Genomic DNA, 141,834 nt, shown 5'->3' with positions numbered 1-141,834 from the left:
CATCCTGTAGAACGAAGGATTACAATTTCAGAGGAAACTCATATCTCTACCTTAAAGGCCATCGAGCTAAAATAATTCTACTAGATACCTAGTCCAAACCAGTATCAATTCTAATAGAGACTAAGTTATAAAACAAAGTCTCATTCCCGGCAACAAAGTCATTCCTAAGAAACTGACCACACATACCCCTTAAGGTCAGGAATGCACCTTGCCTTGCATTTGGGGCTGTATACAGAAGTTGCCCAAGGGCCCATTTCCTTACCTGAGATTCCTCTTCCATAAAATCCTCACGTTCTATATCATCATACTCATCTCCTTCCCCACCACTTTCGCCATCCTCATCCAAAATCCATTCAGCTTGATAACTGGATGTTCCTTTGGGAACCTTCTTTACTACCTTGGAAGTTTCCTTCAATAAGTCTGTAAAAGCCCAAATGAGTTAAGTAAATTATATACCTCCTTCCCTCCCCTATTACTTTGGGCATTCTCACATAGGCAAGATATTACATATTGCTACCAATACCAGGAACTCTGGCAGGCACTATAAATAGAACAGACTACTTCCCAATTTAATTCAGCTGCCTCAGAACTAGCAATACTTAACACAGCTAAATAAGTCCTATAATAAATCAGAAGTTGTTTATCTGTTCATTAGGAAACAATAACGTAAGTAATTTTGAGAAACGAAGTAAAGCTGTGTCCAGTGTTTGCTTAGTGAAAACACATAGCCTTTGGAGGTAAGAGAAGACTTCCAAATACTTCCTCATCCTACTCTACCTTATAAGGTCCTCACTGAGCAGCTAGACAAAACCCACAACTCTAGGCCAGAATTTCAAGTTTGCCAATACCAACCATTTGCTTCACTCAGCTCCTCCTCCGTGGGCCAGGTCTGTTCCCCCTCCATTGGATCTGGGATAACCTCTGTTTGCAAAGATTCTTGTCTCTCAGGGTCTGCCTTCATTAGGACCTTCAGGTCTTCCTCCATATCAACTACAGCATCTGTAGCACAAATCTGAAAACCCAAACAGTTGATGGTCAATTAAATATTAGCCAAAAATCGACTAAATCTAACATAATAACCAGAAAGATCTAGAAATAACAGTCCTCAAATAGAATAGAAAGTGAAAACTTGCCAGAATTTTTCAAATGGTTCTATTTCCTACCATTCTAGGTCTTTACCTCTGCTTGGCTCTTGAGACCTTGCATAATCTGGTCTCATGCCTACCTTTTTATTACATACCTTACTCCCATCAAGCTGTTATCTTCAGAGTTCAAAGAAACCCTCTGATCCATCACTTTGCCTAGGTTCATATTGTCTTTATTTGCTAGGATATTCTTCCATCTCTTTTCAACTCATAAATCACGTTCATCCTTCTCAACACCTGGCTCAAGTCTGATCTCTTCTGTGAAGCTTGCCAGTCTTCTTTCTCAACTTCCACTGCAGGTGTGCACCTCAACCACGCTTTCTCAATCTTTATTTCACAGGTCTTTGCCATTTTTTTCTGACCTAATTAAGTTGTCTAAGGAAAGAGACTACAACCTGTGTGCCTTCTATAAATCCAGAGCCAATTGCTATGCAAGGCATCTACAAAGTACTGGATAAGTATATGATATAGCAACTTATTTGTAGTTGACTACTGCCTTTTTTCGAACTAGCCGTTACCTCCAGGGACTAGGATACTTGTCCAAGTGTGCAGACAGACTACCCTCTCTGTAGTTCCCATCCTCTGCCAGCTTACACGTGAATCTACAATACATAGTTTTTAAGAACACCAATCTTACCTCCATTGCCATGCCTGGGTCCTTTGGGGATTTGATCACTCTAGGATTTAAAGGGAAAGGGTCCATAGGGGCATCTATCTGTTTCATCTGGAAATCACCATGTCCAACGATATGCAGCAAGTTATTTACATTCAGAGCCTGCCCACGAACATAGCCTGAGATCTTCAAGGTGCCCAACAAGTTATTCTCTTCACTAGGCACAAAGTCAACAGCATGAGCAAATAGGTAGGCGTGCCGATCTCGAAAGGCAAGATGCCGTTGCTTTTGGTTAGCCAACTGCCTGAGCAGCATCCCTGCCTCCTGTTGAGTGTCTAACAGGAGGAGTTTGTCATCAGGAAAGCGCTTCTCCACTGCTTTACTTAGCTTCTTCCTGACATCTGTTTGTTTCTTCAGTGGGAGGCCCGAAACTCCCTGGACAGCTAATGCTGTGAACAAAAGAGAAAGGGTATCATGACTTGTTGCCTCACTATATGAAAATCCCCCCTGTGGCTCACAAACAAGCTAACAGTTCAGTTGTGAGTCCAGAGATCACTGGGAAACCCAACACTCCGCTACCCTAAAGAAATTTCACAATAAAACCAAACTTCACATTCTTCTTCTTTCTCTAGGCAATGGGCAGTCCAGAAATAAAAAGACATCTTGGTAGGTAACTTGTAAACAATGGACCAAGTTAAGGCCATACATGTACAACCCTCCAATAGTATCAAGCATCAGACATAGTGTCTGGCAAATTGTAAGTGCACTATACATGCTAATTCACTTCCTTCCTTGGCCTCCAATACTCCCAACTCACTTACTATAGGTGGGAAGGCCCTGAGCAAAGAGGCAGGAAAGGCAGTAATCCCCAGTGCTATCCCAGCCTTCTAGTGGATCAAGGAGGAACAGGATGTTATCAGCCACTTTAGCCATGTCTAACACAGTGTGCAGATCCCCTGGAAACAGAAGACAAAGTCAGTAGGAAGAGGTGGTTGACATCAGCACATTATACTAAAAAAAATATTACCACTAATACGCAAAACATAGTGATAGAAAATATTGTTGTATGCTCTAACCTGGCCTTGCAGATGTAAAAAACCACCGATGTTTCAAGCGGGGGCATAACAGCATAAAGCTATGGGTGCTTCCCCATTCATTCAAGTGCACTGTTCCAGTGTCCCTATCCTGAAGCAGTCGAAAGGCCTCTGGCAGGGAAATCCTGTTGTGCAGGGGAACCACCAGTACCTGATGAGGAGGGCCATCCTTGCTGCCGAGCTGTCTCTTTTCTGCCAAAACCTGAGGAAAGAAAGGATCAGAGAACATCTCAATGTTTCAGTACTTTGTTTCAGTACTGCATTTCCACCAGTACAGATGCCCACCCCGACCCTCCAACCAGCATCTCTCTTGTAAAAGGTGTCATGTATGCCAAGGAGGTGGGCAGGAGCTAGGAACAAAGCAAAGAATGCTCTAGCATGAGTCTGGGCCAGCACGCCTGACACGTGCTCTAGGGTTACTCTCCATCCCTGGCCCCTTCCCAGGGTCACATTTTCTAGTTCGAGGCATTACCCGCCTAGAACGGTTGTGAAGCCACACCATTCCCCAATCCCGCGTCCTCTCACCGCCTCCTTCTTCTGCTTTCGGAGCTGGCTGGCACGATGCCTCTGGTCCACTTTGCTGAGATCTTTTCTCACCTTCTTGCTTAGGGTTTTCAGTGCTAGACGGCCTGTAGGGAGACCAGAAAAGGCTCTTGCGCAGGGCACTAGCAGGTCAAGAAAGGAGAGCCCTCTCTGCTCTCCTCAGAGCCTTTGCGCGGGGTCCAAGCCGGAGTAGGTAGGAGCTCATTCTGGGCATGAAGAAAAGCAGTTAATATCGACTAAACATCCCTTATTCCTCCAACCCTACCTTCTTACCCTTGCCGTCCCGCTGCGCGGATCCCCGACCCCGATGCCGCCCGCCTTTATGAGGTTTATTCTGCTGCTTAAGCGGGCCAGAGCGATGAGCCGCCATGCTGCCGCTCACGTGTACCAATTCGGCACTACTTCCGGGCCGAACCGAGCGCTTCCGGTCCCCGCCTTGGGGGCGCGTCCTCGCCCGGGGGGCAAGGCTCCTCGTGTCCTCCCGCGAGGGTTATTTCCACCCGCTTCTGAGGGCACGGCGTCCGAGTCTCCACAAAACCTGCTCGTAAACTTTCACCAGGCGGTGGTCCGCTGTTGCGGGCTTTAAAACGCTGGATGTAGACTCGAGGTTTGGGCTTTCAGTCTCGGAGAGCTGTTTTGCTCCCTTGTATTTTTATTTTTTGCGCTATCAGGTTGCATCACTTAGGGAGAGTCTCCATTTGTGCGATAGAGGGCTAAGCCCCTCCTCTCACCTAGCTTCGTGCACGCCGCTCCTCAGTTTGCAGCAGCAGGTGTTCTTTGTCACTTTAAGCAACCTTTTCTCGCCCTCAGTGCCCAGGTGGGGCTGCTTAAGTCTACAAGGCAAATCGTGCAGAAGGCGCTTGTCTCACCTCCACAGATTCCGTACAAGTTCCTGCTGGTCCCAGTCACTCCAAGCTGCGCCCCCACCTCCCACGTGTGTGTGTGAAGGGCCAGACGGGACGTGGCGACCCCTCGGGGGAGGGGCGGCTGACCGTGACTCTCGCGCCCTTGGGGATAGCCAAGCCTCTGCAGACGGGGGCTGCTAAGCTCCCACTCCTCTTCCCAAAAGCTTTGCAGCTGAGGGCGCCCGGCTGGCAGAGGTGTTTGGAGAAACGATGGCGCTCCGCGGCCTTTCTCCCAGCCAGGGGACTAACACTGGCTTCCCCGTGGCCAGACTCGAGGCGCGGGGGCCCCGGCCCTTCCCGTCGGGAAGACGAGCGGGTAGGAATCAGGGGACGTCTAGCTGGATGGGGGCCAGCTTCGGCCCGAGCGACTCACCCCTCAGCCATGGGGTGCCGGGCGCGCCTCGCCTCCCCGCCCGGCACTGGGCGCGGCGGGCTGCTAGCTCTCACAATGCAGGTTCGCGCCCTCGGGGCTGGAGAGGGCGCGTTGCCATGACAACGGCCACCGTGGCGCGCGCCCGGGCACGGTGCCCCCCCTCCCGACCCCCCCCTCCAGTGGCTGAGCGCACCACCACCCCCCGCCCCCGGCTGTGGGAAGGGGCCGGGCCAGCCTCCTGACGTCGGTGCGGGGCTCGGAAGATGGCTGCAGAGCCCAGCACCGGGCAGTGGCTGCGGCGGCGGCGGGCGGGGAGCGCGGTGGGCGGGGGCTCCTCCTGGCGCTTGGGGCGCTGAGCCGAGAGGCGCGGAGGCAGCGAGGGCGCGTGGGGGGCTTAGGCGGCCGCTGGGCACCACCTTCCCGTCAGCCGCCGCACGATGGGCAGCGCGGAGGACGCAGTCAAAGAGAAACTGCTGTGGAACGTGAAAAAGGAGGTAAAGTCGGGGTACGGAACCCCGGGGGCTCGCGTCCCTGTCCGCAAGGCCCAAGGGACAGAAAGATCTGCGCCCATTCCGGGGCGCGGGCGCTCGCTGGCCTTGGGCGGGGGCGGGGTCCTGGACTGGTTTGCGGTTCCCGCCCCACTCCCGGATCAGGGGGCAGCTCTCCTCGGCCCCAGGGGCTAGGCCGGCGCTTCAGGATTAGTTTGCTCCGCGATCCCGCAGCTCCCCGCCCTGTGAAGGCAGCAGCTCTGGGAGACCGAGGTCGGGGGAGGGGTGGCGGCAATTTCTGGAGAACCCGAGCTGCCCATTCATTGCCCGCGCCGCCTGAGGAGGGGGCGGGGCCCCTCGCAGGCCTCCTAGAGCGCTAAACGGGTGACTTGGGGGTTTAGCTCCGGTTTGCCCTACACCCCATTCAGTTATCTTTCTGGGAACCGAGTCTCGGCTGCAGGAGGGTTCGCCGCACACCTCACTGCTTCTCACTCCACGCCCACCTCCCTACCCAGAGGCCAGGGGGTGTTTTGAGAATGGTTTTTAAGACTCAAGATTATTTTCCTCTTTTGAGGAGTACCCCCGCCCACGTCAGAAAGAGAAAAAGTCCTTCTCTGTACTAATGTCCTTTACTTTGACCCTGCCCTAAAAGCCATTTCAATTTCATGGTGGTGATGGTGGGGGGTGTCCATATGACTCACCCGCAAATGAGAGCTGGAGAGTTCAAACCCACAGAGTGTATTAGAATGGATTAGGCCTCTGGATGGAGCCACGAACTCCTCCCACCTACCTCTTTGTCTGCCAGATGTGTAAACTCGATGAGGGCAGGACACCCATCCGTTTTGTCCAGAACTCTGTATCCGCATAGGCACTTAATGACTATTTGGTAAATAAATCTGCTGATCTTGGAGACTGCAAAGTCTGATGGGAATGCATAAACTTTGGGATAGTCTGGACCAGCTCTTTGTGACCTTGAATAAGTTACTTAACCTCTCTGAGTCTCAATTTCTTCATCTCTAAAATAAGGATAGTGATATTCACCTCATATATAAAAGTTTACCATATTGGTTCCTTTACCCTTTCCTAGAGTTTCAGGACTGGAGAAGACTCTGGGTTCTTATAAAATCCTGGAAGGCTCTAGATCGTTCTCCCGCATTAATTATGGCCTGGCTATTGTGTCCTAACTTTTGTTTCCTTCCCTTCTGTTGGCAAAGTAGTTGAAGCCATCACCTTTTCCAACTGTGTGTGAGAAGCTCTATTGTGCCTTTGCTGTGAAGTGGCCAAGTGAGAGGTTTTTTAGGCCAGGAGTACATCAAATTAGAATTTAAGCCCCAACTCTGGTCTCCCCAAGGAAAAAACAAATCTCAAACCTCAGTAATTATCCTCAGGAAACAAATAGTCTAGTGACAGAGACTTATATGAACAGTATAAACAAGAACAAAAATGTAGCCATACCCAAACTATGGGCACATGTGCTAGGATTGTTGATGTGTTCCAAATTTGGGGTTGTTCAGGGATGATGGGAAAGATTTGGGGGAAGGCAGTATTTAGAAGGCTGTCTGTGCTACTCCCAGAATGATTCTTAAACAAATGTAAGAAATGTCCAGAATATGCCACAGCTATGTGTATTACCTGACAGAGGTTGACCCGCTCTGAACTCTTAGTTCCCTTCCCCCTTCAGTGCTTGATTTCAAGAGAAATAAAATCCTTTCTTGTCCTACAAGTAGGGACAGTGCGGGTAATTGTAGGCAAGTCTGGCCTTTCATAAAGGACTTGTAGTATAATTCTTTTTTTTTTTTGGCTGTGCTGCACAGCTTGTGGGATCTTAGTTCCCCCGTCAGGGATTAAACCTGGGCCCCAGCAGTGAAAGCGCCGAGTCCTAACCACTGGACCGCCAGGGAATTCCCAGGGTATCTATAGGTCCTCCTAATCCAAAAATCTGCCCCAACAGCCTGCTTCAGATGCCTGCAGGTCTTTGAGCTGTGACATTATGCTCTGTTTAATGCAAAACCCCTTGGGAAGTAATCTAGGAAGGTTTTAATAGTTTAGAGTGCAGGCTCTGTTTACAATAGCCAGGACATGGAAGCAACCTAAGTGTCCACTGACAGATGAATGGATAAAGAAGATGTGGCACATACATACAATGGAGTATTACTCAGCCATAAAAAGAAACGAAATTGAGTTATTTGTAGTGAGGTGGATGGACCTAGAGTCTGTCATACAGAGTGAAGTAAGTCAGAGAGAGAAAAACAAATACCGTATGCTAACATATATATATGGAATCTAAAAAAAAAAAAAAAGGTTCTGAAGAACCTAGGGGCAGGACAGGAATAAAGACGCAGACGTAGAGAATGGACTTGAGGATATGGGGAGGGGGAAGGGCAAGCTGGGACGAAGTGAGAGAGTGGCATGGATATATATACACTACCAAATGTAAAGTAGATAGCTAGTGGGAAGCAGCTGCATAGCACAGGGAGATCAGCTCGGTGCTTTGTGACCACCTAGAGGGGTGGGAGGGAGACGCAAGAGGGAGGACATGTGGGGATATAAGTATATGTATAGCTGATTCACTTTGGTATAAAGCAGAAACTAACAGCACTGTAAAGCAATTATACTCCAATAAAGATGTTAAAAAAAAATAGAGTGCAGAATCGATCCGATCCACCTTTACCTAACCGCTAACCATGAGCACTTTGCAGCAGGGAGGAGACTCCGGGTCCTTCCTCCCTCCTCCCCAGACTTCAGAAGCTCTACCACCCTCCAAACCAAAGTGAGGGTCTAGGGAGCAAGGGCAGCATCAGGACACTGGACACAGGACATTGTCCAAAGAATGGCAAAGACTAGCTCTCCCAGAGCTTACTGTGTCTGTAAGGTTTAATGTTGGGATTGAGGTAATCCATCCCTCTAATCTTCAGTATTAGTATTTGTCTCCTGGCAGGTTCCCCCAAGGCATCAAAAGTGCATGGTTTAAGTGTTGGGAGCAACTAGAACCACATATACTCCTGCTGGGAGTGTAAATTGATACAACCACTTTGGAGAGCAACTTGGCAAAATCTAATAATATAGAATATACTCATCAGAAATTCCTTGCCTAAAAATATAAATCCAAAGAAATGAGCACCCGTGTTCACACAAAGACATGTCTAGAATGTTCACAGCAGCACTACCCATAATAGCCCCAAATTGGAAGCTACCCGAATGCCAGTCAATTGGGAGTTGTTCACACAATGGAGAATGAACAATGCACATCCATATACAACATGAACAGATCTCACAGTCACACCAAGGAGCAAAAGAAACCCAGTCACAAAAACTACACAGTGAGCCATTCCATCTATAAAAAGTACAAAACCCGGCAAAAGTGCTCTATGATGTTAGAAGTCAGGATAGTGGGTACCTTTGAGGGAAATAGTGACTAGAAGGAAACATGGCAGAGTCTGGGGGTACTTTAGGGTGCTGGTCACGTTTTGTTTCTTGATCTGATGCTGGTTTCATAGGTGTGTTCAATTTGTGAAAATTCTTCAAGCTGTGTAATTATGATATATACCCTTTTCTATTTGTACATCAATTTTTTAAAATTAATTATTTATTTTTGGCTGCGTTGGGTCTCTGCTGCTGGGTGTGGGGGTTCTCTAGTTGCGGCAAGCGGGGGCCACCCCCCCGCCGCCGTGTGCAGGCCTCTCACTGCAGTGCCCCCCCACCGCTGCGGAGCGCGGGCTCCAGGCGCGCGGGCCTCAGCAGCTGTGGCTCACAGGCCCTAGAGCGCAGGCTCAGCAGTTGTGGCGCCCGAGCCCAGTTGCGCCGTGGCATGTGGGATCCTCCCGGACCAGGGCCCGAACCCGTGTCCCCCACACTGGCAGGCGGATTCCCAACCACTGTGCCACCAGGGAAGTCCCTGTACATCAATTTTAAAGTTTTTTTTTTAAGTGCTTTCTAAAGAAGGCTGTGACCGCTTACCTTACAAGGCATTCAGAAGCTTTTACATCCAGGTAGGAACCCAAACATAGGGCTTTACCTAGACAGAAAGAAGACTGGGCTCGTGAGCATGTGGGGAGTGTCCCTGAGGCCTAGATGGACGTGTACCCCTACCCTCAGAGAAGGGAGAAAAGGAGGGTCAGGTTGTTTATCTGGAGCCTGTACTGAAACAGTTTGTCCCTAAAGGACAGTGTGTCTGCCCACAGGCCTTCTGCAGCTAAGTACAGATGTGCAAATAGCATCCCACCCCTGTTCTCTATAGCAGGGCACTTCCTCCTGGGTTGGAATATCTGTACTGATTGATTGGTGGGTTTATAGCATCTTTTTTCCCAGTTGCCTTTCCAAGATGTTGGTGCTATCTGTACAGAAGAAACTTTGCTTCCTCACCCCTCCCTTTCCTATCATCTACTCTGCAGGTGTCTGAACCCAGACCAGGGGGGCAGAGCCAAGCCATTTACTTGCTCACAGGCCTTTGGTCAATCAATTAATCAATCAATCAATAACGATGCTGCCCATTTATTCACAGGTGAAGCAAATCATGGAGGAGGCTGTCACCAGGAAGTTTGTGCATGAAGATAGCAGCCACATCCTTACTCTATGTGGTGAGTGAGCGACTGGGGGATAATGGGAGAGGGGTTTAAAAACTGAGGACACTATCTTGGGGCCAGGGAAAGATGAGTCCTCAGGTTTAGTAGTTCTCAAATCTGGCTGCAAGTCAGAATCAACTCAGAAGCTTATGAAAGGGATCTCTGGGTCCCATCCCACACCTACTGAATCAGGATCCCCAGGGCCCAAGAATCGACTATATGTGTCTAGTTCCCAAGGACAGTAGTGCTCAAATTTTAGCATGCATCAGAGTCACCTGTAGGACTTGTTAAAACAGATTCCTGGGTCCCAACCCTGGAGTTTCTGATTCTAGTCTGTCTGGGGCAGCCCCAGGCATTTGCATTTCTAACAAGTTCACAGATGATGCTGATACTGCTGGTCCAGAGACCACACTTTAAGGGCCATTGTCCTAGGTAGTTGGGTTTGGGAACCACTGCTCTGGTTTATCTTTACATTAACTTTGGGGAAGGGTCTGTGCTTTTGGATGCTTTCTGTGCCACATCTATTTTCTTTTCTTTTTTTTTTTTTTGCTGTACGTGGGCCTCTCACTGTTCTGGCCTCTCCCGTTGCGGAGCACAGGCTCCGGACGCGCAGGCCCAGTGGCCATGGCTCACGGGCCCAGCCACTCCGCAGCATGTGGGATCCTCCCGGACCGGGGCACGAACCCGCGTCCCCTGAATCGGCAGGCGGACTCTCAACCACTGCACCACCAGGGAAGCCCCACAGCTATTTTCTAATTAACCCCACCTGTGTTGCTCCAGCATCCCAGCTATCCAAGCACTCGATTGCGTGCAAAACAACATGAGTGTAAAGGAGGGATAGCCAAGCCTTCCCACCTTAGAAAGGAGAAAGTCTGTAATAAACCAACGCTTCTGCCTCAGTGTGAACACTTTTGCTTTTGTAGGAGCAAGCCTGTCCCTACACACAACTGAATCTTCTTGGGTTTCCAGGAATTTGACCTTCTGTTTGCCATCTTTTTTTTTAATTTATTTTTGGCTGTGCCAGGTCTTAGTTGCGGCATGCAGTATCTTTTGTTACAGCACGTGGGCTTCTCTCTAGTCGTGGCGTGTGGGTTTTCTCTTCTCTAGGTGTGGTGCGCAGGCTCCAGGGCGTGTGGGCTCTGTAGTTGGTGGCACGCAGGCTCTAGTTGAGGCGCGTGAGCTCAGTAGTTGTGGCGCGCAGGCTTAGTCGCTCCACGGCATTCGGGATCTTAGTTCCCTGACCAGGGATCGAACCCACGCCCCCTGCTTTGGAAGGCGGATTCTTTACCACTGGACCACCAGGGAAGTCCCCCATTTGCCACCTTTATGTTGTTTTCCTTGGCCTCTGAGACTGGTGTTCATTGAAGGGAGGTTGTGTATTTCTGAGGTGAAGGAATGAAAGGAGGAGATACGGGAAGGAACACTTTTGACAGTAGCATGGTGAGGCCGATAGAGCTGCCCCTCCCATCAGTCCAGCAGCAAACAGTGAAGGTCCCCCAGATTCCAGATACTGTTCTCCAGGTAGGGAAACATCAGTGGCAAGATGGACAGCGTCTCTGCCCCGGAGGATTACATTCTGTGGGCAGAGAGACAGAAAACAAATGTACACGTGAATATATCCTGCAATAACAGGTGTGGCAACAGCTACGGAAAAAAAAAGAGAAATGTGGGAGGGCGACTGGGGAGAGGCAGCCTGTGAGCAGAGCCCGAGTGACAGACTGAGGGTTCAGACAAACCCTGGTGCTCTGCTTACTTCTCAAGTTGTTTTGGACAAGTTTCTTAACTTCTGTCACCCACAGTTTGCTCCTCTAAAAACACGGTGGTGATTCCCAACTTAAGGAATTTTTGTGGGTATTGAGATGATACATGTGAAGGTTCCTAGCGTTGTAAGAGATGAGAAAAATGTCTGTGTTTTCTCCTCTTTTGGACGTTAAGCCTGAAACTAGGTTTGCAAGATTTGAGGTCCTACTATCTCCCTTTCGGGTAAGCTTCCCTGGTTCTTTGAGATGATATAACGATTCTCAGGTTTGCAGGAGCAGTCTGATCCCACTTTTCTCGGGCAGAAGCCCTGCTGGGGAAAAAGCATGGTAGTTTTGCAATAGGTGACTTTGACGAGTACTAGAACCCTACTCCCTTCCACCTGTGCTGTGTTCCCCTGACGTCAGCCAGTGTCTGTCATTGTCACCAGAAGGGCTCTACCGGTGGCCAATTAGTCATGGCATGGTGCTAGGCTTCGTCCAGAGCACACACAGCAAACACAGAAGACAGAATAAAATAGCACAGACAGCTTGTGCATGGGTGCCACATGTGGGCGGCCGTAGGTAAATGGGGGAAGAGAGGCAGGGGAAAAAGCTGTTGGCGTCCCACCATCAGGCCCATTAGGGTGAGGAGAAACTGTCAGCTCTCCTCTGATGAGCCCAGGGGCCCCCAGGAAGCAGTAGGCCTTTCATTTTTGCCTCTTGCCTTGAAGCCCATGGCTCTTTCCAGCAGGCAGGGATAGCACCTTCAAAAGGAATGATTCTTCTACTTTCAGCCAGTTTCAGTCACGGAACTAGAACAAGGGTCTATGAAATAGACCCAGGTCTCCAGGGTTCTAAGATCATCCCCAAAGCGAGAGGAGCCCTGTCCTGCTGGATTTCGGGAGGTGCCTTAGGTCAAAGTGCAAACTTAAATGCCCACAGGGTCGAACGAGAAAAGTCCGGGTGTGGGACAGCAGGCAATGGTGGGGACTGGGGTGAAATGGGTAGCACTTGCCATGTTTGAAGGGGGCAGCCACCACTTAGCTTCTGAAGGAATGCTGGCCCTGGCTTGCTATGGCCCTTGTTTTATTTTAAGAGAAGCCGGAAGTCTGGGTTTTTACATGAAATGAACCAATTTTTAAATGCTGATAACTAATTCCCATTAAAAAAAAAATGGTGTGGGCTAAACAAAAGGCATCTGCAAGCCTCTGCCAGTTTGCTGCCTCTGCTTTGGGCTTAGTGCACAGTCACGGAAGGGAATGCTAGCAGGAGGGGCTCCCGATAGTATAAAGCTAGGTCAAGCCGGGGCGTCTGAGACCCACGGGAAAAGGAATCTTTATACTTTGTTGAAAATGGTGTTCAGTGGTGAGGGGGATCTCGGTTCGGGCTCCAAATAAGGTTGGTTTAAAGCAGTGATTATCGAGACTTCCGTGGTGGTCCAGTGGTTAGGGCTCCGCACTTCCACTGCAGGGGGCGCAGGTTTGATCTCTGGCACGGTAACTAAGATCCCGCGTGCCACCCAGTGTGGCCAAAAAAAGCAGTGATCATCAACCGTTTTTCCTGCCTGCATCACACAGTGAAATCATAATCAGGGATTCCTAGGGGGAGGCAGAGAGAATAGACATGTACTGATGGAAAACTCCACTCTTCTGGCTTTTTGGAGATTCTGAAATGCCAGGCTCCTTCACCCCCTGGAAAAATGCTCAGAAGTGCATTTTTAGTCTGAAGTGGTCCCAGTCTTACCCTGGGTCTTGCAGTTGTCCCAGCCACATCCAGGATTCAGCTTTGTTCTTGGGGAAGTGGGAGAGCAGAGAGAGTGCTGAGAGAAAGGGAACAGAGTGAAGGCTGTGGAGACTGGATTAACTGTGCAGTGAGTGACCCCTTTTACTAGAGCTTTGTGGAGGGCTGAGGTCCTGGGCCCCTCTGCCCTGCCTTGGCCCCTCTGTTCATCGCAGAGGACGGCTAGGGGGTGACTGAAGAGGGCAGGGCCTGAGCAAGATGAGCTTCCCTGAGCTTCCTTAGAATACAGACATTTGAACCGGAAACAGAACCTTCCTGGAGAGCCTTAGAAATGGAACTGAAGAATCCCTGGGTCAAGACCTGGCCCTGGGCAAACCCAGGAAAGTTCCTGTTCCTCAAGGGGAGGAGTGACACTCCCAGGACTGACTAGAAACGTGCGTGTGTTGTGTTTGCTGTGCTTGTTCCTAAACCTGTCTGTCTAGAAGCCGGTCAGGCCCCAGCAGTAGGAACCTTGTGAGGAGGCCTTGCTGGCAAACCCAGCTGGCAGGGAGGGGCTCTATGTGTGCTGTTCTCCTACCACAGAGCAAGGCTGCATTGCTGCTCTGAGGCACCCCCTGCCAGCCCCCAGGACCTGTGTGACTGTACCCGTGCACTGGAGAATAGGCCCAAACGCCACTGTTGGGAAAAGGTTCTTGGATATCTCATCTTCATCTTAAAAAGTCATGTCAGGGCTTCCCTGGTGGCGCAGTGGTTGAGAGTCCGCCTGCCGATGCAGGGGACACGGGTTCGTGCCCCGGGAAGATCCCACATGCCGCGGAGCGGCTGGGCCCGTGAGCCATGGCTGCTGAGCCTGTGCATTCGGAGCCTGTGCTCCGCAACGGGAGAGGCCACAACAGTGAGAGGCCCGCGTACTGCAAAAAAAAAAAAAGTCATGTCAAGTTTGCGTTTTGCTCCATAATATGGCCTCTGAAACTTTGTGCTGCTGAATGAAATTAATGCTTCCTGTTTTTCTGTGGCTTCCTGAACCCCCCGGGCGTAGGCTGCTTATCTCCTGCCACCCCAACCCCCAGAGGGCAAGGTGCTCTTAAATTTTGCTTGTGGGCAACTCAAGGTCAGGGTTAAACAGCAGACTGTCCTAAGTTTCACCTTTGAACTCCGCATTTGCAATAGCAATATGACTGCGCATAGAGTGCCCAGTTACTCTTCCCATCAAGGGGTCTGGGGTAGTTTAGGCCTTAACCGAGGAGCACGGTGCCTCCCCTCCCCTTTGGCTCAGAGGGGAGCATCTGCCTCCACAGTGTCTCTGTTTGTTCCATTCTAATTGGGCGCTGAGGTTGGATTTTAATCACTGGTGGGTAGAAGGGCTTTAGGAGGCCCACAGAGAGGTTCCCGGCCCGGCAGAGCAGGTTCTTAGACTTGTAAACATCTCCTTTTTCTGGCCACAGGCACTGGGGGCGGGACCCAGACCAGCCCTGCCCCTCAGTCCTTAGGTTCCCTGCCCTCCCCGCGCTGATCCGTCCACCTGAGGGTTGCTTCAGACTGAGGATGAGCTGTAATGGGAGACGGGGGTGGAGTCTGTGGAGCTGGGAACAACACCAGGGCTTTATTAACCCGCTGCCTGTTGCTAAGCAGCTTTCATTAGCCGGGAAGTTCAGCCACAGCAAGCTCCTCTGGGGAATGGCAAGGAGATGCTAATGAGCTGGGAGAGAAGCAGGTGTGACGGGAGGGTGCATCCCACCTGGGGTACTGCAGCCAGAGGTATTTCAGCACTTCCTGAGATTCAGGCACCAGCCAGTTTTTACTCTGTCTCTCTTCAGTGAAAGGGATTCCTTCTCTCTTCTTCCCGCCCACACTGAATGAACAGCTCATTCTCAGCATAACTGGCTTCCACTTTCCTTGTGGTAATGATCCAGTAGGAAGAAAGGCCCTCTGGGAGACTGGCTCCCCTCGCCCTGTCTTGGGGCATGGCTGAGGGCACGTGGTGATGGTCTGTAGCGGAGACTTTGGAGTCCGGCAGACCTGACCTGCGTTCACAGACTGACCATGTCACCAAGTGTGTGACCATGGCCACTTATTCAGCAACTCTGAACCTACGGAATAAGGTTGATGTGAGGATTAAAAGAGTGATGCGGGTAAAGCAGACAGCATGGAGCCAGGTATGCAGTAGGTGCTCAGTAAATGTCATCACCACCAGTGACGTTCTACTTTGTTCTTGAAAGTGATCTTTTAACCTTCCCCATAAAGCCTCCTAGAACCTTCTCCAGGATTCCATTTAGGAATCCATGTTTCTGAGAGTTGTGAGCATCTGGACAATCAGAACAATTTGAACTCTGGGAACCCAATCAAGGAATTTGAAAATATTAAGAAATTATTATTGATTTTTTAGGTGCAGTGCAGGTATTAGGTACATGTTTTTAAAAGAGTCATCTTTCAGAGATACACACTAAAATATTTATGGACAAAAATATATGATATGTAAAATTTGCTTCCAAATGATCTAGGGATAAGGGGGAAAGTGGTTGGAGGTGGTATAACTAAAACAAGATTGGTCCTTCCTTGATCATGGCTTCTGTTGTGTGATGGGTACTCGGGGGTTCATTACATCATTCTCTTTACTTTTGTATATGATTGGAATTTTCCAAAATGAAATGGTTTTTTTAAAAAGAAGGAAGAGGAGGAGGAGAGGATGGGTGGAGGAAGAGATAGAGATAGCAAGTGTATGCAGCTTTTTTTTTATAGGGTATTTTTTATTTCAAAAAGTATGTATTGAATGCATCCTTAAACCTTAAACAGGATTCTGGACACGTAAGCCTGCCGAACAGACAAATAAGTATGGAAATCTGCCCCACCTTCTGGGTGTTGGAACTGGATGTTGGATACTGGAGGGTTGGGTCTGGAGTCACATAAATATAGAATATTTTATTATTATTATTTTTAAGGCCGTGCCACACGGCATGCGGGATCTTATTCCCCCACTAGGGGTCAAACCCATGCCCCCTGCAGTGGAAGCGTGGAGTCCTAACCACTGGACCGCCACGCCAGGGAAGTCCTAGAATACTTTATAGGAATAGATCGGCATTAAATGCTAGTCACTGAATTTTCATAATTTAATTTGTCTTGTAGACTGTTGCGTTTAATCCAACACATAGAGATAGTCCCACCCCCGAGCTGGCCCAGCCTCTGTCCCCAAGTCCATGTACAGACATCTGTTAGTGGTGGAGGCTTCACAGCCTAGAACCTGTGTCCAGGGGCGGTGGGGAGAACAGGGAAGGGGAGCAGATGTTGGATGTTGCTGAAGGGTCCTCCCTGATCCTGGACCCCCAGCTGGAGTCAGGAAGGACCTCCTGTTGCTGAGGCTGCTGTCTTCCCTTCCCATCCTTGGTCTTTTAAACCAACGACAGGGTCCAGGTGGGGGACCTGGGTAGTTCTAGAGAGCGAACCCAGAAGAGACGGACGCAAACCCAGCCCTTCACCGGCCCACACCAGGCCAGTCATCACCTGGCTGCCAGACAGTAGGATGGTCAGTCATGCGGTGGCCAGTCATGGTGAAATCCAAAATGAGGAGGAAGAGTAGAAACCCAGGACACTGGGCCCCTACCATGAGGGAGCTTCTACAGGGAAGGCCAAAGTCCTGAGTCCTCAGTGCTGACCATAACCGCTGAGGCGAGCTATGAAGGCTGGTTTTGTAAGAAAAACGAGCGTTTGCAGGTCTCCTGTCCCAACAGAAAAGCTCTACGTGATCCCTCTCCCTATAAGTCACTGCCCATGGGAAATCCTTGACCTTGATGGAGCCACAGCCATGCCTGTCTAGAGCGGGGTGGGGAGACCTCTGGTGACCACAGCACACGTCCTCCCTCCCCTCCCTGTCCTGCCTTCTCGGGCTGCCAAGGGGGCCCTCTATGGAGACAGGCCCGAGGAAGGGCACCTAGAGTCTTTCCCTTGAGATCAAGACCTAGCCCTTCTTCAGGGAGGCAGCTCCAGATGACCTGTCACAACAGTTATCACAATATCTAGCAGCGTGGCACGTACACAACTTTTTGAGAAATTTTTTTTATTGAGAAATTTTATGTGCAGGGAAGCAGCTAAATGGTTTAACACCTAAATGGGGATGTAGGGCCAAGGGAGGTGGTGGTGTGGTGTTTTTTAATTGGAGAAATTACAGAACAGTTATGTACAAATGGAAAGTATCTAATAGGAAAAAATTAAAGATACAGGAAAGAGAAGGGACGTTTGCTGGAGTGATGTCCTTGAGAGGTGAAAGGGGCTGAAATCCAATGCGCAGGTGGGAGGGGTGGCCTTAGAGGGGATCACAGCCAGAGCACCTGTAGGTACCAGAGGGAGGGCAGGGAACGGACACAGCACAGGAAGGAAAGGCACTAATGCTCATCCATCACCTTCCATGTTCCGGGTGCTACAAAGAGCCTTGTGCCCCTCTGCACAGGCTATTGCCTTTAGTCACTCAGCACCCCTTGAGGTGGCACCTGCTCCTTTCCCTCCCTGCAGGTGAAGCTCAGAGAGACTTAGTAGTCTGCACAAAGTCAAAAAGCTAGTAAGGAAAGGAACCAGGGTTTGAACCCACATCTGTCTGACTCTAAAGCCTGTGTTGCCCAGGGATGGGTCCCCCTGTGAGGCCTACCCAGGAGTGGAGCCTGGAGGTGTGGGGCATTGAGGAGAAGTTGGAGGCATAGCCTGGATCACCAAACAGTGGACTCATGATGTCCAGAGATACTCTGGGAGACGGCGGGTCTCTTGTCGAGCTGGGTGAGGCTGGCAGTGGCCTGGTTCCCTGGTAAGCCAGTGTGAGCACATGCAGACTCTGCCCTGCATCCCGAGCAGGGCAAGGAAGATGGGTATGTGTGGTATGAACTTCATTTCTCTCACTTGCTTGGTTCCAGAGTATCAGGGCAGTGCTTTCTCCTCCCAGTGAAAGTCTGGGTGGGAGAGTTGCGTTCTTGTTTCAGGGCTTTGAACAAGGCTGAGTGCCCCCCCCCCCCCCCCCGCTCAAAGCTGAAGCAAACCGCCAGCATCACCAGTGCAGGCGGAAGGAAAAATGTACCCTTGTTACCATAGAAATGCTCGTTCCGCGTGGAGGCAGCCGTCACAAATCCCTGGTGGAAATAGCTGGCCGGGGAAGTGGGGAGGGGAGAGACGTAGGATGCCTGGCCTCGCCTCTTTCCTCCCCTCACTTCATCCGCTACAAGTGAAATGTTGACTCCCTCCATGGGCAGTTGAGGAAGTTCCTACTTAAAATAAGGCCGCCCATCCTACCCATTCCTTTATCTCCAGGGAGGCTGCTCCTCTCCTGGAAATCTTGGTTTCACCATCCAAGGCTTTTAAAAATTCTGCTCTGAGTAATGTCCCCCAAAACTCCAGGACCAAAACAAGCCACTTGTGGCTAGCTGCTCCAGCCAGCGCTTTGCTCACCTGGAAGCTGAACTCGCCTGTTGCACAGATGGCAGCTGGCAGAGGTGGGGAGCAGGGGACGCAGGACACACGTGCTCCTCCCATTATCAACCCCTCCTGGCTCAGAGCCTTGGGCCCAGCCTTCATGTCAGGCTGTGCTAACTGGGTGCTGTGTCCCTCTACCTCAGCCAACTGACCTAGTTCTCTGAAGGCCATTCAGTGGGTCCCCCTATTACCAGGCTGGACTTGTCCAGGCCCCTTGGCCGCTGAACACAGTTTCAATGTGGATATGCGTGTGAGAGCCGGGGGTTGTTTCTGAGGCCCGCTGGGCTGACTGAGGACCCTTCTCAACCACTGCTGCGTTTCCTGGCAGCCATGGCTTTAGTCCATTCTCGTGGGCTCCTGAGACACCTAAGCTTGTCCCAGCCCACTGAATTGTTTCTCCGGTCCCTACGCAGCTCAGATCACCAGTGGCTACCCTAAGCAGAGCCCAGATCATCCTGTGGGAGGGGGAACCAAGCTAATCTGCAGACCCTGTTTGCTGTGGGAGCTGGTGATGGGGTGGGTGCCCATGGACAGACCCAGCCTTGCTGAGTTTCATGACTTTCAATTCACCTCCAGGTTGGAGAGAATCTCTAGCATCCTTTCATGATGGAATTATTGTTATTATTTTGAATTGGTAACCTGGCTCAAATGTCAAAACTATACAAAAGGTACACAGTGAAAAGTCTCACTCCTTTCCCTGCCCCCATTCACCCACTTCCCCTCCACCTACCAGTTTCCACACCAGTAATACTACCACTCTTCCTTCTTGTGCATCCTTCCAAGTTTTTTGTCCTGATTTTGTTTTTTTTAATTCTATTCTTTGTTTACCCCACCCTTTTTGTAATCAAAAGGTATCATGCAGTCAAACTGCTCTGCATCTTGCTTTTGGAGACCTTTCCGTTATTAGTTCCTGGAGATCATTCTCATTCTTTTTCAGAGTGGTATAATATTATACTGTATGAATGTGCCGTATTTACTTAATCTGTCCTCTATTGATGGACAAGGGGATAGTTTCCAGTCTTCTGCTGTTGTAACTAAGTAAGCTTGATTCTGTCTGTAAGCTAGATTCTCACAAGAGGGGTCACTAGGTCAGAGGTTATTTGCAATGTTAATAGACAGTGCCACATTGCCACCGTAGGGGGTCTTGCCAATCCAGCAAGGTCTGAGAACATTCAGTAACTTCCCAAGTCCCTTCAGTTAATAGACAGTGCCACATTGCCACCGTAGGGGGTCTTGCCAATCCAGCAAGGTCTGAGAACATTCAGTAACTTCCCAAGTCCCTTCCCTCTCTATCTACTGATGTCTCCTCTGTTCTAAATTGGACTCCTTGGAATGGTTAAATCAGTAAGTAAGGAGTTTGTGGGAGGGGCCCTATAAGATTCCATTAGCACTCGTGGTCTCCAATCCATGTAGCATTTGTTGAGCCCCGTATCTTAATAGACTTTAGGAGCATGTCAGAGACTGGTGAGGGACAGTCCCAGGGCTTGTCTGGGCTGTAGTTCACTGCTTTTCCTTGGGACGATGGTGCCAGACCTTGTCAGGGTGCGATGTCCACAGCAGGGTGCTAAAGTTAAAACTATTTCCACTCCTGCCCACTCCGAGTTGCAGTTCCCTGAGCCTTGCTGTCAGTTGGATAGGATGACAGAGTAGAAAGGGTACCCTGGGCTCATCCAGTACCATAGCTCCAAAGGCCACTGGAAGACCAAGGTGGGGAGTGAAAGGATCATGCTTGTTGAGTCATGCCTGTTTCTCTGTTTCAGTTCATTCACCCAAACCTTCCCATCCCAACTAGTGACCAAAAACAGTGTTGATTTTTATCAATTAGTACGTGTTTTTCTTATGTGAAGTGATCCGAATGATGTCAGGGCTGTCTCTCCCCTCTTTTGGGGCAACCAGAGTGGCTGCGGGTGGTGCTGGGAACCCTGAGACAGGGGCTCCTGAAACCTTCATGTCACGGCTGGGGACCAGGGCCCAGACAGCTCAGTTAGAAGGGGGATGATTTCGGCTGACTCGGTGCTTTGGCTGTGATGGGCGTCTCCTCCAGGGGCCTCTGTGTGACCTTCTCCCTGGAGAAGGGTGCTTGTTGGTCTGTGAGAGGGCCTCCTGGGGAGCACAGACAGCTGGAGAGTCGGGCATTATTGCTGATAGCTCTACAACTGCAGTTCTGAGTGTGGTGTTCTCTGTATGTGGGGAGAGGCCAGGGGGATCTCTGTACTTGCATATCTGTAAGTGTCGATCAGTGGAAGTGTCTGTGGTTCCTCTCAGCTCAAAAGTGTTAGAGCAGGGTTTTAAAACTTTCTGGGATCAGATACCCCTTTTAGAAACTAAAAGCCAAGGATCCTTTATCCAGAATAAAAACATTCACCTAAGCATGCAGAAACAGACCAGTGATTCTGTGTGCAGTTTTAGGGGGTCTCGAAGGTCTAGAAGCCTATCAACAAACCCTCTTAGGAGAGTAATTCTCAATTATATTATTATCAGTGTTATTATATTATTATTTTGCCTACACACTGCACACAGTGACGTGCTCCTTCCCTGTGGGGGACAGCCCTGTGGGAATGCGGAAGGACTAGTATAGTTTGAACAACTAACTGGCCAAGGAGCCCATGGAACCAGCTTAGGAATACCTGGCATAGAGGGTCGTTTACTTTGCTTGGAACATAGAGAGTTGAGAAAGATTTTTCCCTCTGCAGACGTCGCCTGGCCCCTTGCCCGGGTTTCACAGAAGGAACTTAGGGGCCATGGGGTGAGTGGGGGCACTGGGTGTGTTGTTTGGGCTTCTCTCAATATTCCCTACTTGCAGTAATTGCTGAGGAATGCCTCCACCCACCCCAGAGAACCCTGAGGCCTGTGCTCACAGTCTTCCTGGCAGGCTGGGTGAGGCCAAGCTGCTGCCTGCATCCCCAGCCTCCCCAGCCTGGCTACATGGGCAGTCGCCTGGGGAAGGTAGGAAAGCTAATGACTCCTTATCCCGGCAATTAGTCACGTCACCAAGGCACATGATTCTCTGCAGGACTGGTGCCGCCTGCTGCTGCTCTGGCCTTGTTCAGTGCTGCTTTTCTCCCACTCTGATCGGGGAGTGCCACCCCAGGAAATAGTCACCCCCTTCTTCCAGCTGTGGACTTGTAGCTGCAGCAGCCCCAGGACCAAGAGACTATGACAAAAAGGTCACTCACCTATGTACCTCAGGGCCACGCAGGACCTCCAGGGACCAAGGGGACAGCCATGGAGGGGAATATGTGGACACTTAAGCAAAGATTCCCCCACATGTCCCCTACGCACATGATACCTGTGGATACATCTGTCTGCGTATGCATGTGCTCATCGATATATGAACATGCCATGAAGGAAAGGCTGCAACTTGTGAAATAAAGTCCTCCGAGGCCTGAGCTCCCAGGAGAGGGAGGGGGTCCTGTCTTGTTTCCCCTTCCCTGGGATGCTCTCAGTGAACTGGCCAGCTTCCACATTGGCCCCAGGGACTCTCTCTAACTTCTTGACCTCAGTACAAGAGAAAGCCAAACAAAACTCTTTTATAGGTCATCAGTGACTGTCTGTCAGTAACAATGAAGGCAGAAAACAGGTGAGAGCCTCTGTTTTCAGTGATTATTTCCTAAGTCCAGGTTTCTTTTCTTTTTTTTTTTTGGCTACACTGTGTGGCCTGTGGGATCTTAGTTCCCCGACCAACGATCGAACCCATGCCCCCTGCAGTGGAAGCACAGAATCTTAACCACTGGGCCACCAGGGAAGTCCCCAGGTTTCATATTCTAACAACACTAGTCACAGTAAGCTCGATGGGGCCTCAGTTCCCCTGTTCCTAAGAGAATGACACCTCCACCCACCTCTGGGGCAGCCTGTGATTCTCTCTCTAGTGTGTCCTCGCCTCTCTCTGCCCATGAGAGGACTTGCAAAAACCCAGCCCTTACAGGTTAGCCATGGAACAGGATCTCGACAAAAAGAGGTTAGGAGTCAGGAACCGACTTGCATCAAGGGCCTCCGGTAGAGGGCTTTACATACGTCATCTCGTGTAACAATTCACACCAGTCCTAAGAAGTCTCCCCCATTTCACAGATGATAAAACTGAGGCTCAGAGCATTAAGTCACTTACCCATGTTTTCCAGAAGTAGCGAGTGGCACCACGCGTCAGACCGTGTTCTGACTCTCCACCTCCAGCACAATCCCTGTAAAAAGAGTACCTGTGAAGTGAGGGGAGGCCTCCTCCCACCTGTGGGCCCCCACCCCCCAACACACCTGGAGGAGGTGAAAGGGGCTGAGCCAGTGTTTGGGGCCCTGTGTCTACGCCCAGCTCTGCCACTCTGTGACTTCGAATCAGTTCTCTTCCCCTTTCTGGGCCTTTCCTTCCTCGGCTGGAAAACAATCAGCTTGTCCTCAATAATGGCCAAGCCCCTCCTTCCCCCACACCTACACACTAAGTTTTTTAGAATCTGTATGTGCCCAGGGCAGCTCCCCACCCTCCCCCACCAAGCCCTTCTTTCCTTCCTATGGGGCCTGTCTGCTGAAAGCAGAATCCAGACAGAGAGTGTAGGCCTAGCCCCTAAAAACATGAATGAATGAAGGGAAGCCCTCCCTGCATGGGAAGTAGAAATCCCTCACTGTCGGCTGCAGGGCTCGTCAATAATTCAGGGCTGCTGTCAGGTCCGATCTCTGCAGTGGCTTCATCAATATTTCAGCTCCTTCTCCAGAGCCTCGTTCCTTAGCAACCACATCATCTCTGCTCTACAGGAGGGCTGCCAGGCTGTGTGCTCCCTACATCCCCTGTCCTGTAGGAGCTGTCCGTGCTTGCCCTCATGGGCAGGGGGTGGAGCCACCCATGCCAACTGGCACTGGCAGCTTTGTCCTCAGAGCCTCGGGGCAATGCTGCATACAGGAGGCACATACATACCAGATGAGAGAGAGGGACAGGGACGGTGTGGCACAGCAAAGCCCCCGCAGGTCCACCCTGGGCAGGAGCGGGGTGGGGCCCGCGGGAGCATTTTGGAGGGAGGTCAGGGTATGTCTCCGTGGCCTGTCTTAAGCCCGAACCTCACCCCCTAGTCTTAGCAGAGCCAGGGCCTGCCCTCGCCTCTCTGCTCTCCATAGGTATGGGGGAGGGGAGTGTTTCTCTCTCTCCCGCTCTCGCCCAGGCTCAGCTGCTGCTCCCTTTGTGGCCCAGGTGCGGTGGAGGCTTGCCTCCTGCATCAGCTGAGGCGCCGTGCCGCCGGCTTCCTGCGCAGTGACAAGATGGCAGCCCTGTTCACCAAGGTGGGGAAGGCGTGCCCAGTGGCTGGGGAGGTTTGCCACAAGGTGCAGGAGCTGCAGCAGCAAGTAGAGGGCAGGTGAGCCCTGAACCAGCCCCTCCCATGCCTCCCTTCTGCTCTTTCCATTTGCTGTTTCTTGCAGGGCCTCACCTCTCGGATGACGGGCCAGCCTAAGGGTGGGGGTGGGGGGTGGCCCTTTCAGGCACAAGGTCCTGTCCACCACCTCCAACCCCCCATCCCAATCAGTCCTCTGGGTTCTTGTCTTGCAGCTCCAAACTCCGCTCCCAGTGCCACCAGTCTGCGATGAGGCTTACCCCCAAGCCCTCCCACTCCTGAAGCCCACCCCCTCTTTGCAGGAAACCCTTGGCGGGCAACCAGGAGACCCAGCAGAGACAGGGCTCTGCCAGTGGGAAGGCCCCAGCCCTCAGCCTGCAGGCCTTGAAACACATATGGGTACGCACAGCGCTCATCGAGAAAGTGCTGGACAGGGTCGTGCAGTACCTGGTGGAGAACTGCAGGTGACTGCCCCTCCCTGAGCCCGCCCCCCCCTGTGCTGGACTGCCCACCACAGCCCACAGGCATGTGCCGTCCCCCCGTAGTACCCCGAAAGCAGAGACCACACCAGGCACCCCACAAAGCTCTGTCCTTGTGGACTCATTTCTTCTTGGTAACTGACATGAATTTGATCCTTGTGGGGATGTATCTCCTTGGTGAGCTTGACGGCCATGGAATGAGTTCTGGAGCCCCAGTGGTCACCCTGTCTGTCTCTCCCCTGGCAGCAAGTACTACGAGAAGGAGGCGTTACTGGCAGACCCTGTGTTTGGCCCCATCTTGGCCTCTCTTCTAGGTAAGCCTAGTAGCAGACAGGCCTGCGCTGGGCCAGTGGGGGCTCCAGGGCAAGTGCTGAGGGGGCACCCCTGAGCTGGCTGTCCCTGTCTCCACAGTGGGACCCTGTGCCTTGGAGTACACCAAGCTCAAGACAGCCGATCACTACTGGACCGACCCCTCAGCTGATGAGCTGGTCCAGAGGCACCGTATCCGGGGTCCCCCGAATCGCCAGGACTCCCCTGCGAAGCGCCCAGCCCTAGGAGTAGGTGTCACTCTTCCCACCCTGTGCTCACCCAGGATATGCCCCTGGGCCTTTGGGGAGGAGCAGCTGGGCTGTGTGCTCCTGGCAGATATAGGCTGGGCCTCGGAGATGCCCAGGGTAGTGGCCACCGCAGGAGAGCCTTTTCCCCACACTGGCGCTCACATAAATGCCAGGAGCAGAGAGCTGGTCCGTGGCTGAGAGCAAACTGGGGACAGGAAGGACCCTTGGGGTCAGCTAGAGAGGGTCTGCAGGGAGGCCTAGGGCTGACCCCCACGGCTGACTTCCTGGGGCTGAGGGCAGAGCCGTGACTTTGTGCGCAGATCCGGAAGCGGCACTCAAGTGGCAGCGCATCGGAGGACAGGCTAGCTGCCTGCGCCCGTGAGTACGTGGAATCCCTGCACCAGAACTCGAGGACACGGCTGCTCTACGGCAAAAACAACGTGCTGGTACAGCCGGTAGGAGAGCCTAACGCCCGGCCCTCCTCTTCCTTTTCCAAAGGCACCAAGACCTCCAGCCACATTCATGCCTTTTCCCAGGGGCTTGACTAGAGAGAAGGGGGAGAAGGGCCCCACCCCCTACTTCACTGTTTCATAGCCTCACGCCCAGCCTTGAGCTGGCAGGAGCCAGGAATGGCATCTGCTCTGGCCAGCTGAGAACCAGGCCGTCCGGGAGTAGGAATGTCAGCCAGCAGGCAGGGTGAACGCCCAGCTTGGGTATGGCTGGCCCGGACACGCCTGGCATCCAGGAGGCTGACAGGACAGAGCCAGTGGCCCCAGGCCAGCCAGGGGAAGGAGGCACCCACATCTGCGTGTGGCACGTGATGCCCCCTACTTCCTCCTGGCCCCCAGTCCAGGATCCTGTGACTGGCCTGGCCTGGCCTCCCTGCACGCACCTGGAGCTCCTTTTCCATAGGCCATCCCCAGGAGCCTCTCAGGCCCTCATCTTCTCCGTCTTCTGGTGTGTCTGCTCCCTGCAGAAGGGGGACGTGGAGGCTGTCCCTGGCTACCTCTCCCTGCACCAGTCTGCAGGCAGCCTGACTCTGAAGTGGACCCCCAACCAGCTCATGAACGGGACTCTGGGGGATTCCGAGCTGGAAAAGAGGTGGGGGCTGTGGGACTTCCTCCAAGGAGCCTCGCTCCCGGGCGGGGGATGGCGAGACCCAGCCTGCTCCAGGGGGCAGGCCTCACTCCTTATCCGATGCCAAGAATTGCAGGGGGAGGCAGCCTGGACAGGTTCCCGAGCTCTCTAGGACTGAGCCAGGCCTGGGCACGGAGAGGTTTGCCTGAGCCAAGCTCTGGGCAGCTGAGACTGCCAGGCTCTGTGCCATGAGGACAGCGTGGGGCCCAGAGGGACAAGGTGGCTGGCCGAGGTCACATTCTCGGCTACGGTCAGGGTACTAATAGTAGTACCCTGAATACTACTATTCTGGGTAGTCTCACGGGTGTCGGGGCCGGGAGATGAGGAAGGTGGGATGGCAGGTCTTGGGACACAGCGACGCCAAACTGGTTCCTTTCCAGCGTTTACTGGGACTACGCCCTTGTTGTGCCCTTCAGTCAGATTGTCTGCATCCACTGCCACCAGCAAAGTGAGCCTCCCCTGTCCTGGGCACGGGGGTGAGGGGAGAGAGCCTGCGCCGTGCACGGACTTCCTGTCCCCCTCCTTCCGTCCCCACGCTCCCACCCCACTGTCCTCCTACCCAGCCTCACTGGCCCACATTCACCCCCCAGAGAACGGCGGCACCCTTGTGCTGGTGAGCCAGGATGGCATCCAGAGGCCACCACTGCACTTCCCGCAGGGGGGCCACCTGCTGTCCTTCCTGTCCTGCCTGGAGAACGGGCTTCTGCCTCGAGGACAGCTGGAGCCCCCACTCTGGACCCAGCAGGGGAAGGTACCTCGGGGCTTGGGAGGCTCTGGGTGAGGGGGTGTGTGGGGTGGGTTCCCCGCCCACCTGCTGGCCTCCCGTCCTTTCCCCACACGGAGCTCTTAGGAGCAGCCTAGCGGGGTGGGGTGGGGGCGGGGGGGCCGTGGATTGGACCCCGCCCTGGGCAGGCTGACCACCCACCCCTCTCCCCGCAGGGGAAGGTGTTCCCCAGGCTACGGAAGCGCAGCAGCACGCGGTCCGTGGACGTGGAGGACGTGGGCTCGGGGCGGGCCACCGACTACGTGTTCCGGATCATTTACCCTGGCCACAGGCACGAGCACAGTAAGTGTCCCAAACGTCATTCGTGGAGGAAGAGAGAGGTGGGGGTGTAGTGTCACCCGGGGGCCACAGGCAGGGTCCACTGCCCAGGCCCGGTTAACCCAGGCAGGTCTTTACTCAGCCTCTCACCAGACCTTCCCCCCCACAAATCATCCCTCGGAGAAGTGGCCTCTTGTCTACCTAGCTGTCTTCTCCCCACCTCGTGACCCCAGGCTCTTGGCTCAGCTGATCCAGGTGTCGCTGTACAATATTCTCTTGGTCATCCTTTAATGCCCTGCCCCAGGGAAAAAATGTGGTGAGACTACACATAGAAGGTGGAGAACTCTTGGTTTCTTTTCAGCCTGCCACCTGACCCCCACAAGGCGGCCTGGGTGCAGGGTCAGCGCGTCTTTATAGATGGTGCAAATTGTTCACTGACTCTGCTAGAGCCAGAACCCTCCCCCAACCAGCTACTGATGAGGGGAGCATTAGCAGGAGTAGGGGGGGCGTCTGGGGTGAGATTTGGAGCTGCAGTGGGAATCTGTGGGGCCAGGAGTTGAAAGGTGACTTGACCCTCATGGGTCCTGCCCCACGTGGACATAACCCCTCTGGGCCCCAGGGGGCTTGTCCATAGGCATCTACCAACACACGAGCTCCCTTTCTGGTCAGAGCACTGCTGTTGCCCATAGGTTTCTCCAGGCCAGAATGGCTGATCTCAGGGATAAGGTCAGGGAATTTGCCAGCCCAGAGCATTTATTGCCAGCCAGACCACCTGCTCCCAAAATGTGCTAACTCGTGCCAATAAGCTGTTGACAAGTTGTGTCCGTATTAGTGGACAGATTGCCCAGACTGCAAACACACAGCCACAGCGTGAGTTCTCTGTTAACAGGCTTGGAGGGCAGGAGACCTGGGGCCCCCTTCCCTCCCAGGAGTGCCTGATGAAGAGAAAGAGACTCAGCTTTGGCCAGAACGTGTTTGCAGACCTGGCATTTAATCTCAGGCTCTTGCTTGCCTCAGATTTTGTAGCTTCCACTTGCCCTCTTCAAGCCTTGGTACTTCCCAGTTCCAGTCACTTCAAGGAGCTGAAGCCCAGCGGGGTGACTCAGGCTCCTGGAGAGCAGCTCTGGGAAGCCCTTAGAAGGTCGGGTTTATAGTCTGAAGCGGGGGATTTGGGGTAACCCTCAGATGTGGTTCAGCTTGACCATGACACGAGCCAAAGAATGATTGGGATCCATCTGCCAGCAGTCATGCCCCGCCTCAGCCAGGGCTGGGGAGTCCCTGTCTTTCACTACCCTGGCGCCCCCATCAGTTCTCTCTCTTCTGTTCTTCCTAGAGAGGGCATCCTCCAAGAGTGGAGCTCTGGAGCTGCCGCCGGGTCCTCACCTTCTTCCATACTTTGCCCAGTAACTCATCTAAAGACTCTCAGGTCCCCCCTTCCCCTCTTCCATGCCCTGCAGGCTCAAGGTGACCCAGACTCCATTCTGCTCTCCCTGAGGAGGGAGTGCGGACCCTCCTGCCCCGGGACTAGGGTCCTCATGCCTCTGCATCTCTGCTATTCTTTTTGAGCAGTCACTATTAACTACCACCACCTAGCGGCCAGCCGCGCGGCCTCGGTGGACGATGATGAGGAAGAGGAGGATAGACTACACGCGATGCTCTCAATGATCTGCTCGCGGAACCTCACAGCTCCCAATCCGATGAAAGGTTTTTATCCCTCCCCCTCTCCCTGACCCACCCCGTCCTCCCGCCCCACCCCCCTGGGCCCACCTGCCACCCACCGCAGGGGCTCAAATGGCAGTGTTGGCATTATGGGACTTGCACCCAGGAGGCAGATCAGGGAGGGTGGAAGGAGGTGCTGGCACGAGGGGACAGTACAAACTGCAGTTGACTCTGGGCTCCCCATTGAACATGAGGAGAGGGCTTTGCACCCGAGAGGGAAGAGATTGACTGGTGGGAAGGTCTGATTATCTGGTTCCCTGTTGGAAAGGAATGGCTCTCTGAGAGCCCTGTTCCCACTCTGGAGGGGTCATGCTGGCAAACCCAGGACAGTGTCTCTTTCTCTCTCTCCTGCTGGCTGGGAAGACGGGCCCTGTGCCTCTGACTCCTGACTTAACGGAAACAGAACAAAAGTACCAGGCCCCTCTTTAGCAGGGGTAGGGGCTGGACAGCTCATGGGGACAGGAGTCACCTGTGGTCAGGTGAGGGGTCAGGGTCACCATGGAAAGAGACCCAGGGCTCAGTTTACCCAGCTGGCACTTCAGCATGAAATCTAGAAATATCTGTGCCAAGGATATAAGACAGGTGTGTTCCCGCCCTCATGGACCTGACTCCAGGGTTACCAAGGCCCCCTCATTGGAAATGACAGGACAGTGCCCACAGCTCCTCTGTCCACCACTCAGTGCAGAGCTAGACTTGTAGAGAGGGACTGGTCAGGGGACCAGTGAGGGCCAGGCCCAGGTGCTCAGGGAAGATTGCTTCTGAAGGGCCGAGGCCACCTGTCTTGGAGTTTAGGGGAGGCTCCCCACCCCCACCATTCCCATGCCACAGGTGAATTTCTTTTTCTTCATTAAAAGTACTAATTGTCCATATAGGAGCTAGTGGGAAAAGCTTCGTCTCTCTTTTCTATACTCTAAGAATGACCAATTAAATACATAATCCCCAACCTTTTAGGAGATGAGGGTAGGGTTTATACAACAAGTAGGAGAAGAAAGTTAAGACACCATTGTCCAGAATGAAGTGTCAACCCATCTCTATTTCATCAGACCTTAATGCAAACATGGAACCCTTTGATCCAATTGCCCTACCAAAGCACCTTGGTGCAGGGGGCATGACTGCTGTCCATAGCCACATCCAACTGCAGACATTATAGCCAACGCTCGGAAGTCAGTAGATTTCTATTAAATACACACACACACGCACACACACACCACACCCCTAATTTCAGCTTCTTTTAAATATTGGAACATTGAATTTGTGAGGTAGATTATTACAGTAATATCTTCCAATTTGTTTGCGCCTCCCTGAATCCATTTGAATAATTCCCTACCATTCTTCTCACTAATTAATTAATTTTTATTTTTAATTTTTTAAACCATTTTTTAAATTGAAGTATAGTTAATGTACTTTTTTTTTTTTTTTTTTTTTTTTTTTGCGGTACGCGGGCCTCTCACTGCTGTGGCCTCTCCCGTTGCGGAGCACAGGCTCCGGATGCGCAGGCTCAGCGGCCACGGCTCACAGGCCCAGCCGCTCCGCGGCACATGGGATCCTCCCGGACTGGGGCACGAACCCGTGTCCCCTGCATCGGCAGGCGGACTCTCAACCACTGCACCACCAGGGAAGTCCCTAATTTACAGTGTTGTGTTAGTTTCAGGTACACAGCAAAATGATTCAGTTATATATATATATTTTTTTCTTTTTTTCAAATTCTTTTCCATTATAGGTTTTTACAAGATATTGCATATAGTCCCCTGTGCTATACAGTAGGTCCTTGTTTATTTTATATATAGTAATATATATATATGTTAATCCCAAACTCCTAACTTATCTCTCCCCTCTGCCCCTGGCCACAGATTAATTCCTTCTCCCCTTTCCCTGCCCCTACAGGGGGCGTCTAGGAATATGTGACACTCTCCTTATGCTTCCACAAAATTCTACCAAAGAACCCAGTTCCGTAGCTCAGCCACCAAGCCTGTAATGGGCGACCAAGTCCACGGCCTAGAACACACCTAGCACACCCTCAGCACAACTGCCAACTGCCCCCTTACCCATCACATTCCTGTCCTTGTGCCGGCCCTCGCTCCCAGCCCTTCCAGTGGGACCTGCAGGCCGGCTGGTGGGAACTCAGGGGAGCCTCCTCACTTGTCATGTTTTTTGCCTGCCACCTGGTTCCTTGCAAACCTGGGCTTGAGGCTGATGTTTATTTCCAGGTTAGCTGACTTGGAGCCGTGTGGGGAAGCTAAGTCAGGAGAGCCAGGGAGCCCCTTCTCGCCCCACAAATTATAGTCAGGCTGGAGGCTGTGGTGGGGCGGGAGTCCCAGTAGAGCCCCTAATTAGTGGATCTGGAGACAGGAAGCCATCCCTGGCTGCTCTTAAGAGCTGAGGCCTCCAGGGTCAGAGAAACTTACAGGGTCCAGAGGCCTCGGGGCTTGTTTGGGCATCCTCTTGGGGAACTCAGGGATCAGACCGACCCAGTGTGTAGCCCCTGGGACCCCAACACTTGAGAAAGGGGAGGAGGTGTGGAAGCAGAATCAGCAGGTGGCTGGGGAGATGGTATGGGAGCCCCCATCTCCACTCCAGTCCGTAATGACAACACTGTTGAGTCCGTTCTGCTAGCCGTTGCTTTCCAGGCCTGCAACATGCTTGACTTGTGCATGTGAATCAAGTGGCGGGTGTCCAGACTCTCCTTTCCCCCCTCTCCCCCTTTTCCCGCTGCCTCCCCACAGAGCAGAGATGCTGTTCACTCTAATTCTGCTCCAGGCCAGGCACCTTTCACTCGGAGTCTTAGGGGCTGTGGGGTTCAATCACCCTAATTGTTTTGCTTCAAACTTTCCTCACGCTCAGAGGAGAGAGTCAGAGTCAAAGCTGGCCCAGCAGACCCCCATCCAGCCTGCTGCCCCTCGCCCAGTCACTCCAGAGCTCCAGCTGTCTGCACTGGGTTAATTCAGAGATGCCGTGTTCAATGCTGGCTGGTTCAGCTCCTTCCTGGAGAATTAAGGTGAAGAGCATTGACCCAGGAGTCTGCCTTGGTTGGGCCCTGCTTTCTGGGCATGAACTCGTTTCCCTGTGTGCCCACCCTCTGCACCTGGCAACCCCCTGCCTGCCCGCCTGCTACCTGCTGCCTACCTGGCTGGGCCTGCTCCTGCCACACACACCGCCCGCCCACCCCACCCCACCCCACCCCGGCTCTTCCCACCACTGGCCTCTCTCCTGCCTGCTGCAGGGACCTGAGCTGGGCTCCTGCCCCATCCCACCTGCATTTGCCCCCTCCTTCTTCTTCCCAGAGTCTCAGGCATGGCTTGCAACCCCTCACTCCCAGAGCCGCAGCCCCTCCACACCAAGTGTGTTCCCTTAATTTGCCTCCTGGTGGAGCTGAAGGGCCAGATATCTATAAAAATCCCAGCCGTGGGTCTGGGGAGAGAGCCCTGGGGCCAAGACAGGGCAGCCCCTGAGGGGACTGGAGGGGGTCAGCTCAGCCCTCCCCACCAAGGCACACCCAGAGCTGGAGTCTGGCTCCCACAAAAACCAGGCTTAGGTCTGCTCCAGACTCATAGCAGGCCAGGGCCCAGGCCATAATTCGCAGAAAAGAACTACTGCTTGAAAGAAGTCTATCACACACACAGCTCTCTCTCTCTCCTTGTCTTCTTCACTCTTCTCTTTCTCTCCCTCCTTCCTGGCGTCATCTCCTGGTCCTTTCACTTTCTGCCCTTACTTTGCTTCATCTTTGTGGCTCACTGGACCTGCCAGAGTCCCCCACGAGCAGTGCCTGCCCCACGTGGGCCTTCAAAGCTCTCAAGGGTCTTGAGTTCTGATTCAGCCTAGCTGGGCCGGCTGAGGAGGCTTGGTCTGCGGTGGTGTAAAATTGTCCAAGGAGCTGTCTTCTGAGGCTGCACAGGGCACATTCTTCTGGATGGTGGAACGTGCGTGCCCCGCTGCCACCCTCATCCCCACAGTGGCCTGGCAGCCCTGGAAACTTTGCCCTTCCTGCCAGTTCACCTGCGTGTTTGCAGGAGGCCAACATGCAGTGCAGTCAGGCTAGGCAAGGATGGAGAGCTCACCCACTGCTGCGAACTTGGGGGCACCTGGCCTGGGCAGGGAGCACTGCTCCTGCTTAGCCACTGGCCGCCAGGTCTAGAACCCTCGGGGATGAGGTCTGTGGACCAGGACTGGTGGCTCAGGGGTCCTTCAGGGGCTTTGATCAGTGGGCGCTCCTGGCATGGGAAGGTTCAAAGTTTGCAATGTTCCAGGCACCTTCCTGCACATCCCAGAGTTTGCCCAAGAGGACCAGGCTGGATCCTGGAAGGCCAAGGCGGCTGGCAGCATTACAGAGAGCTCAGGCTTTTCTTGTTCCTTCTTTTTTCTCCTCCCTCTAGAAAAACAAGTGTCTATTCCATTGCTTATAGCAAGATGGAGAGAATAGACACAATCATCCATGACTCAGTGAAAGTATCTTACCACGTTCAGAAGGACTAGGTGGACGCTGGGAAGTGTCAGGCGCCCTCTCTCTCCACCACTTCCAACTCTGGGCTCTGGACCCTGGGCCAGGCAGGCACCACCCCTGTGGTTTTCCACCAAAGGGTGACTTCATGCTGCAGCTCTGGGCACAGAGGTGGGCATGCTGCAGGGTACCTGGGGGAGGAGACCTGCCGGGCCCTGACCATGGCCCCCTTCCTGCCCTCAGATGCTGGCGACATGATCGAGATGCAGGGCTTTGGACCCAGCCTGCCAGCCTGGCACCTGGAGCCCCTGTGCAGCCAGGGCTCCTCCTGCCTCTCCTACTCCACGAGCAGCTCCCCATACGTACCCCCCAGCCACTGCAGCTGTGTCCCCGACCGGTGAGTGGGTGTGTCCATCCGTGTGTATGTGTCCGTCTGTCCTTTGGGGCTGTGTCACTTGCCTGAAGGGTGATCTCTAGTTGGACACACCTGGGTTCGAAGTTCACTTCTGCTCCCCATGTGACTTTGACAAGCTGCTGAGTCTCTCTGAGCTTCTCCATTTCTGAGCCTCAGTTTCCTTATCTGTAAGATGGGGATAATACCCCCTTCTCCCTAAGGTACTTGTGAGGACTGAATGAGGTATATGACCCACGTGAGTGCCCAGAGCTGTGCCTGGCACAGAGCAAGTGCTCAGTACCTGGAGCTCCCCAGGTGGACCTGGATCCTGCCGTCAGGCTGCCGTCTGAGGACACTCAGCAGGTATCTGGGCATCTGCCACGTGCCAGGAACAGTGTGTGAATGGCATTTGCTTGAGGGTCACGTGCCCACACTTGATGCTTGCCGACGGCTTTTTCACCAGTTGCACCTGTTGACTCTCGGATGGCTCTCCATTTTCACATGAGGAAACCAAGATTCACTAACAAGAAGTTAGTTGCCCAAGATCCCCTGGGTGGTTGGGGGCCAGGCCGGGCCCCCAGCAGCTCTACCCAGGGTAGCTGGCAGGGCCAGGGAGCCCTTGACATGCTTCTGGGTTGTAGATCCGGCTCCCTGCCCCACCCGCCCTCTGAGCCAGAAAGTCCTTCCTTCTCACGCTTCCCTCCAGAGGAGCAGCCCTGAGTCAGGTTGATTCCACAGGTTGCCCCTCAGGCTGCTGTGTGAGAGCATGAAGAGGCAGATCGTGTCCCGGGCCTTCTATGGCTGTGAGTGTGGGGTGAGGTGGGGCCGCAGGGGGTGGGAGCAGGGGCAGGGGGAGGCACCGGGACAGAGGGTCACGGCCTCCCGGCTCCCCCTCCCCGCGCCCCACAGGGCTGGCATACTGCCGCCACCTGTCCACGGTGCGGACCCACCTGTCAGCGCTGGTGCATCACAACATCATCCCACCCGCCCGGCCACCTGGGGCCTCGGGGGGCCTCACCAAGGACATGTGGAGCAAGTATCAAAAGAACGAAAAGGTGCACGCTCCGGGGTGCCAGGGACCGAGGCTGGCTCGAGGGGCTGGGGGCCAGCAGGGAGAGCAGACCAGCCTGCTCTGTGAGTGGCTTTCACAGACTACATGGGCATTCAGGTAAAAGGTGGTCCAGGTTCAGAGGTGACAGGCCAGGACTGATGGCCTTGGAGTGCCTGGGTCAAGGTAGAGTCTCACAACTAGACCTGTGGGTTTCCACAGGAAGGGGACTGGACAGGAAGTCCATTCTGCTTCTGCATTACTCCACGACCTTGAGGAAACCCCCTCGTCTCCCTGGGCTCCTTTTCTTCCCTGGAAGGAAGCAGGGTTGAAGTAGATCTGCATCCAGCTCTAGTCTGGGGGCAGGGAGGATGTGACGGTCCCAAAGCCGGGTTTGCCTGGGTTTCAGCAGAGTGACCAAACGAATCACCGTCCCCAGCCCCAGCTCTCAGGGCATGGGGTCGCCGAGCTGGGCTTCAGAGACTGCAGGGGCTGCATAGTCGTTCCCCCCTGGGTCCCTCAGAACTACAAGGAGCTGGAGCTGCTGCGGCAGGTTTACTCTGGCGGCGTGGAGCACGAGGTCCGCAAGGACGTCTGGCCGTTTCTGCTTGGCCACTACAAGTTTGGCATGAGCAAGAAGGAGATGGAACAGGTAGGTAGGGAGATGGGGAGCCAGGCCATGGGAAGCAGGGAGGGGGCCTCAGAAACCTCAGCCTCTTCCCAGCCAGAAAGGAACAGGGCAGAGGAAGATGTTAGCAGGGGGCCCCACTGTCTTCACCCCAAGGCCCGACCCTAGTCTCCAGCTGTCCCAGGAGGACAGCTGCAGAGGAGGACCTGGCGCACCCCTCCCGCCATGGTCACGCTGTGGTCTGAGTACAGGTGGACACAGTGGTGGCAGCGAGGTACCAGCGGGTGTTGGCGGAGTGGAAGGCCTGCGAGGTGGTGGTGAGGCAGCGGGAGCGGGAGGCTCACCCAGCTACGCTCACCAAGTTCTCCTCAGGCAGCAGCATCGACAGCCACGTGCAGCACCTCGTCCACCGAGACTCCACCATCAGCAATGACGTGAGCCCGAGGGGACCTGGGGGCCAGGGGCGGGGCCACCAGCGCTGTAGGCCTGCCCTCTAGTGTTCGCTGGCAGTGGAGCCCTGGAGAACAGCTTAGTGCGTCTGTGTCTCATTTTCTTCCACTGAAAAATGGGATGATGGTCCCCTCCTGCCCACTTCTCTGGGTGTTGCAGGAATAAAATGACATGGCGCGCTGTGTTCTGTTCTAATGGACTAGCAGAGGAGGATAAATTTATGGGGCATTAGGGAGGCTCTCCCTCTTTGTAGAGAGAGCTGAAGGCTAGGAATGGGCCTCCCTAGGTTCTAGTCCTAGGTCCACTAGTGACAAGATGAGTGACCTCTCTTCCCATCTCTGGGCCTCAGTGCCCCCTCTCAGCTCTACTCTCCTCTGATTGCAGAAGCTCCTGCAAGAGCTGTTGGCCAGAGACCAGGGGAGCACTTAACAGCAGTCCCACCTTATAGAGTTGACTATGCAAAGCCAGTTCACAGCCTGTGTGGTTCTTCTGGCCTCACCCCTGACTTTTAGGTGAACATCAAGTCCCAAACTATGTCTGCTGGGCCCAACCAGAACTGATAAGTTTCAGGACATTGTTTCATTAACTTACGTTTTTTCTTTAAAACTGCCTCTTTAGATAGTGTATATTCTTGTTACTTAACTCCTTACTAATACTAACAGATAACTCAAATTGGAGCAAGACTTAAAGAAATATAACCAAGGTACACTCTCCTTTCCATGGGCTTTGTTCTTAATCCCCTATTTGTGAACATAACACTCTTTCTGCTTTGGGTTTTGTAAAATCCTGAGTCTGTACCAATGCCCCAGCTGCTTAGCTTATGGACTCAAGTATCCTTTCTCACTGGCACTATTCTGAGGCTCTGAATTGCCTCAGAATCATGGCCGTACCTGACACTAACCCAACAGTGCTTCATGCTTCTTGCCCAAAGTGAAAAGTCTTTTTAAGCATTCGCTTCCCTCCATAGTCCAAATAGAAAAACAAAACGAAACAAAACTGTCTGTATATGTCTCTTCTTTTCCCTGTGACTTATCTGTGGGAGTGTGGACTGTTTCAATCAGTAGAATATGTTTCTTTTCACTTCTTACCTCTCCTCAGTTTGTCTGCAGCTAATATAACCAATTAGGTATTTGCTAGAGAGGTTTCCTGCCTTCTACAGAACATTCAGTACTGAAAATAAGGAAGAACTTATTTTTCCTAACACCTCCAGTCTGCTGCATCCATAGGCTGCCCCAGAGGCCACACCAGAGACACTATGGAAGCTGTCCTGACCCGAGGCAGCCTCATGACTTCTGTGTTTTTAGAGTGACACTTACGCTGGCCATCGAGCGTCCAGGCCTCCGGTTCCCCTTCTTCCCTGCAGCAGCCACAGGAAGCGCTTCACACTTTTTCTCACCAGTGTGAGACCAGATGGGGCTGGAGACGGTGTTTTCATGTTTTCCTGGAGCCTGGTCAGCTGGGTCAAAGGGGGCACTTGGCACCCGGGGGAGGCAGTGCTAGAGGCCATGGGGTGGGAGTGGGGGTGTGAGGAGACTTCTCCATCCCTCTCAGTTCTGACCCAGGAAGGAGATGCCGAGCTGAGGGACGGTGCTGGAGTGCAGGTGTGAGCCCCGCCACCTTTGCCCCTACCAGGTGTTTGTCTCTGTGGATGACCTGGAGCCTCCAAGGCCCCTGGGCCCCGAAGATCCCAGACCAGAGCCTGAGCAGGGGGCGGGGGCCGGGCCCACTGGCACCACCACGGTGGAGCAACAGTCGGTGGAGTTCGACTCTCCAGACTCAGGACTGCCTTCCTCCCGCAATTACTCCGTGGCCTCGGGCATCCAGTCGAGCATAGATGAGGGCCAGAGCATGGGCTTTGAGGAGGAGAACGTAGGTGGGGAGGAAGGCTCTGACGGGCTGGTCCCTGCAGCCCAGGTCTCCAAGCCTCAGGACCCCAGCCAGGAGGCCTCGCGGGCCGGCGAGCTGGAGGCCGGGGAGGAGCTCGCCGCCGTGTGTGCTGCTGCCTACACTGTATGTGGTTGTTCCCCAGGCACTGCTCTCGGCGGCCCCGGAGGCTGGGGTTAGGGGCTGGCGGGGCAGAGGGTGGGGTGGCCTGGACTGTTCTGGAGGGAGGCACTGAGCCCATCTCTCAGCAACCCCACAGGACTCTGTTCTCTGAGTCCCTTGGTTCCCTGCCTTTGCTGCCTTCCTTTATTCGGGCATCACCTCCAGCCCCCAACTCACCCCTGAGGGCCCTCCGCTCCTCCAGATAGAATTACTGGACACCGTGGCCTTAAATTTGCACCGCATAGACAAGGATGTGCAGCGATGTGACCGCAACTACTGGTACTTCACACCCCCCAACCTCGAGCGGCTCAGAGACATCATGTGCAGGTGCCACGGTGGGGCTGGGCTCCGTGGGAGGCAGGGACCCTGCTCTGTGAAAGGTTAGACCCGGCAGCGCCCTGCTCCCCTGCCCTGTCCCTGACTCACGCTTGGCTCCCTCTGTCTGCTGTGCCCCCCACCCCACCCCCTCGTCATTCTCGAGGTCTTTCAGATCTCAGCTTTGGCCATGCTTATCCAGGAAGCCTTAGAGGACCCCCACCCAGCATGTCAGGTGGTGATGGCCTGTCCAGTCTCTCTCCCTGAGCCCCTGAGGGCCTTGAGGACAGAGGCTATGGGTTGGTCGCCGTCGTGCTCCAGTGCTTTAGGGTCGCAGAAAGTCTGACCTCTGGGGAGCAGGCTGCTCTAGGGGCCGTCTCCCCAGGAGTTCCTGAGGGGAGGGGAGGATGGCACACACCCACAGTGACTCTCCCTGGCATTTCAGCTACGTGTGGGAGCACTTGGACGTGGGCTACGTGCAGGGCATGTGCGACCTGCTGGCGCCCCTCCTGGTTGTCCTCGACAATGGTGAGGAGGGGGTGTTGCATTGGGCCTGGGCTGACCCAAGCTGGAGAAAGGAAAAGGGGACGGCATGGTCTTCATGGGTGGGCATGTGAGCCGGCCCTGTCCCCCTGCGGACTGAGGCTTTGGGGTCTCCTGCCTTGCCGGCCTCACGCCCACCTCCCCACAGACCAGCTGGCCTACAGCTGTTTCAGCCACCTCATGAAGAGGATGAGCCAGAACTTCCCCAACGGGGGTGCCATGGATGCCCACTTTGCCAACATGCGCTCCCTCATCCAGGTGAGGCTGGCAGCAGCCCGGGGGCAAGTGACCCGGCAGCGCTGGGCTTGTTCATCAATCCGCGGGGAGACCGGGGAAAGCTCCCAAAATGTTTCTTACGTGCCCCCACACACACCATTTTCAACCTTACTAATTGAGGAGTGTCGGCGTGTGAACGCTTGTGCTCGTGGAAGTTCTGGCGAGTCGCGTGGTTGATGATGAAATCACCCAGAATGTGGCGTCATTCCAAAGAGTACATCCCAGAGAGACAGGTGGGGCTGCAGAGGGCAGCCTGGACGGGAGGGGCGGGAGCAGCTGCTAGGTAGGCAGCCAGGGAGGCCCCGCGGAGGGGCCTGGGCGGCAGGGTGCTGGGGAGAGGCAGCACGGGTTCAGTCTGGCTCCCGTTCTCCACTCAAACCAGATCCTGGACTCAGAGCTGTTTGAACTGATGCATCAGAATGGAGACTACACCCACTTCTACTTCTGTTACCGCTGGTTCCTGCTGGATTTTAAGAGAGGTAAGAGGCGGGCTGGAGAGTGCGCCTGGGGTCAGGGGCGGTGGGAGATCCCTCTTCCCCGAAGTCAGTGGTTCTCAACCCACACTGTATTTTAGAACCCCCTGAGGAGCCCTGGGCCCCACCCAACCCCAGACTTCCTAAGTGTGGTGATTTGAAAAGCCATTAGGTGAGTCCACAGTGCAGCTAGGGTTGAAAATCACCCAAAGGCAATGGTTTTCAGAACTGTTTTCGAACCAACTCTTCCCGAGCACCAAGGCCTATAAAAGGCTGCTCTGGTGCGACATGGCCTCTGCAGGTGTGCAGGAACTACAAGGGCGAAGGGTGGGGCCTTGGCCTGGGGCAGAGAACTGCTCTCCTGGAGCGGCTCCTGTGGTGGAGAGAGTCCCAGGACTCTGGCCCCTGGAGCTCTGTCTCGGCACGAGGCTCTGTCCAGAGGCCTGTGGACAGCCAGGCCCAGCCTCAGCCCCTCACCGTCCCCAGAGCTGCCGTATGAGGATGTGTTTGCTGTGTGGGAGGTGATCTGGGCAGCCCGGCACATCTCCTCGGAGCACTTTGTCCTGTTCATCGCCCTGGCCCTGGTGGAGGCCTACCGAGAGATCATCCGTGACAACAACATGGACTTCACTGACATCATCAAGTTCTTCAACGGTAGGAGCCACTCGGCCATCCCAGCTGCCTCAGCAGGGCCGTGGGGGCCTCCACTCCCGGCTGGCACAGGGTCTGGGGGGCCCTCGGGAATACTAGCCCCTGCCCCATAAGCAAATGTGGCAGCGGAGCAGGGTGGGCAGTCCCAGGGCTCCTCCCAGACTGCTGCCCCCGCTCAGTTATCCGTGTCTCCCCCAGAGCGGGCTGAGCATCACGACGCCCAGGAGATCCTGCGGGTCGCCCGGGACCTCGTCCACAAGGTGCAGATGCTCATAGAGAACAAGTGAGGGCTGTGGCCAGGGGGCAGCAGCCCACCAGAGCCTGGGCTCCGGGCCCCTTTGGTCCCACAGAGGGAGGTGCAGGCGCGGCAGAGCCAAGACTGCCCCAGCCCCCAGCTGAGCCACCTGCCCAACCGTATTCCTAACAAAGCGCTTGTGAGCCTGGGATCGGACTCCGGGCAGTGCCAGCCCTTCAGGGCGAGTCAGAGGCCAGGATGCCCTCAGGTCAGGACCGGGGAGGGAGGGGTCAGCCTCAGGGAATGGCTGCCTTGGGGGACACTTACCCTGCTCCCCTCTCAAACACCTGGGGATAGTCCCACTGCCACTGGCAGCCCCAGCCTGGACGGCTCCCCATGGCCCCTCCTGCGGCCCTGGGCAGTTAGGAGGGCTGTAGTTGCCTGGACCCTACCTGGGTGGGTCAAGGGGACTCTGTGCTGTATCTCTTCTGAGCGTCCCTCTGCAGGCCCAGTGCCTGTGCACGCACCAGCCCCAGTTAGAGCAGCCGGAATGGCCGCCAGTTTGGGTGTGTGCCCTGGGTGCAGGAGACCTGGGCTGCATTCCAGGCCCTCCCCTGAGACTGCGGGACAGCCCAACAACATGGGCCCTGGGTGGGAGCAACCCACCTCAGCAGCACTGCCACTGCCTTTGGCCACCCGAGGCGACCCCATGCCCCAACCCCCCCCCCCCGGCCTATACAGTGCACCCATGTGTATCTGTCGTCTCACCCTTACCACCCTGCTCTTGCTTTATGCATTAGATGCATCCCCGAAAACTGTGTATCAGTGATCCTTTTGCCAGCAGAATGACCTGGGATGTGGCAGAAGCACTCGCTCTCCAGGCTGATTCTTTAGGGAGGCAATCCTGTCATGGCCTCCTCTCAGGGACGGGCTCCAGAGGCTGGGGCAGCCCGTTGCCTATCCCAGGCATCTGCTGAGTCCCTGAGGCGGAGGGGAGGGTGCTTGGGTCTCCCCAGCTTGTCCTTGGTGAGAAGCAAGGCTAGCTCTTCCTTCCACATGCTTCTCAGGATGCCGAGGATGCTAGGGACCCACAAGCCCCCTTAGAGGAGCCTCACTCGTGGAGGTGCTAGGAAGGGCCCAGCTCCTGACCCCAGGCCTAGTCACACTGCTTGCTCTGTCATCCCCACTTCCCGTCTCATCAATACATGCAGGATAGGCCTTGTTCTGGGGCCAGGAGGCCACTCTGCCCCGGGGTTGGGCCTGCCCAGCTATCACTAAGGTCTGGAGACTTCCTGCATTTGAGAAACATGAGAAAGGGCCCAGCCACCCCTCTGCATCCAGCACAGTCTCCCCAGCCCAGCCCTGCCCCGGGCACTGCACCACCTGTTCGGAGGCCAGCCTGCCCCATTGCCCACCCACCAGGTGAGTCCTTGGCCTCCACCAAGCACAGTGGCCATTGTGTGCCTGCCTTAGTGACTCAGTGGTTTTTTGAGGAGCAGTGTGTGTATGTTTTTTGGCTCAGAAACTATACTCTTCAATGTAACAGACCAATAAACACAGCATTTGGCAATGCTTGAAGCTCCGGTGGCTATTTGTGGGCTGGCACTGGACCGTCAGTGTTTGTGTTGGGGAATTCTGTAAGCTCCGGATTGAGTGGTAAAGAGGGCCAGCCCCACAAGGCAAGGATGGTGAAAAGAGAGAACCAAAGCTTCCAGAAGAGAGGGGCCTTGGCTGTGGAATGGTCCAGGGTGATAGCCAGGCTCTAAGTACCTAGAGAGTTGAAGTAAGTCAGAAAGAGAAAGGCCTAGACTGACCGATGGCCTCTCCAGCCTCTGGATGGCATGTAAGTCCCTGCCCCGCCCCACCCCTTTCCAGCCTTTCTGCCCCCTGAGCTGGAGCTTGCTTGATGGGGAACCTACAAGACCTCCCGGCCTCTCTGGCCTTGGCTCCAGCCCATTGAGCACTGTCTTTGAGATGCCTGCCTCAGGCAGGAATGTGGAGGGTGTAGTGGCAGGAGAGGTCAAACTCACTGAGGCATGGAGAGTGCTGGACTCAAATAGCAGGTTCCCATCTGCCTTCCCCCGCCTCAGAGGGCCACTGCCCCATCAACCACAGTTCCAGCTAGAGGGCTGCAGTCACCAGCATGTTGTTTGGTGTAGAGGACACTAGCTTTCTGGGCACTAGGGCCTGCTGTCAACTCACTCAGAGCTGCCCAGGCAAGGAAACCAGTTCACACCAGGAACCCTGTGGCCAGGACCTTATAAGCCCCCTCAAGGAAACTCCTCTCCACCCCCTAGCCGACCTTGTAGCCTGGAGCAATCAGAATTCCCTCTGCTGTAACATCTATTCATGATTAAAAACTCTTACCAAAGTAGGTATAGAGGGAACGTATCTCAACATAGTGAAAGCTATTTATGACAAACCCATAGCCAACATAATACTCAATGGTGAAAAGCTGAAAGCCTTCCTGCTAAAATCTGGAAAAAGGATGCCCACTCTCACCTATTCTATTCAACACAGTATCGGAAGGCCTAGCCACAGCAATCAGGCAAGAAAAAGAAATAAAAAAGTATCCAAATTGGAAAGGAAGAGGTAAAATTGTCAGTATATGCAGATAACGTGATAACTATAGAGAGAGAACCCCAAGGACTCCACACAAAAGCTACTAGAACTGATGAACGGAAAGCCCAGAAATAAACCCACACACCTATGGCCAATTAGTCTTCAATAAAGGAGGCAAGAGAATGGAGAAAAGACAGTCTCTTCAGCAAGTGGTGTGGTGGGAAAGCAGGACAGCCGCATGTAAATCAATGAAGTTAGAACACTCCTTCACACCACACACAAAAATAAACTCCAAATGGCTTCAAGACTTAAATATAAGACATGACACCATAAAACTCCTAGAAGAGAACACAGGCAAAACATTCTCTGACATAAATCATACCAGTGTTTTCTTAGGTCAGTCTCCCAAGGCAATAGAAATAAAAGCAAAATAAACAAATGGGACTTAATCAAACTTATAAGCTTTTATACAGCAAAGGAAGCCACAAACGACAAGAAGGAACGGACTGAGAAAATGTTTGTAAGTGATGCGACCAACACAGACTTAATCTTCAAAATATACAAACAGCTCATACGACTCAACAACAAAAAAACAACCCAATCGGAAAATGGGCAGAAGACCTAAATAGGCATTTCTCAAAAGAGGACATACAGTTGGCCAACAGACACACGAAAAGATGCTTAACATCGCTAATTATAAGACAAATGCAAACCAAAACCACAATGAGGTATCACCTCACACAGGTCAGAATGGCCCTGGTTAAAAGGTCTACAGTCCAATGCTGGACAGGGTGTGGAGAAAAGGGAACCCTCCTACGCTGTTGGTGGGAATGTAGTTGGTGACGCCACTATGGAAAACAGTACGGAGGTTCCTCAGAAAACTAAAAGTAGCGTTGCCATATGATCCAGCAATCCCGCTCCTGGGCATATATCCAAAGAAAATTCTAATTTGAAAAGACACATGCACTCCAATGTTCATAGCAGCACTATTCACAATAGCCATGACATGGAAGCGACCTAAATGTCCACCAACAGATGAATGGATAAATAAAAGGTGGTACATGTATACAATGGAATACTACTCAGCCATTTAAAAAAATGAAATAATGCCATTTGCAGCAACACGGATGGACCTAGAGATTATCATACTAAGTGAAGTCAGACACAGAAAGACAAATACCATGTGATATCACTTATACATGGAATCTAAAATTTGATACCAAAACAGACTCACATAGACAACAAACTCATGGTTACCAAAGGGGAAGGGGGGTGAGGGAGGGATAAATTAGGAGTTTGGGATTAGCAGATACAAACTACTATATACAAAAATAAACAACAAGGGACTTCCCTGGTGGTGCAGTGGTTAAGAATCCGCCTGCCAATGCAGGGGACACGGGTTCAATCCTTGGCTGGGAAGCTCCCGAGTGCTGCGGAGCAACTAAGCCCGTGCGCTGCAACTACTGAGCCTGCGTTCTAGAGCCCATGCTCTGCAACAAGAGAAGCCAACGCAACGCAACGAGAAGCCTGCACACCACAACAAAGAGTAGCCCCCGCTCGCCACAACTAGAGAAAGCCCGCGCACAGCAATGAAGACCCAACGCAGCCAAAAAATAAATAAAATTTAAAAATAAACAGCAAGGCCCTACTGTATAGCACAGGGAACTATATTCAATACCCTATAATAAACCATAATGGAAAAGGATATGAAAAAGAATGTGAAAGAATATCTACATGTATGTGTGTGTATGTGTATATATATTTGAATTGCTTTACTGTACACCAGAAACTAACGTGACATTGTATGTAAATCAAGTATACTTAAAAAAAAGAAAAAAAAAATCCCTCTGCTGTGACACCACCTGAAAGTTCACCAAAGGCCCCTGATAACTTGCCTGGAACGTGGCTGGTTCCTTCACACAGTCCCACCTCTTCTCTGCTCCACCCAGAAGTGCTGGCACTCCCAGACCCCAGACTGAGCTTCTAGGGCCAGAGCGAATCCCACAGCCAAAACGATGGGTCTGCTGGGGGCTGTGTGTGGAAAGAAGTAGCAGGAAGCATGAGTAAGGTACTATAGCCCTCAGCTGAAACTGCGTCATCACGGCCAGGGGTAGAGTCTTCATCTTTGTCCCCAGTGCTGGGCACAGCATCTGACACTCAGTTTACGTTAACCCTTACCCCAGGCCTTCCCTAAAGCGGAAGGGACCGACCACTTCCTGGAGCTACCAGCAGAGGGAGCAAGCATCTCACAAATGAAAGGACCTGGCGGGTTGCAGGGTAGTGGGGAGGAGCACCGAGCCCGGCCTTTCTTGAGGTCGGGTCTTCAGAGAACGGGACCCTGCGGCATTGGTGGCCACCAGTCCCTTCCCCATGGTGACATCCCCACGTGCATCCTCAGACCCACCCCAGGAAGAGAAGTTGAGTCAGTTGTCCGGGCTGCAGCTGGGAGCGGGGCAAGTGTCAGGGAGTTAGAGCAGTGGCCTGCGGGTCTACAGCTTAGCCCAGCTGACTGCTCCCTGATCTCACTCTCCCTTACCTCCCCACCTACCAGCCTGCCAAATGGGTGGCTTCTCCTAAACTGGGGAGAAAAGATGTCGTTACAAGGACCAAGGTCTTCAAGGCTCAGCCTAGGACATGGCTCTTTGACCCCTGACCTCCAACTTCATCTTCTTGTTCCTTTCCCTGAAAGGACAGCCTTATAGGCTCCCCAGATGACCTGTCCTAACTACAAGTACACCCTGTCTCAGGAAGCCCTCCTGTGAAAGGATCCTCCAGCTTTCCCATCGGAACTTTCTGGAGTTGAGGATCCCCGACTCCATGACAGACCCAGGACAGGGTGGCACGTGCCTGGGGACAGCTCTGCACCAGCTGAGATCGGACTGCAGCTCCACAAGGTCCCCGGCTGGTCATGTGACCTTAGCAAGTCACTCAGCCACCCCGAACCTGTTTCCTCATCTGCTATTTCTTGGCCTATTTTCTTCACCGAGCTGTTAGGAGATGAAACAAGATAGTGTTGGTAAAAATGGTTTGAGGAAGTGTAAAGTATTGCAAAAGCATGAGGAAGACCAGAACTGCAGTTCTCAGAGCTTGAGGATTGAGCCTTGGGATCAGAACAGTAAGGTCCCTCATCTTTTTTCTAAACTCCATCAGCCTAGAATCTACTTGAAGACTCTGCCCCCAACCCATCAACAGGGAAAGGATGCTACTGCTTCTTGCTGGAGGTCCTTCCCTGAAGGTCTCTGCCTCCTTTTGCAACAAAATGACCCAGATGCTGCAGGTGGCAGCTCCGTCTCGGGTTTCAGTGCAGGTTTATTTCAATTTTATATTTTATTCCAGGCAAGTGCTTATTACATGGATAGTATTCATGTCTCAATACCTAATGTCTTGGAGCATGAACAGCCACTAGAATACAGTTCAATAGTAAAAATACAATATGTACAAAATTAGGGTTTTTGTAGTTTTTTTGTTTTTTCCCACACAGCAGATGTATCCAAACACATAAAAATCTCTACAGTCTGGGGTCGCTACGATTTATATTTTAGGAAACAGAGACACAGTGACCATGTCCTCACTGTAAACAAGGGCCACCTCTTTGGGGCATGGGGGTGGGACTCTGGGATGGGGGAAGAAGAAGCTGTTCCTGGAAAGGGCAGGGGTTATGGTGACCCCTAATTCCCTTCCAGGAATTCCCTGCCCTTCTTTGGCCCCCCAAGGAACCAACCTCCCCATCTCCCCGAGGTAAAGACTCCCAGCCAGTGAGCCACTCTGAACATCAAAAAGTAAAACACGCATGAGAGGTAAGATGTGTGTGTGTGTGTGTTTGTGTGCGTGCGCACGTGCGCACGCATCCCCCAGGCTGGAAGGGCTAGGGAGGGGAGGGGCAGGCGGTCCCACAGGGCGAGGACAGATGTGGTCCTGACAGCTCTCAGGGTAGATGCCCAAGGAAGGGCTGGGTGGAGGCTGCCCTCTTGGGCACACAGCGTCACAGCGTTCACGAAAACAACAAAAACAACAGCAACAACACCCATCGTCACCAATCTGGACATAGTCATTCGGCACTAGATTCCGAGGCCCGCACTGCTGCAGTGGGGGCGGGGAGGGGCAGGGGCGCGGGCGGATGAGGTATCTGTGCAGGCCCGAGGGGCAACTGGCTAACAGGACAGTTTCAAGGTGAGCAGAGCTGAGAGGAGGACGGCTCGCCAGTACTTCTCAGACTGTTCCTGGGGGCCAGGCCTGCCCTTCTCCCTCTGCTCTTTCTAACATAATCACACCAGGAAGAGTGAAACCAGCTCCGCCCAAAACAGGGTGGTAGTGGCAGTGGCTGCAGGTGCAGAAAGGCGGCAAGTGTGAGGTGGGAGCCGCAATTTGGGGGGGGTACAGGGTGCCCTCCTAGAAACCTCTGAGGTGTCCAGAAGGCCTTCCCTTTCCCCACCCCAGGAGACAAGGAAACAGTCCCCAGGTAGGTCTCCAGGACCAAAAGGAACTGAAAGTGAGTTCTTAGGTGGCTCAGTCTGTTCAAGACTTTTGCTGGCCTCCTCAGTGTCCCCCTCCCCAGGCTGTCATTTCAAACTTCACACCCAGGAACACTGGCTTCCCCCTCCACGGACACTCTGAAAGGCCATTGGTGAGTGTGTCCAGGTGGGGAGCCAAGTGTGCACATGTGTAACCGAGTGTGTCTGACACAAGGCCACTTGTAATAAATATGCACGTACAAAGAGAAGCCAAAGCAATCTGCTGAGGCGACGGCAGGGAAAACCGTCCCCCCCACAGGCCCCCTTGCTCCTCCCCACCGCAAGCTCAGCCCCGCCCTTGGCCCAGCTGAGGACCTTTCCTCACAGGAAGGTGGTGGCACACAGCAGCCCCCACTGGGGAGGGCAGGCTCAGAACAGCCTGCTGGAGAAAGGGGGGACTTTCAGAGCAAAGAAAGATGGTGCCAGAGATGGAGAAGCTGGGTCAGAAACAACAGTCCTCCCGGGTCTGGCCATGCTCCCTCCCACAGGTCCCCAGGGCCAAGCCCCTGGATTTTAACTTCCTGATTACCTCAACAGCGTGGCTTCAGGCTCCTGGAACCCAGACCACACGCTGGTCCATCTCCCAGGCAGCAAGGAGGCATCCAGGTGTACTCATCCCTCCAGGGAGTGCACAGTACCGAACAGAGGCCAGACCTCCTCTCTACTTTCTGGAAGCCAAGAGTCAAGTCCAGGGATGGGGACAGGGTCCAGAGCACCCTCCTCTCAGTCCAGACCTGGCTGGAGGTCAAGGGGGGGGCAGGAGGAGACAGCCAAGCTCCTCATTCCCCGCCCCCGCCCTCAGCCTGCCTTCCTTAAGACAGGAGCCCAGTGGCAAGGGCTGAGGGGCTTGGGAAGCTTGGCAAGGGCTTGGGTTTGGTTTACTATTAGTAGAGAATTGTCTTTACTAGTTTGTTGTGATGAGTCACAATGACTGCAACCAGTTGGAGAGCTCCAGGCTGGGGCACCACCTGTCTGGAGTCTGTGGGACTCCACACAAGCCACATCCTAGGATCTGTCACCTGTACTCAGAGCAGGGCCACACTCAGTCCCCAGCTTTCCGGGCCAAGGTGCTTCAGTTCTGCTTCCCCCCTTTCCCCTCCAGAACCCAGGGAAGAGAAAGCTGAAGCTTGGGAAGGGAGGGCCCAGGCGCTCAGCCATCTCACCAGACAGAGCAATAGCAGCAGCAGCAGCGGCAGAGGAAGGTGGGCAGGGCAGGGGGAAGCGGGAGAACACGATGTCCACATCGCACTGGTTTCCGGGGATGGGGGGCGGGAAGGGCTCTGGAGCTGGCACCAGGCCGGACAGGCGGCGCGTTTGCCAGAGCATCTCTCATCACTTTGTCAAGTCCTAGTGCAGTGGGGTGACCCCCTGCCCTGTGCCCAGCTCCCTGGGGAGGCCCCTCCCTCCCCTGGCTCAGAGTCTCTGCACCCCCTTCCCCTAGGAGGCCTGGGGGTGGGTATGGGTGGGGCGGGCCTGGGCCTGGCTGGAATGTGTGGAGCTGGTGGGTGGGAGAGTGGGGGACAGGTCTCCCTCCCTGCCCCCACAGGGGGCCTCTGAGTGGCCTCATCCTCAAGCCAGCTTGAGCGTGCTGACCGGGAAGGAGGGCATGGTGACCATGGTCACGGGGTTGAGCACTGTCTGGCCCACCAGCTGGGGGTGGTGCACCACCTGAGCCCCTACGGCTGGCTTCGCCATGACTGTGGCTGGGGGCCCCAGCCCGGCCGTGCCATTCACTTGCTGGTGTGAGAGGGTGTGGGCGATGTGGCTCACCGCCACGGGCTGGCTCACCGCCACAGGCTGCGGGTACAGGGGCAGCTGGGAGCCAAGGTGGGCCACGTGGTTGAGGGCGGCAGGGTGCACCGTGATGTGGCCAATGGGGGGTGTGGCGGGCGCCAGCTGCACAGCAGGGCTGGGGGCCGAGGGGGCGATGTGGGCGATGTGCTTGCCACCCGGCCCCTGCAGAACATGGTTCACAGTCTGGATGACTGAGGCGTGGGTGGTGGCGGTGTGGGCAATGACCGTGGAGCCTCCCCCAGCCGCAGCCACCAGATGGGCTGGAGCGGGCACCAGCGTTTGGGCCGGGGCAGCTGGGGGGGGGGGAGGGGCTGGCAGAGGTGTCTTCTGCTGTGGCGGCGGCTGTTGCCCAGGGAGGTGGGCAGGAGACAGGGCCACAGGCTGGGGGTGCGGAGGCAGAGGCGTGGGCGCAGTGCTGGGTGGTGGCTTCGGCAGCTCCGGGTGGGGGCGATGGCTCAGCTTAGGTGGGCCCAGGCCGGCCTGGTCCTCCTCCATATCCTCGTCTATGTTGTCCTCGCCCTCTGTGGGGGGGCACGCGGATAGGCACAGGTCAGAAGGGCTTGGCAGGGAGAGCCTGGAGGAGCAGATGACCCTGGGGGCCCGGAACGTTATGGGGCCGGGGCGGGGCCGACACGGAGCGGGTGGGGGGTGGAGCTCACCGGAAGCAGTGGAGGTGGAGGCCTGGTCATCGTCAGGCTGGCCCGTCTGCCGGAGCACGCGGTCGATCTCCAGCACGTCCATCCACTGGCTCAGCTCATGCTTGAGCTCCGCCAGCCGCTGCTGCGTGGCAATCTTTTCCCGCGCTAGACGCTCCATCTCATGTTCATATTCTTTCTCCTTCCTCTTCAGGGACTGGAGAACAGAGCCAGTAACAGCAAGGTATCCTGAGTGGCAGCCACGGGGCCCACAGTACCACAAACACCTCCCACCGCTGCCCTCACCTCCAGATCACCTGGCCCCCAGGGGCAGCTGCGCAGTGACCAGGGGCCCGGGCGGACGGGGGCTGTTGGAGACCACACCTGCCTCCTGGTCCACGGCTCTGCCTAGGGAGGCCCAGCATCTGGCAACCGTGGGCCCTCAGGCAGGTGTGGATCCAGGTCAGTCCCTCCCCTACCCCCACATCAACTCCGTCCTGAGGGGCTTCGCTGCCTCTTGCCCCATCCACCGTCCTGGCGGCACCTCCCTCCATTCTGCGGAGCAGAACGGAAAGGGTAACAGATTTCTCAGTGGTGCCCAAGGCCCCCACTGTCATTCACACCATCCTGTCACTCACGGATGCCACAAGCTACCCTCCATGGAGCCCATGCCTCAAAGATCCCCAGACGATCCTGCCCTTCTCTCCCCTTCATCATTCACTAGTCTCCTTAACTTCAATACCCTTGGAGGATGAGCCACCAGATTCTGAGACCCTCATCTCATCTCCTTGACCTTCTCTATGTCGTCCCTAACAGCTGCTGGCTGTGCATCTCCTCGGCTCCTCCCCACGGTGCCCACCTGTGCCACCTCTCCATACTGCACTATGTCCACGCTGCCCGCAGCCCTCCAGACGCCCCAGGTTGTTGAGCTACCCCAGGCCCTGCAATGTGCCCCTCCTTCCACACCTGCCCCTGAGCTGCCCCGGCCAATGAGAAACAGCTCTTGGGAGGACAGCACCGTTGCTTCCACCTGAGCACCCCTGGAGAGGCTCCGTCCTTTACGACAGGTCGCAGGTAGCTCCTCCCCCGTGACACTGAGGCTACCCACTTCACTAAGAACACTGGAGAGAGCTCCCTTGTCCACGGCACCATCCCCCCTTCAACTCCCCCAGGGCCAAAGGCAAGCTCTCAGGTCGACCCTCTCGCAGGTGCTGGATGCCCCGCTACCCAGACTGTGGCAATGCTCCCCTGTCAGAAGTGTCTCCAGCTTCCCTTCGAACGATGCTTATTAGCAGCTCTGAATTGCCGGCTCCTGTCCTGTTTCTCAACTCCCTTCCACACCGAGACTCTCTCCTTGTCCTCTGTGACCTCCCAACTGACACTTTATTCAACCATCTCATCTTAAGTCTTGCAGGCCTCCCTGTCGCCAGCTTTTCCTCAGCCCAGGCACGTCATGACTGCTGGGTCCGCCAGACAGCAAGGACAATCTTGCTTCCTGCTCCCTGAGTCTCTTACCTGACCTGCTCCTGAGCTTCTAGCTTCCAAGGCTTGCCATTCACAGCCAAGTGTGGAGCCCACTGGCTCACACACACATCCTCCCTTCTCACCCCTCCAGGTCTTACCTGCTTGTGCTCCAGGCCCACCTCTGGGCCCCCACCTCCTCACTTCCATCCCCATCCCACGTCCTCCCGGTACATCCTCCTGCCCTCAAGCCCTTCTTGGCACTGGCACCACACCTCTGAGCATTTAATGAGACTGTCAGCATTGAGACTGACACTGGCTCACACGAGCCCCTAAATATTCCACGTTTTGTTCTTCCATCTCAATACATGCTGTCCCTGTCCAACCCTGGGAGCGGGGCAAGGACTGTTCTGCGGTTACCTTGCATCCCCTAAGGCTACCAGTGGCCAGGACAGAGCCATGAGTGATGTCTTAGTCTCGGGGGAACGATCTGTGACGACCCGAGGGTGTTGGTACCCACCTCTACCCTGTCTCTCCGCCTCATTACAGGAGAATCACAGTCTCTCATTAGACTTGAGTTTCCCCTGATTCCAGTTTCTTCAGGCAATTTTGCAACAGCCTTTTCTGACTGTTCACCTGACCTCCCTGGCACAGCAACGTCTTCAACTCCACACACCAACTAGGCCCAACTTCCCCACGCTCCCTCCTGCAGCCCCAAACTGCTTACATTCCTGGCCTCACAAGCCAGAGATGCCTCAAACGGTAATGCCTGTGACACGCAACCCAGACACAGCGATGCTCTGTACTGACCTGAGATCTGGCAGCTTTACACCTTTTATACTTGTTGCCTGTCCCAGGCCACACACAGCTCTATCATCCTGGCTTTGAGATTAACCTGTCTCTCCCCATATTTCTGCCACAAAGATTCCCCGCTGCCCTGATTTACACACACACACACATCTGGCTTCTCACCTGGTTCTACCCTGAGAGGCCAGTGCTAGACATGCCAATTGGATGGAGCCACATTAATGATGAGGCCTGGGGTGAGTCAGCCCTCACTCAAACCTGGATGCAGGGGGCTGGAAGTGCCTGTCCGGAATGCTACCTGCTAGCTAGTGGGGAGCGTAGACTGCCGGCTCAGGAAGAGAGGATGTCAGGGGCCCAAACCTCCAGTTCTCACCTAGTCCAGCTCTCCACAGGCCTAGAGATCCCTGGAAAGCTTTCCCAGGGTCTAACTTTTGTCCCCATTGCTTCATTCTAAACCCATTTCCTTTCTAAGACTACCTGGATGCGTGGTTTGGTACCTGCCTACTCCTCTTCCTGTTTCTGTCCACTTCACTGATACTGTCTTCAAATCCTTTACTACCTCCAAGGTACTGTGGGTCTGGCTGGGGGCTACAGCCTTCCCATAGCTTCCCACCTCAGCACACAACCAAAGCCCTCAGTCTCCCCACCCTACGGGGTCTCTCCAGTACTCCCTTCCAACTCCCATCTGGTGCCCTGCTGCCTCCATCTCTGCACAGCAACCCTCCTGACCACCTTTAACTTCCAAAAATGCATCCCGCTTCCTCCTACTGGAGAAACTTTGGTCTGCACTGGGCTTTCTGCCCTCCACTTGTCTCGGTCACCCTGGCCTTCAGGTCCCAGCTCAAATGCCCCTTCCTCAGCAGCAACTTCCCTAACTCCCCAGAACCGATCCTGTGACCCCTATCCCTACTATGCCCTCGTAAAAGAGTTCTCTGTTTGGTTATGTGATACTCTGCTGCAAGACCAACCTAAGGACAGACATCCACATTTTTTCCTTTGCTCCCCACTTTCTAGCCTCCCAATCAGACACAGGGCTGTCCAAAAGTACCTGAATGCGTAAATGAATGAAGCTGAGGATTTACAGGGAGGCTTGTTAAGTTTTCCAGCACTTCTGCTTCCACTGCTAGCCCCAGGACAAGTATCTCTTATGGACAGCTTGGGTCCACCTTGCTTCCCACTCAGCCCAGCCCCAAATCCCAAGTCTGCTGGCTCTACTGAGTCTCTTATTTCTGACTTACTTTCAAATCCACCGTCTCGCAATCAAGGCTTCCGGACCTAAGTACGTGCCTACAGGGAGGAACGCACCATTCCATCCTTCTTACTTCTCAATAATTGCTATCAAGTTAATATTTATAGACGGCCCATCCTCCTCACATCTTTATGACGAAGATACTATTGCTTCTTCCCACTTAGTATCATCGCAGTGCAGAAGAAGAAACCGATGTTGACAGAAAATGTCAAATAATTTAGACATGGGTTTGCTCCCGGGCTACATGACTTCCTACGGCTGAAAGACTAGCAATTTAGACTCAAACCCAACTTCTGCAGAAACATCCCAGAAAAAAGCCTCCCGGAGATCCTCGCCTCTGAAACCCGAGGCTGGGTCCCCTCCCCCTTTCTTTCGCTCCCATTCCCTCTCGGCTGCCGAGGCCCCGCCCCTCCCGGAGCACGCGCGCACCCACGCGGACCCGGCTTTGCTGCGTCACTCCCCATAGGCCGCACCCTCCCTCCGCGCGCGCAGGAGTCCCGCCCCCTGCCCAGCTCTGCCAATCGGCGGGCCCGGCCCCTCCCCTCCCGTGCCGGGAAGCGGCCTGGAAGGGCGCCAGCCCCTCCACCTCGTCCGGAGGGCGGGCGGAAGGGCGCGCGTTCGCGGAAGGCGGGGAGGGAACTGCCGGCTGGGAGCAGGCCCGAAGCAGCGCCTCCGCCCCCCTCCTTCAACAAGTCTGGCTCCGGTTACCTCAGGGCTGTGACCCCTGAGGTAGTTGAGGCCGGGGAAAGGGTGGCCCACCCGAGGCGTGATGCCGCCCAGCCCCCAAGCTTCCCAAGAGCGCCGACTGGGAGACCCTGAGGCTGCCCCGCCTCCGCAGCCCGGGAGCCCTAAGTCCCTCCCACTCCCCAACGGCTACCTCCGGCTGTCTCCAGGGCAGCCGAGCATGGCCGTTCGCCCCACCCCCACAGCCTCCTTCCCGGCACGCGGAACCCTCGGCCGGTTTCCAGAGAAACCGAAACTCGGGCCGTCACGGCAACGGTCTTATCTGGCGGTGCCCCCCCGCCCCGTACTGCGGAGAGGAGCCAATGCCCAAAGGCAAGGGGCACACGGCCAGGAGGGTCCCTTAAAAAGGAGCTTCTTTTAAACCCTGAGGGAAGGAGAACGTAAGTCTTTAGGTTCGGTGACCCCGGGGCTTATCGTCGTCCAGACTGCCGCACTGCACCCTCCCCTAGGTTTACCCCCCAAAGTCAGGGGGTGGCACCTCCGTGCGCTTACTGCAAGGATCTTGGTCCGTCTGCGCTACAAGTCGCGGGCTGGGGGGAGAAGGTGTTTCAAGGGCGCCACCCTGCGGAACGAGCCACGCCCAGCCCCCCCCCACCCCGTGATAGTCTCAGGCTGAAACCAGTTCCCGCCCAGGCACTGCGGGCGGGCGCGGTGGAGGCGCCGGCCACCCCACGCCCTTCCCACCCGCCGGGGCACTAACGCGCGGCAGGCGGTAAGGCAGGGCCGCGGACCGAGCTGACACTGAGCCGCAGGGACCGTGCCGATCGCGGGGCTCCGCGGGGCAGCCCGGCGGGGGAGGGGAGCCAAACGCCACCACCGCGCTCCCCCGCGCACGCGCGCCGGTCCCCCGCCCCCTCCCGGGCGGGGAGCCCCGCTGACGTCAGCCGGGCCATGTGCTCGGCGCCCGCGTGGAGGCGGGCGGGGGAGCCGGTGAGGGAGCGAGGGCGGGGCCGCGGAGGGGAGGCGGGGCGCGCAGGAAGCCGGCGCAGCGTCCGTCGCCCGCCCTCCTCTGGGCCTTGCTTCCCTCCCCCATACCTGAATGTACCGCAGCGCCGTGCGCAACACGCTCAGATTCGATGTCTTCTTGTCATCCACGTTGGGGATGTTGCGCTTCAGGGTCTCAAAGCACTCCTTCAGATGGGCCCTCCTGGGGAGAGGAAGCAGCGCCGGTCAGCCGGACGCCAGGGGGCCAGGGGCGGGAGGGAAGGCCTAAGGAGAGCTTGGGGACCACGGACGGACCGTCCCGGTAGCTCGCGGGGCGGGCCCAGGGTCACAAGCTCACACACACACACCTGTTCTTCTCCAGCTTGTTGTGGACTTCTCTGGTTCCGATTCTGAAATCCAGACAGACAGGGGGCTCAGGGAGGAGGGCCCAATTAGGCGGCCTTCCCACCCCCTGCCCCCCCCAAATGCCACAGGCTTTTTGTCCCTGACATTGTCTCTCTAGAGAAGCAGCGATGAGAGCTGTTCAGTTGTTCGCCCTGTTTCGTGGGGCATACACCCCCTGGAGGGCACATGTAGGCTCGTAATTCACAACCCCTTTACCTTCCATCACATCCATGCACCTGTGAAGGGCTCCTGGGATAGCCAGTGGACCCCGGCTCTTACCCAAGAGCCCCATAATCCAATACCCTGTCCAAAGGCCTCGAAATGCCATTAGCCTCAACCTTGGAGGGCGTCAGAAAACACAGAAGCCTGAGAACAACAGAGGGCAATGACCATTCCCCACTCCGAGGGTGAGGACATATCCAAATATAGGAAGGCGCTTCTGGGCTGGGGAGGCAGGGCCGTGGCTCTGCCAGGCTAGCTTGGGAGGGTACTTTCTCTCTTGCACACCGCTCAGGCTGTGGGCCGTTGGTTCTCCTTTCCATCCCACCAGCCCCTGTGCCACACCTCACTCACCCCCCAGGCCTCTTCTTCTGTTCGCTGGATTTGACTTCTTCAGCGGGTGCCAGCTTCAGGGTCCCAAGAGTGGATGGGGGTGGCTGCTGGGGGGCCAGCTGGGGCTGGACTCCAGGGTGTGGGGCGATGGTCAGGATGGGTGTGGGGAGGGGCTGCAAAGGCTTGGGGCTGCCAGTGGGTGGAACGGTGGCCTTGGAGTCCGGCAGTAGAGGAGCAGGAGTGGGCCCCTGCGGCCTGGTGGGAAGCGGGGCCAACTCCTTAATGCTGAGTCCAGGGGCGCTAACCAGAGCCGGCTGACGAGGTGCCAGGGGCAGAGGTGGGGGCGGGGGCAGAGGCTGAGGGGAGCTGGTCACTACAGGAATAGGGATGACAGTCAGTGGGGTGGGGGTGGCCAGCGGGGGCGGGGGTGCCGGCGGGGGCGCGGGCGGCGACAGAGGCAGGGGCGGTGCCTCAATGCGGGGTTCCTCCACCGGCAGGGCGTGGGCCAGCCTGGCCAGGCTGCTGGCCTGCTGCTGCTCCCGCTCCCGCTCCAGGCGAAGCCGCTCCTGTTCCTCTACACAGAGAGAACGCCAGGGGTGTCTCAGCAGGGCCGGCGGTCCTGGGCCCCAGCTTCACCTGTCCTCCAGGTGCAACCCCTCCTCTGACCCCATCCCAGGCAGCACCCGGTGACACCACAAATACTCATCCACACTCGATAGTTCAGCACTGGGCTAAGCGCTGGGGACGCAGCAGTGATCAAATAAAACAGACTCCTGGTCCTTGCTGTTGGGGAGCTCATAGATGGGGGTGGGGTGAGGGGATACGACAAATAACAGGGATAACAATCCAGGCTGGGGGAAGAAAGACGCTGTGGAAAGGCCGAGCAGGAGCTGTCAGTGAGGGTGCTGGAGGCCGGGCACCCTGAATGTTGAAGGATTAAGCAGGTGATGAGCAGGGGCTGCAAGGCTAAGGGGAGGGAGTGATAGATGAGGTGAGTAAAGGCCCGCCCACAAATGACCTCACAGGCCACCAGGAGAATAGAGGAAGTGGTCAGATCCTAGATTCTGGGGAGGTACCTTCTAGAGGGCAGACGGTACCTTCATTTCATAGATGAGATAAATTAGCTCAAAGAGGCAAAATGATTTGTTGAGGGTCATACTGTGAGTCAAAGGTAAAACTGGTGCTAAACCCAGCCAGGTCTTCTGACACCTGGTGAATGCCTGGTACTTGCTGTGCCAACGTATGCTCACTAGGTGTCTATACGCGTGTACACACACACACACACACACACACACACACCCTGTATCTCACAAGAGCCCCACAGCGCAAGCACGGCAGGGATATCACCTTCAGCTCACACGTGAGGAAACTAGGCCCAGGACTCCGGACTCCGAGGCTAGGTCCCAAAGCCTGTTTCCTCAAGGTCTATACTCAAAATGCACCTGGTCCTTCTCTGCCCTTTGTTGTGCTGGAACTTATTCCCCACCACCACCAGCAGCAAAAACTACAAAAGTAAGAGGCAGGCAGAAAGGAAAGCAGGGCTTTTAAACGGGGGACAGGGCAGTGAGCCCCGACAACCTTGCACGCCTCAGTTCAGCATCTCTGCCGAGAGCTCCGCCAGAAAGAGAGGCCTGCTCAGCAGCGGGCTGAGAACAGGGCAAAGGGAGAGGCCCCTCCCGATCCAGAGGCCCCTCTCCATCCCCACCCTGCCCCCCACCATTCTAGTTCCCAGGCTACAGGTTTGGGCCAGGGCCCAGGGGAGCGGCTGAAGCCCCCAGGCCAGGGAGCAGGCTGGTCAACCAGCCCTCCCTCCTGTCCCGATTCACCACGCTGCTGACTAACAGAGCTGACAGCACAGGGCCGACACGCCCCAAACACACCACCCCCAAACACACCACCCACAAGGGGTGGGGCTAGGGGGCAAGGTTAGCTAAGTGCCCCCTGGGGAGAAGAGCACCCCACCACACAGGTCTTTGGGCTCAGCCCCCCCCCCAAAACGTGAGGCCTCAGGGCCCTTTGGCCAATCAACGACTTGAGTGTGAGCCAGGCCTGCTCAGAGCCCCTCCCTCCCACAGAGAAGAAGAGGCGAAGGAGGAAGTACGGGGGAAGTGTTCTGAGAGGGCAAGCACTCAGTGGTTTCCCAGCAGCCAGCATTCAAGGGCTGGAGTCAGCAGGCACGGCCTCTTCCGTGTCTCCCCTGCCCCTCAGGAAGGGAAGCTACCAGGCCTGCACCAGCTTGCTGCTATAAGCCAGCAGCACTGGCTTCTGTTACAGGCCCAGAGAAAACCAGCTCTCTGCACTCCTGTTTACCACAGGCCACACTGGGAAAGGAGCCCTTCTCAGGCCCAGCCTGGGACATCCCCAGTCCGCTCCCCACCTCCCCCCACCCCACCCCCAAGACAAGGTCCTGGAGCTCAGGGCCCAAAACAGCCCCATCTCCATTCCTTTGAGCCAGGACCTGAACTTTCATTGGCCTTGGAGCAAGTGTTCCACTCTCCCAATAGCAGGGGGACAGACAGGGCCCCGAACCCCAAGGCCAGGTGCTCTGGGAACCTAGAATGAAGGCAAACCTCGTATTCCCCATATTTTAAGTCAACTCCAAAGCGCACCCAGGAGATGGCAACCTCCTTCTCACCTACCCTCTCTCTTCCAGGGCCAGGCAGGCACGCTTCACAGATGCCAGGAAGGACCCAGGTGAATGGCCAAGCTCTATCACACCTGGATCAGCATGAAAAAGCTTAACTGATGGTGAAGAAGAGGGGGCGCCCCAGGCCAGATCCAGCCCACTACAGCCTCCTGCCTTCATTCCCCACCCAGCACTGACCCCCTTCCTGTGCACTGGGCAGGGGGAAACAAAGTGGGGAGAGCAAACTGAGTTTTAGTAAATATGGGTTTAGGCTCTTCAAAATAATGCTCTGCTGCACCCCTGGGCGCACCCCTCTTCTCACACACATACTCTGGCACCTTCCCTGGGCTCTGCCCAGAAGCTGCCCCCAGTGAATTTTGCATGACCCTTCTGGGTGATCCAGGGAGAACAGGGTCCAGGCCGACAGTGGAGAGTATGGGCTCTGAGCGTCCCCCAAGCCACTGTGGCCTAGGGGCTCAGCAGGCACAGACCTGGGGCCAGAGGAGTCCACACCAGGTGGTGGCCCCCAATATTCAGGGGTGTTTTCCCCTTCTACACGTAACAGGGAGCTTGGTGCATGAGGCAGGCACAGGGTGCGACTAGCTCAGGTAGAAGAGGGTCCCATTTGAGTCACTTCCATGACTGCTGGAAATGACCAGGCCTTCCTGCTGGCCACCAGGATGGCCTTGCCCTTTCCTCTCTCCCCTCGTGCACAAACACGCACGTGCACACACATCCTTGGTTCATCATTTGAGCAAACTGGCTGGTCTAGGTCAATAAACTGTCACTTGAGGCTTGAGGTTGAACGGGGCCCCAGATGAGAGGATCCCTGTTCAGGGCTGCCCGTGAGGTACACACCCCCAGAAAGCAGTTCTGGTCAGCCGGCTCACCAGCACCCCCTTCTCTCCCATTTTTTCCCACCCCAAGTTAGAGGACAGAACCTCTAGTAAGAGAAAATAATGAATTGCAGAGATTAAGCTGCTGCAGCCAGGTCTGGCTATCTACACGTGAGTGTTTGGAGTAAACCTGGCTTTCCAGCATCCATCCATCCATCCCCTAAGTCCCCCTGTCCCACCAACAAGAAGCCTCACCTCAGCTCCCTGTCCCCAGTTCTCACCACCTGGAGGAGGGGCAGGGCTCTGCAACTTCTTAGAGGAGAGCCATTCCCATGTTCCTTCCAAGTGTTGCTCAAGTCATCCCTGTGGTTCTTACTGTCAGCTCTGGACTGACTTATTTTGGAAAGCATGGTAGACATGACAGTGAGGGTCTTCTCCCCTCCCCCATATGGCCAACCAGCCTGCGGGTAAAGTGAAGCTGAAGTGAGTGTTCCCTTGGAGCAACAGCAGGGTCAATCCTGTTGCCTCCTAGCACAGTGGGCAGTACACAGTGGGGACACAATAGGAACTCCTGAATTGCATTGTGTTGATGGTGGCAGCAGGTGACTCAGTCTCTCCAAATCTTGTGCACGCTCCTCCCCGTGCCGCTGGTCCGGCATGCAGGACATTCTCGGTCATCACCTGCACTGCCCACCACCTGACCCTGCTCTGGACCTCGAAGACAAGGGGGAGGGGCGCGTGAGCTGACGTCCTGGCCCATCAGTTCCGAAAACCCAAGCACTGTCGGTCTCATATATCTCGAGTGACTCTTGACCTTGAGAGGCCGGTTGACCCGCCGCTCCCCCGCCCCTGGTCCACTGCTGCTTCCCCCGCCCGCCGGAGCGGCGGCAGCGGCGGCGGCGGCGGCGGTCCACGCTGCAGGCGCGCGCGCGCACACAACACACACTACTACCTCCTGCATGACTCATCATTGAAGCAACAATAGGCAGAGAGAAAGGAAAGGAGGGCGAAGCACTCTCTCCACCACAACCGACCCGGCCGAAGGCCTTGGGGGGGACGGTTGGAGAGAGCAGCAGTCCCCGGATATTGCACGCACGCCGAGCCAGGGCTGCGGCCCTCGCAGCAGTCCGGAAAACGGAGGTCTTCCCCCAGTCCCTATTTCTGCAGTACCCTGAAGCTGGGGTCTACCAACAACGGCGCGTGGGGATAGTGGGCATCGCAAATCTCCGTCTCCCCGCTGTCGAGAGAGCACCAAAGTTTGCCCCTTCTCGCCTAGTTCATTCCACACCGCGGCCAGGGGTGCTGCCAGGGAGCCCTGGTGAGAAAGTCTTGGGGGGGGGGTCAGTGGGAGTATGTGAGCTCTATATGTCCAGTGATTCTGAGGGCTTCCCTAGCCCCAGGATCAAAAACAGGACTTTGGGGGGAGAACCGACAGGTGAGCTCGGCTCCTCCCTCGTAGGGCAAAGGCTCTCCCAAGGAGATGCCCAGCGGCCAGAGCCAGGGCCCAACCCGGCGCCAGGCCCCTAGCCAGCCCCGCCCAGGCCCCGCCCCCGGCCGAGCGCGAGGCGGCTGGGAGGGGCTGGGCTGCGCCGTCCCCAGCGGGAGTGTCCCCCGTGCACGTGGTCGGGGGCGGGGCCGGTCCACGTCACCACCCGGTGTAACCAACGGGCTTGGAACGCAGGCACACGCAACATTCCAGCCGAGAGCGGGTTTGGAACGCGCAGACACGCCACATTCCACACCGGCTAAAGTGGGGGACAGCAAGGGGGGCCCGGGGGCTGCCCCCGGAGACCTGCGGGCCGTTTCGCAGATGTCCAATCAGTCCGGCTCTCACCCAAACCCTTGACGCGCGACCCAGCCCAGCTCTGAGAGGCGGGGTCAGGCGGGGCTGGCCAGGATCATAAGACACGCGATGTCATTTTATTCTGCAAAGGCCGCCTCCGCCCCAAGCGGCGCGTAGATATGCCGGGAGCGCCCCCCGCACAGGGCCAGGGAAGCCGGGGAGCTGCTCCGCGTAGAGTAATTCCACCCCCCACTCCATTACACACACGCCCACTCGTGTGCACTAGACACTCGCCCGTGTACACGTCCATCCATCCGCTCTCATCGAGCCTCGCATCACACATCCCCCGTGCATACACGCACACACGCGCGGGTCTGCCACCCCCACGCAACACCATTCCTCACCCCACCCCCCGGCTCGCACATCCTCAGCCCTACCGAGGGCGCCGCTGGCCCACGGGAAGGAAGCCCCCCACGAAAGGTGGCACAAGGGGTGGTAGGCAGCTGGGGTGGCGTCCACAGGAGCCGGGTCCTCCCTGCATGTTAATGAATTCATTAATCTCACTGCCCACAACACTCCTCCCCGGGCGGCGGCTCTTGCGTGGATTCTTGCACTGCCCGGCTTCGCGGGCCGCCCGGGAGGGGGGTACCGCTCGCGGTTTCGCGTGGGATCGGGGACCGGGGTCGCTCGCCTCCCCTTCCCTGGTGCCCCAGGGGCCCAGCCCGGCCGCTCACCACGTGCTCTCTGTTGTTGCTGCGCTTGCCATTCCAGGAAGCGGGCCGCCTCCAGTAACGTCTCTATGCTCATCGCGCCGAAAGCTGCCGGGGGCGCGCCGGGGCCGAGACTGCGGCCCGCAAACCGGGCACAGGTCAGGCTGGCGGGCAGGCAGGAGGGAGGGATCACCTCCGGGGGGCAACAGGACTGGGCGGCACAGCGCACTCCACAGGGAAGAACGGGGGAGCAGGGGGAGAAAAATCAAGGTCTCCCCAAATGTTTGCAAAATGTAATTTGCAAATTAAAAAAAATTGATGCAAGAAAAAAAAAAAAAAGGCGGCACTGCCTGCCTCCTTCCCCTCCCTCTCTTCCTCCCTTCTGATGCCTCCCGCCCCGCTGCCCCCAGGAGTCCCGCCGACAAGAAAAGGCTTTGCAACAAGATGGCGAGGAGGCACCGACACACACAACAAGGGAAGGAGCCGCGCTGCCCCCGGCCGCCGCCCCCGCTACTACACCGGGGCCGCAGCCAAAGCCCGGACCGGAGCCCCCGCCCGCAGGGCCGCGGCGTCTCCTGAAGGGAGGGGCGGGGTCCAGGGCGGGCTGGCCCCGCCCACTCGAGACGGCGCGCGCACACGTGGCCTGGGTGGGGGTGGGAGAAGTTCCAGCAGGGTTCGCGCCCTGCATTTCCGCTTTCCCGCCTCGCCCCGCCCCGATTGCCAGCCACAAGTTGAGCAACGGCGGCGTGTTTGGGTCATTCACAACGAAATTTGTCCTGCTGGAGGGAAAGAGGGGTGGAAAATTCAGGACTTAAGTTAGCTCAAATAAAGATATTCCAGGTCAGGGAAACCTTAGAATGGTAGAGATTTGCCTGACCCTTGGGTCTCCGCTCCCTACCCACACGTGACCTAATTCCTGCAACCACCAGGCTGTCGCAATTCCCCCGGGATCCGCCCCTGGGCGGAGCTGACGGCAGGAGGCTGCCAGAGAACAGGCGGAGGGAGCGGAGTGGAGATCCGGTTCCGCGTTTTGTCTCCGTTCCTCCCCCCGCAGTGCGTTCGCATCCTATTAGGCGATGTCACCGGGCCGCGGGCCAATGGGCGGGCAGGACAACACGGCATGGAGCAGCTCCACATGGACACCCCGCGCCGCCAGCCCTCTGTTTAAAGGGCCAGTGTCTAAAGGGTCACATTCGCCGGTGCGGATGGGGCCACTGTGTGGAGGGTGGGACGCTGAGAGGGAAATTCTGCAGTTGTGCCCTGACCTACCCTTTCCTTTTCGCCACCCTCCCTTGAAAACCAAGCCTCTCTCTCTCCTTCCTCTAAACTCTCGTCTTTGTCCACGCGTGTCTGATGCGGGTGGAGACTCCAACTGTGCCATCCAAGAGGCCGCCCTTTGCTCTGGGGCCAGGCTGAGGGCGGTTACGGCGAAGCGTCCACAGCCCAGACCAAGGGGGCGTGGCGCAAATCGGGAACAACAACGTGGAAGGCGGAAACTCGGCCCTCCCAGTGGCTGGGCGACTGAGGCCGCGGGCGGGGAGCGGGGGCGGGGCCACTCCGCCCGGCCACAACCGTACTCGCTGCGGGGGCCGGGACCCCGGCTGGCACTCGTTACGGCCTCTTCTTGTGCTAGAGTTTGGGGGCGCCTGGGGGTACAATTAGAAAGTTAGTCCTTTTTGAGGTCAGCTTGCCCAAATTCTCTCATTTTGCAGATAAGGAAACTGAGGCCCAGAGACGAGAAGGGACGTCTCTAAGGTCACTCAGTATTCCAGTTCCTCCTTGCCCCGCAGGAGCAGCATTTATTCCTTACCCCGCGGATGACTGTTCTGAAGGCAGTTCTGGGTCAAACAGAAAAAAGTGGAGGACTATCAAACTGCTCGCATGGGAAGGGGGGGGTCTGACCACTTAACATATTGTGATGGGGGAGGGGGACACTAAAAATCTTCACCTGAAACCCTGCTGTACTGCACAGGAGGCCACACAAACCCCACCTGTACAGTTGGTAGTGACAGGCATAGGCAAGCTGAAGGCATATTTGGGGCTCCCTGGAGCATGTCCAGCTCTGCTGTCCCAATGCCCGCAAGCCTAAGGCCCCTGGATCTTGGCCCCAGATTCCTTTCTTTGCTAATCAGTTCTAATTAGAGTGGGACAGTGCCAGTTTCGTTCAGGATCTTGTGGCCTGGGCTTCACCATCATACAAAGCCAGAAAGCAAACCTTTATGAGGTTGGCTGAGTGGCAGATCAATCCATCCCATTCCATCCCCACTTCGCCGTTAGAGGGGTACAGTCCTATCTGGGGAACTAGAGGAGAGCTAGACACATTTAAAAGGTGTACAAATGATGCTTGCTGGCTTTGTGCCTTTCCTTTGAGGTCATAATGCATGCCAGGGAAAGAAAATCCGCACAGATTCTGGAAATCAAGAACCTAGTGAACAGGAGGAAGGGGGTTGTTTGCCAGAACCAGTCTACAGGGGCCTCTGATCTTTGCACACTTAATGCCCCAGCATCTGTAGCTGAGCAGAGAGGGGCCATTACACACAAATGACAGGGTGACACTGGCTTTATGATGAAGCTGGAAAGCAACAGGGGATCAGAGCAGTAACTAACAGCCAAGTTCTTCTTTGCAGGATGAATGCTTTTCTCCTTGGAAGGCTAGATCTGTGCTGGTCCCAACATTGCTTCCTTTAAGGTGTCTGCTACCTGCTGTGTGTGTGTATATGTGTGTGTGTATACACACACACAAACAGTCTAATATATATGTAACAGTGACTTGAGATAATGTTGCTGACCAAGTTCTCATTTTGTTAGGGGTCAGCACTGTACCATTCTGCCCAGTGGCCCAGGATGCTCAGAGAGCGACCTCTAGCTGTACCCTTCTGCCTTCCTCAAGTGGTCATGGCACTCGTACAGCCCTGAAGTCTCTTCTAGAGGCTGAAGTCCAATTTTTCTGACTCGTCAGGGACCAGCTCTGTCACATCACAAAGGCACCCCTCTGAAAAGTAGTGCTCTGAAGACAGCTTTTCCTTCAGGGGTGGGGAAGCAGGAGATAAAAGTGGGGTGAACACAGAATTCAAATGCCAACCTCTCCCTTGTCCCCAGTAACCCATCTGCTCCAGAGCTTAGTGGAGATGCTCGTTATTTAAAACAAACAGCCCTCCTGGCTTCACATGATCATCTGTTTATTTGGGTCATGTGGGGACAGCAGCCAGGGTATGTTAGGCAAAAAGCAAGGGTTTAGAAAGGAGGCTTTTCCTGGGCCTGTTGCTGCCAACAGGAGCCTGAAAATGACCAGAGTTTCTCATGAACCAAGGTTATTCTTGTTGGGGAATGGACAGTGGGGATGGGAGACGGATACCTATTAGGTGGCAAGGGGGAGGATAAAGGAGAGGAGTGAATAGGAGGGCTGTTGCATTTTAGCCAGCTTCCTGTTGCAAGGGGGTGGAGCTCAGGTAGAAGCTGGTAATTTACTCAGTCAAGGGAAAGTCTTTTTGATGTTTCAGCAGAAAGGTTAGCATGTTTGGGGAATAATCCAAAGCCCAGCCATTTCCAAAAAGTTGTTCCTAAAGTTTCTTTATGGCTTCTAGTGCTTAGTGCCTTTGGGGCAGGAGGAAACCTGGCCCATCCATCATTGTGTAATTCTCATGGGAGGATTTTCTATTTCCACTCTTCCTCCTCAAGTCTTTTGTACCCCAAGGCCCAGTTCAACCCCCTGAATGTTTTGTTTTTGTTTTTGTTTTGGCATCATGGCTTGTGAGATCTTAGTTCCCCGAACAGGGATCAAACCTCGGCCCACAGCAGTGAAAGTGCTAAGTCCTAACCACTGGACCACCAGGGAGTTCCCAACCCCCTCAATTGTTTAATATGCTGAGCTAGTGACATTCCCTAATGAGGCTGTCTCCGATCCCCCCACCATTCACCCCAACAAAACTCTACATATATACACAACCCTAAGAGCTATGCAGATCAATTCCCTGACCCTCCAAAACATAAAAATAATAAGATGAAGGAAAGGGTGTGAAGCTATAGTACAAGTATACCAGATCCCAAATGTCCTAACCCTGTAGGCCTGACTTCTCAAATTATGCAAGTTGTCTTGGAGAGCTTTTCACCTATTATAGTTAAAACAAGACCAAAGGGAGAAAGCTGAGAGATGAAGAGGGAAAGACAGAAGACTCGTACACCCAGGGACACAGTATGACAGTACACGACGTTCTTTTCACAAATATTTACTGTGTGCCTAACATGTGCCAGACACTGGGCTATCTTCATAGCCAAGGCCAGGGGAACTTTGGTAAGCCAGAGTGGGGTGAAAGATCACAGAGCTGAACTCAATTCCACAGCGATACCTGGAAAAGGTAAAGCTTTGCTCTCTCCCACCATGCTGGATGTAGCACAAGAGATCAGAGGACTATATAAAGATCTGTAAGGAAGGGTACTGATATACTCTTTTCACTGAAGTCTTCACCCACCTTCCTCTACTCCTGGTGAGTTGTCAAAGGACCTCTCCTGAACCTATGAAACTGATACAGTCAAGTTCAGCCTTCCCGTTCACCTACTTCCTCTTCATTGGCTCACACAATGTCAGAACTGGAAGAGTTTCAATCACCTAGACCCATCTCCCAAGAGGTGTTTTATCCAAGGTCACAAAGCTGCTTAGTGTTAGCTGGGATGAGAAGTGGCCTGGTTCTCTTTGGAGTGTGTGGGACAGCTCAGCCTGGGGAGGAGGGTCCAGGGTCCTTGAAAACCTCACAGAAATGGCTGATGATGGGGAGCTGGCTGAAGACAGAAATACTCATTGACTTTGCTTAGTGGTGCCCAATAAACAAGCTTAGCAGGTGAGTGAGAAGGCAAGGAAAGAGAATCAAACTTAGGATCCAGGGACTCAGAGGACACTGTACTGCCTCAGGCCACTCTGAGGAATGAAGATCAGGTCCAGGTAGACAGCCATTCTTCACTGGCGTTTATGTCTGGCTTGAAAAGGTGACTGGGGGAAAGGGGCAGATTTTTATCCAGGCAACCGCCCTGGGTGTGGATACTGAGTAGTAAGGAAAGAAATGCAGTTCAGAAGCAAAAAGGGAGGAGACACACTCTCTGAGCTTTTCTGAGAAACCAAAGCGGCTAGCAAGCAAGCAGTGCAGCTAGAGAGATGGGGTCCATGGATGACTTGGGAAGGAGGAAGCTGATCAAAGGGGAAAGGCACAAGGGAAAGGATGAGGACTTCAGTTACTCCTCTGAAGACAAACAAGAGGTGGCTTTATGAGAGTAAGTTAATTCAGGTCATGGGAGTGAGGCTGGGCGAAGTTATTAGTAGAGGGAGGCGGAGTCTTGCAATGAGAGTCAAGAGCCAGCTGGATCAGTGGGGGTGGTGGATGTCAAAGACAGGGAAGGCCCCTCCCAGGGCAGAGGGGCTGGAATGCAATCAGTGCCCCACACAAAGGACTCTGGTCCTCGGTCCCAGCCAATCCAAGCTCACACGTAAAAGCAAGCCTGCAGATCAAGTCTTTAAAACTCAAGCTATCAGCTACCTGCGCCAGTGACTGATGCTCTCTCAGAAGAGTATGTAGGGCCTGGACCAGTGGCCTCTTACTGCCTCCATCCAGGGCTCAGCTCCATGCCCACAACCAGATTTCTTACCAAGGGACCAGGGCCCATTGGGAGAGTCTATACTGGGCAGTGCTGGGGACACTCTAGGACTCTCGAGGAGCCACATTCCAGCCAGTGCCTCTCCTCCCACTTCCAGGCTGGGGGCTGGGATAGTACATACCCCTGTTCCCAAGCCCCCAGCCCCCAGCCCCCAGCCCACTTGAGTCCCTGTTCCCATCACAGACACCTCACACAGCAGTGCTAGAGTTCACCAGTCATCTCTCTGAAGAGTTTACTCTGTAATAAGTCTGAACCATTCACTAAACACAATTAAGTGCTTATAACTTACACCATACACCAACATAAATGCAAGTGTTAAATGTAAAAAATAATGTCAAAAAGAGCCATAATAAAATACAGGCAAACATTTTTCTGCTCCGAGGGTGGTGAAAGAGGTTTCTACCCATAAAGGCAAACAAAGAAAATATAAAGGAACAGTTTTGGCAGATGTGATTATATAAGCCCTCTAAAAGCTCCTTGACTGTAAAAACAAAATAATTATCACCCACCATAAACAAGAAGAAAAGCTAAATGAAAAAAATGGAGGGAAATATTGGCAAGATGTGCCCTTGCAATTTCAATAACAAAAAGAATACTTGGATAGAAAAGTGAACATAGAACATAATTTAAAATTCATAAAACAATAAATATATGAAGTAATATATATATGAAAATGTTTGGCCTTGCAATACCATGATAAAATTAAAACAGTGAAAATATTCTTTATCAGTTGATAAAGGACTTTTTAAAACTGGCCTTCTAGTGCTATCAAATGTGTGGTAAAAACAGACACTTGTGGAAATGTAAAGTAGCACAACTTTTTCAGTGAACAAATTGGCAATATATATGGAAAGCCTTTAAAAGAGCATTATCCCTCTGCTTCAGTAATCCTTACATAAATTTATCCTAAAGCAATAAGAAAACACATAAACACTTCTGTACAAACATATTCACTAAGCATTATTTACAGAAGTGAAAACCAGGAAACCTGAATTTCCAACAAGGAACAACTGGTTTCGTGAAGTGATGCTCACAATACGGCACGTGAAGAAAACCGGGTTGTTAATAAACGAAAATGTTAACAGTGGTTGTCTTTGGGCAGTGCAATTACCGGTAATTTTTATTTTCACAAGTTTTCCCACACATGGATTAATTTTATAATCAGAAAAAGGTTATCACAATATATTGCTAAATGAAAACGTTTATAAAATAGTAACACAGAATGTGACTCCACATTTGCTGTTTAAAAATATATATGCCTATAAAAATACTAAGATAACAAAATGTAAAATAACTCCATTTGAGTAGTGGAATTATAAACTTTTATTATTTTCTAAAGTTCTTACAATGAAAACATTACTTTCGTAAAATGAAATTATGTTAAAGGGGAAAAGTTCTCCCGTGCTTCCTCAGGAAAGGCCTCATACCTAGTTTTTCTTTCTGTTTCTTCACCCCCTCCCCCTAACTCATCTAAACCTGCTTTGTGCTGCTTAGCCCTGAAACCCCCCAGAGACAGTTCAGGCTTCCCTCACAGTCCAGGTGAGAGGTGTGGAACAGCACTAAGGCACTGGCACCAGGGCTGGAGAGGCTGGGCTGGATTCGGGGGCTCTTTCGAAGGGGGTGAGGAGAGGGAGGCGCGGAGATTTCTAACGTGGACGGCTGGGTGCGTGGTGGCCGAGAACACAGGAGAGAAGCAGGTGCAGACAAGCTGAGTTTGCACAGCCACAGACCCGGGGAAGGTGTCCACTGGGTGGCTAGCTACGTGGGTGTTGGAAGTTGAGGAAAGGCCTAGACTTGGGCGTGATGAATGTAGGAGTGAGCAGGACTGAAGTCACGGAGTGGACACGGTCAGCCACAAGTGAGAGAAAAAAGTGAGGCCCATGGATAGAATCTTTGGGATTCTCCCTTTAAGAGGTGAGGAGAACTCTTAAAATGGGAGGGTAGGCAGCAACCAGACTTCAGTAGCTGAAATAAAGAGTGAGGAAAGTGGAGGCAGCAAACACGTAGACACTTCTACCACTTGGTGGTAGAAGAGGCCACAAACTGGTGGTCTACCAGGTCTCTATAAAATACTGAATTCGCTGTTAGGGTTTACATATTTCTCCTAAATCTGGATTTCTGGATTTCCTCAAGAAAGAAGAGGAAGATCCAACAACACTGGGCAGCTATTTCTGCATGGCAATAACAACCAGAATTGAAAAAAAGCTACTTCATAGCAGGAGTACTCCATTAGTGGGAGCTCCAGCCCTTCTTGCCTGGCCCCTGGTGTAGAAGATGAGGAAATACTTCCCTTTGTGAATGAAAGTCCTCATTAGTGCTCATCTAGACTTCACTGAAATAGAGGCCAGCGTATGACCCATAAGCCCCACGTTTGGCCCCCGAAGGCAAATCCTGGGACAAACATACCTGAATTAGGGATCCTGACCAGACTGCGAATGCCCATTTCCCAGCAAGAGACATCGTATCAAAAGCCTCTGGAGGGCTTCCCTGGTGGCACAGTGGTTAAGAATCCACCTGCCAATGCAGGGGACACGGGTTCGAGCCCTGGTCTGGGAAGATCCCACATGCTGCGGAGCAACTAAGCCCGTGCACCACAACTACTGAGCCTGCGCTCTAGAGCCTCTGAGCCACAACTACTGAAGCCCGCATACCTAGAGCCTGTGCTCCGCAACAAGAGAAGCCGCCACAAGGAGAAGCCTGCGCACCTCAACGAAGAGTAGCCCCCGCTCTCCACAACTAGAGAAAGACCGCGAGCAGCAACGAAGACCCAACTCAGCCAAAAATATATAAATAAAATAAATTTTTTAAAAAAACAAAAAAGCAAAAGAGAACAAAACCCAAGAGCGCCTGGAATTACAAACGTACGGGAGCAAGCCCGCTCTCACCCACTGCCCCAGGCTCAGCGGCGCTCCCTGGGCAGCCTTCTTTTGGGCAGAAGCAGCACAGGCTTCCCTGCATGGCTGCCAGGGCCCGCCCCCAGCTGGGGACTTCTCGGCTCTGCTCCCAGACGCTCAGCCACACTCCCTGAATGGGCCCACCCGATGGCAGGCAGCCTTTCCTTCTCTCCAGATTTACACAGTCCATTCCTCTACCTGGGGAAGACGACTTGCTATTTTTATAACGATTGTTACCTTCTCCAGCAAGGTCAGAAAATACGTCAGTTTTGCATTCTGTAAGTGAAATATCTGATGCTGCCTAAAAAAAAAAAAAACTTTCTTCTGTTATTATACAATTACATATTGTCAAAAGAGTCGTTACCTAATTATCGGTTATTTTACGTTGATTCTGATGCAACATGTGCTTGCATTAGACGTTTTATTTTGTGGTTTTGCTATCTACTTAATTATCTGTACTACTGCCAAATACAAAATTCTATAAAGATTTGGTAGCATAAGTTAAGAACTAATTATAAGCAATTTCACTTATTACATCTTGTTCACTGATCATAGGCTGGAAAATTACCTTCAAATGCTACATTGTGAAGGTGGGTAAGAGATGCTTTTCTATTCCCTGTGTCATATAACTGAAGTCTCCTTCCCTAGAGATGGGTCAAATAAGCCCAGAAGTCCATTTCCACCCTCAGTGTAGCACTTGTTATGAATCTTGAGATTTGGTATGAAATCTCAGTCTCTTATCTCTGGACCTGAGTTCAAGTCCCACCTCTGTGACTTAGCTCTGTGAACAACCTTAGGGCAAGTCACTTAAGCTCTCTGAGCTGCCACTTCTTTAACTGATCACACAGGGACTCCATACCTCTTTGAAGAGTTACTAAGTCAGACAATTTACATAGAGGACGGACAATAAGTACTGGTTCCCTGTTCATCCTCCCAGTACACAGGAGCTTGGATTTTGCTCTCAGTCAGAGAGTGGCAGTCTACACCCGCAGTTATACACTTGAGGTCTCAGCCTTTTCACCTGAGTCTCTTGGTAGAAGATTTTCTGACCAGAGATTGAAAACTCAAAGGAGACTAAAAAGAGGTGAGCAAGTTGAGAAGCCTACTCTTTGTTCATGGACTCTCCCAGGTGCTTTAGTATTTCTCTCACTTAACTGCTGCTACAACTCTGGGAAGCAAGAATTCTTCAAAGTTTGTATGAGGAATCCAAGCTTTAGCGAGAATGACTGACCCTGTAAGTAGAACTGGAACGCAGACCCAGGTCTGATGAACTGTAAAGGCTGTGCTCTTCTCTGTTTTCCGCTCCCCTGCACTTTCTGGTCCACTCCGTCTTATCTCCGTTCCCTGGCTCCTAATAAGCACCTGCGGTCCCTCACTCCCCTGAAGAGAGCCGGAGCCCCCCATGTCTCTGCTGGGGCTGAGAGAGGTGGAGAGGCTGCACCTCAAAGGGCATGCAGAGCTGCAAGGTCTTCAGTCACAACACAGTCCCCTGGGGTAAAAGCAAAGCCTCCGAAAGGCAGCATTAGCTGTTCCAACCAGCAATTGAAAAACATAAACCGCTGTTTTAGTCATTTGGGTGAGTCACAGCAGAGGATCTGAATGTCTTTACAGAGCAGAGCAGGAACTCTCTGGTATGTGTGTGAGGCCCTGCTGCTCGTGGGTGAGCCTCATGCAGGGCTTTCTAATACTGTACTGGCACGAGCACCAAGAGGTTTGTACTTGGGAGCATTAGAAAGTTCAAGACCATCAATGCCCTGCTCCAAGAGGCAGAGGCCAATCCGTTCTCACTAGTAAAGCCTCTTCTGGGTTTTCCTGGGGTTAGTGCCCATTCAGCAAACTGATTCTCCTGAGCATTAACTTCTCCAAAAAAGTTGTGGTCACATCCCTTTCCTAGGGGCACCTCCTGGCTGGCTGTAAAACTGCTGCACCTTTGAGACCTTCCTTCTCTCAGAGGGTTCCTTAGTTTTCCAAACTGGACCTTCTTCCTCCTCATGTACAGGTCTGTTGCATGGCCACCTAGGACATCTGTTCCTCCTGGGCCATAAAAATAAGGGCAGATGGAGTTTCCCCTTGAGCCCACACAGACCCAGGGTTAGTGACAGACATGTTCCACACAGAAACACCTCTTGTGGAAAAGAAGGCCCAGCTAACCTGTACAATATACCTAACACAGAACCAACTGTGACAATGTTTTATGTAAATAACACAGCACATGCATGCTCTCCAGCCAGCCAGATAAACCAAAACAAGAATTAAAAGACAAAAGAAGATTGAAAGCAGCTTCTTTCTTAAGGCTCTCTATATTACTCTTCCTGCAACATAAAGCTTTTGAAAAGTTACTATTTAAAATCACTAAACATCCCCCTCTGGTACCCCCATTAACTAGAGACCAATAAAAAGTTGATCCAAGGGACTGACCCAACCTGGATATATTTTAGAGTAGCAGGACAAGTCAACTGGTACCATAAAGAAACATAAAAAGGTTGAAAGCTTATGCCCAGACTGCAGGGTGGTGGGGTTTTCTTTCTTTCTACTTTTATCTCTCTAATTTTTTTATGTTAAAATATACTTGCTTCCATAAAAATGTTTATCTGAGTAGCAACTGGATATTTCAAGACAATACCAAGGACACTATTTTATCCACTCCACAGTGAAGTTGATAAAAGGGCCAAATACGCCCCCATGTGGCTACAGAGGAAAATGCCTCGGTTTAAGTAAGAAGGAGGGGCTTACAGGAGGCCTCGAATTTTCTACAGGCCTTTGCATCTTTTTCACACCCTGCAGTTTTATTACTTGTCAGAGCTTAGAAGTTGCTGTGCTCACATGGTAAGCTTTGATTTCTATCAAGAGAAGAGAGGTTTCATGTTTTTAAACATATATACTAAAGTTTTAAGTAATCCACATGCACCCTTAAGATCAGCTGAAACTCTAACACAGAGACAGTAACCCCACTAGGACAAGCAGCGATGCTCTGGCGTGTGAATACCTGGGCAACGATGTGGGGTGAAGGGACCAAACTGCTGGAAGCAAAGCAGATTCCAAAGAACAAAAGCAGCTTATTCCCCTCCTTGGAAAACAAGTTCAGCTTCTGTTCCCACTTTGGTTATCAAGAGATCAGAAGCCAATGCAAGGGACCAGAATAGAATTTAAGATAATACCACAAAGATCGTATTCCACACCAATCCATCAACATGAACTTGACCTCTAGACACTTCGGCAAGTATCACTCAACATTATGATACCTGGGTCAATAACCTATTTCTTCTAAAAAAATTCCTCTTCCCCATATCAGAGGTGTAGGCTACCACATATCACACGCATTGTAAGTATATGCATAAGTGAAAGAATTTTTAGATGTTTTTTCAAAAGTTTCAATGTTCTCTCATTAAATAGAAATAGCTATTCAGAGAAGGAAACGAAGACACACAAGTGCAAAAATGGCACTCACAGCTCTGGCACTGGAAGCTTCTGTTGTCACATACTTTTTAAATTCTAAGAGCATTACCTTAACACCTACAAAACGTCCTCCATGACACCAGGCCTTAAACCTGGGGCACCAAACACATATAGACACAAGACACATCTCCTGGGCCTGCAGGTCCACAGAGGATTCTTTGGAGACCTCTAAGTATCAGACTTAAACAAAGGCTAATACTGCACCTGAAGGACATTTTGAACAGGCGAGGAGCATAAATAATGCACTCCTGTGACAACATGGAAAAATACATCAGATGAGAAAAGAGCATAATATAAAACTATAGCATGAACACAACCAAAGTTGAACCCACACACTCACACACCCCATCTACAGAAAGAGATTAGAGACTAGAAGGAAACACTGAAATACCAATAGTGGCTGTGCTTCAGAAGGTTGAGATTAGGGGTGATTTTGAAGCTGTTTTCTCCTTTCATCTTTCCAAATCTTTAATAATGAGCATACACTACTCTTTTATAGTGAAACAAACAAGCAAATACTTAATGACCACTTACCGAGTGAATGGTTGTCACCTAACTCACTTATCCTAAAATTTTATGAAGATATAAACTAGGTTTGGGTCCAGCATATGATTCCAATGTGTCCTAAGAGGTAAGCAGAGCAGGATGGTGTGGGTGAGTACAGGAGATGAGCACAGGAATCTAGGGCCCTGCAATGAATCTTGGCTCTGTGGGACCCTGGGTGTTGGTTTCCTGATCCTGTCAAAGAAGAGGCTGGCCTAGCATAGTGGTTCCTAACCCTCAGTGAGTTGCTAACTGCTCTCTCTAAGTCAGGGACCCTTCTCTCCAGAAGAAAACCCCAAATATGTCCAGAGCTTTCGAAAATAATCCAGGAGGCTATGGGTTCTCCAGAGGTTCACGGGCCAGGTTAAGAACACTGGTTGGTTAATATGTTCTCTTCTGCTGCTCTGTCTCCACGGCCACAGGGAGGTATAATATGGTCCTATTTCCATTTCCTGTATCTTTGCTGAGGGACTGGACTAGCTGCTGCTAAAGTATGCCAAGGTCATCAGTTTTCTGCCCCAACCAATGTCACCTTTTAAAAGTGTGGCTTAACTACGCAGTCTTCTTTGCAGATAGCAAGGAGCTCTGGCACCATACTCAGAAATTTCAGGCTAAATAGAACCCTAGGCTGCTGGTGTAAAATCAAGCCATGAAAAGTCAAGCACAGCAGAGGATAACTGAGACACCAAGAGAATAAAAGAGAGACTCCTTTTCCAGAGACATTCCTGCCAAGCCCTGACACTACAATTAGAAACATGTTTTAAGAACATGGTTACCTCGGCCTTAGAATTCTCCAATGGTAACAGGTAAACAAAGAAGGGATTACAAGGGAACCCCAAAAAACCGTCTTTGATCAGCGACAACTTATCTGCCAATAGATGAGACTTTCTTAAGCAACTTACTACACATAACTATCTTGCTCCATTTTTATTTCTATCATCAATCACCTACCCATTCAAAGCCAAGAAAATATTTTCCCCAACCCCAGGATTCAAACAGGATTGACAGTTTTCAATTCTGAATACTCTTATATTAGCTCCACTTCAAATGTCGAAACAAATTAAAAAATATCACACACCAGTAAAACTGCTACAAAATAGTACTTTAAACAGGTTGGAGGTAGGGGTATGGCTTCATTCTGCCGTATCTCAGTCACATCTGGCAGTTTTGATTCCCTAATTCTGTTTCTGAAATAACCAACATCAAAACAGACAAGAGTCAGGAATATGCCAATGTTTCCGACGTTTCCAGGCGCTTCCTGATTGGCCCTTCTTCCTGGCATTACTGAGCTTTCTCTCTCTGACTCTCCCGCCACCTACCATTAGGCCAGTTCCCTTCTCAGGACTGACACAGGGGTCATCAATTATATGTACCCAAAGTCTTCCGTCTTGAAGGTGACTTTAGAAGAAGGTACAGGGCTATCTGGTATACGACCTCCACCAGGGGGTTGAGAAAGTCACCCCTTCTCAGGAAGCAACCAGGGGTGACAGAGTGTGATGCTCTGTAAGTTCTGACCAGGATCAGACTGCAAAAATAATCCTTTTGGCCTCAGAAAACCAGTCTAAAGCTAAGGTGATCAGCTTAAGTCAGGTTTAAATCCCTTGTGAGTTTACTTATGGCTTTTTGTTGATGCAAATAATCACAATTCTTCCTCTGAACTACCATACTACAGTGCCCTGTTAACTTAAAAAAAAAAAGGGAGGGGGATGTTTAAAATGGATTAATTTGTTTCAGATAATTCCAGTAGGCCAATGGTGGGATTCAGCTTGCCACCCCACAGGCCAAACTCCAAAGCAAGCTGCTTTACTGTGCAAGGAGTTTGGAGTTAACTAGCAACAAGCCTGAAAATCTGGTTACGTATATAAGTACAAAGCTGGTTCATCAAATCCCTGTTCTGGCCCTCAACCCAATGCATTTCAACTAAGGCATCATCTACCTCCTTCTTAACGTTTATCAAACACTTGAATAGGTAACATCCAGCCACTCTTTGGAGATGGTTCCCTTTTACAGACACTGGGTTGCTGAATTGCTCAGAAGCCTCTTGGTCCTGGGCTCCATTACTGGAGCCTTTACAACTTTCCCAAACCTCCATCTCTCCCTTTTCCTCACTCCTTTCATCCTCCATGGGTTCTGGGTTTTCCTCCTGGGAAAGCGAGTCCTGGTTTGGGCCATGGCCCTCCACAGTGGCAGACTCGCCTTCCTGTAGAGCAGGCCCACACAGAGCACTCTCCTGGGGACCCTGAGCCAAGTCTTGGTTCTTGCCAGACTCTTTAGCGGGGGACCTTTTCTCTTCCAAGGCTTGGATGACGTTCTTGGGAGCTCGGGGAACTTCTCTCAGTTGTCTCACTCGGTCCCTTTTCTTCCTCCTTAAGTGAATCCAGGAGTTTTCTATGGCTGTTAGGAAAAGGCTAATTTCCTCCTTTCCACAGGGAACTCGTTTATGCTGGACCTGTTTGGAGGAAAAACAGAATTTTATAGGAAATCACTTTTCCCCTCTGAAAACTCCTTAGAACTTTCTTTTTTAAAAAAGAAAAGAGGCCTTCCCTGGTGGCACAGTGGTTAAGAATCTGCCTGCCAATGCAGGGGACACGTGTTCGAGCCCTGGTCCAGGAAGGTCCCACATGCCGTGGAGCAACTAAGCCCGTGCGCCACAACTGCTGAGCCTGTGCTCTAGAGCCCAACAAGCCACAACTACTGAGCCTGCGTGCCACAACTACTGAAGTCCGCACACCTAGAGCCCACGCTCCGCAACAAGAGAAGCCACTGTAATGAGAAGTCCGCACACCACAGCAAAGAGTAGCCCCTGCTTCCCGCAACTAGAAAGAGCCCCGCGCACAGCAATGAAGACCTAACGCAGCCAAAGATAAATAAACTTTTTTAAAAATTAAAAATTAGAAGAAAAAATAAAAGAAAAAAGAGAGATTATTATAAGTACTTCTTCAATGTGCTTATTAACCAGGTACCTTCAGATCGGTGAGAATTTTTTCAATCCATGTTGTCACAACTACTATGCCTTCCACTGTCTCAGAGCCCAAAGACGATGCTTTGAGGGATAATTCTTTCATCACAGATTCCAATACTACAAACGTAATGGGTTTCCTTGGCTTCTCTAATTTTCTTCGCTTACTTGGTGGTGACTGAAAGAAAAAGAAGGCATGGGAGAAGAGGGAAGGTTATCCAAATAACTAAATCTCATGCCTTATAATGAATTCAGCTTGGGAAATAACCATGACCTCTGCTACCAATCACAGAGCACTAAAAACACAAAGGCCTTTGCATCTTTATGTTTAATACTCAAAACAACGCTGCAAAATGGGTTTATCATCTCCCCATTTTACAGAAGGGAAAAACTAAGATACAGAGAGCCTATGTCATCAGCTCCAGGTCGCACAGTTAGTATTTGTCAAGTTAGGATTTGAACCCCAAAGCCAGGTTCTTTTCTGCCATACCATGCTGCCTGTGTTCTGGCTATCAGTACGTAACTCCTCCAATTACTAAAGGTCCTTAATCTACCTGTTGTGCCCAAAACAGGCCTGTGCAAGTACTTCTTTCATGGCACCTCAAGGACCCCAAGGGCATTGTGTTATTTTCTATAAAGAAATGCATGGCTTAAAATCACCACCTTGTAGCCTGAGTTTATACTTGCCAAGGCTTGAAAGAAAGCAGCTGGTGAGCCACAGTTTGTGAGATCACATGCTAGGAATGACCAGGGCCATCAGAATTACATGGGCGGAAAAGGACGCTGAATCTTGGTTAACATTAGGGCCAAGCCAGTGGCCAGCTAAGCACTGCCTCTCAGCTGGGGAGAGGGGACACCAGTACCGAAGAGAACAGCGGATTTGAAAGCTGGTTCCACATAACTCAAGGTTGTCGTCTTTCTTTAAATTTCAAGCTTGGAAAGTGATTTACACTCTACCCACTAGAGGGACTCAAGTTCCATTTTAAAAACCAAGTGACACTGCTGTATTTAAAGTTTATTTCTTTAAAGTAAAAACTTGCTAAATTTTTAAAAATGACTCAGCTAATACCAGATATATTATGGATACTTTAAGAGACAGACTTGTAGACAACTTTTATCAAGACTTAAAAAAAATTAAGCTAATTCTAAGGTTAAATGGGTCAAAATGAGCAGGATTATAAGAAGAAAGGCTCAAAAAAAGAAAACACCTAGTCAGCTTTGAAGATCTTCTCCTAAAGAAAGGCCTCTGATAATTGTGCTGCTAACTCCAATTCTGCCTGGAAACAGTGACAGAGCATGTCCATATACACACATAGTCAGGTCCAGTTACTGGGTGAGGCCTTATAGGAACTAACCAGTAACTCCCTACCCCACACATACACAACAAAATATCCAGTTTATTCTATGCTAGAAAACTTTTAGATGGTATTTCTTAGAAACAATCTACATTTTCCCTTTATACCAGATACTAACTAATAAAAAATGGAAATTAAAGAACAATAGAAAACAAGCTTAGAAGAAAAGGACCAAAAACAAAGGGTGTGTGTATGAGTCAGAAACATGCTCTTGAGAAATGAATGGTGGACTCTAAGCCCTGAGTCTGAACTTGCTCAGTTAATGTTTCAGACAAGATGAGACAAATTCATGTTGACATTAAGATAGTAGTATTGTTATTACTCAATCACCCAGCATAAGAAACATAATTTCTACAATTATGGACAGCCTAACACTTTGCACTAAGGAGCTTAAGATATGATTATTAAGCTGGGGGTGAAAAAAGATGGTGGTGTTGTAGGAGGAGGATGGGGGAGAAGAATCAGATTCCCTTTCCACTTCCTGATATCCAAGGCTGTTAACATGGAAAGGTCACCGTCACAGGGCCATCCCTGACAGCACACCAAAGGTCATCTACAAATATGGCTAAAAGGATAACGCCCCATCTCTCTTCTGACAGAGGTGGTAATCATTTGTGCTCACAAATTCCAACCAGCGAAGTGAAGGTATTGCTGCGTCTCTCATTTCCTGCAATTCCAACCAGCGAAGTGAAGGTATTGCTGCGTCTCTCATTTCCTGCACTATTCTTCTCCAAAAGTAAGAATGGACTCATCATCATTTCTAGAACTAAAGGAGAAAAATGCATCCTCCCCAAACTTAACAAGAGCTCTATCAAGGATCCACTTCACAAGTTCCAAGCGAGTCAGAAACCACAAAACAGTTTACTGCCTTCTTACACCAGTACTAAAATGAAACCTTCTCTATCTCATATATTGCTCCTTTACCTTGCATCCTGGCTCCAGTGTTCCATATACAATGGTCAATCAACAAATCTGGTATTTCTGAAGATTTTTAGTGAATTGTTTTAATACACACACATATTCTCGGGATTGTTTTAGTTTTACTCTATTATAGAAACTAGGTAGGCACTCAAAGAGACAGATAATTTATACTTTAGAAATTCTCAAAGTTTTTAAATGATTAAAGATTAACTTAAGCCTGGCTTACAGCAATCATTCCTCTCCCTTTCTCGTTCGTACTGTAAATTCTTAGTAGGCAGGGCCAGAGTAAAATACAGAAGCAGGTCTTAAAGAAATTAACAGTTAAATTCAACTCCACAGGTTCAACAGTAGGTAACTGTATATATACCCTGTTACAACACCAGTAAATAGAAGCTATCTGTTTTTCCCTAATTGAGACGATCTTAATTTGCTAATATGCTTTTAAATCTCAAACCACAAATATTTTCAATGAAGAGTTCTACACTCAAACTGTCATAATATAGTTTACAAGACAAAGTAACATAAATAATTCAACATTTTAAAGCATAAATTTAAAAATCAATAATTTACAATGGTTAATTCAGTTTAGTGCAAAGAATCAGAAAGTGAATTTACAACTGGTTTTGGATTAGAAGATGAACTACTGTATTGCCCAGCTGAAATTACAATGTGAAAGAAGTTTGCTGGGGAGCTGTAAGTCCCGCAGCGGATACAGGTTTTGTATTGCTTGAACTGCAAGGATTCAATGAATAAAAATCAACAGGGGGAGGAGCGTCAAGTGTTACTATACTGAAACCATAAATTGGACAAAAACAGTTCTTAAATTTTTAAAATATGCTTTACCTAGCAGAGCCGTCTTTAAATTTCTTAAATCATCACTCTTATATTAATTTCTAGATCTCAGTGGTACAATTAGTCAGGAGACTTTCAAATTAGGTGTAACTGACGCAATCCCGTGTAGCATCTGCTATGCTGCTGAAGCTCTGCTGTTAACTACAGCTAAGGCAGAAACTCCCAATGAAGCCACAGGCTGCATGAAAGCTTTAAGAGCTCCCTCGTATCTGCAGGAAAAGGGAGTCATTCACTAAGATCTGCTGAGCATGAAGTCACAGCCTCCTCGGGAAAGGAGTGCTCTTGGCTACCGCACTGGGGTCCTCCCTGCTCTACCATACTCTGAATGCCTACTGCCCCAGGTCCTCCAGGAACAAGCAGAATGTCTGTAAGCTGTTATTCAGCACAGGCTGTCATTTATGGAGAAACAAAGCCAAGCAGCCAACACTGACACCTGGCTGGAATACACAAAGGAGGTGCGCTGGGAAGGACAGTCAGACCATCTTGCCTTATTCAAATGTGTATCAGCTCTGCTGCCATGAAGTGGACAAAATATTTTGTTGTCTAAAAGTGCGGCTTCCTTATTAACAGCCCAGTGGCATTTCTGTTGTTACCTAATCTGCCAGGTTACTGTTTCTAAAATGTCCCTGTAATCATTCCTAGATATATTCAAAAACAATAAAAAGTAAAAAATCAAGGGGAAGAAAAGTTTATGTAGAACGCTACCTATCTAAGAAGGGGTGGCTATAACTACATGTGTATTTCTTTATACTAAAACAACCAAACAAAAAACAATGGAAGGATGAATTATAAAATCGATTAAATAGTAACCCAAAGAGAAGAGGGATTGATTGGGGTGAAAGAGACAAGAGAAAGAAGCTAGACTTCTAACTATATCCTTTTCAATATCTGATTTTGAAACCATGGGTAAGTATCTTTTACAATTACAAAACAAAATTAAATAGTACAAAAAGAGGCAATCCCTAAAAATATAAAGTAGAATGAAACAAATGAACGTAACTGTGTACGGACTGGTGGCATAAACCCACAAAAAGGAAACATTCCAAATGACTTTAAAATCCATCATGAGACAGTCCCCAAGGACAAAAGAATGAAAAAAAGAAAAAAGCTATTTTCACAAATCATTTGGTGATGTTAACTTTGAGACTGCCGTGGTGTATCATGGGCCAAAACAAATGAGTAATTAATTATGGTCAAGGGCTGAGATTTTTGGCATGGAATTTTTGAACGGGAGATATAGATAGACAATTGGTGAAGTTAAGTAGAAACTAAATAGAAAGTCGGAACTAGGATGTATTTTATCTTTAAAAACAAAATCGAAAAATAGTTGCTGCCAGCTCTGGGGAAGAAAAAAAACGTATTTTTGGGGGGAGCAACCTGTCATACTAGACAGCAAGGGAGCTACTACCCAAGACTCTAGTATGATAAGACGACTCAGCATCCAACTTGAATAAACACTCCATGGGCAAAGATGGGTATCAATCTGTGTATCAATAAAGATAATAAGTGTAACAGACTGAGAAATACTGAAAGTGTAAATCCATGAGTTCATAATAGTCTAAAAACAAAACCTAAACCACCCTCTTTGGTCACTTCTGGGAGATGCTAGGGAACCACTAACTCATTATTCTTAAAACTGAAAAGTAAAGCAAAATAATCAAGCATTTATCCTGCCTTTACCAGATGAACTGTACCTCAACGTAACCAAATAGTTGATAAGGGGAAGTTTCTCTTTATAAGTACTTTAGCAATAAAGAAGGAATAATAGAATCGGAATATCAACATTCTGCAACTCTAAATGAATTAATGGATCCAGGCAATGATCATCAATGACTGCTCACATTGTAAGAAGACAAAAGCAAACATTATGTGCCTCCTGATGGAAGCTCTGAAGCATACCACACACCACCTAGAAAGCAGTCTCCCCCCCACCCCCCATCAAAACTGTACAATATCTGATGATGCCTCTGGCTCTAACTGCCAATTTATAGGAAAGACAGGGTCTGAGGAACATATTAACGCCACGGAGATGCACTCAGAAAAATCCAGATATAAAAAACTCTACAGGACAAATATCCCATTTTCTTTAACAAATAAATTACAAGGGAGTGGGTGACAGAAGGAGGAAAGAGGGGGTGGACAACTATACTAAAAGCAATTCAAAGGATATATCTATCAACTGCAACACATAAAACTTAGTAAGACTCTAGTTTGACAAACTTTAAGACATCTGAGACAGTAAGAAAAATTTGATCAACTATACAGCCAACATGAAGGAATTATAAATTATTGTGGTTATGTTTTCTTTTAAAGAATCTTTACCTTTTACAGATAAATATGAAAATGGTTATGGATAATATACTGTCTGAGATTTGCTTCAGAATCGTCAGGGCAGGGGGAAGGAGTATATGGAATACAGATGAAACAAGAATAGCCATGAGCTGTCAACAGTCAACGTAGGTGATTGATAGGTAAACACTAGGTGTCTTCCTAGACTGTCAATCGACTCAATATTAAAATTATTTAACTTCAAAAACTAAAAACAAAGATATATATTATGGAATACAATACAAAATTCAAATGCATATTAAAGAGAAAAGAAGAGACTTCAAGAGTACAGAGTGCTTCCTGGGAAATTCTTTATTGTCACCTTGATGCCCAGGGATTTGTCAGAAAACACTTCCTCCTATAGCTGATACTTCAGTGGAAGAGTCTGAGAATCACTGTACCACATCATTTATTCCTTCATTTTCATTTATTTAATAATTATTATTTGAGGACCAGACACTATACTAGGTTGATGCCATGTAGAAGACACAATATGGACAAAGAGTGAACACAGGAGCAGAATCCCAATATCAATTTAGGAAGAGTGAGGGCAAACTTCACAGGTGGCAGTATCTGAACTAACTTGATAGATGAGAGTCTGATGGTCAGAGAGGAATCTCCTGGAGAGGGATCAGAGAGCAGACGCTCAACATTACTGGGGCATCAAATATGGAGGTGGGTGAGAAGGAATGGTGGGGAATGACAATACATTTTACTGAGCATTTACTATATACCAGGCACTGTGTTAATTATATTTAATCCTCAAAACCCTATGTGGTAGGTACTATTATTACCCCCATCTTATAGATGAGGAAACTGAAACTTAGAAAAGTAACCTGCTCAACATAAAGCTAGACAGGGGCCAGCACACAAAAGGCTTTTTCTATACACTAAGCAATAGTTTTGGTGTTATCCACCATGCCACAGTTAAACAGAATACCAATACAAACTACTAGGTCACAAGGAAGTTCATGCAGAATACAAATGACTGAAAGAGATAAGTCCAGAGAGATGTCTATGGGCTGCATGGTTAAGAAGACTTTATGCAGAAGCTGGAATTGAGCTGGGCTGCAGTGGAGGGAAGTTCACAGGAAGGATCAGAGAAAGGGCTGTGAGCAAAGGCTGTACAAAGTCAGTTATGACTCTGGCATCGTGAAAAGACTGTGGAACTTCTAATATCGTAGAAGACAGTACAGTCAGGAAAACAGGGAGCAATTAGGACGGAAGGGAAAGTCAAAGACAGATTTGGGAGGCCCAAGGAGCCACTGAGGAGCTATACATTCTTTGAATGGTGAGTTTAGGATGAATCCAAGTGACTGCTACATGGAAGGCTGTTGGGATGGCCTATAAGCAAGGTGATGAAGGGTTGCCTAAGTAGGTTAATACATGGCTAGGCTGGAATAAAAGGCAGTCCTTTGGCAGTACAGTGAGTAGGAGCTTAGGCTGTGAAATCAGACTAATCTGGGCTCCAACCTGACTTTTTAGAGCCTCCAATTTCCTCATCTAGGAAGCGGGGATAATACCACGTATTCGACTTGTCAGGTTTAAATAAAATGACATAATGTGTGTGAAGCATTCACATCACAATTTGAAGCACTATATCCACTGCTTTAAATCTACTATACCTATTAACGTCCTGCTTGCAATGCTGCTCCTTAGTAGAAGTCCTACATCATTCCTTTTAACATTCAACAAATACTTACCAAGCACCAACTATGAGTCAGACACTGACAATTCCTCCTCCGTGAAGTCCTCTCACACTAGCCCAGCCTGAACCATTTCCTTTTCTGAACTCCCTAATTCCACACCATTCTGGTCCCTACCATTCATTTCGTTACTTACTCATATATAAAATTTTGTATCAATACTTCACATGTTTTTCTCTCCCATAAAACTGATCATCATAAGGTACAGAAAATGGTATCTTATTTCTTCGGTATTATCACAATGAACATCACACTTAATAAGAAAAGTAATTAAGAGGAGGAGCCTTAGCTTTGGTTTTGTTCAAGAGCTCAGCTCTCTAACCATCACATCTGTTTTACAGCATAATATACAGTCTGGTAGAGTACTGGTTTTCTAACCATGTCTTAAAAGCAGAATCCTTTCAATAAATAAAATTAATACATAATACTGACAAAAGCAGATCAGCTCTGGTTAAAATGAGAGACAGCCCTGAAGTACGAGCCTTACATCTGCCCCCAACTGTCATCCCCTGGGCACCAACACGGAATCCCTCCTCTACCTAGAATTAGTTTGAGAACCTGTGGAATAGTAAGTGGAGCACTATCAGAGGACCCCCACTCTGACACTAACAAGGTTACATAATTAATTTGACCCCTTCCCTCCATTTGTTCTCCAAAAAGCCCTCTAGTTATTACTCCCTAGACAGGAAAGACCCAGGCTCAAAGGAAATGTCTTGAGCCCAGGGAGGTCATTTTTTAAAACCAGAGTTCCTGGGCAATGCTCAGACCAAGAGTGCACAATTTACTATGGCTACATTATTTTCTCTTTTTCTTTTAACAAATGTCAAACGTCTGAAAGCAAAGCAAAGCAAACCTAAAATAATGCCTTGAGCAATTAGAGGAGAAGCTCGGACAAAGAGGCATTATAAGTGGCTTGTTAAAATTCTGTAAAGAACCGTCCTTACAATATGTTTCCTTATATTTGTCATCAGTCAAAAATGAATGTACAAAATTCTATCAACACTAGGACTCGTCTTTTTGCTGTTAAAATAAATCCAGACAAGAGCAATGGACTTAGTGTGGGCACCTGAATCAGAAGTGAATTGGAATTTTTCAGCATTCAGCACCAACAGAAACGAGTCAGTAGGCCTGAGATAAGTGAAAACAGAAGTTGCCATAGTAACTTGCACATTTACCCTAAAAAGGCGGGAGTGGGGGTGGGATGCGGAAGTAGGTCAATACTTCTGCTTAACTAGCTCTAGTCCTTGGCTTCCTCTCCTCACCTAAAGCAGCATATCCTCCTCCCTCCCCACCACCGGCAGGAGCAAGGGGAGGAAATGAGGTGACCATTTCAGAAAGCAAGGAGTGAGAGAGGTCCAGGTAGAGGGAAGGTGAACCAAGAGGACAGTCCACTAAAAACGTCCCGAGTGCCTTGGGACACCCCTGGGAAAGCGGATGCTGATCAAGGGCACCAGTGCTAAGAAACTGTTGCTGGGTTACCACAAATCAGAAATTGCCATTTCCCCTGTAGCAGTTTAAGTGGACCTAATGGAACACTTGGGAGTGCATTATTAACAACTTTGGGTTGGGGGTAGTGGTGGGGAGGGATGAGTACTCTGGCATGGGAGAAACCTGAAGCCCTCAGCAAGAGGCATCCTTTGACGGCTGAAACTATGAACAGGGCTCAAGGATGGCCTAAAAGACAGGGAGGGAGGGAGCAAATAAAGTAAGCTGATTTTGCTACACGGAAACATAGTACTCTTTGATACTCTGATCTGAAATAGCTACTAATCCAAGAGGGCAAGGGTGACGCTGGTCCCTGAGATGGCCTGAAGAGTGCCAGAGCTCATTATCAGCTCTTCTGCCTGTGGTACCAACAAGTGCAGAAAACAGGTTAAACAGGAAGCATTTGGAAACAGGTGCAGTTCCATTTTCCTGCAGCTGTTAGTGTCTGCACAGGGATAAGCTAGGACATTACTAATGATTTTAACCATTTGGTGGGAAAGCCCTAGTGTTCTAGAAGACAACAGAAAGGATAATCCCTCAGGGAGGTCAAAAAAGCAGAATCAAAAAAAAAAAAAAAAAGCAGAACCATCTTTTTTAACCAGTGAGAATTTCAAACACAAACCTCTAGATACCCTACTGCATGGCACAGAGGCAAGGCTAGGCTTCCATCAGGCAGGCCAATCAGACTTGACTGAGAAACTTATTTCAATCCAGCAGCACACCTAGCTGCAGAGCACAGGAAGGAAAGGCTGTTTCAAATCTGAGCTCATGTATTCAGAAACATCTGCAAATCATCCCCTTGTACTTCTGCACATGTCTCTACTCCTCTGCCCTATGGGAGAAGGAAAGAGCCTCATAGACACAGCAACATTTAAGAGAGGCTCTGGAGACCAAGCGTGGCCAGGACCTTGGGAGAGGAGCACCCAGAACAAGCCTGTGGTGTAGACAGGGGATTAGAGACAGCAAGGACCAGGTACTAGGCCTCCGTAAACACTGTGGGAAGAAGCAGCCCACGCTGAGCAACGTGTGCATGAACATTAAGGCGGACAGCTCCAGGCAACAGTAAGTCAATCATTCTTCCAAGGGAAATGTGAGAACAAACAGATGCTATTCTATTACCACCTCTTAGCACGGCCCAGAAAAATTGTTCGGTCTAACTAGTTCAGAACCGTTTTTCTTTTGCATATAGCAACACAGAGGACAAAGAGAATTTTGTGGAACAAATCATGTTTTAAAACGTTCTATTATGGAAGAATGTTCAAGCTCAAGCACATGCAAAGTAGACAAAATAGGGTAATGAACTATCACCCAGCTTCAAAACTCATTAGTATTCCAGTGCTAACCTTAAAGCCGAGACAGAACCCTTCATTGGAATGATCTCTAAGTTTTACACACCAAAAGCCTGCAAGCCCAAATGGTAATTTCTACATCCACCAGGAACCCCAGGAGATAGCTACTCTAGGAAAACAGCAGTGTTAATAGAAAATAAACAGACTTCAATTTCAGTGCTTGAGGAATATCTAACAAAATAATCATACCCACAAAGTTTTTGTACCTGAATTTTTTAATTCCTAAAAGATGCATTTCCAACTCATTTATGTCTGCTGAGTAAGAATCAATGAGGTGCACAAACTCACAGAGAAAGCTTCCACAGTCACCACAGTCAGGCTTCCAGGACTATGTCTGGTTTACAACTACTTTCCATTCTTTTTTTTTTTTTTCTCCAGCTTCATTGAGGTACAAATGGCATATATCATTGTGTAAGTTTAAGGTACAACTGTGATGATCTGTTGCACAAATATTGTGAAATGACTACCAAATAAGGTTAGTTAACACCTCAATCACCTCACATAATTACTTCTTTTTTTGTGGTGAGAATGCAAGATCTATTCTGTTAGCAACTTTAAGGTATATAATACAGTATTGTTAACTATAGGCACCATGCTGTACATTAGATCCTAAGAACTTATTCATCTTACAACTGGAAGTATAACCTTTGACCAACATCTCCTCATTTCCCCCTTGCAGCCCCTCCACTTTCCATTCTGACATAAGCATTTGGGGCAAACTTCAGGAAAACAGGACAGTACAGATTTAGTTCATTTATGACCTACTAAAACCCACCATGTGCTGGAATTCAGAGAAGCTAAAGGAAGGTCTCTACTTACTGGTACTGTTACATCATCATAAAAACTCCAAGCCAAAGCCCACCTCATTGTCCGACCTTGGCAGAATTCAGTGTAGGTGACTTTAGGAACCTGAAACCAGCAAACACAGCATCTCATCATTCTAGTAATTCTACTATGTTTCTGGCTCCTGCCTCATGTTAAATTATATGTTGGTCGTCCTTTTTATCAGTTAACAAACACTACCATCCCAAAACAGTTATGCACAGCTGCCTAATAATCAATGAATAAATTACCTCTCGACAAAGTTGTGGGCTTTCTTCCTGCCATAAAACAAGAGAGAGAATTTATAGTTCTGGCCTGAAGGTCCAATATATGAAACACTCAAAACACAGCCCTTCAGAGAACCACTGGTAAAATGATTCAAATGTTCTTTTGTTTTCTTTTGTTTAGGAAAGAGAGCCTCTAAGGCCTAGCTAGACACAGCTATGTAGTCTCCCTTTTGTCTACCAGATTTTAGGAAAGAAAACAGAACTACTTTCTAGCTGTTACAATTTTAACAAAGAAAAGGTGTTGTGGGGAAAATAGAATGAGTAGAATGTCAGAAAGAAAACTGAAATCAGAAACTTGGTTCTACCGCTGAACCCACATCTGACCCCCTTCTCTGAAAAGTCATCCTGCTCCTGCCTATTTACGCCCAAACACCATAAACTGGGAGGGGAGTTGGGGAAGTATGTATCTGTCACCTGCTTTTCAAAACAAAAGCAAGGGGCTGAACTTGTGTGGGTCACACCATAGTGGGGTGAAGATCGCACACCGGACTGAAAATTGTTCTGGTTTCAGCTGTTCGTTGATAACTAGGCGTGTGAACCAGACGTGTGACCTGGAACAAGCCCCTTAGCTTCAGTTTCTGCAGTTGTAATGGAGTCAGATGTGGGGTCAGTGGTAGGCAGACACCAGGTTTTTTGAGGTCTGGTTTCTCTCTGACATTCTACTCATCCTGTTTTCCCCATCTTTTCTTATTGGTCAAAGAAGGCCTTATTTTAATAATTTATAAAAAGTTCCCTTTCGCCCCAAAATTACAACATTAAAAAATAAACAAGCAAAAATAAAACAAACAAAAAACACATTTAGAGCTTCTAGGTATAAAGGAAAGTTCTATCTATACTCCAAGTACCATCAAAAGTGGATACACCAGAATAGTAAAGACAAAGCCTTACCCCTTGTATTCGAAGTTCTTCCTTCAGAGGAGCCAGGCTGCATTTCTTTCCCAGCATACAGCTATACCACCTGTAGGGGGCGGGAAATCAGGCAAGTCAAACACTGTTTATGTGGTTACACATTTTTACATTAGCATTACTCAAGTGAAAAAGATAAGAGTAGCAAACAAATATTGAGTTAAGTTACAAGTGACAATAACAAGAATTGTATCAATAGCCCAAAGCAACTTAAACAAAAAGCCACTTAGCCTCTCCAATGATGTTAGGGCTGTATGTATGTGGAAAGAGTAAGAGAGAGAGGTCTCACCTGCAATGCTCAGAATGAAGATCATTTAGCTTTGGGACAGAAATTAGTTAATAAACAACAGAAAAAACATGCATACACACCCCCCCACCATATTAAGAGAAATTGTAAAATCTAGCATGAACCTGTATTTTGAGATGCACTCACTTGCAAATAACTTAAGAATATATATTGCATTAAAGTTTCAACAGAACATGAAATCAATTTCTTCTATAGCAAATACAAATCCAGAAGAGGGAGTATGAAGATGGAGTGAACTGGTTAAAAGGTAAAAGGACAGACTTTATTTCTTCTGATTATTCTAAGAAGTTTGCAAAGTATAAAATTTATACAGGACTTCTGCTTCAGCATATGAAGGATTAACTAGTAAGGAAATTGCCCTTCCACCATAAATTAGGAAACTGGACAAAATATATGAAACAATTTTTCAGACACTGGACAACTGCAGTGAAGACCTATGATCTCAGAGAGCAAAACAAGGTGAGCCCTATAACTGCCAGAACTTACTGCCTAAAGGAAATCCCCAAGCTGCAAAGCAGGGAAAGGAAACTAAAACAGAACCCAATAATCTTGCTGAATTGATGAGACAGAGACTGGAGTTCAGAGAGGCTGAGGCAGTAAGAATTTGAAGAGCAAAATATAAGAGGAAGGAGCCGCATACGGAGAGAATTCTGGGCATCTGCAGAGGAGGTCACTGGAATATTCTGCAGAATGATCTACATGTGTGGGGTGGAGGCTAGGGAAAGAACTCTCAGAAAGCAGTAAGCTGAACAATTCCTGGATTTCAGACATCTGGGACTAGTTTGTGGATCTACTAGCCAGAGCAGAAAGACCCTGTTAATAAAAGGGTCATCTAGTAGAGTCCTGGAAAGGATACTGCTTTGTAATGGGGCTACAGCCTATTCTATATCTACCCTAATAAAGCTTAAAAGCAAGATTTGAAAGGATCCAACTGATCACAAGTAACTGAAGTAAGCATCAAAACAAAGTTTAACACCCTTTAAAAGAACAGAATGAAACGCAGCACCCCCAAACATAAGATATGCAATGTCCAGCATCCAGTCAAAAACTACCAGACATTGAAAGAAGAGGAGGGCTTCCCTGGTGGCACAGTGGTGAGGAATCCACCTGCCAATGCAGGGGACACGGATTCGAGCCCTGGTCTGGGAAGATCCCATGTGCCGCAGAGCAACTAAGCCCGTGTGCCACAACTACTGAAGCCCGTGAGCCTAGAGCCCATGGTCTGCAACAAGAGAAGCCACCACGATGAGAAGCCCACGCACCGCAATGAGAAGCCTATGCACCGCAGTGAAGAGAAGCTCCTGCTCGCCGCAACTAGAGAAAGCCCGCGCATAGCAACAAGGACCCAATGCAGCCAAAAATAATAAATAAATAAAATAAAAAATAAAAAAAGCAGGAAAAAGACTCACAACCAGGATTTAAAAATCAATCATTAGAAACAGACCAAGAAATAAGAGAGATGATGGAATTAGGAGATGAGGACATCAAAACAGCTATTAGAAATATGCTCCATAACAAAACATGGACATGATGAAGAGCAAGAGGGAAGATATAAAAACTAGCCAAATGTAACTTCTAGACATGAAAATTATAATATCTAAAATAAAAAATTCACAGATGGGATTAACAGCATATTAGACTCTGCAAAAGAAAAGATGTGTGAACTTGAAGACACAGCAAAACAACTACCTGAAATAAAGCACACAGGGGGAAAGAAAAAAAAGAAAAAGACCAAAAAACTAAAACGCAGCACCAGTGACCAATGGGACAATATCAAGCAGTACACACAACTGGGGTTTCAGAAAAGGGGCAAAAGGAGGACAAAAATATTTGAAAAAAAAAAAGGTCAAAAATTTTCCAAAACTGATAAAAACTATAAACACATATACAAGAAGTTCAATGAACTCCACACAGAAGAGACATAAAGAAAACCATACTATATATTTAAAACAGAGAGCCAACAAGGACCTACTGTATAGCACAAGGGAACTCTGCTCAATACTCTGCAATAACCTAAATGGGAAAAGAGTTTGAAAAAGAATAGATATATCTATATGTATAACTGAATCACATTGCTGTACACCTGAAACTAACAAAACATTGTTAATCAACTCTACTCCAATATAAAATAAAAATTAAAACAAAAAACATACTAAGGCACCTTATAATCAAATTACAGAAAATTAGAGATAAAAAGAAAATCTTAAAAGCAGGGAGAGGGTAGAGACACTTTTTGTTCAAAAGAGTAAAGATAAATAGTTAATATCAGACTTCTCATCAGAAATAATGCAAGCCAGCGCTACGCTGGTGGCACAGTGGTTAAGAGTCCACCTGCCAATGCAGGGGGCCCGGATTCAATCCCTGTTCAGGGAACTAGATCCCACACGCATGCTGCAACTAAGGAGCCCAAGTGCCGCAACTAAAGAGCCGGTGAGCCACAACTAAGGAGCCCGCCTGCCTCAACTAAGACCCAGCTCAACCAACTAAATAAATATATTTTTTAAAAATGTTGATTTAAAAAAAAAGGAAAACAACCAGAATACAATACCCAGGAACTGTGGGACAACTACAAAAGGTATAAAATATGTGTAATGGAAATCTAGAAGGAAAAGAAAGAGAAAAGAACAGAAGAATCTGAAACAATGACTGAGAATTTCCCCCAAATTAATGTCAGACACAAACCACAGATCCAGGAAGCTAAGAGAACACTGAGCAGAAAAAATGCCCAGAAAACTACACCTAGGCGTGTGATTTTTAAAACACAGAAAATCAAAAAGATAAAGAAAAAATCCTCAAAGAAGCTAGAAAAAGATACACCTTACCTATTGATAAGAATTACATCCAACTTGTCTTAAGAAACCAAGCAAGCAAGAAGAGAGTGGAGTGAAATACTTATCTCAGACAGGGCTGACTTCAAACCAAGGCAAGTTATCAGGAATAATTACACAATGCTAAAGATGACAATCTTTCAAGAAGACTTAACAATCCTTAATGTGTTTGTACCTAACAACAGAGCATCAAACTACATGAGGCAAAAACCGATAGAGCTGCAAGGAGAAATGGATGAATCCTCTACTAGAGATGGAAACTTCAACAACCCTCTATCAGAATGGACAGATCCAGCTGGCAGAAAATCAGTAAAGACATAGTTGAACTCACAGCACCATCAATCAACTGGCTCTAATTGACATCTATTAACTATTCATCCAACAACAGCAGAATACACATTCTTCTCAAGCTCACATGGAATATTCACCAAGACAGACCGTGTTCTGGGCCGTAAAATACATCTTAACAAATTTTAAAGAATAAAACTCATACAACATCTGCTCTTACACCATAGGGAATTAAATTTGAAATCAGTAACAGAAAGAGAGCTGGAAAATCCCCAAATACTTGGATATTAAACAATACATTTCTAAATAACACATGGGTCAAAGAAGAAATCTCAAGAGAAATTAAGCAATATTTTTAAAAAAATATTTATTTTTGGCTGCATTGGGTCTTCGTTGCTGCGTGCGGGCTTTTCGCTAGTTGGGGCGAGTGGGGGCTACTCTTTGCTGACGTGCGCGGGCTTCTCATTGCGGTGGCTTCTCTTGCTGCAGAGCACGGGCTCTAGGCGTGCGGGCTTCAGTAGCTGTGGCACACAAGCTCAGTAGTTGTGGCTCGTGGGCTCTAGAGCACAGGCTCAGTAGTTGTGGCACGTGGGTTTAGTTGCTCCATGGCATGTGGGATCTTCCCAGACCAGGGCTTGAACCCGTGTCCCCTGCATTGGCAGGCGGATTTTTTTTTTTTAACATCTTTATTGGAGTATAATTGCTTTACAATGGTGTGTTAGTTTCTGCTTTATAACAAAGTGAATCAGTTATACATATACATTATGTTCCCATATCTCTTCCCTCTTGCGTCTCCCTCCCTCCCACCCTCCCTATCCCACCCCTCTAGGTGGTCACAAAGCACCGAGCTGATCTCCCTGTGCTATGTGGCTGCTTCCCACTAGCTATCTATTTTACGTTTGGTAGTGTATGTATGTCCATGCCACTCTCTCACTTTGTCACAGCTTACCCTTCCCCCTCCCCATATCCTCAAGTCCATTCTCTAGTAGGTCTGTGTCTTTATTCCCATCTTGCCCCTAGGTTCTTCATGACCTTTTTTTTTTTCTTAGATTCCATATATATGTGTTAGCATACGGTATTTCTTTTTCTCTTTCTGACTTACTTCACTCTGTATGACAGATTCTAGGTCCATCCACCTCACTACAAACAACTCATTTCGTTTCTTTTTATGGCTGAGTAACATTCCATTGTATATATGTGCCACATCTTCTTTACCCATTCACCTGTTGATGGACACTTAGGTTGCTTCCATGTCCTGGATACTGTAAACAGAGCTGCAATGAACACTGGGGTACATGACTCTTTTTTTTTTTTTTTTTTTTTTTGCAGTACGCGGGCCTCTCACTGCTGTGGCCTCTCCCGTTGCAGAGCACAGGCTCCGGACGCGCAGGCTCAGTGGCCATGGCTCACGGGCCCAGCCGCTCTGCGGCATGTGGGATCCTCCCGGACCAGGGCACAAACCCGCGTCCCCTGCATCGGCAGGCAGACTCTCAACCACTGCGCCACCAGGGAAGCCCAAGGGAACTTTTTTTTTTTTTTTTGCGGTACACGAGCCTCCCACCGTCGCGGCCTCTCCCGTTGTGGGGCACAGGCTCCGGATGCGCAGGCCCAGCCGCTCCGCGGCATGCGGGATCCCCCCAGACCGGGGCACGAACCCGCGTCCGCTAGCATTGGCAGGCGGACCCTCAACCACTGCGCCACCAAGGGAACTTTTTTACAGTGATGGAAATATTCTATATCTTGATTGTGGTGGTGGTAATGTACACATTTGTCAAAATGCATCAAATCATACACTTAAATTGGAGAATGTAACCGTATGCAAGTTATATACCTCAATAGAACTGATTTAAATATATAAATTTCTAAATAATGATGTACCTTATATCTTCAAATATACATAAAGAATAGTTAACAATACAGTAATGTTTTGCATATTTCTTGCTTTATAACATAGCTTAGTTATACTAGCAATACATAATCTGTATCCTGCTTTTTTCACCAAGCATCATAATTACTCCTGTCATTTGAAATTCATCTAATTGCATATTAGTTTTAAAGAGAAATTTCAGATTAAGGGGCTATACATTCAATATGTATTTGTCTGTATGCAAAACAGCTACTATGAAGGTGAATTTTTTTTTTTTTTTTTTTGCAGTACGCGGGCCCCTCACTGCCACGGCCCCTCCCTTTGCGGAGCACAGGCTCCGGACATGCAGGCTCAGCGGCCATGGCTCACAGGCCCAGCCGCTCCGCGGCATGTGGGATCCTCCCGGACCGGGGCACGAACCCATGTCCCCTGCATCGGCAGGTGGACTCTCAACCACTGCGCCACCAGGGAAGCCCCTGAAGGTGAATTTTAAAGTGACAAAAACTGTAAGTGAATTTAAGAGCCTCTAAAATCACATCTAAGTTAAAACTACAAAAATTTTCCATTTTTATAAGTTAGACTGGCAATTTTATATGGTTCAACCTAATACATTAAATAATACAGATGAAAATCTTATTAATTATAAAAGTATGACAAATACTATTATACTGCTTTAGAAGTAGTGTGCATTAACCAATATTTTATTTGTTTTTATTGTTTGTGGGTTCAACAACGGATGACAATCCTTATTTTTGTTTAATCAATCCTTTTTCTGATTTGAAATAAATAATTGTCCTACCTAAATTACTTTAAACAAACCTGGGTAAATTTACTCAGAGCATAATCTATTTCATTTGGCGGCTTTACAAGGTTTGGAAGAAAAAGAATATGCTCCCTTTAAGAAGGCAGTGGAGAAATCATTAACCAGGAATTAAAAGCCTTTGGTATGTTAGGAACAAGATGAAGGATAAGAAATTAAGAGCAATTAGTGCTCACAAAGTAACAGTATAAAATAGGTTAATTAACACCTTTCTTTTAAAATTAGCATTCCTGAACAGATTTTTTTTTAAATTTTTTTCATTGAAATACAGTTGATTTACAATGTGTTAATTTCTGCTGTACAGCAAAGTGACTCAGTTATACACATACAGACATTCTTTTTCATATTCTTTTCCATTATGGTTTATCCCAGGATACTGAATATAGTTCCCTGTGCTATACAGTAGGACCTTGTTGTTTATCCATTCTATATGTAATAGTTTTCACCTACTAACTTCAAACTCCCACTTCATCCCTCCATCATCCCCTCTCCCCCTTGGCAACCAAAAGTCTGTTCTCTATGTCAGTGAGTCTGTTTCTGTTTCGTAGATAGGTTCATTTGTGCCATATTTTAGATTCCACATATAAGTGATATCATATGGTATTTGTCTCTCTCTCTGACTTCTTCACTTAGTATGATAATCTGCAGTTGCATCCATGTCCTGAACAGATTAGATCAGAGTCACCAGAAGCCAAGAAAAGGCCCAGAACAGAGACAAAAGAAAGATGCTACAAATTTCCTCAGGAAACGAAGGGAAGCAAATATTTAAATAACTCAGGCTTGTAATATGTCATTGGTACTTAACACGGGCTTGGCAGAGTTCATTTCTTTTAACTCTTACTGTAAGCTAAATAGTATATCATGAATCTTTTCTGTTTTTTTTTCTTTTTTTTTTTTTGGCCACACGGCTTGCAGGATCGTAGTTCCCCAACCAGGGATTGAACCCACGCCCTTGATGGTGAAAGCGCAGAGTCCTAACCACTGGACCACCAGGGAATTCCCTATCTTTTAAGATTGAATCTCATCAATATATCAACTGTTTTCTGCAAGTTATATTTCTTATAGAAAAAGCAGAAGTAATTGCATGTATTAAAAATTGTTTTAGCTTCACTTTAAAAAAAAAATGCCTACTGAGGGACTTCCCTCGTGGTCCAGTGGTAAAGAATTCGCCTTCCAATGCAGGGGACACAGGTTCAATCCCTGGTCAGGGAACTAAGATCCCACATGCCACAGGGCAACTAAGCCCATGTGCCACAACGACTGAGCTCGCACGCCTCAACTAGAGCCCACGTGCCGCAAACTACAGAGCCCACTCGCCCTGGAGCCCGCGCGCCACAACTAGATAAAAGCCCACACACCACAACGAAAGATCCCACAGGCCTCAACGAAGATCCTGTGTGCCGCAGGCAACTAAGACCTGACGCAGCCAGAAAAAAAAAAAAAAAACCTACCCATTAGATCCTAGCTACTCTCAACAGGCATCTTGTGACAACTAATCAAAACGCGTGTAGGAAAAAAAAATGAAAAGGAAGATCAGTTACCCAAGAGATTTTGAACCCATTATACTATTTTAATGATGAAAGTAGCACTCCACTCATTACAGCATTTAGTAATTCCTTAGAGACAGCAGGTTTCAAGAAAAATTATTTTGAAATTATTTCAAACGTATAGAAATTGCAAGGTTAGTACAAATGATTCCAGTACACTCTTCACCCAGATTCCCTGTACTTTGCCCCATTTGCTTGCTCTGTTTTTTTCTAAACCATTTGAGAGTTAGCTACAGACATCATCATGCCCCTAATGTTAAATATTTTGACATGTACATTTTAAAAACAAGGACAAAAAAATAAAAACAAGGACATTCTCTTTTATAACCACAGAACAATGATCAAATTGAGAAAATTGAACACTCATATGATACTATTATCTGGAATACAGTCCATACTCAAATTTCACCAATTATCCCAATAACGCCCTTCATGTAAATTTTCTCCCCTGATGCAAGATCCAATCTAGGGTCATGCATTTCATTTACATGTCAAGTCTCTTTAGTCTCTTTCAATCTGGAACAGTTCTGTGGTCTTTTTTTACTTTCACGACCTTAATATTTTTGAAAAATTGTCTTACAAAACCCCTCAAGTTGGTTTCTCTGAAATTTCCTCATAGATTCAGGTAAAACATTTTGGGCATGAAGAGCACAGAGGTGCTACGTGTCCTTCTAGGTGACCCCCGACCCCCATCAGGAGGTGATCACCTGGTCAAGGTGGTATCCCTCAGTCTCTCCACTATGAAGTTGCCATATATCCCTTTGTAACTGAAATACTTTGTAACTGGGGAAATACTTTGAAACTATGAAAATATCCTGTTCCTCTTCAAACTTTCCATTGTTGATTCCTCCATGAATCAATTATTACTATAATGACTGCAAAATAGTCACTTTTCTAATTTTATTATTCCTTCTACATTTATTAGCTGGCATTCTAGAGGAGCTTTTCCTCTATCCCCTTTGTATTTTATTTGCTTACTTTATTCAGTGGGTTATAACCCATTATTGTCATTATTCATTCTGAGCTTATATTGACCCATATTGTTCTTTTAACAATGTGGGAGCTGGCTCCTATGTTCTTTTAACATTTAATACCATAAAAGGTATTATCCCAACCTTACAGACAAGGAAAATGAAGTGGCTTACCCTTTTATAAAGGTAAGTCAAAGTTTGTTGTAGAACTGGACAGTCTTTCAGCTGGCAAGTTAACTAAAAGCTCAGTTATAAAATTTACAATTGTTCCTTTCTGTTTTTTTTAAATTTTATTTTTGGCTATGTTGGGTCTTTGTTGCTGCATGCGGGCTTTCTCTAGTTGCAGTGAGCGGGGGCTACTCTTCATTGCTGTGCCCAGGCTTGCAGAGCACAGGCTCTAGGCATACAGGCTTCAGTATTTGTGGCTCACAGGCTCTAGAGCGCAGGCTCAGTGGTTGTGGTGCACGGGCTTAGTTACTCCGCGGCATGTGGGATCTTCCTAGACCAGGGCTCGAACCAGTGTCCCCTGCATTGGCAGGCAGATTCTTAACCACTGTGCCACCAGGGAAGCCCTACAATTGTTCCTTGCAACCATCACTTACAGCACCCCATAACTATGCTAGCACCTAGTTTTAAGAAAAAAACAGAAAAGGAGGGGGACTTTGCATTAAAGTAAAATAACAGAGTACTCTTAACATTTCATTTCAACACAGTAGACCATAGCATTTAAATCTACTGGATTCCTAAAATGGTCAAGAGTTTAAAAGATCCTATTTACTATTCATTATTATTTTTAATTACATCAAATACATATTCATTCAATTCTATGACTACCCTATGAGGTATGAGGTAGCTATTATTATCTCACTTTACCAATGAGAAAAAATTTAAAAGATAAGTCAAAGAGGGACTTCCCTGGCAGTCCATTGGTTAAGACTTCACCTTCCAATGCAGCAGGTGTGGGTTCGATCCCCTGGTCGGGGAGCTAAGATCCCACATGCCCCCTGGCCAGAAAACCAAAACATAAAACAGAAGCGATATTGAAATAAATTCAATAAAGACTTTAAAAATGGTCCACATCAAAAAAAAAAAAAGTCAAAGAATCACATTTCAAAAGGCCTAGATTGTTTAATTTATTATCCATCACCAGATACGTGGATTTTACCCAGAACCAAGAAGTCTCCACCATCTGGCAGGGGGTAAGGAATGAAAAGGAAAAAGCAAAAACAGGGAGTAAAACCAGTATTAAGTTGGAACTTGGTAAATCTGGTTCCTGGAAAAATCACAGAATCACTGCCATAAAGGGCATCAGCTATAGATCTAATAACCAATGACAAGTGTAAAATCCAGGCCATAAGGGGTTTGATAAAGTCTGCTAATGTATTTAGAAGGTTAGGTGAGTGAGTCTCTAAAAAAAGAAAATGCTATTAGGACAAGCACTTGTAAATCTTCATCAACAGTAGAAAGGCCATCTAATAATGTCATATGTCAATTATACCTCAACAATAAAGAAAAGAAAAAAGAAAAGAAAAGGAGTAGAAAAGAAAAGGCTGTGTACTTAGAAGTCTAACTGCAGTCTGGGCTACAGAGGCTACACAGAGTGGTGGAAAGAGCACTGGACCAGAATTAGGAGATCTGTGTCCCAAATTTCTAATCTGTACAACTAAGAGGTTGGATAACTTTCTCTCTCAAGGGCCTTCCAGCTGCAAAATTCCTTAAGACACAAAACTGCACTTGCTGCTGAGCGTGACTTAGGCAAGGCATGAATCATAACGGGGAGGTGAGGCATCTGGAGTGCCATCACTAAGATCAGTCCAACAAATTTAACTTATTTCATTCCATAATGTTACAAATTTGGCTTAATTTCTGCATTTCTTCAGGAACAAGAAGGGGGATAAGAAGCAGATGGTGGGGTTTAAATATTTGTTTTCAATCCCTTATTTTTCATAGCTTCAAAATATGCAGTTTCCACAGCATTTTAAAATTTGAGAGTTGCATAGTGGTATAAACATTATGTCAACTACAAAAATATGCAGGACATGAACTGGTAACATATACGAATGAAAGTCACCAAAGTATGACATGAAATTGTAAACAATATTTGCGAGCAAAACTCTTTCAAAAAACATTGCTCTATTTTCTCTTCAATGAAAATCACTTCATTCTTCCTTTCTTCCTTTTATCTTCCCTCTCAACCTCCCTGAGTCCTAACAGAGCAGACAAGACTGCTGAACCCTTTCTTTGTATGAATCATAACTGGGTAACTTTTCCTATACGTGACACCAACCTTGAAACGGTTGACTCTTCAGAGACATGATGGGCTCTAGCAATTTACCCTTCCCAGCAAACGTTCACCTTTCATTCAATTTGTGGGCTGCCACAGAGCCAGGTACAGGCGTACTTGGAACGTACTGACCAATTTCTTCTCTCTTAGAATGGTGTTCATTTAAAACATATTTTTTGTAGTTCAAATGGAACTTCGGAAATAATAGAAACTTACTGATTAATAGGCTCCTGAAAACAACCTTCCCCATTTTGTTGAATGACTCCAGTTCCCTCAAAAGCTGACAGATACTGAAACGGCCACATGGCCCTGGTTACCTACTGTCATGAGTCTCAGTGTTCTGTTGCTTTAAGTTTACTTTACTTACTCAGACTCTTCTCAATGCTCAGTATAACTTAAGGCTCTTTCTTCCTCACACCCTAATGTGTTTTGTTTTTTAATTGGGGTATAGTTGCTTTACAATGTTGTGTTAGTTTCTGCTGTACAGTGGAGTGAATCAGCTATATGCATACATATGTCCCCTCTTTTTTGGATTTCCTTCCCATTTAGGTCACCTCAGAGCATTAAGTAAAGTTCCCTGTGCTATACAGCAGGTTCTCATTAGTTATCTATTTTATACATATTAGTGTATATGTGTCGATCCTAATCTCCTAATTCACTCCACCCCTCTCTTCCCCCCTTGGTGTCCATACATTTGTTCTCTATGTCTGTGTCTCTATTTCTGCCTTGCAAACAGGTTCATCTGCACCATTTTTCGTTGAAGAAATCAATTTAAGGCAAAAATTTATTAACCTTTGGCTTTAATATTGTGTAAATTTTCTGAGGCAGATCATCCAAGAATCCAGTTGCTTTCCATATTTAAATAAACTCACATTTAACAAATCAGGATATTTGCTGATTTTGGAACTGGCCTACTAAAATAAGCGGCCTTAAACACGTATAAATCCAAAAGGGGGAAAAAAACGGCTTCCCTACTTAGCAATTCCAGTTCTGGGTATTCACCCAGAATAATTCGAAGCAGGGTCTTAAGAAATATTTGTACATCCATGTTCCTAGCCACGTTATCCACAATAGCCAAAACGTGGAAGTAACCCAAGTGTCCACCAACAGATAAACGGATAAACAAAATGTAGTATATACATACAATGTAATATTAATATTATTCAGCCCTAGAAAGGAAGGAAATTCTGAAACATGCTATAACGTGGATGAATACTGAGGACTTGACGCTAAGGGAAAGAAGCCAGTCATAAAGGGACAAATATGATTCCACTTACATAAGGTACCTCAAATAGTCAAATTCACAGAGATGGAAAGAAGAATGGTGGTTGCCAGGGGTTATGGGAAGAGAGGGAATGGGGACTAGTTGTTTAACGGGTACAGAGTTTCAGTTTTACAAGAAGAAAGGGTTCTGGAGGTTAGCTGCACAACAATACGAATGTACTTAATGCTACTGAACTGCACACTTTAAAAATGGTTAAGATGGGAAATTTTATGTTATGCATATTTTACCACAATTTTTAAAAATTCTTCTCTATGTCACAAAGCTAAATCCTAGGGTTGAAAGCCCTTTTAGTCTGAACTACCACATTATCCATCATTTTACCGACACTCGGCAGGGTGAGAAGTCAAGCGAGACAAATAGCTCTTTCTGAGTACCTTATGCTGCTCAATGACAGGTGTGTTGTCCGAAATAATTAGCTTTTAAAAAGGAATAGCCTTAACTCTCCTCTGGAGCTGGTTAGTGACTTCAGTTTCCCTTCATTAAGTTCTTGACAGCTCAATGTCCTCACATCTGTCATCGTTTGAGAGACTGATTCCAAGAACATAAATTGCTTCAAGGACTAGGCAACAAATTTATTCTGGTTCATGGGGCAGATCTGAACCCATCTGTTTTCTAATCAAAAGCCATATTTGAATCAGTTTTGTTCCATCACAGGACCATACTAATGGGAGCAACACAATAATATGGTATTTTCCTCCTTTCTATCCATGCGCTGTAGATGACTACAGGAAACACAAATCAATTAAAGGCATGAGAGCATCCTCAGAAACAAGGTCTTTGCAGACCGTAGGACCTTCTACCTTTTCAGGTTTTATCTGTTTATTCTTCAGACCACAGTGATTTTGTTTCCTCTCATTGACATGGTTTCTTCCTGAATTACATAGTCGATAATATTCTTATTACCAACTTACCTTAATCTTTTTTGAAGCTGTAAACTGTCATGGATGATCCTTTTAACAAACTCTAATTCGCCTCCTTCTGCCATGATCTCTGTGATCCCTCCTGTATTTACTGAGCTAGGTGGGGGTCTTCGAGGGTTTCGAGAGTTTACTCCCTGAACAACACAACAACAACAAACCCTGGTGAAAAACCTTTATACCTTAAGGCCAGCTCTTTGACTGTAACCTGGTTTTACACAAGAATGCTTAGACATAATTTCCATTTCCAGGTATCATGCTAGATTTGGGATTTAAAAATCGTATAATCTTGGCATTTGAAACAATGGCATTCATGCAAATACTCTCTCCCAGGGTCTTTACCTTCCATCTTTGTGATTAAACATACTAACATTTTACCTTTTTTTTTTTTTTTTTTGCAGTACACGGGCCTCTCACTGCTGTGGCCTCTCCCGTTGCGGAGCGCAGGCTCAGCGGCCATGGCTCAAGAGCCCAGCCGCTCTGCGGCATGTGGGATCTTCCCGGACCGGGGCACGAACCCGTGTCCCCCACATCGGCAAGCGGACTCTCAACCACTGTGCCACCAGGGAAGCCCCATTTTACCTTTTTATCTAGCCAATTCTGTCACTTTTTCTTTATGTTTTCTCTCTTGGTATCATACACTGAAAATATTCCAACCAAAGATTATATAAATATTTTTTTGTTTTCTTCTAGTATTTTATGGTGTCACTTTTTTTTTTTTTTTTTTTGCAGTACGCGGGCCTCTCACTGTTGTGGCCTCTACCATTGCGGAGCACAGGCTCCGGACACGCAGGCTCAGAGGCCATGGCTCACAGGCCTAGCCACTCCACGGCATGTGGGATCTTCCCAGACCGGGGCACGAACCCGTGTCCCCTGCATCGGCAGGCGGACTCTCAACCACTGTGCCACCAGGGAAGCCCTATGGTGCCACTTTTAAAATTTAAATATTTAATCCACTCCTACCTCACACCATATAAAAAAATAACCCAAATAGATCAAAGATTTAAATGTAAAAAGCTAAAACAATAAAACTCTTAGAAGAAAATATAGGAGTAAATCTTCATGACCTTGCATTAGGCAACGGTTTCTTAGATATGACACCAAAAGCATAAGCAACAGAAGAGAAAATAGATAAACTGGACTTCCTCAAAAGTAAAAACTTCCAGGCTGCAAGGGACACCATCAAGAAAATGAAAAGACAACCCACAGAATGGGAGAAAATATTCGCAAATAATATATCTAATGAGGGACTTGCATATAGAATACATAAAGAATTCTTACAACAATAATAAAAAGAAAAATAATCCAATTTAAATGGGCAAAGGATCTGAATAGGCATTTCTCCAAAGAAGATACACAAATGGCCAATAAGCACACAAAAAGATATTCCACATCATTAGCCATTAGGGACGTGCACATTAAAACCATGATGAGATGCTACTTCATACTCTCTAGGATGGCTATAATCAAGAAGACAGATAAAAACAAGTGTTGACAAAGATGTGGAGAAATTGGAACTCTCATACACTACTCATAGTGGAATAAAAAATGGTGCAGCCATTTTGGATAACATTCTGGCAGTTCCTCAAACAATTAAACATAGAGTTACCATATGACCCAGTGATTCCACTCCTAGGTATACACCTCAGAGAAATGAAAACATGTTCACACAACACTTGTACATGAATGCTCACAGCAGCATTGTTCAAAATAGCCAAAAAGTGAATAAAACCCAAATGTCATCAACAGATGAATGTATCAGTAAAATGTGATATTTCCATACAATGGAATATTATTCAGCAATAAAAAGAAATGAAGTACTGATACATGCTACAATATGGATGAAGCTTGAAAACATATTATGCTTAGTGAAAGAAGTCAGTCACAAAAGGCCACATATTACATGATTCCATTTTTATGAAATATCCGAAACAGGCAACTCCACAGAAACAGAAAGTAGACTGATGGTTGCCTAGGACTAAGGGGGCTGCAAGGAAACCGAGAGTAATTGCTAATGGGTGTGGGTTTTTGTTTTTTTCGCGGGGTGGGTGATGAAAATGCTCTAAAATTGATTGTGGTGATGGCTGCACAGCTCTGTGGATATACTAAAAATAATTAAATTCTACCCTTTAAGTGGGTGAATTGATGGCACGTAAATTGTATTTCAGTAAAGTTGCTATAAAAAGATATTTATTTCTGGTGCTAGTTATAGTCTATTTCTTCATCTGGATGCTGGTTCTATAAGAATATTCACTCTGGAAAATCCAGTTTACACTCATGGCATGTGTACTTTTATGTATATATGTTGTATCTCAACATTTTTTTTTTTTTTTTTTTTTTTTTTTGCGGTACGCGGGCCTCTCACTGCTGTGGCCCCTCCCGCTGCGGAGCACAGGCTCCGGACGCGCAGGCTCAGCGGCCATGGCTCACGGGCCCAGCCGCTCCGCGGCATGTGGGATCCTCCCGGACCAGGGCATGAACCCGCGTCCCCTGCATCGGCAGGCGGACTTTCAACCACTGTGCCACCAGGGAAGCCCATGTATCTCAACATTTTTTAAAAGAAATGTACACCAGGATGTGGCTATTTTATCAACAGTTCTCAAATTTATCTGCACTGAAGGCTAAAATTTAGATTTCTTAAATCCTGCTTCACTTCATGTTCCAATCTAGAATGTTGGTATTGCTAATAAATTTCTGTCCACTTCCCCTCCCTGCCCGCAACCAAATTTAATCCATCTGGAATTTATTTTGTTATGAGGTATGTAAATGATACTTAAGAGTATCTGAGTGATTCTAAAAACAATTTATTCTCTCAAAGTTTTAAGCATACACACCCCCTCGTTTCCTTCTGATTAATATTATTCACTTTCTATTAATTCTTCTCTAGATGAAGGAAAACTTAGGTTAAATCAATAATATTTTATTGATTTTTAATAGGTTAGTTTTCTTAGCCAATGCATCTCTTTCCATATTCATAAGCAAATATATTTTATTTCATGAAATGAATATATTCATTTCAAGTTGGAAAGACTAAATAAGACATTTGTTTGCTATCAAATGACAGCTGGCAGTAAAAACAGTGACCCTCTCCTTAAGCCAATATGCCCAATGCAGTAGAGTAGACTGTAACCTAAGTTGGTCCAATCAGAAGAAATCCAAATGTTAAATGGTTTGGGGAAGAAAAGAGCTCTCTTCTCACCCTCTCCCACTCCCCAAATATTACTCTGCCACAAGTAAACCAGCCTGAGAACAAAAACAACCAAGGGCCCGATAAGAGCCAAGAGGAACCTGAAAAAACAGAGTCTCAGCCTTGATATTATTATGAACTCCTCGATCAAACTGTTCCTGAAGTCCATGCTATTGCTGGATTTCTCAGATATGTAAACCAATAAACTTTCTTGTTAAGTCAATCTGAATTGGGTTTTCAGGTGCTTGATACCAGAAGCATCCTAACTGATACAGCTTCCAAAATAAAAGTTGCTCTTATCTTGCAACAAGGAAAACTTAACTAAATATTCCACTACTTTAAAGCAGAAGATATCTTACCTTGGCTTCCAACTGATTGGCAAAAAAGGGAGGGTTGCACATGCAAAAGTCATAGATTATCTCAGATTCTTCTTTAAGAGCATCCATCAGGAGTGTCTTCTGTGGTACTTTTACCACTAGGAGAAAAAACAGAGACTGTTAACTACGATTACGACTGTGGTAGTTTTCAAATATGTCCACAAATTCTTTGCTACTAGTCCCTTCAAGAGGTAGAGTTCGCTTTCCCTCTCCTTGAGTGTAGCTTCACTCAATGACTCGCTTTCACTGAAGAGAATGTGATGAGCGTGATAGGGTATCACTTCTGACGCTAGGTCATAAAAAGCAATCCGGCTTCCTCCTTGCCTTATCTCTTAAACTACTTGCTCTAGGAGAGGCCAGCTGACACGCTGTAATGATGCTCAAGTAGCCCTGAGGAGAGATCCACATGGCAATGAACTAAAGCTTCCTGCCAAAAGCAATGTAAGTGAGCCATCTGGAAAGCACATCTCTACCCCCAGGCTTTCAGAGGGCAGCCTCATGAAAGACTCTGAACCAGAACCACCCAGCTAGGCCACACCCAAACTCCTGACCCACAGGAACCACGAGATTATTAATAAATGTTTATTGTTTAATGCCGCCAGATTTTGGAGTAATTTGTAACACAGGAATGGATAACTAAAAAACTCATTAATAATATATTAATATCTCCCCTTGTGATATGTTTAACACTAGTAAGAAAAGCCTATTTCTTCCAAAGAGAGATATAAAGTCTCTTTAATGACAAAAAACTAAAACAAAAACAAAAAACCCAGCCCTTTATATATATACAATAAGCACAGACGTAAAAGTTAACTAAGCATTAAGGAGATTTGACTGTTTGTAGCACAGTTCCATGTACTAAAATAAAGACAGCATAGTTTAATCAAAACTAAAAGGATTTTCTTCCTTTTAAAAATCTTGGTGACTAGGTTACTTTATACACAATTGATTCTCATCTTTAGTGGTAGCTGTGTTCTATAGTCACCACGAACACTGAATTAGTGAATACTGAACCACTAGCTCCTAAGAGAAATACATGATTAGGTAAGTTTGAGCCTCTGGTCCCAACATTTTCATCAACCGATCAATACATATCCTTACTGATTCATCAACATTGAACTCATGGCCGACAGTACTATAACATGTCTGAACGAAACTTATCTGGCACATGTATTTTCTCTGTAAGGCACATCATGGCCTTCTTGTACTTAGGAACGCTAGGCAGTACTTAAGCACTGTTTTAGGGGACATTATAAACAGCAACATCACCAATAAAAGCACAAAACTGCAAAAAAAAAAAAAAGAAAAAGTGGTACTAAACAGACCATGAAAAGGACACTTGTTTACAGTATGAGAGCTGAAACAAGACAGCAGGGCATTGCCTTGTCCAACTTCAGCTGGGAACACGCATGCTGGGTGACTCAAATTTTTTGCCACTTTGCACGTGTCTGTGAATGATCACAAAAGTACCATGAGTATTGATGTGGAGGCTAAAAATAGCCCCTAGTAGGCACACTTTAGCAAATAGGCAAATTCACAAACACAGAATTCACAAATTATGAGGATCGACTGTGTTTACTCTGTTTCTTTCTGAGTTAATTCTGGTAACAAAGGAGCAAACCAAATTACAATGTACCAGATTGTTTTAAATTACCAAAGTTTGTATATTAAAGCAGAAGACAATGAGATGTGTTAAATTAGAAAGATAGGTTAATAAACGAAGCTTGAAAGGAGTATTTATTCTACAGAGCTAACCTTTTTTTTTTTTTTTTTTTTTTTCAGAGCTAACCTTTTATAAGATCCGATAAGTTATTCTGTTCCACATTCTTCTTTGCATAGTTGAAGCACATGTCATCTACTTCTGTTGCAAGGAAATACCAGCCATTTAAGGTTGTTCCAAGTAAAGGATAGATGCAGGATGCCCCAGTACCTAGTACGGTAGGAATTCAAAACACATTGCACACACCTGAGGGGAAGGTGAGACCAACAAGCAAAAACACCATTCTTCACTTCTTAGAATTTCCTGTAGCCTCAACAGCTTAAACCGCAAGCTGGTACTGATTACACACATACTGTGGCTACTGGCTTCATGTATGTTAGTCTTAACTCATAATTAGATTCAAATTTCCTAGAGGGTAGAAACCTTACTGTCTTCTTTGTATGCTGTATGTAAAATGAAGTATGCATAATTGGCTGGTGATCAAGAAATACATGACTGACTAACTGAAAATTGTCAAAGCAATTTAATTTACTTTATAAAAAGTCTTCATTTTAAATCTCTCCCAAACTTGATTTTCTTGAAAGAAATCAGTGTTATTTGTTAAAACACCACAGTAATATCTTAAAATAGATCAATGTATACATCCCATTCTACAAAAGCAGAAAAAAATACATAGGGTATAAAATTTTTATAATATTAAACCACCCAATTCCCCTCATATCTATCTGTAAGTTGTTACCTGAAGGAAACCAGAAGTTAAACAAAACAAAAAAACCCTAAAAACTAAAGAGAGGATTCATTTCTTAGATGTGGAGACATGGAAAAACATTTGATCCAGATCCAAAACATCAGTCATTGGCTTGCCCCACCATAGTTTCAAGGGAGACGTTCAAAGGCAAATGGTCCAGGCAAAAATCTCTCTGACAACTAGGGTTTGGTCCTAAACTTGCATGTAGAACCTCTAACCATAGACTGGACAAGTATATGTTTGAGTATATACTAACCACAAATAATTGCTTTTACAACCTTTAACTGATCTTGGCCAATAAGATCCTAAAGAGCATACTCAAGAGAAGAAAAGCTGGTGTTCTTCTCGGAGGCCCACAGTAGTCAGCCCATACTAGCCATTCCACGCCCACTTTCCACTGACCACATCATGGTGCCAGTCTAGCCTTCTAAGGATTTGGCAGGAAGAGCTGGAGACCAGAGATACTCCTAACCCAGAGGAAAGCCAGTCTCATCTTACTGCTTCCTCATTAAGTACTCAGAACAGACTAGTAAAAGACATGACAACAAGTGATAGCCAGAACATTTAAGCTCTGACAATCACAGTGATTGCTACACTCCCTATCATGTTCACCTAACAGCATCCTGGCCCTGATGCTACTGGGCAAACATCTCCTTGGGGATGTGGGAGGTGGTGCAGGAAGGAATGGTAAAGGGTACTCAAGCTCCTCTCAGAGTTCACAATTATTTAGCCCCTGCTAGCCACTCAGAATAAGGAAATTAAAGAAATTTAAGTAGCACTTCCAGCTCTGTAGAAAAAAAATCCAAACCAGATCCCAGGCCCTTGATTCTCATACAACTACCCCTCTCTTCGTACTTCAATTTCATTTAAAAGGAAAAAGAAAAAAGGACACCTTCCCTCAGCTGCCCTAATATCAGGTGCCAAGAGGGTAATAAACGCAGGTAAAAGACCTGTCCTTCGCCAAAAAAAATCAAGTTTCTCAATTCTTAAGACCAGAAGACTTGCATTCTAACATCCTGATCCCCTCTGAAAGGTGAATGACATTTTTAAAAAATTTTTATTTATTTATTTTTGGCTGTGTTGGGTCTTTGTTACCGCATGCGGGCCATCTCTAGCTGCGGCGAGCAGGGGCTACTCTTCATTGCGGTGTGCAGGCTTCTCATTGTGGTGGCTTCTCTTGTTGCGGAGCACGGGATCTAGGCACGTGGGCTTCAGTAGTTGCAGCACGTGGGCTCAGTAGTTGTGGCTCGCGGGCTCTAGAGCGCAGGGTCAGTAGTTGTGGTGCACAGGCTTAGTTGCTCCACGGCATGTGGGATCTTCCCGGACCAGGGCTCGAACCCGTGTCCCCTGCATTGGCAGGCGGATTCTTAACCACTGCACCACCAGGGAAGCCCATGAATGACATTTTTAAATGGGTAATAATCCTTGTAATGATAAATAAAAATGAAAAGTGTATAACCATAGAATTAGAGCAAACTAATGGAGTCTGGGGGAAGAATTTATATAAAACCCTAATTAGAATGAATGTGATTTCAGCAAGAGTGCCCCTTGTGAAGAGCTAAAATCCATTAACCTCCTATATCCCCAAGTGTTATTTTAGAGGGTTTGGGGCATAATTAAAATAAATTAGTACTAAATAGGCTCTCAAGCTTTTAAAGCTTTTTATAACCCATCAGCCAATCTTCTGCCATGAACATAAAAGAAAAAAAACTTTTGTTAAACCCCATTATTTTTACATAGTGCTTAGTTCATATTGGATGTTCAGAATTTTGAATGTTGAAAGAATGATGTATTTATACATCGACATTCAACAAATCATTTACTGAACACCTACTGTGTGCCAGAAACTTTGCTAGGCTTTTGGATATTATAGTAAGCAAAAAAGTAATAGGCTCTGTACTTTGTAATCTAGTGGCAGAGAAAGACATTAATCAATCAGACAAGTGAATGTGTAGTTTAAAACTAAAAAGAATGCCATGAAGGAAAAAACATGGTTTTCTAAAGCTCATATTCAAGGAAACTATCTTATGCTGGAAGGTCAGAGAAGGTTTTCTTGAGAAAATAAGGCTTGAGTTGACAACTACAGTACAAATAAGAATTAATGAGGTGAAGGTGGGAAGTTCCAGGCAGAAGGAACAACATGTACAAAGGCCTGGAATCATGACATCTTATTAGAACAAGTGCCAAAAACAAAAAAGAGAAGAATATAAGATGAGGCTTAGAGGGACTTCCCTGGTGGCGTAGTGGTTAAGAATCCACCTGCGGGGACTTCCCTGGTGGCACAGTGGTTGAGAGTCTGCCTGCTAATGCAGGGGACACAGGTTCGCGCCTTGGTCTGGGAGGATCCCACATGCTGCGGAGCAACTAGGCCCGTGAGCCACAACTACTGAACCTGAGCTCTAGAGCCCGTGCGCCACAACTATTGAGACTGCGTGCCACAACTACTAAAGCCCACGCACCTAGAGCCCATGTTCTGCAACAAGAGAAGCCACCACAATGAGAAGCCCATGCACCACAACAAAGAGTAGCCCCTGCTCGCCGCAACTAGAGAAAGCCCGCGCGCAGCAATGAAGACCCAATGCAGCCAAAAATAAATAATTAAAATAAATAAATTTATTAAAAAAGAGAAATCTATGAGGCTTAGAGAGACCTAGAGAGAGACCTAGAGGGCAGGAATCAGACAATGAAAATTCTAATAGGCCTAATAAAGGTTTCAGGTGTTTATCACAGAAGCAATAGGAAGCCATTAAAGTGGTAAAGATGTGCTCAGATATGGTTTATACATACTTTCTGGAGAATGGAATGGAGGGGCAACAGAGTGGACAAGAACAGAATAGTTGAGAAGCTATTCTGTAGACAGGGAGAAATGATGGTGACTTGGACTGGGATGGTGGCAGCTGAGAAGGAGAAAAATAGATGATTTAAGAAATATTTAAGAGAGAAAAACAGGAAACGGTGATAGACATTGTCAGTGAGAATGGAGAGAAGTCAATATCAAGGACGACAAGATTAGGAAGAAAGAATATGAGTTTGGTCTTGGATGTCACGAAGTCTGAGAAGGTTTTGAGATATCCAAGTTTCTCATATATTTGGGACTAGAGTTCAAGAAAAGTAATCTGAGCTGGAGGAATAAACAATTTGTAGGTTATCTGCATGGAAGCAGAAAATAAAGTCATAGATATGGATGAAATTGCCTGGAGGTAGAGTGCTGAATAAGAAAAGGGTTAAAGACTGAGCTTTAGGGATTCTCAACATTTAATACAAGAAAGTAAGCCTGAAAAGGGGAGAAGAGTGACTAGAAACGAAAACAGAAAACCAGAGGAGTCTGGTGTCGTGGAAGAAAATGGAGGAGAGTGCATAAAGGAGAAAGGAGGGGGTCAATAAATGCTGCTGAAAAGCTCATGTATGATGAGCACTGAAAACACACACAAACGCTGAACATTTACTACTATCTAGAAACTGTGTTTCCTATTAACTATGTTTAGAAATAGGGTCCACAGTTTTTAACTTAATTCTTCACACTTTCTATAAAGGATTAGTAAAGGCCAAAAGATTAACAAATTTCAAACCCTATCAAATGAAAATACTGGCTATGACAAAACATATAATGCATTTATAATCGCAAAACATACCATGGCTTCATTTCCTTCTGCTTCTCTACTTACATTCCCAAATGAATCAAACAGGACAGTCCTCCCCATTGCAGAAGATTACAATTAAGAGAACATCTTCTTTTAACTCGATGTCTTTTTTCTTCCCTTTAATTTTGGATTAAATACCTTCTATAAATAATCACCTAAGAGATTCCTAAAAGTATTCAGTCCCACATGATCTTTTATTAAGTGACCATTACCACAAAATCCCAATATAGGGACTACTGTACTAACACCAAATAATTCAGAGTAAAAATAATGCCCAACTGACACAGACATCAACGTGGTAATCTGAAAAGCTAAGAAAACAAGGGCCTCACTTTCATTCTGCACTTCTCTTACCCCCTTGCTCCATCTGGTGCTGACAATCCCTTCTCTTCTCAAGAGAAAGTGACAGCAGAAAAGCCTAGGTATCCCAAATAAGAACAGTGATATCTGTAGCCAGCTTCCTTCACACAACAAATACCCAGAAGTTTTCAAAGAATTTGCAAAGACCTCGCAAAATTTATAAAACTTATATTTAGCCGAAACATAATTGAAAACCATGTACCTATGTCAATTCCTCTTCGGAGAGTACTTTTGTCAGAGTCCTGATGACCGATCAGATCTTCTACCCAATGAATATAGTTGAGTCTCAAGGGAACTGTGGGAATTAGTCTCTCCAGCGGAATATCAATAGAAAGTCCAAAATCTTCTCTTAGGAGAGTACAAGTCAGAGCTCTGACTGCTTCAGGGTCTTTAAAATTAAGACTGAGGGGTGGAGAAAAAGAAGTAAAACTGATCAGTAAGACTCACTGCGCTCTACAAGCTTTAATGCAACCAGGTAGGACCAAACACCCACCTGTTTCTTAGGAGATCACACATATAAATAGTTACGTAGCACATTCAGTGCAGTGGCATACACATATGGGCGTTTAACAGTCACAGTATGTGAAAGACAGCATAAATTTCCACCAAAAATACTGCATCTTCATACATGAAGCACAGAGGACAAGAGTACCTCTGTTCCAATTCCTGTCTAATTGTCTCCTTACTTAGTTATGTGACTTTGGACAAGTTATTTAGCCTCTATGAGACCGTTTCCTCAGCTGTAAAATGGGGATAATAATACCTATATGTAGAGTTGCTGTGAGATCATCTGTGAAAAGTACTAGCATAATGCCTACTACATAGTAACTGTTTTACAAGTGCTGGTTATTTTTACTATTATCAAATAACATGATTTGATGGTAGCATTCTTTGAAAATCATAATTAAAAGTGGAAAGGAAGCAGTATAAGATGTTTAATAATGAAAACAGGTTAACATACTTAAATATAACAAATACTACAAGCACCAAATTTTTAAATGTGACTATTTTTAGCAGGTTTCCTGAGGAATAATTTACATACTATAAATTCACCTGTAAGTACACAATAGTTTTTCGTATATTCCCAGAGTTGTGCAACCATCACCACAATCCAATTTTAGAACACTTCTATCACCCCCAAAAAGAAACCTCGTGCCCATCTGCAAGTCATTCCTCATTTCCACCCTCAGCTCTAGGCAACCACTAATGTACTTTCTGTCTCCATAGATTTGCCTTTTGTGAACATCTCATACAAATGAATCATATAATATGTGATCTCTGCATCTGGATTCTTTCACTTAGCATAATATTTGTGAGGTTCATCCATGGTGTAGCATGTGTCAGTACTTCATTTTTTTTTTTTGCGGTACGCGGGCCTGTTGTGGCCTCTCCCGTTGCGGAGCACAGGCTCCGGACATGCAGGCTCAGCAGCCATGGCTCACGGGCCCAGCCGCTTCGCGGCACGTGGGATCTTCCCAGACCGGGGCACAAACCCGTGTCCCCTGCATCGGCAGGCGGACTCTCAACCACTGCGCCACCAGGGAAGCCCAATAGTCAATTTTTACACATGGAAAGAAGTTCACATCTGAGTACCACACTAAAGCGTTCAAACAAGTTCACATTCTTTATTCTATAGCGGTAGCCCAATCTATTACTAAGCTTCATTGCTAGACGCACAAAAGGAATATAATCAATTCTGATGTCTATGTTCAAAGCCTTAAAACCTGAAATGTGAAATTTCAGAATTTTTCTATCAAAGAAACTTAATAACGTAGACACCTTATAAAATAAACGATGAGCAGTATCATCTAAGAGCAGTACCTATTTACAGCATTGTTAACCTAAAATTTCTGAATGTTATTTTGCGCTGACATTTTGAATAAAATTGTGAAATTCAGGAATTGCAAACTCAAATATTTACAACATACTACTCAAAATGCCAGTCCCTGACAAGATACAGAACTTGTGCCAGAACGTAAATCAACACACTGAGAGTCATAACCAAAGACATGTCTGCTGAACTAAACGTGCGGCACAAGGTCCTCACCTCTGTGGACAGTAATAAATGGTTTGTGGCCGAGCGGGCAGACCAATGGCCACACTTCCGGTAGCACTATGCCAGATGACACAAGTGACCATTTCAAAGGGGATGGTCACTATTCAGTTCTAGGTAGTCAATGTCAAGTGGGTTTGCTGGCCCAGTTCTGCTAGATCTCTAAAATTTCCAAATGAAACCAGCAACCCATATTTTTATATGAAATTTCTATGATTCTTAAAATATATGTGGACAATAAATAACTGCAAGCCTTATATAATTCACAGGCCGACAGGTGGCAACCTCTATTGTAAATAACGGAATTATAAAGAAAGTTGGGGTACTTGGCTACTCCACACTTCTAAAGAAGTATAAAAGTGTTTCACTCTCTTTGGGCACTACTTTGCTCAACTGAGTTATATGCAATAGGTTAGAATTTTTAAGAGGTTGTGATTGCTGGCGTTCACTCCTTTACTCATTCAACAGGTATTACATGTCAGCTACATGCCAGGCATTGTGCAAAATGCTGGAGATATTGTAGTAAAAGCAAATACAGACATAATCTCTCCCTTCATGAAGCTGACAGTCTGGTAGAGGGTAGGTATTAATTTAAGAATCATTCGAATATATGTAAAATTGTCACTGTGATGAATGCTATAAAAGATAGATACGAGGTGCTAGGAAACCTACATAATAAGTGGGACTGCCTTAGGAAGGTCAGAGAAGGCTTCCCTGAGGACTGAAATAAAAATTAACAAAGAACAGGGGGAAGGGAACATGGTATTCTAGGGTCCTAGGTAAAGAGAAGAGCAAGTACAAAGACCCTGAGGCAGGAGACTTCATGGGGCATACTGAGAAACAGCTGTTTCTAACAACTGTGTCTAAAATGCAGATAGCAAGGTAAGCATGCATGGTTTAAAATGAGACTGGAGAGGAAGATAGAGGCCAGATTATATAGGACCTTATAATTAGGGTAACCATATAATTTTATCAATTAATTCGGGACACTTCTGAAAGTGAAAGTATCACACCAGGATAATTATAATCTATGTTAAGGATTTATGTCTGGTATGGAATAAGGATGGACCAAGTGGAAGCAGAGACACCAATGAGAAAGCTACTGCTGTCATCTGAGTTAAGAAGCTGGACAAAGGTGGCAGTGGCAAAGACAGGGAAAAATGAAAGGAATTTAGAGACATTTAGGAGGGAAAATTGACAAGATCCGTTGATGGACTGATATGTGAGGTGAGGGAGGATGCGTTTACAGACATCTCCTAGGGTTCTGGCTTGTTCAACAAGATAGACAGTGCCGTTCACTGAAATTGGGAACTCAGGTAGAGAACCATTTTTGAGGAGAAATATCATAAATTTGAGCTGTATTTGAGATATCCAAGTAGAGATATTGAGTAAGTACGATCTCTAGGTATAGAGCCCAGAAAATCTGGAAAAAGAGATTTGGAAATCTGGAAAAAATGTATAAGTGATTTGCAAACAAACAAATGAGGGCCTGGCACAGATGAGAGTGTGCCTAAGGAGAAAACACAAAGTGAGAGGAAAAGACAACTTAACACTAAGCCTCAAAGAATCCTTTAATGGTTGTACTTACAATCATTACAGAGGAAGCTACACCAGGAGACAGGCTGGAAGAAGGTAAACCAGGAGTGTGTGATGTGGTGCCAAGGAGCCCAAGGGAAGAGGGTGTCCATGAAGGGTAAGAGTGTCAGTTACCCCAGTGCTTCTCAGGAGTCAACTGGAAATTGAAACTGGATTTAGTGATGTGAGACCATGGAGACCTTTTCAGGAGCTGCTTTCGTAGTGGTAGAATTCAGAATCCACCCTGGAATGTGCTAAAGATTAAGTATGGTATGAAAAAATGGAGACAGTAAAAATAGATAATTCTTAAAGAAGCTGAGTTATGCAAGGGAGAGATGGGGCAGAAGTGGTAGGGTTGACGGAGAGGTTTCTTTACTAATTTTTTAATGGATGATTTAAACACGTTTAAAAGTCAATGGAAAGTCACAAAGGCCACATGTTATGATTCAATTTACATGAAATATCCAAAACATGCAAAGCTGTAGAGACAGAAAGCAGATGAGTGGTTTCCAGGGGTTGATGAGACACAGCAGCAGGGAGTGACTGCTTAATGGGTATAGGGTTTCTTTTGGGGTTATGAAAATGTTCTGGAATTAGATAGTGGTGATACTTGCACAACCTTGTGAACATACTAAGAACTGAATTGTACACTTTAAAATGGTGATTTTATGATATATGAGTTGTATCTAAATTTTTTAATAAGTCAAAAAGAAGAAACTAGTTGACAGACATTAAATATTTAACTAAAGGAATACTGGACTATGTAAGGTTCTTGAGATGGGGAGGGTATGGAATCCAAAGTACAGATGGAGAATTTAATTGAATTCGAGTATCAAACTACTACTACTACTACTACTAATAATTGTCAAAGAGAACCAAAAGCTAAACCTATGGTGTTTTGTGTTTTCCACCAACTCATACCTACCCACAACTGAGTTTAAGAATTTTTTGTTTTTTAACTTTATCACACCTATGGTCAAATAAGCAATGAGATAGTAGTATCATATAAAAATAAATATCCTGGAACAGTTGTAAATGACCATTACTGTTAGCCCTATATTAGCCAAAGAACCCAAAATCCTACATGCAAAATAGTAAGAAACTACCTTGATCAATCAAGTTGGTCTCTTACATGTGGATTGCTATGCTAGCTAAAGAGCAAATGACAGGGAAGAAAAACTTAGCAATCCAAACACTTCTTTGCTCTTTCCAATTACAGTTAAGAGTACTCCAGTTTTTCTAGCTAAGCCCAGTGACTTGCCCTAAATTCAGTGAAACTCAAAAAAAAAAAAAAAAAAGTCCAAGAGTATGGGAAACAGTTAAATATATTTAAGTTTTGCATTACAGAAAATTTAGGAACAATCTAAAAGTAGTCATTAGGGAGTTGACTGAATAAGCTATACCACATCCACACAAGGGAATACGCTGCAGTCATGAAAAGGAGTAAGACTGGGCTGATTCACACAGTCTTGTATGAAGAGGGTTCCTTGATAAATTAACAGCAACAACAACAAAAAACTCCCACAAGTTTGGGTAAAAGCATATATGTACATTATGATCACATTCTTGTAAAAATAAAAACAAGACAAAAAAGACCCTATATGTGAACATGCAGAGAAAACAATCTGGAAGGGTCAGAACCACCTCTGGATGTGGAAATTCTCATATTTTTGTATTATCTGAACACATGTTACATAATACCTTCATAACAACAGTAAGTGTTTTATAACTATATGGAAAATGCTTATGTCAAGTGTGGGTAAAAAAAAGTCCTTTGATTGTACCTATAGCAAAATTACAACCACAAAAATTACTATATATGCACAAGGACAGGGCTTAGAAAGGAACACAAGTAATTTGATCTCTGGGGTGGAAGAACCGTGACCTTTTTTCTTTTATGTATGCAACATTCCCATTATAAATGTAGGTAGGAAGGATATATTTCTATAATTTTCCCATTAAGCGCTCTATAAATGTTTGTAGAATAATTAAAAAAAAAACACTTCCTTTTTCAAAAAAGGAAAACAGATCCTTGGTTCCAGAGTACTTGTTTTCCATGAAAGCGGGCCAATTCTGTTGGAGACCAAACCAGCATATTTCCCACAATGACAGCAATCCCCAAAAGATAGTAGTGCAGCTTGAGCATTGATTATATGGCTTCACGAAACATTTGGAGCAAGAGAAACAGCGATATAATTAATATATTTTCTTAGTGCCTTCAACCAGAGTTGTTTATATAAACAATTCTCACTATTTTAAAAAATGTGCTTACTTTGATGGAATAGAGCATACAACTTATTACTAAGGAACTACATCCTAATCACCAAAAAGTATAAGACATCAAGCAGAAGCTAGTCTAATTGAAGAAAATACACAAAAATCAATGAAGAGCTGATTCTTAGACTTTGTTATTAGCAAAATGAGTGTTTGTTTTCTTACTTTTAAGAAAATACAGACACTAATCTGAGGGTTGGAAATCTTTTTGTAGGACAAAAGTGAAGTCATCTGACTTCACTAGTTAAATATCTAGGTCACTTTAGCACCCTGGGACATTCAAAATTCCTGAACACAGGCAAGATCTCTTTTCATTTTCATTTCTGAGAGCACAGAGAGGCACAGGGACTAAAATTAGCTCTCACGTGGAAATTAGCAATTTATACCATCAGTCTTTGTTGTTTGTTTAACACATCCAGCTTCCTAAAACAAAACAGCCTATTGTCAACAGGCTCAGGTCTGATTTCCCCATGATGACTCTTGCTCTACTATTGATGAATACAGTATTACCATTATTAGATGGAGTTTGGAAAGATACATTCTGTAACCATGGTTAAAGAAACAATCATTCTAATACTGTAGAGGCTGAACCTTATGTAACAATAAAGGCTGAAGCCTCCCCACCCTACTCCAACATTGGTTTCTATTCATTAGATCTTCACTGAGGTGCTAAAAATGGTACAGTCAAAAACTATGACACAGCCCTTCAATGCTAGGTCTTTGATTTAAAAACAAATCAGTTAAGTGTCATACTCTATTCAAACTCAACTGACAGGGCTCAAGTAAATTGCAAGATGTTCCTATGGGGCTGGTTTCTGTGAAAAAGCACAAACTAAAATTTAATTGAAACAGTCAGATATGATTACAACAAAGCAGTGAGGGATGCAGGGAAGAGAGAGAGAAAAGAGAGAGGGAGAGAGAGAGATCACACCAGCAATCCTCAGTACCTTATCAAGTGTACCAGGCTTAATAACAATATCTATCCTTTACTAAGTGTCTACAATGTGTCAGTCACTTTGCACACATCATTGCTAACCTTTATGACAATCATCCAAAGTATGTCCTTTTATCCCTCCTTTTTAGATGAGGAAATTCAGTCTCAGTAAAGCTAAGAAAATTATCTAAAACCTCACAGCTGGTATGTGGCACTCTCAAGACTGGTCCTTAGGATGATTCACTCAGAAGTGCCCCTCTTTCCATATCACACCCTGCTTCCCTTAAGAGAGCACTTAAGGGCTGAGCAAATAAATGGCACTTCAATCCATCTCAGGTCTAATGTTCTGCCTGGTATTCCTTTTCCATCATTACCTGGGTTTACATTTTGACCATTCTTTTTCACATATCTTCTTGAGTTAAATAAAAAGCCACTACAAAAATAAAGAACATTCTACTGACGCATATAATCATCAACAACTCTTACCTAAGTAAGCAACAAGGAGGATGATGTCCAGGAGCAGGTAGGTTGTTTACATTAAAAAAAGAGTACATATCTTCTCTTCTTCCTCTATCATAGATCGCTTCTAAATATGCTGTACTACCAACCATAGGGAAGCTCATACTGCTCCCATTATTAAAGAAGAGGAGCTCTCCTCAAGCTTGCCTCATCCTCTTGCCATCCCTTCACAGAAAAATTTGCTTTTCCTTGCAAGAAATTTAAAAATTACTTTTGCCTATCACAAAACCACCACTTTGAACATCAAGTTCATAACTTTTAGTCCTTTTCTATGCACAGCATATCAGCACAGATACTTTGGTTTCAGTCTGAAACAAAATGATGATGTTTTATAATCTGCAACACCCATTCCATAGGCTACGTGGTATTCCACTGTATGGAACTGGACTGTAAGAACCTACAATTTTGGAAATTTAAATTATTTCCAATTTTCCTTGTTACAAACAGCCTTGGGATAAACATCCTCAAACATACATTATTTCATTTAAGTATGCTTTTAGAACTTTCAAAGCTGCAATTCTACCAGCATTTTATCACTATGCCTATTTGACTACATTTTTGCCATTGATGGATACTGCATATTTTTTCTTTGCTAATTTGGTCCATTTGTCTTTCTTCGTTTGTAAATTGCCTGTTTTTATCCTTAACCTATATATTAAGGTTTTTTTCCTTTTTCTTATTGTCTTCTAAGAGTTCTTTATATTAAGGGAGCTAAATATTTATACTGTGTTGTCACCTTTTACTATTTCCTGATATGTAAAAGTTTTTACTTCTTATGTAGTTGAATCCATAAAATTTCCTTTATGAATTCTACCCTTGGAGTTTACTCAGAAAGACCATCCCTACACCGAAAGTTAAACAGTTCACCTATATATTTTTTTCTAGTACTTCAATAGAATAAATATATTGAAATCATCAAACCATCAGGAATTTATTTTGCATAATATATAGGAAAGGGAATCTAATGCACTTTCCCCACAGCTGTTCCAATGCATCTATTAAAAATCCATTGGTGTCTGCCTCCACCCTTAACAACCTGAAATGTCCTTATTCTATGTTACAGTCTTTACATGGTGGGGTGGTATCTTACTTAGGAGTCAGCTTCCAAAGTAAGCATATAAAGTGAAAATCCAAGAGAACACTGAAAAAGCTCTTTAATCATTCATAGCACTGTAAGATATTCACATTATGAGAAACACACAGGAGTCAAGACTGATCAAGAAAGGAAGATTCACCCTGTCCACTCTACACTCCCACTCTATACTCCCTCTGGGAGGTATACTACTGAGTAGAAAGCAGGCTGGAATCACCCTATTTAATGTGCACATGCTGTTGAGACTTGAATGCCACTTTGTGCCAGACAACTGATGGCCCATTCTTGTGGCACTACTGGGCTAATGTTTTAATTACTCGAACTTCACAATATATTTAAATACCCATCTGGGAAAGTTTACACCCCTTCACCTTGCCATCACCCACTTATAACATTTGTTTTGAGTATCTTTTCTTTGAACAGAAGAAACATTATGTCGCTTTCTCTCCCAAAAACCTTAGAAGGATTTTGATTTGGGGAAGAATCGACATATTAACTATACTGAGCCTCCCCATCCAGAAACAAACCGTGTCTCTAGATTCACTGTCTCCCCTAGACCCCTGAGGGTAATTCTGTTGCTTTATCCACATAGATCTTAACATATTTCTTTGCCAAGTTTCTGCCTATTCCTCTTTGTTATTGTGGATGGGATCTTTTATTGCAACTATATTTTCCAACTAATATCTGGAAACCTATCAATTTTCTATTTATTTATATACATTTAAAAATATTTATATGTATGTTTTATTCAGCAATCATCTGAATATTTTTAGGTAATTCTCAAATGTTTTTTCAGGTAGACAATAATCAAGCCATCTGTAAAACTGTAATTCTTTTTCCTTCTAATCTTATTAACTCTAAATAAATAAGGGAAGCAACAGACTGAGCCAGAGAGAGTTCCAACTCAGTCACTTCTTAGTGTTATAAGCCTGTGCGAGCTATTTAAAAAGAATGTGTGGGACTTCCCTGGAGGTCCAGTGGTTAAGACTCTGCGCTTCAAATGCAGGGGGCGCAAATTTGATGCCTAGTTGCGAAACCAAGATCCCACATGCTGCGTAGCAGCCAAAAAATAAAGAAAATAATAAAATAATGCAGTATCAATTAAAAAAAAAAGAATGTGCACTTATAGATTAAAAGTTTAAAATATATCACTAAATCAAATTCATTGATTATATTATTTAGGCTCTCTATCAGCAGTACTTAACCTTTTTTGGGTCAATTACTCTTTTAAAACTGAAGTTCAAATTATAGGTTAAAGCTTTAAACCCTATCTCCCCAAGAAAAAGAACATACACAAAGAGTATTTTTACCTAATTGTCTTTGAAGCATTCATTGATCCTCTGAAAGTCCCTGAGGCCATTGTTCTGTTTATTTTTCTCTACTTGGTTGGAAAGACAAAGAAAAAATGTCTCTGAATTATATCAAACACTTTAAAAAAGATATTTCTTATGTTACATTTTTCAATATGCTAAAAGTCTTTAAGTCTTCATTGAACGTAATTTTTTTGTCAATACAAACTAGTCTTCTTTTTCTAATTTGAGGTTTTTTCTACCTTTTTTTTAATTTGGAGGGAACTCTCATTTGTTTAGTATATTTTTGCCCATCCCTTTATTTTTTATTTATCTGCAATTTTGTTTTAGGTATGCCATCTGTAAATGGCATAGTTAGATTTTATAGAATTATTCTCATGCATTTGACAAATATTTATTGAATGTCTATTACTTGTCAGACACCCTTAAGCCATTCAGATATGTTGTGATAACAGATCTGTTTGGTCTGCTCTGAGTGATTTTTCTTAAAATATATAAATCTTAAGCCATCTTAAAAATCCTAACCATCCTAAAAATCTTCCTCTGGTTCCTCAAAGTCTGAGCAAGCAAGTCCATTCTACTTTGCATGAGCTAAGAGCTATGAAAGGCTCTTTGTGACCTGTTCTTTGTTTTCCTTTCAGTCTCATCTCCTAGTATTCCCTAAGCTGTTATTCTATACCCACTTCATCCCCATCTACATGCAGTTCTGCAAACTTACCAGGCCTTTCAAAAAATTCTGTTCTCTATACTTGAAACTCTTTCCCCCCTTCTATTCATCTTTCAGTATTCAAAGACCCAAGGCCTTCACTAATACCACTTCCACACCACTGCTGTGTCCTTCTCTTCTGACTTCCATTTTCAACTGCACATAGACTTCTCAGATTCAACATGCCCCAAACTGAAAATATATCATCTCTCCCCCAACCAGCTCATTCCCCCTTGTTCCTTACTGCAGAAATGGCACTACCACCTAATCTCTTGCTAAGTTGGAATACCAAGCACCATACTTGGTTCATACTTAATTTCTACTGTGTCCTGCTAATTATATTCATGAATTTCTCTCAAATTCATCCAGTGATCTCTGTCCTTCCTCCCTCTACCTAGTTAGGCCACCAATATGTCTAATGTAGATTACTAAAACCATTTCCTACTTACTTGCCTATACTTTCAGTCTTAATTCCCCCTGCAATCCATCTTCTACTATGCTCCTAGAATACACCTGTCACCTGTCTAAACACAATTCTGAATGTTATTTCCCTGCTTTAAAACTTTATTGCATAAGACTGGGGATGAGTAATTCTTTTTTTTTGTGGTACGCGGGCTTCTCACTGTTGTGGCCTCTCCCGCTGCGGAACACAGGCTCCGGACGCGCAGGCTCAGTGGCCATGGCTCACAGCCTAGCTGCTCCAGGGCATGTGGGATCTTCCCGGACCGGGGCACGAACCCGTGTCCCCTGCATCGGCAGGCGGACTCTCAACCACTGCGCCACCAGGGAAGCCCGGGATGAGTAATTCTGAAGACACAAGAACTCTCTGTACATGTCCCTAAGATAAATTCCAAACTCCTCATTGGCTCTTATAAAGTACTGCAAGCATCATCCTCCCAGCCTCATCTTCTGTCATTTGTCCACCACACCCTAGGCATGCTCAACTTTTCCAGTCCCCCACTACTCCGTGCTCTTTGCACACGCTACTCCCTCTGCCTGTAACACTCTTTCTACCTGGCTAACTCAGACTCATTCTTTAGAACACAACTAAGACACTGTATCTGTTTCAAATCATTCTCTAAATCCCAAAGCTGGGGTCAGGTCTCCCTTCTGTGTGATTCCACTGTATACTCCACAGGTTCTGCCACACTGAAAGGCTAACTGCTTGTTTGTTTGTCCACTTCCTCCACTAGTGTGTTTACTCCAAATATGGCAGTGACTAAGTCTTGCTTGTTTATTATGGCTCTCCCAGAACTTAGAGCAAAATGGTTAATCAACAGATATTTGTTAAATAATTAAGTACAAAAATAAGTGTAGAGAGGAAACAAAGAATAACAAAACTGTATCTGCTCTAAAGCTACTAGGATAAATAACATCCACATACATAACTATGAAACAAAGATTTAAGAAAAATGGGTAGAGATGATCTAAACAAAGAGAAACACCAATTCTGTATCTCTGGGGTGATCTCCAAAGTAAGGTGCCAAAGATGAACCTTTAGAGTATGCAAAGAAAATATTAGAACTCTTATTTAAATATATTTTTAATTTCTAGTTTGAAGTATGTTTTCCAATGTGTTTAATATAGTAACATGGTAAGTAACACAAGCATTCATATATGGAGCTGTGCTCAACTTTTTACTGAGTGGAACAGACAATAAAGCTTGGAAATCACAGTTCTAGGGCATTTGACTTAACCTTTGTGTATTGGTGGCGGTCACAAATCTCTCTGAGAATCTGGTGAAAACCAAGGATTATCTCCCAGAAAAATGAATGTAAATAAATATGTATTATATATATATTTTTTAAGTTTTAGGATTTCTAGGGTACCTTGGCCCCCAGGTTAAGTCCTGGCCTAGGGCCTCCAGTTCTACAAGTCTGCCAGGAGGAAGGATGAGGTCAGCAAAATGCCTCAAGCCCTCTGATCCTATTACTCCCAACCTTCCTAGTGCTCCACAAATCCTGCTCTTCCTCCTCCCCACAGGTGAAGCACCACATTTTCCCAAGGCAGGCTTGAAATTTTCAATCCCCTCTGTAACTCACATAGAGTTTAGGATGGCCGTCAAAGATCTCCTTCTCAAGGGTATAACACAAACATCAGTTCCTACCACACCACAATCATAATCCTTGCCATTTCCTGAAGCGTCATACTATTATTTTCTTAATTTTTAATAAATAACTTTTAAACTTAAATTTAGTGACATTCTAAGTAATAATGAAGTGAAATCAGTTTTGATATCCTGGTTATTATTTTCCTACCTCACATCAAAATAAACACACACTTAAAATAAGGACTTTAGACCCTCACCAGTCACCAAGTTTTAGAGTACAATCCTAAGGTTTCTGCAGGCACTCTGGGATCTCTGTTGGGTAAGCAATAATTTGGACATCAAGAAATTTTTTTTGTTTTTTGTTTTTATTAGCCAGAGGGAAACTTAAAAGCATTTGGTCCAATCTTCTGATTTTATAGGTTAAAATGCTAAAACCGAGAGAGGTTAAGTGATTTGTCCAAGGTCAGATGAGAAGTTTAAGGAAATGTCTGGAATTAGTATTCAGGTCTACTATCAGTCCAGTACGCTTTCCACTATGCTGTGTCCATTCAAATTACACTAGAATAATACTGTATCAAGAATTCTTCATCTGTTACCTACCTCACTCTTCCATTCAGATTTATCTGAACATGCTGCTGAAAATCTGGATATTTGGAAGCCAGATATGCAAAGTCAGGAGGTTTGTCCTTGTATCTATTTCTTGCATGCATTGATTTACTCAGAGCCATCTTTAAAAAGAAAAAAAGGGAGGGGGGGGAATCGCATATTTAGTAAAAAAAGTCAACAGGAAAAGCTGTGGTTGCCAAGTCAACAGTTATAGCCAATACATCTTTGCCAACCAAGTGAGAAAAAAGAAGTTATATTTTGAAAATATGCAACAACAAATAAGCACATGAAAAGATGCTCAACATCATTTAGTCATTACGGAAATGCAAGTCAAAACCACAATAAGATATCACTTCATACCCATTAGGATGGCTATTATTAGAAAGAAAGAAAGAAAGAAAGGAAGAAAGGAAGAAAGGAAGAAAGGAAGAAAGGAAGAAAGGAAGAAAGAAAGAAAGAAAGAAAGAAAGAAAAAATAATAAGTATTGGCAAGTATGTAAAGAAACTGGAGCCCTCAGGCATTGCAGGTGGGAATGAAGATGGTATGACTGCTGTGGAAAAGTTTGGTGGTTTTTTAAAAAGTTAAACATTACCATATGACCCAGCAATTCCACTCCTAGGTATAGATCCAAAAGAACTGAAAGCAGAGATTCAAACAGATACTTACAATGTTCACAGCAGCATTATTCACAATAGTCAAAAGGTAGAAGCAACCCCAAGTGTCCACAAGCAGATAAATAAACAAAATGTGGGATATACATACAATGGAATATCATTCAGCCCTAAAAAGGGATGAAATTCTGACACATGCTACAACATGTATGAACCTTAAAAACATTATGCTAAGGGAAATAAGCCACACACTACAGCACAAATACTATATTATTCCACTTATTATGAAGTGCCAACAATAGGCAAATTCATACAGACAGAAGTTAGTAGAGGCTGGGAGGAGGGTAGAATGGTGAATTACTGTTTAACGGTACATGGCTTCTGTTTAGGATGATGAAAAACTCCTGGAAATGGACAGTAGTGATGGTTGCACAACACTGAATACACCTAAAGCCACTGAATGGTACACTTAAAAATGGTTAAAATTTTAAATGTTATATTATGTGTATTTTACCACAATTTTTAAAAATGTATGCAACATATGATGAATCTTTTTCTTTTAAACCAAGGGAAGAAAACTGGAAACTATTCCTTTAAATGCATCAAAGTGACAGAAGGCAACATAATCTACAGCCAAGAATATTGTAGTCAGAGGTTAGCTTTTACAGTGGTCTTGCATGGATTGACTCTTTGGTAGTGCACCATAAAGTCACTAAAGTTTCAAAAAACATCTTTTTTTTTTAACTTCCTGATTTCAAACTCTACCAAAAAAATCCTCTATTCCAACTTCTTTTATAAATTTCAGTCTTGTCATTTCCAGGTAGCTAAAACCAAATGAAAACAAACATAGCAATTTTGTTTTCCTCGAGAATACACAAAGGAAAAAAGTGAACACATTTATAGCAAGAAATAAAAACCGGAAAAAACCCATTGCAGTGGTTGAGTAAATCTCTAAGCAGTTGGTAATTTAAAAAATATTTTAGTGTGTATCTCTGGATGGTAGGTGATTTTATTTTCTTCTTTATATCATTCTGCATTTTCCATTTTTTTCATAATGCGCATTCATCTAAATGGTATTGTGTAAGTCAGAATCCTAAGAGTCACCTGGTAGTTCTCCATCCCTCTCATATTCCAAGAAATCAAGTATGTGGATTTTACCAGCTAAATACCTCTCAAATCCATCTATTTTTCCCTATGTCCACCAATAGCAGCCCAGTACAAGTTGCCTAGACTGCTACAACAGCCTCTTTTTTTTTTTAATTTATTTATTTAATTTATTTTTGGCTGCATTGGGTGTTCACTGCTGCACGTGGGCTTTCTCTAGGTGCGGCGAGCAGGGGCTACTCTTCATTGCGGTGCGCGGGCTTTTCATTGCGGTGGCTTCTCTCGTTGTGGAGCACGGGCCCTAGAGCGCGTGGGCTTCAGTAGTTGTGGCGCGCGGGCTCAGCAGTTGTGGCTCATGGGCTCTAGAGCACAGGCTCAGTAGTTGTGGCGCACGGGCTTAGTTGCTCCGCGGCATGTGGGATCTTCCTGGACCAGGGCTCAAACCCGTGTCCCTTGCATTGGCAGGTGGATTCTTAACCACTGCACCACCAGGGAAGCCCAGACAGCCTCTTATTTGGTCTCCATGACCCCACACTTTTTCTCTCCACTCCTTTTTCCACCTTGCAGTGATCATTTCTAAACGTAAATTTCACTGTGTCCTCCTCCCATGCCCACTTGCTCAAAACTTTACATTACTTCGGCATACATGTAAGACCCAGCATGGTGTGGCCTTACCTATTTTTTCACCATCAGCTTAAGTCTCACCCATTGCTCTTCTTTCTTTCCCTCCACTCTGGCAATAGGGTCTTTACCCAGGTTACTCCTTTTGTCTATAATGTTCTTTCCTCCCCCTCTTCACCTGATGAATTCCTACTCATCCTTACTACCACAGTTCAAGCATTTCTTCTTCAGGAAGGTCTTTCCTTCCGTAATCTCCCCAGTTCAGTCATATCCGCTATTGTAAAGTCTCTTAGCAGTAAGTACCGTTCCTTTGCAGGCTTTGTTAAAGATGTAACTTTACATGGTAATAAATATGTTAATACTCAGAAGGTTTTTGACAGCTTTCCACACTGGAAGTTTAACAACCATGTCCAAAAGAGAATTATCGAGATGTTCCAAATCATGCATATAACTGCCCACCAGACTACTCACTTGGAAGGCTCAAAAGTACTTCATGCACAACATGTCCAAAATTAAATCATTTCTACCCACCCCAAACTGGTCCTCTTCTAATCTTCACTATTTTGCTGAATGATACCACTATCTTCCTTGTGGCACAAAAGCGAGAAACCTTTAGCACCTTTTCCACCCTGCCTCCCTCATTCCAAACACACCATGTCCTGAATATTCTCTATCTCCTAATTATTTCTTGACCCTACCCATTTTTCGCCCTTCATAACTCCGTATCTTTAGGCCACAGACCATAATCATCTCTTTCTTGGATGACTACAATAGCCTCTAACTGATGTCTCTCTAACCACTCTTTTTTTTGGCTGTGTTGGGTCTTTGTTGCTGCACGTGGGCTTTATCTAGTTGCGGTGAGCGGGGGCCACTCTTCGTTGCGGTGCGCGGGCTTCTCATTGCAGTGGCTTCTCTTCTTGCGGAGCTCGGGCTCTAGGCACACGGACTTCAGTAGTTGTGGCTCACGGGCTCTAGAGCGCAGGCTCGATAGTTGTGGCGCACGGGGTTAGTTGCTCTCTGGCATGTGGGATCTTCCCGGACCGGGGCTCGAACCCGTGTTCCCTGCATTGGCAGGTGGATTCTTAACCACTGCGCCACCAGGGAAGCCCTCTCTAACCACTCTTGCCCCAGCAATCCACTTCACCCCAGGAACAACATCCCCCTCCTCCTGCCCCAATACAAAACTGAACATTCCTTGGTAAATCCCTTCAGTGCCTTCCTAAAGCTTTTAGGCTGATAAAGTCCAAAATAATTAACAAGGCACACATAATCTACCCCTCCAAACTCATTTGTTGCCACTTTCTCCTCCCTGTTCAGAGTGTCATGCGTGTACCCTGATGTCAGTGCACACTCATAACACTCTGAACACACATGGACAAATTAAATTACAAATATGATAGATTCATTTCCTTCATTATTCAACCCTTCTGGTCAGAACAGATGCACAATGAGTCAATAAAGCCACTTCTCTGCTAACCAAGCTCCCAATACAGGCGATGGGTTCTTAGCTAAATCTATCCCATTCCTCAGAGTTTAACTGAGTATCAGCGCTTACCTGGCATCAGCATTGTCACTCCCCACTTCTCTCTAACCTAATCTACCTTTCTCTTCCTGGCTCACTCTGCTCTAGCCACATTGGCCTCCTTGCTGTTTCTCTAGCAAGTCTGGCACACTCCTATCCCATGGCTTTTGTACTTGCTGTTTGGTCTGCATAAACTGTTATTCCCTCAGAAATACATACATACAAGGTACCCTCACACCTTATTCAGGTCTTTGATCAAACGTCTCTTCCTCATTGATGCCTTTCCTGAGTACCTCCATTTAAATAAGCAGTGAGTGAACACACTCCTTGTCTCTCTTAGTAGCTTCAGTCTTCTACATAAAACTTACCCATCTGACATTCCATATATTTTATTTATTTTTTTAAAATCTGCCCTGCCAGTAAGCTTCATGACGGAAAATATTTTTTCTATCTTATTATTCACTACGATATCCCAGAGCCTAAAGTAGGGCCTGGAAAGCACGCATGCAATAAGTGTTTTTTGATTGAAAGCACGATGGAACTCTTTACACTGTCCAGGACACTGAAACACAGCACCCTCATTCTTGATAAGCAGTCCCCATCTTAAAGTCTCTAAAAGGCTCAGGCCTAGGGCTGGACCTTTTTCTTCCGGTTACCCGAGTCAGTCCAGAAAGCCAAAGTAGTAGACCTTCACTTAAGCTTCCGCTTTGACTTTCTTTGATCTTTCCCATCTCCACGCTTCTGTTTCCTTGGTTTCTCCTGACCCTTAATAATCCTCTTCAACTACCATGTGTCCTAATACATAAGTCTGTAAAATAATCTAAATTCCGCTTTCAGAACTTTAAATTCCTTCTGCACAGATCCCTACCACTTCAATCCTAATCTCCGATCCTAATCTCCGTTTTCTCTCGTCTCCTTCCCTCGTAAATCCGACTTTTTCCACTAGTTCGACCACTGCCAGTTCTCCATCCCTTCCACTCCTTCCACGCCCTCATATTACCCCGCTCAGACTATCTTCCCGCCTCAGTTTTGGATCTCTGTAAACCTCCTCCGCCCCGCCGGTCTTTCCTACTTCAGCACTAGTCGCCACTCCATTTGCCAACTCCTCCTACCCACCTCAACACACATATACCCCCGCACGCGCACGCAGATGTACACACACACCATCTGGTCTCTCTCCCTAGACCCCGAAACCAACACCTCACAGGCCCAGAACAGGAGAATGTGGAACCTAGGTGATGCACAGGTTAAGTGAACTCGCAACCCGCTTAAGAGATATTAAGTGACTCACCTCTGAGGTCTAAGTTGCTTCCAGACGACTAGTCTAGCGTGGGCCTCTACAACCCCAGAGTCTTAAGCCACCAGCAGCCCGAAGATCCTAGAAACGCAAACGTTACGCTGTGAGTGCGCCGCCATCTTGGGCCTCCATTCAGCCTCGTGATTGGACGAGCCATTCTCGCGCGACCTGCGGCAGATTCTGGAGAAAGAAGAAACTGTCGCGAGACCTGGACTTCGCGGGTCCTTCTGTCAGAGGGAGGGGGCGTGGTAGCAAGCAGAGTCCTTTGGGTTAGGACGCCTGGTTTTAAATCTGCTAGGGATATTGTTTTTTAAAAATGTAGATTAAAAAAAAATATGTAGCCTTCTGTGCCCCACTCCAGATTTACTAAATCACATTCTCTGGGTTTGGGCGAAGAATATAAGGATGGCTGCGCGGGGAAGGGGGGAGGGGTGTTTTTGGATTACACGGCGGCAATTACCGTTTATTCTGCAATAGGTCTCTCCTCGTGCGATGTCTCACTTGATCATCACAGATAAACCTGTGAGGTGAGGAAGGGTAGTCTCATTTACAGAGAAAGAACTGGGGATCAGAAATATGAAGTCGTTTGTTCAATATCTTACATCCAGATGACATCAAATCCACGTATTTCCTCACCTGCCTCTTCAGCTGGAAGCAATGTTAAATGCTTTCCATTTTTCTTCTCAACTCGGTTATACTAATTTTTACCCTCCTCTGGTAAGTAGTGTGAATATTAGTCTCCCCGTTGTACAATTGAAACCAAAAGGTAAATGACTTTCAAAAGGCATACAATAAGTAACAAAACTAGGGCTAAAGGCTGAACCTCTGGACCCCTACCTAGTACCTCTTTCCTTTAAAAGAGGTTCCCGGGCTTCCCTGGTGGCGCAGTGGTTGAGAGTCCGCCTGCCGATGCAGGGGACATGGGTTCGTGCCCCGGTCCGGGAGGATCCCACATGCCGCGGAGCGGCTGGGCCCGTGAGCCATGGCCGCTGAGACTGCGCGTACGGAGCCTGTGCTCCGCAACGGGAGAGACCACAACAGTGAGAGGCCCGCGTACCGCAAAAAAAAAAAAAAAAGCTTCCCTGTGTCCTAGAAATTAATGTGAAAGCTTCTGGCAAACTGTTGTAATACAGTTAAGAGATAGGGATGTAGACTTCAGCTTTATGCAGAACTGAGTGTACCAGTTGTCACTCCAGAAGAGGTGAGGAGGTGTTTAATTATCTGTTGTTTAACCACCACCCCAAATGTATAGCTTAAAACAACAACCATATTATTTGCTCACTGTGAAATCTGGGCTGGGATTAGCCCGGCCATTCTGCTAGCCTTGCTGTAGGTTGTAGCATCAGCTGGGGGCTGGTTCCACAGGAATGACTGGGCCTCTCTCTTCGTGTTGTCTCAAATTCTCTCCCTCTCCATATGACCTTTCTATATAATTCTTCAGCAGAGAAGCCATATCTCTTACATGTTGGATTAGGACTCCCAAAAAGACAAAAGTGGAAGTTGGTAGGGCTTCTTAAGGCTTAGCCTCAGGACTGGTGCTTTCACCATATTCTGTCGGTTAAAGCAAGTCAAAGGGCCAGCCCAAATTCAAGAGTAGAGGCCTATGCCAGGGTACCTTCCAGTACTGGAAGGCATGGTTCGCTGGGTCCCCCAATGTAACAGAATACTACAGAAAGTTTTATGTCTTTAATTGGTAGTGTCTTTTTATTTTTACAGTATTTAGTGCTTACTTCTGGAAAGGTAAAAAGAGAAAATGGCCTTGAAGTTAAGGCTGGTAAAGTTGAAAGTGGATTGTATGTAAAATGCTGGTGAATTTCTCTGTTAGCTACAAACAGCTCCATTTTCTCTGTGGGTCAAACCAGAGAGACCATAGCTCTGCAGCCAGGGAATTTGGGCTTTAATCCTGCTCCCACCACTTTCTAACCCTTTGATTATGGGCAATTTACTTAAACTATTCAAGCCTTGCTTTGTTCGATGTGTAAATCTCTCTCGTAGGGTTGCTGTGAGAAGTAAATCAGATAATGCGTGTAAAACACTTGTAATTTCTGGCTCATAGTAAGCTATTATTATTATTATTCCTGATGACTTCTGTGGTCAGTTTCCATTTCTAGAAAATTATTTCATAAAGATAAAACATGTTCATTTTAGAAAATTTGTAAGAAATTTAAATAATATAGGAAAATATGAAAAAGAAAGCAAAAATTATCTAAACTCTCACCCCCTAGAGTCAATCACCATCAAAGTTTGATAACCTTACTTCTAGACCTGTATATATTCATAAGGATATATAACTAAATAATTTTTGTAGTAATAGCATTTTATATATATTTATATATATATATATATATATATATATATACACACACAAAATGCAAGTCTTGGGGGTTCTCCTACTTCAGTTAATATAGTTCTATACCATTCTTTGTAATAAGTGCATAGGATTCCATTGCATGGATGTGCCACAGATTTTTTAAACTCATTTCTCTCTGGGTGGACATAGGTTGGCCTGCTCTCAAAACTGTGGTATAGGGCTTCCCTGGTGGCGCAGTGGTTGAGAGTCCGCCTGCCGATGCAGGGGACACGGGTTTGTGCCCTGGTCCGGGAGGATCCCACATGCCACGGAGTGGCTGGGCCCGTGAGCCATGGCCGCTGAGCCTGCGCGTCCAGAGCCTGTGCTCTGTAACAGGAGAGGCCACAGCAGTGAGAGGCCCGCGTATAGAAAAAAAAAACTGTGGTATAATTATAAATACATCTCCTTAAAAACAATTTTTTTTTACATAAAATGAAATTGTCTAGAGACTCCACAAAATAGATTAATAAGATATTCAACATCTGCCTTTTAGGGCTTGTATCTCTGACATACTGTCAAATCCCTAAGGATTTAATCTGGTAGAAGTCTGTCCAAGTTCCACACTCAGCAAGGACAGTATAGGTGTCCAATTAGTCAGTTACAAACTTTGCTTCTTGCTGCCTCTTTATAGTAGGACATTGATACTGCACATTCAGCAGGTAATGCTGCTAATTCTGATACGTTGCATAGCTCCTACCAGAGCTGCTTTTAGCATCAGCCACCTATTGTGCTGAACTCAACTCTTGAGGGCCTGGATTCCCACTTTACTGAAGTTAATTATTTCAAAGACCATGTTGCTCTTCCCTGCTACTGTTCTGGCCAGGGCCAGGCAGTCAACATCCACAGGTCTCTCTAGCTTCATGTCTCAGGGAGCAATGATGGAGTACCAGTTCCTTCTAGCCCAGAAGATGCTGGCCTCCTTATGTAAATTCATCCAGCTCCTGCTTAAAGACCAAGTTAATATGTCAGAGTTCTAATGGCTCCCTTAATTAAGTCACAAAAGCTACACCTTAATCTCAGAAAAATGACTATTTCTCAGCCTACATTTATATAACTGACAGCTACTCAAGTGATGTTTACACTTAGGACACCATATTTTTCATTTTTATAAATAATGCTGAATTCTTTCAAGAATCTGAAAAGTAAATTTCAAAATTTAATAGCTGGTGGAAGAGCTGGATCTGAATGTACCTCTGACTACTTTCCCTCCTTTTCCAGATCCCACAAAACAGAAGACATTAATTAAAAAAATAAAAATATAAATTCCAAATAGGACTGAAAACCCAGAAATAGTGCCATTGACAGACCAGAAAATTTGAAGACATTCTGAGAAAATAGGAAACACATAGAAATAACAACTAAAATGCCAAGAGATTTTTATATGGAAATGCATATGATTTTGAAATTTATCTGGAAAACAAAGTGTGCAAGGATAGCTAGTAATTATGCTTTCCCCTTGGAAAAAAATTAAGATGACATCACATATAAAATAAATCTTATATGGATAATAAACAGAACAATTATTAAAAACCAATGAAATCAACTATAGAAGTGTTAGAAGAATATAGGAGAATGCTTTTATAAGCTTAGAATAGGGAGGGCCTTCTGAAGACACAAAACTCAAAAACCATAAAGGAAATATTTGCTAAATTTGGTTATATAAAAATTTCAAACTTCAATATAATAAAAGATGCTACAGGGCTTCCCTGGTGGCGCAGTGGTTGAGAGTCCACCTGCCGATGCAGGGGACATGGGTTTGTGCCCCAGTCCGGGAAGATCCCGCATGCCACGGAGCGGCTAGGCCCATGAGCCATGGCCGCTGAGCCTGCGCGTCCGGAGCCTGTGCTCCTCAACGGGAGAGGCCACAACAGTGAGAAGCCCCCGTACCTCAAAAAAAAAAAAAAAAGATGCTACAATAATAGACAACAAACAGGGAGAAAATATTTTCAATAAATATAGCAGACAAAGTGTTAAAATCCAAGATATATTCTCAGAAAATGACAAATCAACAAGAAAATAATTCAGTGTTAAAATGAGCACTGGATATGAAGGAAATTCGTAAAAGATCATATATAGTTGATCAATGAACATATATGAAAAAATGCTCAAATGCATTCATAACCATAGAAAGGCATAGTAACATAACTATAATATATCATTTTAAATATATCAGATTAATAAAAATATTAATAGTATCCAATAATGGCAAAGTGTGTTGGTTAGCTTTTGCTGTGTAACAAACCACCCTAAAACTTAATGGTTTTAAGAGTCTCATGCTCTACCAACTGAGCTAGCCAGGGGCTACTTAATGGTTTTAAACATCAGACATTATTACAGTTCTGTGCTGGACAGGTATTCTGGTCTGGGCTGGTTCAGCTGATGTCTGCAATTTGCTGGAGGTTGTGCTGGGGTTTGGATGGTCTAGGATGACCTTACTCACGTGCCTGGCAGTTGGCAGGCTGGTTGGTTTAGGGTAAGGATCAGCAAAGAACTGCAGGTGGGCCAAGTCTTTTCCCACCTTATTATTCATATATTGTTTTATGGCTGCTTTCACAATACGACAGCAGAGTTGAATAGTTGCAACAGAGACCATATAGCATGCAAATCTAAAAATACGTACTATATGGTCCTTTACAGAAAATGTTTGCCAACCCTGGTCTAGGGAACCTAATCTGGAGTATTTATCTCTACTTCACATTGTTTCTCACCCTCCAGTAAGATAGACTGGGTTTATTCACTTGGCAGCAACATTCCAAGAGAGTGAGAAAGTAAGCTATTGATACAATAGCTCTTAAGGCCTAGGGCAACCCAATGCAAGGAGTGGGGAAATAGACTTCACTTTTGGATGAGGGGAACAGAAAAAATAAATTGCCTTTTTTGAAGGATCATGTGGCAATATATATTAAAATCTAAAATGTACAATCGGGCTTCCCTGGTGGCACAGTGGTTAAGAATCTGCCTGCCAATGCAGGGGACACGGGTTTGAGCCCTGGTCTGGGAAGATCCCACATGCCGCGGAGCAACTAGGCCCGTGAGCCACAACTACTGAGCCTGCGTGTTTGGAGCTTGTGCTCCGCAACGAGAGGCCGCGACAGTGAGAGGCCCGCGCACCACGATGAAGAGTGGCCCCCGCTCGCCGCAACTAGAGAAAGCCCTCGCACAGAAACGAAGACCCAACACAGCCAAAAAAATGAATAAATACATAAATAATTAAAAATAAATAAATAAACTTGTTTTAAAAAAATAAAAATAAAATGTACAATCTTAGAATATCCGGGAAAGGAAGAAACTGATAGCAGTGATTGCTTCTGGAATGAAGAACTGATGATTGGGAGACAGGAGCTGGAAGGAGACTTACTTTTCAATATGATTGATTTTGTACCTTTTGAACCTTGTACTAAGGGTATACTGAAAAATAAATAAATGTGTACATATTCTTCTAACCAGCAATTCCATTTTTAAGTTATGTCCCAGAGAAATACATATTTACAGTGAGGTTGAGGTAGGTATAAAGATGTTCATTGTTAAAAAAAAAACAAACACGCTGTTCATTGTACATTATAAAATAGAAAAAAAGAGGAACAATGTAAATACTCCTCAGTACAGGAATGAGCAAATAAGTTATGGTACATCTGTATTATGAAATGCTATGTAGGTGTTAAAAATAAATAAATATTTGCTGACATGGAAAATCTCCAAGATACAGAATAAGGTAAAAGGAAATTGTGAGACAGTAGTTCCAGTTTGAAACCGTTTATATAAAGCAAAAACAAAACACATATTTCAATATGAAAATGTAAACATGTAAATGTAGCCATAGGACAAAATCTGAAGGGAAAAACTCTAAACTGAAAACAGTGGTTACTCTGGGGAAACTGAGTTGGAATGATAGAGGTAGGATGTGAGAGTTTAAATTTTTTTCTGCATTAAGTGTTTTACAATGATAATGAATCGATATACATTTGTATAATTTAAAAATAGATTCTAAATAATAAAAATAACCTGAAAAGAAGGACAAAATCAGGCTTGTCAAAACAACCACATCCTAAAAAAAACAAAAAACAAAAAAAAACCGCATCCTGAAAGCTCATGCAGGAAAAGACAGTTTGGAGGGGAAGCAAAGTTGGATAATATGGGGCTTCCCTGGTGGTGCTGTGGTTGGGAATCTGCCTGCCGGTGCAGAGGACACGGGTTCAAGCCCTGGCCTGGGAGGATCCCACATGCCGCGGAGCAGCTGGGCCCGTGCGCCACAGCTACTGAGCCTGAGCTCTGGAGCCCACGAGCCACAACTGCTGAGCCCGCGTGCCACAACTACTGAAGACTGCTCGCCTGGAGCCTGTGCTCTGCAGCAGGAGAGGCCATGACAGTGAGAGGCCTGCGCATCGCAAAAAAGAGTAGCCCCTGCTCGCCCCAGCTAGAGAGGGCCTGAGCACAGCAACAAAGACCCAACAGCCAAAATAAATAAATAAATAAGTTTATTTTTTTAAAAAAAAGTTGGATAATATGAGATAAAAGAGATTTAGAAGCTATATCCGGAAGCTCCAACTCTGTTTAGTAGGAGTTCCAGAAGGTGATAACAGAATAAAAGAATAATGGAAGAAAATGTCCTAAATCTGAGAAAGATACAAGCCTTCATATTGAAAGAGTTTACTGTGTACCAAACTGAATGAATTTTAAAAGGCCACACCAGGGAATTCCCTGGCAGTCCAGTGGTTAGGACTCAGTGCTTTCACTGCCGTGACCCTGGGTTCAATCCCTGGTCGGGGAACTAAGATCCCGCAAGCCACGCGGTGCAGCCAAAATAAAAATTAAAAAAAAAAAAGCCACACCAAGTCAAATTGTTAGGGTAGACCCTAATCCAATGTGACTGGTGTCCTTATAAGGAGAGGAGATTAGGTCACAGATAATGCAGACAGAGGGACCATGAAAGGACACAGCAAGAACGCCATCTGTGAGCAAAAGAAAGAGGCCTCAGAAGAAACCAAAACGGCTGACAGCTTAATCTTGGACTTCTAGCCTCCAGAAGTGTGAAAAAATAAACCTCTGTTGTTTAAGCCACCTAGTCAATGGTTTTTTGTGTTTTTTTTGCGGTACGTGGGCTTCTCACCGTTGTGGCCTCTCCCGCTGCAGAGCACAGGCTCCGGACGCGCAGGCTCAGCGGCCATGGCTCACGGGCCTAGCCGCTCCGCGGCATGTGGGATTCTCCCGGACCGGGACACGAACCCACATCCCCCACATCGGCAGGTAGACTTTCAACCACTGAGCCACCAGGGAAGCCCTCAATGACAGCCTTGGCAAACGAATAGAGCCTCCTTCATTATGTTTATTCATAAGTATTTTATTCTCTTTGATACTATTGTAAATGGAGGGGTTTTTAAAATTGTTTTTTAAAATTAGTTTATTTATTTGGCTACCTTAGGTCTTAGTTGCGGCACGCGGGATCTTTCGTTGTGGCGAGCGGACTCTTCATTGCCCCGAGCGGGCTTCTCTGTAGTTGTGGTGGGTGGGCTTCAGAGTGCGCGGGCTCAGAAGTTGCAGCGCGTGGGCTTAGTTGCCCCATGGCATGTGGGATCTTAGTTCCCCGACCAGGGATCGAATCCAAGTCCCCTGCATTGGAAGGCAGATTCTTAACCACTGGACCACCAGGGAAGTCCCTAGAGTTTTTTTCTAAATTTCCTTTTTGGATTGTTCACTGTTAGTCTCTAGAAATGCAACTGATTTTCGTGGATTGATTTTGCATCCTGTAACTGCTGAATTTTTTAGTTTTTAACAGGTTTTTTTGTGGGTTTGTGTGTGTGTATGTGTGTTTTGTGGATTCTTTAGGGTTTTCTATGTATAAGATCAAGTCATCTGTGAACAGAGATCATTTTACATTTTCTTTCCAATGTGGATGCTTTTTATTTATTTTTCTTGCCTAATGGTTCTAGCTAGAACTTCCAATATGATGTTGAATAGAAGTGGCAAAAGCCAGCATCCTTGTCTTGTTGCTAATCTTAAAGAAAAAGCTTTTGGTCTTTCACCACTGAAAATGACATTAGCTATGGGTTTTTCATATATAGCCCTTATTATGTTGAGGTAATTTGCTTCTGTTCCTAGTATGTTGAATGTTTTTATCAAGAAATTGTGCTAAACCTTGTCAAATGCTTTTTCCTCATCAATTGAGAAGATCATGCATTTTTTTCCCCTTCATTCTGTTAATGTGGAGTATTATTTGATTGACTTTTGTATGTTAAACCATCCTTGCATTCCAAGAATACACCCACTTGGTCATGGTGTATAATCTTTTTAATATACTATTGAATTCAGTTTGCTAGTATTTTGTTGAAGATTTTTACATCAGTGTTCATAAGGGATCTGTACTTTTCTTTTATTATGGTATCTTTGTCTTGTGGTATTAGGGTAATGCTGGCCTCATAGAATGAGTTTGGAAGTATTCCCTCCCCTTCAATTTTTTGGAAGAGTTGGAAGAGGATTGGTGTTAATTTTTCTTTAAATATTCACAATTGCTTTTTTCTTTTGGCCACGCTGTGCCGCATGTGGGATCTTAGTTCCCCGATCAGGTATCGGACCCGTGCCCACTGCAGTGGAAGCGCAGAGTCTTCACCACTGGGCCGCCGGGGAAGTCCACACAATTGCTGTCATTAATCTATCTAGAATCTAGTGTGGTATGGATTTTTTCCAAATGGCTAGCTGGATGTTATGTATCTAACCACACACATAAAAATTTGTGTGTGTGTGGTTAAATACACATAACATAAAATTTACCATCTTAACTATTTTAAGTGTACAGTTCAGTAGTGTTAACATTGAGCATTGTTGTGAAACAGATCTTTGGAACTTTTTCAACTTACAAAATGAAAACCCTATATCCATTAAACAGCATCTCCTTTTCCCCTCCCCTAGGCCCTGGTAACCACCATTCTACTTTCTGTTTCTATGAATTTGACTATTTCAGATAGCTTATATAAGTGGAATCACACAGCATATCTTTTTGTGACTTAAATTCATTCACAATATTTCATCTGAATACAATTTTTAACTCACTGATTTGAATTGTCCTCTTGGACAATTATGTAGTTCCCACATATGCTTGGGCTTACTTCTAGACTTCTCACGTTGATCTGTCTGCCTATTTCTACACATGTACACATTTGTTTTAATTATTGTAGCTTTCTGTTGCCTGACTCTTCTCACATGTTTATGCTTCCAACTAAACTCCAGAACCATTTTATTAAGTTTTCTACAAAAATCATTTTAGGATTTTTTTATTGGTATTGCATTAAATAGATCAATTTTGAGAGGATTGGCATCTCTACAATATTGACTCTTCCATTTATATTTAATAAGACTTCACCTCAGCATACAAGAAATTCACAACAGAGTCCCACTCTTCCTTTTCCTCCCATGTTTACCCACCCTCCAGCTGAATTCACTATGACCTGGACCCTGAACACACTTCATGTTCTTTTCTTCCTTTCTTTTGCTCAAGCTGAAATATCCTCCCTCTTCCTGAAATGTCCTCCTCTTCTCCTTCCCACAATTTCTGCTGGTCCATATCCTACACATACTTTATATCCCATCGCAGATTGCCCCTTTACCCTGCTTCCTCCATGCAGATGTGACTTCTCCCTCCTTTTAAACTCCATAGTACTTGGTTTGTCACTTTATGAAGTGCTCACCTCAATTTTCCCTGTTACAGCTATTTGTGTGCTTCTCTTACTGGTCCACACTTAACAACAATTTTGTTTATGTTTTTTTCTCTGGTTAAGAGAGGCTTTTTCTCTCTTTTTTATTGAAGTACAGTTGATTTACAATGTTGTGCTAGTTTCAAATGTACAGCAAAGTGATTCAGTTATACATACATCTATATATATATTCTTTTTCAGATTCTTCTCCCTTACAGGTTATTACAAAACATCGAGTACAGTTCTCTGTGCTATACAGTAGGTCCTTGTGGATTATAAATTTTACATATAGTAGTGTGTATATGTTAATCCCAAACTCCTAATTTATCGCTCCCTCTTCTTTCCCCCTTGGTAACCGTAAGTTTGTTTTCTATGTCTGTGGGTCTATTTGTTTTGTATATAAGTTCATTTGTATCTTTTATTATTAGTATTACTTTTGGCCGCCATGCAAGACTTGCAGGATTTTGGTTCTCCCACCAGGGATTGAACCCAGGCCCCCCGCAGTGGAAATACAGAGTCCTAACCACTGGACCGCCAGGGAATTCCCTGTATCTTTTTTTTTTTAACAACAATTTTGAATTAGAGCAACAGGTCTAAACGAGGAGTACACATCAGAATCCAGGGAAAGCTTTTTTAAAAATCTACATGCTTTGATCCCACTCCAGGAAATTCTAACCCAGTAGGTCTGAGGTGGGGTTCTGATATCAGTATTTTGCATAGGTATTCTTAAAAATCTCCACAGGTATACTGTGTACATCTGGTTGAGAATCGCTGTTTTTAGATAAACCTCATGAACTCCTGAATATCCTATATATATAAAGCTAATGTCCTACCAAGTTTTGGCTCCCCGAGTGCAAGTCCTGTGTCTCATTCATCGGCCTGCA

The 141,834-nt window shown here is 47.1% G+C and overlaps 4 protein-coding genes across 9 annotated transcripts in view; 1 reads left to right on the top strand and 3 right to left on the bottom strand.

The window, feature by feature from the left end:
* Positions 1–3,789, bottom strand: part of TSR1 (TSR1 ribosome maturation factor) — a 10,361-nt gene extending 6,572 nt beyond the window's left edge. For 2 of the 3 annotated variants that reach the window (XM_029211338.1, XM_029211339.1), the window contains exons 1-8: positions 3,669–3,777; positions 3,378–3,481; positions 2,835–3,054; positions 2,580–2,714; positions 1,783–2,207; positions 853–1,012; positions 263–420; positions 1–4 (exon numbers count right to left, since the gene is read on the bottom strand). The exon at positions 1–4 is cut by the window's left edge and continues 193 nt beyond it. In XM_029211338.1, the coding sequence (XP_029067171.1) occupies positions 1–4; positions 263–420; positions 853–1,012; positions 1,783–2,207; positions 2,580–2,714; positions 2,835–3,054; positions 3,378–3,481; positions 3,669–3,765 (1,303 nt within the window). In that variant the 5' untranslated portion in view covers positions 3,766–3,777. Of the gene's footprint in view, positions 5–262; positions 421–852; positions 1,013–1,782; positions 2,208–2,579; positions 2,715–2,834; positions 3,055–3,377; positions 3,482–3,668 lie in introns of all 3 variants that reach the window. The other variant, XM_029211337.1, reaches the window with a different exon arrangement.
* A 1,226-nt stretch (positions 3,790–5,015) lies between these two features.
* SGSM2 (small G protein signaling modulator 2) lies at positions 5,016–41,953 on the top strand. 2 transcript variants are annotated; one of them, XM_029212497.1, is made up of 25 exons: positions 5,016–5,167; positions 9,663–9,738; positions 23,821–23,983; positions 24,262–24,423; positions 24,685–24,752; positions 24,850–24,995; positions 25,316–25,450; positions 25,972–26,096; positions 26,513–26,580; positions 26,723–26,883; positions 27,072–27,198; positions 28,744–28,878; positions 33,572–33,725; positions 34,461–34,525; positions 34,632–34,777; positions 35,294–35,422; positions 35,650–35,832; positions 37,153–37,299; positions 37,481–37,858; positions 38,097–38,221; positions 38,655–38,737; positions 38,901–39,010; positions 39,411–39,507; positions 39,988–40,155; positions 40,351–41,953. In XM_029212497.1, the coding sequence occupies exons 1-25, from the start codon at positions 5,111–5,113 to the stop codon at positions 40,437–40,439; spliced, it is 3,297 nt and encodes a 1,098-aa protein (XP_029068330.1). In that variant the 5' UTR covers positions 5,016–5,110; the 3' UTR covers positions 40,440–41,953. The 2 variants fall into 2 exon arrangements, with proteins under 2 accessions (XP_029068330.1, XP_029068331.1); XM_029212498.1 differs by lacking the exons at positions 28,744–28,878; positions 37,153–37,299.
* Positions 41,954–46,240: 4,287 nt separating this feature from the next.
* On the bottom strand, positions 46,241–62,494 carry MNT (MAX network transcriptional repressor). Its single transcript, XM_029212367.1, has 6 exons — positions 62,011–62,494; positions 56,053–56,605; positions 55,443–55,484; positions 55,186–55,297; positions 49,914–50,106; positions 46,241–49,775 (listed from the first exon to the last, which is right to left on the bottom strand). Exons 1-6 carry the CDS (start codon positions 62,081–62,083, stop codon positions 49,030–49,032), a joined length of 1,719 nt encoding a protein of 572 aa, XP_029068200.1. The 5' UTR covers positions 62,084–62,494; the 3' UTR covers positions 46,241–49,029.
* Positions 62,495–68,313: 5,819 nt separating this feature from the next.
* Positions 68,314–131,033, bottom strand: METTL16 (methyltransferase like 16). Of its 3 annotated transcripts, XM_029211230.1 has the most exons (10): positions 130,910–131,033; positions 125,754–125,881; positions 112,842–113,041; positions 107,960–108,100; positions 106,153–106,268; positions 102,601–102,743; positions 89,475–89,544; positions 88,297–88,386; positions 77,486–77,659; positions 68,314–76,971 (listed from the first exon to the last, which is right to left on the bottom strand). In XM_029211230.1, exons 2-10 carry the CDS (start codon positions 125,879–125,881, stop codon positions 76,348–76,350), a joined length of 1,686 nt encoding a protein of 561 aa, XP_029067063.1. In that variant the 5' UTR covers positions 130,910–131,033; the 3' UTR covers positions 68,314–76,347. The 3 variants fall into 3 exon arrangements, with proteins under 3 accessions (XP_029067063.1, XP_029067064.1, XP_029067065.1); XM_029211231.1 differs by lacking the exon at positions 107,960–108,100; XM_029211232.1 differs by lacking the exons at positions 112,842–113,041; positions 130,910–131,033 and having other exon boundaries at positions 125,754–125,792.
* Between the last annotated feature and the right edge of the window lie 10,801 nt (positions 131,034–141,834).

The sequence above is a fragment of the Monodon monoceros genome, unplaced genomic scaffold (genome assembly GCF_005190385.1).
Source record: "Monodon monoceros isolate NGI ecotype Baffin Bay Population unplaced genomic scaffold, NGI_Narwhal_1 Super_Scaffold_9, whole genome shotgun sequence".
Classification (NCBI taxonomy): domain Eukaryota; kingdom Metazoa; phylum Chordata; class Mammalia; order Artiodactyla; family Monodontidae; genus Monodon; species Monodon monoceros.
Note: the sequence above shows the minus strand (reverse complement) of the source record. Positions and strands in the feature narration are given on the sequence as shown.

What these genes read in the sequence shown, in the direction of transcription:
- METTL16 (XM_029211230.1), bottom strand. Translation starts at nt 125,881, where the DNA reads ATGGCTCTGAGTAAATCAATGCATGCAAGAAATAGATACAAGGACAAA. An exon ending in CCAATCAGTTGGAAGCCAAG is followed by an intron (nt 102,744 to 106,152) that starts GTAAGATATCTT and finishes TGTGTTGTTCAG; the next exon opens with GGAGTAAACTCTCGAAACCC. An exon ending in ATGATGATGTAACAGTACCA is followed by an intron (nt 77,660 to 88,296) that starts GTAAGTAGAGAC and finishes TTTTTCTTTCAG; the next exon opens with TCACCACCAAGTAAGCGAAG.
- SGSM2 (XM_029212497.1), top strand. Translation starts at nt 5,111, where the DNA reads ATGGGCAGCGCGGAGGACGCAGTCAAAGAGAAACTGCTGTGGAACGTG. An exon ending in CCACATCCTTACTCTATGTG is followed by an intron (nt 9,739 to 23,820) that starts GTGAGTGAGCGA and finishes TTTGTGGCCCAG; the next exon opens with GTGCGGTGGAGGCTTGCCTC. An exon ending in CATCATCAAGTTCTTCAACG is followed by an intron (nt 40,156 to 40,350) that starts GTAGGAGCCACT and finishes TGTCTCCCCCAG; the next exon opens with AGCGGGCTGAGCATCACGAC.
- MNT (XM_029212367.1), bottom strand. Translation starts at nt 62,083, where the DNA reads ATGAGCATAGAGACGTTACTGGAGGCGGCCCGCTTCCTGGAATGGCAA. An exon ending in GCAACAACAGAGAGCACGTG is followed by an intron (nt 56,606 to 62,010) that starts GTGAGCGGCCGG and finishes CTCTCTGTGTAG; the next exon opens with AGGAACAGGAGCGGCTTCGC. An exon ending in CAGAAGAAGAGGCCTGGGGG is followed by an intron (nt 55,485 to 56,052) that starts GTGAGTGAGGTG and finishes TCTGGATTTCAG; the next exon opens with AATCGGAACCAGAGAAGTCC.